General features: G+C 41.9%; 1 protein-coding gene and 1 pseudogene across 11 annotated transcripts; both read right to left on the reverse strand.

The window, feature by feature from the left end:
• Positions 1-7,000: 7,000 nt before the first annotated feature.
• Positions 7,001-86,106, reverse strand: IL1R1 (interleukin 1 receptor type 1). 11 transcript variants are annotated; one of them, XM_006930032.5, is made up of 14 exons: positions 85,774-86,102; positions 85,531-85,628; positions 37,435-37,571; positions 36,585-36,726; positions 33,785-33,848; positions 24,323-24,557; positions 24,026-24,215; positions 22,832-23,000; positions 20,781-20,846; positions 15,376-15,493; positions 14,464-14,615; positions 11,860-12,003; positions 10,925-11,092; positions 7,001-10,398 (listed from the first exon to the last, which is right to left on the reverse strand). In XM_006930032.5, exons 5-14 carry the CDS (start codon positions 33,840-33,842, stop codon positions 9,980-9,982), a joined length of 1,719 nt encoding a protein of 572 aa, XP_006930094.2. In that variant the 5' UTR covers positions 33,843-33,848; positions 36,585-36,726; positions 37,435-37,571; positions 85,531-85,628; positions 85,774-86,102; the 3' UTR covers positions 7,001-9,979. The 11 variants fall into 11 exon arrangements, with proteins under 11 accessions (XP_006930094.2, XP_006930093.2, XP_003983933.2 ...); XM_006930031.5 differs by lacking the exon at positions 36,585-36,726; XM_003983884.6 differs by lacking the exons at positions 36,585-36,726; positions 85,531-85,628.
• LOC109498127 lies at positions 18,373-20,774 on the reverse strand (annotated as a pseudogene).
• Positions 86,107-130,881: the final 44,775 nt, after the last annotated feature.

A 130,881-nucleotide genomic window follows, 5' to 3' on the forward strand; every position in this document is an offset into this window, starting at 1 on the left:
GGCACCCTTTAGAGCATAAGGTTTGCATTGCTTCACGTTCTTGGCAATATTTGATAATGTCAGACTTTTACATTTTGCCAGTATCGCAAGTCTAGTGATGTAAAAGCTATCTTGTGATTTTATTTTATATTTCTCGAATTCCTAGTAAGATGGGACATCGTTGCCTATGTGCATTGGCCATTTATATGTCCCCTAGGAAATGTTTTCTCACGTGCTTTGCCCTTTTACCCACCTGGTTATTTGCCTTCGTTTTATTGATCTACAGAGAACTCATTAAATTCTGCCTCTGATGTCTCATGTAGCTGCTTTCAAAGGGAGGCGTAGAGGTACCTCACTGTCCTCTCCCTGCCAGGGAGTTCAAACCCCAGCAACAGCCCTTATGTATGACAGAGGGATGATTACACCCACTTTGCAGAGGTGGCATTTGTGAAACTCTCCTTGCAGGGTGCCGGACAGCAAGAGATACTTGATGAGCCTGGAGTTTATTCTCACTCTCCCACTGACTCCTCCCTGTCAGTCTTCCCTAATTGCAGATATTTTTGCAATGGCAACATTCTCAGAAGTTAATGTCATTGGGCACAAGCCATGGTTAATGGCCTCTTTCCAATGGTTTATTTATTCATTAATTTATTTTTATGAAGTGAAACCATTTCTCCACAGATCCTTTACATCATTCTGAGAGCAGGTGTAAAACAGCAATCTTTGTAATGGAGGCATCACTGAGTTCAGCCGGGTTGACTTTTACCTTCAGTCTATTTGCTCCTTAGACGAGGTTGTGATGTGTATTCATATACACGAATGTGTGTTTTATACAATACACAGTGGCTTTTATTTGTTCTAGCTAAATATCCGATGACTTCCCACTGAACCCAACCCGCACGTCAAGTTCCCCAGTGAGGATGAAGCAGAGATAAGTTCACGTGTAATGGTCAAATGCTCTGAAATGCAGGATTAGGCTGGGGTTGGGAGGGCGGGGGTGGAAGTTCTACCGCGATCTTCATGCCTTTCAGGTTCTTCAGTTCTCACATCTGTAGTCTCTGGGAGACTTGAAACGTACAGCAGCAATTCTGCGCCAGGCTTTTGTTGCTGGAATGAAATGAGCTTCCAGAGAGGGAAGAAGCAGCAGCTTGGGTTTCCTGAGGTCCTAGGCCTGCCCCTCCCCCAGGCTCGGTGATCCCTTCATTCACTCATTCACTGAGCATTCATAGATACCTGGGGAAAGAGTTCTCCTTCTAGAAGGAACAGCTAGTACAAAATTTCTGAAGGAGGAGAGAGTTTGCGTGTTTCAAAATAGCATAAAGGAAGCCAGGCCAGTGTGAATTGAACAGAGTGAATAAGCAGAAATGCTGGATAAAAGAAGTCACAGAGTAGGCTGGAGCTAGACCACCCAAGGGGCCCGTAGGCAATAAAAAGAAGGTTGGATTTGATTCTAGGTAAAATGAAAAGCTATTCGAAGATTTAAAGCAGAAAAGAAATAGAACCTTATTTGCATTTTCAAATGTCACATTGAGCATTAAAAACTCATAAAAATGGCTAAAATTATAAAAACTGTTAATACTAAGTGTTGAGAAGGATGTGGGACAAATGGAGCTATCATATACTGTTAGTGGGAACACAAATTGGCACGACTATGTGGGAAAACTATTTGGTAGTATCTTCGGAAGCTAACTCAGCAAATCCACTCTGAGGGATACACCAAGTCGAAATGTATGCATATGTTCACAAAAGAGACATTTGCTAGAATATTCACAGCAGTAGTGTTTATAACTGTAAAAAACTAGAAATTACCCAAATGCCCATCAACAATCGCATAGATAAAACAGGTATGGTTGATTTCATGCGATGGGATCCCATAGAGCCATGAATAAAAACCACGCCCAAGTGTAGGCAACAATATGGACAGATCTCACAGATGAGGCTCACGTCCATATAACGTCAAGCAAAAGAAAATGGATTTTAAAACAGACATCATACTACTTGATTCCATTTACATAAATTTCAAAATTTCAAAAACAGGAAAAATTAATCTCTGCTGTCAAAAGTCAGAATGGCCATTTCCCTTGGGCCAGGGGCTGTCAGTATCTTGGGGGACACATAACAGGGATGCTCCCATGCTGATCACCTTCCTTTCTTGATTTGGATGCTGGCAGTGTGGACAAAACGTGTCTGTGAAACTTCATGGACCTGTTTCTGTATGTGTTCCTTTCCAGATGTAGGTTATACTTCAGTTAAAAAAAAAAAATCAGGGCGCCTGGGTGGTTCAGTCGGTTGAGCATCTGACTTCGGCTCAGGTCATGATCTCACAGTTCGTGGGTTCGAGCCCCGCATCAGGCTCTGTGCTGACAGCTCGGAGGCTGGGGTCTACTTCAGATTCTGTGTCTCCCTCTCTCTCTGCCCCTCCCCTGCTCCCGCTCTCTCTCTCTGTCTCTCAAAAATAAATAAATGTAAAAAAAAATTATAAATAAATAAATAGATAAAATCAAAGGCAATTTACTCTCGATACGGCGTGAAAAATTGGTTATGAGGAATCAGGTAGCAAGTAGAGAAACGTGGCCCCAGGTAGGAGGCTACTGGAGTAGATCAAGGAATATCCAATCAAAGCAGAAAAGCTAAATTACGGACCATTCACCTGATAGGCTTAATCATCACTCAGAAATCACATTTCCAATAATAGTAATATAGGCAAATGCTTTTACTAAGTAAGGGTATTAAACTGCTCATATTATATGATCCCAGCTTTATCAATAGAAAGACAATAAAATGTTAGTAATAATTTTTAAGTTTGTAAGATAATGGGTGAATTTTTCTTACTTGTATTGTTTAGAAATTTCTGCATTCTCTCAAACCAATACTGTTTCCATAATACAAAAAGGTTGGTTTTTTTTTAAAACTTATTTAAGAAAAGTGGTTCTCATACAATCAACTCATAGAGGCATTACTGTCCCCACTTGCCAACAGCCTCCCTAAACTTTTACTCCCTAATTCCGCTGCATCATTATGCCCACCCCCGGCCAACTTTATTTATGCCTTATGTTCTGCCATCCAAAATCTCCAATAGCTCCCTTATACCAACTCCGAATCAAAAAAGGCAGATATTTTAGTCAGGGATTTAAGACCCTCTACCATAACGAATTCATTTCCCGAAGTGCTTTCTCCTTTCACACTATTCTCTGTGACAAGGTTTAAGTGTTTTCTGACTTTAGAATTTTCCCAGTGTCTGGCATAACATGAGGCACATCATTAACACTTTAAAATAATCCAAAAGTAAACTTGAGAGCAAAAATATCTCCCCTATGTTTGAGAATCTAAGGGAGGACGTGGGGTCCAGGTTTTAGAAATAAGAACTCAGAAGAAGGCAGAATTGTACATTTCCTCTTAACAGTAGTGTTCAAACGGATGGCCACTGTGCACAGCTGTGAAGGCGACCGAGCAGCTGTGTCTCAGGCTAAGCAGGATGAGTGACGTAAGATGGCAGAGGAGAGAAACAGGAGTGGCAGCCAGGCAGGATTAACCACTTGGGCGAAGCAGAAGGGGGTTCCCACGGAAGATGTTAAACATGCAATCCCCTCTCACTAAAGAAGTCCCAGGAGTCTCTCTCTCTCTCTCTCAGGATATATTTAGTGAAAGGAAAACCAGGGAACCTTGAGAAATGGTATTCCTGCAGCTCATCTCAGACCCAGAAGTATGAACTAAGCTACACTTGGGATCACTTCCAGGTCAAAGGTTCTGAGAAAAACAAGTTTCGCTGACTTTCACTCTGAGCAAATTAATCTCCCAACTCCCAGCACAAGCCTGGAGGAGTCTCAACAGTATCCTGTGGGGCTAGATTCAAGTGGGACAGGCTCAACTGGTCTAGCAACTACACATGTTCCTGACTACAGTGTTAATATTTGGGCTGCAGATTTAAGGTGAACACACAGGGTTTATGTACTTTAATCAGCCAAAACCTGACCAACATGTGTTTAGATGAGCATGTTTTTGTTTGAAAGGCTAATAGTCACTTTAAATAGTGTCTTCTATTTCCTGTAATTCTCCTCCCTAAAACTAATATTTGCATAAAATTAATATTTGCATAAACACACACACACACAAAGTCATATTTTGGTTGTAAAATAAATGTTGGCATACCAAAAAGAGGTCCCTCCCACCTGTCTCCCCATGTACATTTTTATGTGTAATCTATTTTTCGTATTTTATGAATTTTGACTACTGTCCTGATCCATTTGTGCATCTAAAAAAGTAAAAAAGGAACAACTTTCCCCATTCCAACTCCAGAACATTCTCTTCCCACCTGCTACCCCCTCTGTGACTTTCACATCAAGCCCAACTTACCACACTAACAGATTCTCATCTCAAAGGTGAAAAGATTTTCTTCTGACAAATAGATCTCCTCTAGCTTGAGGAGATCTGATTTTATAACCATATGATACTTATAAGTCCCCCAATTAATATTTGGAAAACCTACTACAGGTGACCCTGGAACCATGAGCAGTTCAAACCTGTGTTGTCCCGGGGTCAAGTGTACATTAAAAATAACTAGTCAGATCCTGACTTGCTAAAACTGGATTAAGTAAAAGTTAATTATCATTTTTAGAAGTTAACACCAAGATAATATGCCCTCCTCTCCCTCCATACCCAAAACTTCATAATCTGAAAAAGCTATGTTGTGGCTAAATGAATTGGGGGGCGCCTGGGTGGCTCAGTCCCTGTCTCTTGATTTCAGCTCAGGTCATGATCCCAGTGTTGTGGATCAAGCCCTAGCTTGCGTTCCATGCTGAGTGTAGAGCCTGCTTGAGATTCTCTCTCTCCCCCATGTGCTCTCTCCCCCCCACTCTCTGAAATAAAAAATCCAAAAAATTAAAACTAAGTTTGTTTTATATGTATTGAACAAAAGGCAAAATTTTTAAAAAAATGTATCTTGGGGGGCGCCTGGGTGGCGCAGTCGGTTAAGCGTCCGACTTCAGCCAGGTCACAATCTCACAGTCCATGAGTTCGAGCCCCGCATCAGGCTCTGGGCTGATGGCTCAGAGCCTGGAGCCTGGTTCAGATTCTGTGTCTCCCTCTCTCTCTGCCCCTCCCCCGTTCATGCTCTGTCTCTCTCTGTCCCAAAAATAAATAAACGTTGAAAAAAAAAATTAAAAAAAAAAATGTATCTTGGGATTCTTTCTCAGACACCAGACAGGGTCTTTCCACATATAAAAACCTTGAAACACAGGTTTCCTGGGTTGTCCTATTTCACAAATGAGAAAACAGGAGACACAAAACAACGAAGTGCCTTGCTCTAGTTTCAAAACTGCAACAGTGCAGGAATTTATATTCATGTTTTTTCCACCAGATGGCACCCTTACTGAGAAACATTTCTATAGACAAAAACAAAACAAAATAAAACAAACAAAAAAAAAAAAAAACAAAAACAAACCCAACCAAACAAAAACACCCAGAAAACAGAAAAACAAAAACCCTGTTCTAAGGAAGTTATTTAGTAAAGAGAATAAAAATCCTCATGACCAAAAAAACAGAAACAAAAACAAAACAAAAAAAACTTCTAAATGATTTTTTTGAATGGTTGTTAGCCTTGACTTTGTGTTGTTTGCTAAAAAATATATTAACTGGTAAAATAACAAAAATATGCTAAAAAACCTTCTGAATTTTTCCAGTGAGAAATTCTGTATAAGCAAGTTTTCTGGATAGCTGATCCTGAAGTTTTCTGAAGTTCTTGCATTTTTTTTTTTCATTTTTATTGAAAAATCCTTCAGGAATGTGTTAAATCCCTTTACTTTTTAAAAAATTTTTAATTAAAAATAATGTTTTTTATTTGAGAGAGAGCATGGGGCACGGGGCCAGAGGGGGAGGGAGGGAGAGAGAGAGAGAAAGAGAGAGAGAGAGAGAATCCCAAGAAGCTTCCATGCTGTCAGCACAGAGCCCAACACGGGGCTTGAACTCAAGAACTGTGAGATCACGACCGGAGCCAAAATTAAGAGTCAGACGCTCAACCGGCCGAGCCACCCTGGCGCCCCTGACTCCCTTTCTTTAGACATTAGACACCCATTAAAGCCCACTGTCAGCAGAGGGTCAGCTTGGACGAACACCAGTCCCCACCCCTCGGTGATACAGAGATGCCATGGCTGAGGGGAGCAGGGCTCCTGGCCTCGGTGTCACGCCGCTCTATCTGGCCACTTGTACTTTATTTTTCTGATTGCTTTACTTCCTCCTTGGTGTCAGTTGCCACTTCTGGTTTATTACTCTTCTCTCTCCACTCTATTTGCAGATTCCCATATGACGTGAGGTAACCAGGTGTATTCACAGAATGACTACTAAGCAAACTCCCATTTTCTGAGGGCCCGCTGCACGCTAGGCACTTTGCCTGTCAGAATGTACTTCATCTTTCTAACCCTTACACAACTCCGTGAATTCGATATTATACCCATTTTATAGGTGAGGAAACTGGGGCTCAAATAGTTTGTCCAAATTTGCACAGCGAGTCCGAGGCAGGATCTAAGATGGGTCCTCAGACCCCAGGCTGACCTGCCTCCCCAGGCCGGCTCCCCTGAACTCGACCTGGGAGTTCAGAGAATCTCTCTGAAGCCAGAACAGAACAGCACCGACCATGCAGAGGGCTCTCTGATCTTTACAGTTTGTGAGCATGGTGAGCTTGCATTGTGGACACGTTGGCCAATTGTGTTCACCTCCTGGGTCAAAGGAGGCACTCAACGAAACCTTTTGCAAAATGTGGAACAGTCCATACAGATGTTGCCCTTGTCTTTTTTGGACTCATAAAGTGTTAACAGTAATAAAACTCACATTTTAATCCATTTTAGAAGCAAGCAAACAAATGGAGTAGAGTTGAGGCTAGAGATGGGATCCAGAGCTCATTGGCTGGCTCGTGGACCCTGAATTCCCCCGACAGAAGGTGTCCTCACCCTGCATCAGACCTGGGAGTGTGACCCAGCAAGCCCAGGGCAGGGCCGGCATGGAAACAGATTTTAATGAGGATTCTCAATACCAGCTTTTGCCAATTTTATTGGAAAACAAGTACAGTCCATCGGTCAGTGATACATGCTGTACATGAATCTGGTGTTTTACTATATAAAAATACTTGGTATCTGCTTAGAATTGTACAAACACGTTTTTAAAAACCCTTCATCATTAACCAATAAAAATATAATTTATCAAAAATACCACTGAGAAAAATGGCTCACTACCTTTTCTGTTATTGCAAATAAACAAAGGGAGGTGGAAGAAGGAAGATATAAATTCTGCTAAGCCAGTTTTTGACAACTGGAAGCGAAATGCTTTATGGCAAACTCTCCTTTAAACACTCACACAAACAAAAAAAAATTACCATCAGATAATGCAGTAAAATCTAATTAATGGGAAAGGCCTGAAAGGAAGAGCTTAAAAGACGTTTTCAGGGCAAACAATAAAACAAAGGAAGTTCCCAGGGAACTAGGAGTGTAGCGCCTTCCCTCGGAATCCCCCCTGGAAGGACTGGGAGTGACAGGCGACATGCACTTTCCGGTTGGGGCTCCTCCTGGTCCCAGGGCACATCCCCTGATTCTTGTCCCTCCAGAAATTCCAGGTGCAAATGCCGCTGGTAATTCTTGGTTGTTCTCCCCGCTCCTTACTTTCTGGCCAACTTTGCTGCTAAGTCTAATGTCCTGAATTGGCTTTCGTGACACTACACAGCAAGTATATTTTACAGATGACAGACTAAAAATGATCAGCAACATAATACGTTTTAAGCATCTGATAGGCCTTTTGGGGGCATAACAGCCCTCCCGCCCGAGCCCCACAGACTTCTGGCTACAGTTCGTGTATATGCTGGCAAATAAAGATAAGGCAGTTTTTTAAAAACAACAACAACAACAACAACAACAACAACAGTCTCAAAACAGCACTATTACGCAATGCTGTCAGATTGGCTTTAAGAAAAAGCAGGTAGAAGGAGAAGAGGCAAAGCATTCAACTCTGTTTCTGTCTGGCTCTAACTGCTTTCAGGGGGAAAAAATATGCTATATAAGACTGTGTTCACCCATAGCATTAAGCATAAAAAATAAAAAAAAAACATAGGGCCTGTCCATGTTCATTCAACTTCTAAAAATGGTGCCCGTGCCCCTCAGCAAATGGCACATGAACTTGGCTTTGCAGTTTTCCAGGGTTTCTCTAAGGACTATCATCATGTTCTAAAAAACCGTGTCCTAGACCAAAACAGCAACTTGCTTTCATTTTTAATTCACTAAGAAATATCTACCTTTTGGGAAAGAGCATATGACAGCAGAAACATTTTCTGTAAACTCGAAACAATTTTTGTAAATTCCAACACTCAAAAGTTTAGAATTTGGTTTCTTAAAGAAAGCATCTCTAGACTCAGCCACCATCTCACAAAACAGTCATTTCTTCTCACAAAAGTGCCAGGGTAGGGGCGAAGGGGACACTCGATGACCTGAAGTCAAGCGTTCAGGACACTGCACTAAGAAGCCAGCGACGGAGCTAGAAGCCCTACGTCTGACAGCACTAAGCGTGATTTAAAAAACAAAAAACAAACAAAAACAAAACAAAACAAAAAACAGGTCACTTCTTTTCTCTATAAAATTAGGATGATTGTAAAACTTAAATATGAGAATCTGTGGACAGTTTTCAACAAGAAAGCCCCACACAAATCTAGGTCACATGTGCTAATTACTCGTGAAGCCACCGCAGACTACAAGAGACAGCCCCTCCTGCAGAGAGCAGGGTCTCTCTAGTTGGGACACATAACCACCTTCTCATAAAGTGACGGCCAGCAGACTAAGTGCCATCAGACTGAGAGCAGAGAGCAGGTGTCTCAGGGCAGTTTCTTGGGGAAATCTCTTAGAGAAACAGAGTTGGGGTAAATTTTGAATTTCATACAACTCTGGGGGGTTGGAGAAAATTCCAGAAGACATTCTGGTCGGAGGAGACTGGAAGGAGAAGCAGAGATGAAGGAACACTAGGGGCAGGTGTGGAAGTGTGCAAAGGCCGACCTGGGAGTTCACAGAGCAGGACAGTGAGGAGGGGCACAGCTGTGCGGACAGACTGGGGGTTTGGGGGCAGCAGTGGGGAAATGCAAATGCATAATTGGGCTTTAGGTCCTAAACCGGGAGAGGTGTTTTCAGTAGGAACAAGAGGAGCTTGGAGCAGCATTTTATGAAGGAAGGCCAATCCGTGGGCCAGGTGTGTGACAGAGAGGGAGGAGGAAGGGATTGGGAAGCTGTCCTTCCAAAGACATGATGAGTCAAGTGGAATGCACAAGAGGAAGGTGCTACAGAAGGGTCACTCCAGGGGGGAAGGCGTCCAGAGTGGATCTATTCTCTGCTACTCCTGCTTTTGAAATGCCCTCTCTCCAGCAGAAAGCTAAGGTGATTTCAAAAACATGCAATCCTTTTTTCACCGAAATGAGAATTTTAAAGGGCTGTGAAATGAAATTCAGTCTCTGGAAACAGACTGCTGGCTGTTGATGGGTAGGGAAAATGCGAAGCAAATGGTAAGTTCTCCAAGCATACTTCTTCCCTCCTCTGTGAAATACCAGTCTCACTTTGCCTGCAGCACTGCCAAGGAAAGCCTCTGGGGGGGCCAGTGACCATGCTATCCCCGGGGGCTGGGTCACAGCCGCCCTCCTTGGACTGTGGACAGCTCCATAAAAACATTTATAGATGATAAATATTTCCTGATTGTTCTTTCCCCTCATTTGCTGTCCTGGTGCCTGTTCTCAGCAGTTCAAACATTTGGACAGGGCATTTGTTGCCTTTTAAAAAGGACTGCCAAGCTCTCGGTTCTGAATTGCCCTGACCTGCTATTGTCACCACATCCTGCTCCCTGAGCAATCCGATTCCAGGTGACCTCAAGGATAAGAGACGCTACACGTGCATTTTATGACTGTACAGTCAGTGAGGGCACAGCCTGGCCTGCAATGCCAGAAGACAGGAGTCACCCAAGGAACTCTTGGCCAAGCTTCTCCCTGCTACCCGAGAGGCACATGCACCTCCCTCTGAAGCTTTTTCTTCGAGTCTGGTCTCATGGCCAAGGACAGTAACTGGTGTTTGGATGAAGGTGGCTGCCGCTGGACGGGCATGTGGTACCTGACATTCTTCCAGAACCTTGTCTTTGCAGACTGCACGCCCTCTCTAAAGTCCCCTGACCAGCGTATGGCCCCATGTTTCCGCTTAATGAATTTAATGGTTTCTGGCATTTTCTCATAGTCTTGGATCGTCTCCAGTTCAAGCAGGACAACTTTAATCCCATCCTGAATGAAAGCATTGTACATTGCTATCTGCTCTTCGGATGAATTCTCCAGCCAGCCCAATCCTGATGCCTCTGGGACCAAAACGATGATCAGTCTTCTGCTTTTCTTTATGTTTTCATTAGTGACGTCAACAATGTCTGAAAACAGGAAGCCCAGCAGAGTAAGTAAAATTTCAATTGATAATCATTCTCTCCCAAACCAAGACCCGACCCCCATCCCCTATGTCGTACAATGTGTTTTTTCTCATCCTAATTAAGATTAAAGAAGCTTCTGATTTTATAGACCAGCTTAACACCTGGCCCACAAAAGCTGAATATTTCACTTAGAATACTCCTGGTATAAACTTTAAAGCCTTAAACCATTTGATCTCTTCCACTCTTATTTTACTGTCTCAGTTGTAAAGTAACCAGTGGATCTAACTAGTTCTGAAGTTTTCCAAAACTAAATAAAACTTCGTCAATTCTTGTGCCAACAAAACACAAGAAAAGTAAGTACTTTTTGCAGTTAATAGATGTGGAAATCACCACTACCAACCACTGAGGAGTTCTTAAAACTGCCAAATATATACACCTATGCCACAGTTCTTCTAGAAAGATGAAACCTAGCTTTAGCAATTATTTTTACAACCAGACTGTTTTTTTTTTTTTTCCGTGACACACATACCTTCCCCAACATAGGCGTCCCTTCCATAAATGAACAGCTTATATCCACACTGTTTTTCCAAGACCTCAGGCAAGACTTTAAACACAAAAATATCTGAGTTCGAGGTGGACCCTTCCCCAAGGGTCTTTGGATATAGTATATATGCATCATAGGTCTTTCCATCTGAAGCTAGAGGGGAAAGTAAAATATTTAGATGTATTTGGATCCAATCTATCTGGACCAAAAGATTTGGTAAAGTCAATACCCCAAACATGCATTTCGGAATGAATTATTAATTTTGTGTGGGGGATGGTATGAATGAAGCAGCAATGCCAAAGTACAACAACTTTTTAAAGTGTTCATCTACAAGTTTCTATTTATTGTGCTTTATACTATGAAGGTGTTCTTATGTTGTTGAATGGCCGCCTCAGGTGCAGAGATTGTCTATCTCTTGGTCTGGGAACAATCCTTACCTCACTGGTCTTATCTTCTTCCCCAGTGTCTTGGCCCTGAATTCTATCATTCTTCCTTTTATGTATTATTGCAGTATTGGGTTTGTTTTTTTTTTTTTTTGCAAGATTTAAACAAAAGAGAAAGCGAGAGGTTCCCTGACACATGAAAATCATTATTTCTTTCTTTTGAAGACAGATCATGGGGTCATCTATGTCCTAACCAGCATGGAGCAGGCCCTCAACAATGCATATTGGATTTACAAACAGATGCTCTCAATGCCTGTCTACCCCACCATTATGAACACTAAAGCAGTAACCTGGAAAACAATGCTATTTAGTCTATTCAGTTCCAAAACTATAATTATGTACACGAATAGCTACTATTCTTGCATACGCCACATTTCATTTTAAAATTTAAGTAAACACCCTCTCAGCCATCTTCTACATCGCTTGACTACCCCTTATCTCCAACAAGGAAATATTGCATAGAATACAAAGTTGTACCTTTTGGAGGGAGAAAATCATAGCAAGAATCCCTGTACCAAAGCACAATGTCAACCTTGAAGATTTTGTAGATGAAAACAGAGCATGTAATTACTAGAGTTAACATGACAAACACACCAATTGTGTGCTTCTTGAAATCAGGGACTATGGCAGAAAAGAGGGAAAAATATATTAGAATCAAAAGAATTAAAAATTTGAGCATACCAAATTAAATATCATCATCCCAGATAAACCATTTTTGGGATTGGCCTGCAATCCCAAATCCCAGATAATATTAACCTATTCATTATCACAACTTAGTAATGCATACTAATGAACAAAGCCATCTAGAATTGATACTGTATAAAACTGAGATGCATTGTATTAAATTTCCACCTAAATCTTATAATACAGTTGACCCTTGAACAATACAGGTTTGAACTGTGTGAGTCCATTTATATGCATTTTGGTTTTTTTTTTTACAATATCATACTGTAAATGTATTTTCCTTATGATTTTCTTAATAGCACTTTCTTTTTTCTAGCTTACTTTATTATAAGAATACAGTATGTAATACATACAACATACAAAGTATGTGTTAATCAACGGTTCATGTTATCCATCATGTTTCCGGTCAACAGTAGACTATTAGTAGTTAAGTTTGGGGAAGTCAAATTTATACTCAAATTTTTGACTGGGAATGGGGGTGTTGGTGCTCCTAATTCCCATGTTGTTCAAGGGTGCACTGTATACAATAACACAGAAAAAAATGCCAAAGACCATAGGATAGAGCACTTCAGAGTAAAACAAGTCAAAGTCACACAAAAGCCTACAAAAGTTTCTGGAGGTACAAGAGTTAGCTGGGGAAAGCTGAAGTTTGGGGGTAAGGAAAGAAAGGGCTTAGGGATGCCATACAGTATGTTTCACTCTTCCACACTCTCTCAGCTCCACTCTCTAATTATTCATCCAAAGATTACAGCGAAGGAGGGACAGAGAAGTAAGGTGAAGGAGGGGTAATGGGGTGCGGTGTAGAGAAGAAAGAAGACAGTGGCTTCTAAATGACAGGGGCTATGCGGAAAAGAGAAATCTAACAGTTGCATCACTCTACTTTCCCAGTTTGGGTCTTTGATCCATCCGTAGCTGATTCGGGTATCAAACAGAAATCAGGATTGCACATTTTCCAGACTAATATCCAGTTGGCCCAATGAACAGTTCACATTTACAGCCTTAATTAGTGTAGCTTCACACAAGATCATGATACCTGTAGTGTAAATCTTCCAGATTTCTTGTTTTTATTCAAGGCCACCTTGATTATTCTTGTTCTTTTGCATTTCCATGTGACTTTTAGAATAAACCTGCCTACAACAACACACCCACCCAAACACATACCCACACTTGCACAAATACTGTTGAAATTTGGATTGGAATTTTTTTGAATCCATAGATTCATTTGGGGAGAACTGATATCTTTATAATACTGAGTCTCTTACAATCTATGAACATTGTATAACCTTAGGTCTTCTCTAATTTATCTCAATAATGTTTTGTTTCTTTTTTAGTTTGTATCACACTTTTGAACAGACTTTGCTAGACTTATTCCTCAGTATTTGATAATTGTTGATACTATTGTAAATGTAATCTTCTAAATTTAGTTTCTGTTTGTTGTTGGTATTTATAGACATTCATAGAAATACCATATATATGCACATATATGCATATGTTTATATATAGACGGAAAGACCAGTGATCTTGCTAAATTCATTTACTAATTCTAATAATTTGTCTATAGGTTTTTAAATTTTCCTCCATGTACACATTTATAAATACCCTATTTTTAATTCAACTACAAACAATCAAAATATTACACAAAGATTTTCTTTTTTTTTTTTATTTTTTTTTTCAACGTTTATTTATTTTTGGGACAGAGAGAGACAGAGCATGAACGGGGGAGGGGCAGAGAGAGAGGGAGACACAGAATCGGAAACAGGCTCCAGGCTCTGAGCCATCAGCCCAGAGCCCAACGCGGGGCTCGAACTCACGGACTGCGAGATCGTGACCTGGCTGAAGTCGGATGCTTAACCGACTGCGCCACCCAGGCGCCCCTTACACAAAGATTTTCAATACTGTGTTCGATTACACAGTTGAAGAGAACTAGTGATTTCCGACTTCCTTTCTGCAAAGTGGATATTTAGGCTTCCCCTGTTCATCCATTATTCTGTCATTTACCTAAAAATATTCTTCAGATACCTATGATATGCCAGATTTAAGTCACTACTAGCTCTGGATATAGAATGAATGGTAAGATAAATGGTCAGCACCATCACAGAATTTAAGTCAAGGAAAGAAAACTAAGTGTGACAGATACTGTGACAGGGACACAGGGTTCTCTGAAGTATGTAACAGAGACACTAACCTCGTCTCTTTGGGCAGAGAGCTTGTTAAGAGCAGGCAGCAAGACAGAAAGCTTCCTAGAAGTAGTTCAGCTGACAAGTGAAAGAATAGAAATTTGCCAGGTTAAGAGGAATCCAAGAGCTTCTAAGCAGAGGAAATAGCATTGCAAATCTCCAAGTCATGGAATCTTGCAACAGGAAGCCAAAACTTCATTTCAAATATTTTGTTGTTTACCTGGATGTATCAATTGGATATATGCTGAATTTACACCATCTGTATTCTTGGCTACACAGGTAAATGGATATAGATAAAATCTACTTTCCACTTCTGAAATATTAAGTACTGTGATGATTGTGTTCTTTCTTTTGGTTGAAGGATTTTCCACTCTGTTCAAAAGAAAGAGAATACATGAAGTTGTTTGAGTAAAACTACTACAACTGAGACATATACACATGGTTTATCTCTTAATTCGCCACATGAATTACAGCAGAAGTTATCACCAGCCCTAAGCACAGGGATAATAATCGGGCTGTTGGCAACACTGATCTGAGATTTTATAGCCCAAAGACCACAGTCAGTGAAAGATTCAGTAGCAGAGATCATGTTAAAATTATCAGCTTCCAAGAAGAAAAAAATGGATGCACATGCTAGTCACCATGGGGCACTGAGAAGAACGCACGAAACAGGAGATTGGGACAGATGACCAAGGAGAATGCTAAGGAGTCAGGAGCTGATCCCTAGAGAGGAATCAGAAAGCCACTAGAGACTTGAGAGGTAGAGTGCCAGGCTCTTGGCCTACCTAATGAGTCTTTCTTAAACTGCTTTTAAAAACCCAGAATATCATGAAGGGTAATTCAGGAAAGTTGCTTCATTAGAATTCTGTAACACATCTACCTATGGTCAAGAGAAAGCCTTCCAAGTGGTTCGGAATTTACACCATGAGGACATGTATTTTTACCTTGTGTGTAAGTTCTTATAAATCCTGTTTAGCTCAGCAAAACTCAATATGGGCAGCAAAGGGTCAAGGGCCAGTCAACTGCCAAATAACTCTTGCTATTCAATGAAACCATCAAGGTTGTATAAAGCATGATATGAAGTGTAATACCAAAACTTCTCAGTTGCACGATAAGCTTTTAGCATACTTACGGCAAATAATCCTCCACCAACACTGGGTCGTCTTCATCAATTAATGACCCATTCCACTTCCAGTAGACAAAGTCACTCAACTGGCCACTGACATTGCAGATCAACTGTAGCCTGGATCCTGCAAAGCAATGTATTTTTAATCAGAGCTATTGATTTTTATCTGATCTATCTAGATTAGTAAATGGCTATTGATTAAAAATTTTAAATTATAGAAAAGTACAAAGAGAAAGAAAAATTGCCCTTAAACCTACCACTCGGAGAGAACCGTGATTAGTAACTTCATGTATCTCATTCTTTGTGTATACGTGAAATTTTTAAAATGAAACATTATTGTCTACTATTTATAAATATTGTATACTGGGAACTTCAGCTCACATGATCAGCCTTCCAAAAGAGGCCGTTTCATGGCTGCTTAGTATTCTGTAATACAGATCAACTATGATTAATGGCTTTTCTATTGCTAAACACAATTTGCTTCTAATTTTTCATTATTAGGATTAATATTCTAATGAACACCCTTGTGCATCAATATTGTACATATCCTGAAGTATTACTTTGAATCTGGAAGTAGAATTAAGAGATAAACATATTTAAAAACTCATCCTCCCTCTTCCAAATGAGACTGTACATATCTACACTTTGTCCAGCAGGGTATGTGAATGCTATCTCACCCCCAAGCCCCCAGATTCCAAATATATTTGCTTAGTCATTGTCCAATGAGAGAATTTAAAACGCCATTTAAATTTTTGTGTGAATTTCTTGGGATACCCGGGTGGCTCAGACAGTTAAGCGTCTGACTCTTCATGTTGGCTCAGGCCATGATCTTCATGTTGGCTCAGGCTTTGTGAGTTGAGCCCCACATCAGGCTCTGCACAGACAGTGTGGAGCCTGCTTGGGATTCTTTCTCTCTGCCCTTCCCTGCCTCTCTCTCTCTCTCTCTCTCAAAATAATAAAGAAAGAAACTTTAAAAAAAAAAACAAAAACATTTCTGCATTTCTTGAAATCATGGTGAATGGACATCTTTTATAAGTTCAGTATCGGTTTGTTTTTAAGAACCGTTTGTTATGCTTACTGTCCATTATTTAATTGCTTCTTATATTAACTCCACTGCTGTATGGGAGCTCTTTATTCACTGAGGATATTAACGTTTTATCATACATGAAAACTATTCCAAATAACTTTCAGAGTTCGTTGCTTTTGTTTTATTTCGGTCTCTGGAAATTCTTTGATCTCTCTCTCTCTCTCTCTCTCTCTCTCTCTCTCTCTCTCCCTCTCCCTCCCTCTCTCCCCTTTTTTGGTCAAATTTCTGTTTTATATGTTTTCACAATTTTTTCTAAAAGCTTTACCACCAAATCAGGATAATACCCAAGTACATTTTCATTGAGGTATATAATGTTTTCATTGTTCTGACTGTTTTAGTTCTTTACTCTGTCTAGAATGTAACTGGGTATGGTGTGAGGGAGAGATTTAACTTCATGTTTTTATCCAAATAGCTCATTTATAATTTCAGAACCCCTTATTGAATAATAATTTGTAATGCCACTTTTGTCATAAAATAAATTATTTGGGACTTTCTTGGTTGAGCTAAATGTGTATAGTGATGTCAAGGGTACCACAATCTTAATTACTATAGTTTTAGGGTAAACATTGGTATTATTTAGAGCTCTTCTTGTCAATACTATTTTAATAATCTCATAATTTTAATATTCTGGGTGAATTTAAGAATCACTTGCAAACTTTTGAGCCCATTCATATTTTTGTCAGAATTCCATTAAAACTATAATTTTAGGGGAGCCTGGGTGGCCCAGTTGGATAAGCATCCACCTTCAACTCAGGTCATGATCTCACAGCTCTGGGTTCGAGCCCTGCATGGGGCTCTGGGCTGACAGCTCAGAGCCTGGAGCCTGCTTCAGATTCTCTGTCTCCCTCTCTCTCTGCCCCTCCCATGCTCACACTCTATGTGTCCCTCTCTCTCTCAAAAATAAATAACCATTTAAAAAATTAAAAAAAAATAAAACTACAATTTTAAGAGTTGATATCTTTACAATCTCTAGTTTTCCACACAGGAAAAACATACATTTCTATTAAGGTTTTCCTTAAATTGGCGTTTCTCAAGACTGTTTCCATTATTGCTCCCTTTTGAGTCTTTTTAGACATTTTTACCCTAATTGACTACCTCCCCATGAATTTTTAATACCACAGACATATCTGTTGATTGAAATTTTTTTCCTCTAAATACCAATTTTATCCCCACTGGAAACAACATAGCTCCCACTCCTTGCCAATATGCATGCTTTAAATCTCAGTTTTCCTGATATGTATATGTCAGAATTTTTTTCTCCCCTCTAAATCCTACTTATTTTTAAAAGATTTTGCCAAGAAACTATAGACATCTCTATGACATGTTGCAAACAGGATCTCTTTCCCCATTATGTTTTCTAGTTGGTTACTGCCAAACAAGTTCACCATTTTTAGAATACTGATTTTGTTACAAGCATTTTATGTATTTTAATGAAGTTGTTATAGACAGTGTCCATTTAAAACCCATATCCCCAGGCCAAAAAGTACAAATAAAATTAAAAAGGGCAGTGTTCTGTGGTATACACTTGTGTGTGAATAACTTTACTGACTGCTTATGAAAAGCAGAACTTTTCGGGGATCTTCTGACAAGATTTTTCTTGAATCTTAAAATGCTCTCTCTTCAGTGACACCATCTTTGGAGTCAGTCACTGTTCTCACCATCTCTGTGCCACCTCGACGCCAACCTGCTATTCCTCTTCTTTGGGGTCAGGCCCCCAGATTTTAAAAGCAGCTTTAAATTAAGGAAAGGCCATTTTGCCACAGCTCAGTTCTCTGAGAAACTTCCATCTCCCACTGAAAGCCACAAGTCAGGAGGGAAACAATCACGTGCCGGAACTTCAGGTCCAATTGGAAGGCCAGTACGAACACTCACGTCGGTCTTATTCACCACAAGCCTGAAGAAGCATGGTCCTGGAAAAGATGGCCCCTCTGTGCACACACGTAATTTATAAAAAGGAGAGGGCAAAGGAAGGAGACTGAGGCTCGATTACTAAAAATCAGCACCACGAAAACAAATGATAATGACTAATGGACACCAGAACTCCAATTACCAGAGGTTTTAGCGAGGTGAGGTGACAGTCTTCAGTTCCATCTTGAACGCCACAAAAGGACTGTTTTTAAAAGTAAAAAGGGACTGACGGGAAAGAAGGAAAGATAAAAAGAAGATCTAAACTGCTGAAGGACCCTATTTGCTCCTGATATCCTGATAAACCTCAATCACTTCTTCTTCCTCCATTCCCAACTCCTTCCGACTGTGATTATCAGCAATTCTCTGACCTTTGAAGAGAAGCCTGAGTGAATTCACTGGAACCCCCAGTCTTTGACAGTATGGTTCTTGGTGTTTCTTGAGACACGTTGTCTGTCGTCTTCACTTCAAAGTGAATCTCACTGCGATCCTGGCCAACCACTCTGAGTTTAATGTGTGCTCTTTCCTTTTTATCCCACAAGTCCCCACTTGAAGGCTTTGACTCCTGGTCAGACATAGTGATGATGGCTTCACCCAGGGTCTCCTCCTCACAGCAGTGGCCTCGGAGAAGTAGGCCTTCGCTCTGGGATTCACAAATCTATCTCTTCCCCACAGCACACCACCACAGCTGGAGGGACTTCTGCTATACCTAGAATATTATTTTATATCTGGCCAATTAGTAATATATTAATTCTAATTTTAATAATAAAGTCATTTTCTCCCTTACAGTAGCATGACTTGGTTCCTTTACTTATGGTTGTATCGGTGGGCACTTCTGAAATATGTTAAGTAATGCTGGTTATGTGGGCATCTTTGTCTTGCTCTTGACTTCAGTGAGGGGGTCTATACCTGTAGAAGGTCTAACACAACAGTGGCTCACCATGAAGAATGTTAGTGACTACTGGTTTGAACTGATGTTATTTATTAAGTTAAGGAAGTATCCCTCAGTTCCTAAGTTATTTTACTGGTAATTTGTATTGACTCTTATCAAATGCCTGTTAGACCTACAGGGTAATCATAGGACAGGGTGATGGGTGCATCAGACCAACATGATACATTAAAATATAATAACATATGATATATTAAAATATGTTTCTGAATATGAAGCTATTTTTAGATTTGGAGATCAATGTCACCTAAACTATAGAGCTCTAAAGTGTACACATCTAGAACAAGAATTCTTAACAGAGGCTATGCCACCAGGGCAAAAAGTGGATCTTGGGCAAGAAAATCCTTAGATATTGCAATGGTTTGTGACTCTGAAAAGTGCACGGTACATCAACAGATATACAATATATCTGTGGCATTAGAAAACTGAAGAAGGGAAGAAGATAAGGTGGGGGTAGGGTGAATGCCTTTTTAGGCTCTACAGGGGAGCAGTAATGAGGAGAAACAAAAAAGCATTGCTCTAGATTACTAGAATACTGCTCTAGATTCTGTATTGGCTTATATGTAATTGTGAGTTTTCACATCTTTGTTTTTTTATACCTGTGAATGCCTTTATATTACCTCCCACCATTAATAACTGCTTGGACACATACAGCATCCATTGGTCCCAAACTTTTACCTTCTAATCTCTGTACAACTATTCACGGTCTTCATGCAGTTAGTTTCACAGAAGAGAACTTTATATGCCAGCCTGGTGTTTGATCCTCTGATACAAAAATCTGTTTTTATGTTTGGGCCAGTGGTTTTCCATAAAATTTTCAGTGACAGCAGAAATGTTCTATATTTGTGCTAATGCAGTAATCACTTGTCACATATAGTTATTAAGCCCTTGAAATATGGCTACCACGACTGAAGAACTAATTTTTAATTGAACTAAATTAACTAATTTACTTAATTTAAATTTACACGTACATAGTCACATATCGCTGGTGGCTATCGCATTGTATAGTTTAGGTCTGGATGCTTATAGGATTATGTCTTTGTTCCTGAAATAAAAAATTTTCACTGACTTGATGGTCATCCTAGAAAAAAAAAAACTTATCCTTTTTGGTCTCTTATCTTATTCTTCTGCCTGAAAACTTAGCTCTGGTCATAAGAAATCCATCCTGTACCAGTCAGATAAATTATACTTCTCATATCTAGTCCTTTTGAACTTGGTCTTTGGCTAGTGTTTCCATGGGTAATAAGTATCCACAGGAGAGTGGGGGTGGACAAATCAGACAAGGCTAGATTTTTGTCCTGAGAGGCAGGAAATCCAAAGAAACATTTAAAGACATAATCTGTGCCACTTTCCCACTAATGGTAGGTATATTCAGTAAATAATTTAGGTTATGTGTAGTAAAGGCAGAGTTTATCTTAATCTTGAGTTCAAAATAATGATTTCAGCATATTCTGATTGGAGACCACTTACCCAGACTTGCTTCCATTGTCTCATTAGTTGGACTCACAATTATAGGCTTCACAGGCTTGTCTTCCTCTGAAAGACAAACATCAGCAGGGGTTCTTAGTCTCTTACAGAGCAGAATCTCAGCGGATGACAACAGTTAGCAAAATATACCAAAATATATCACATGGAGTCTGGCCAGATATTCCCCTGAGAGCCCAGTGCATATATAGCAGGAGAGAGAGGGCAAGAAGTGAAAGAAGGAGGCCACCACAGAGGCCATGGCAAAACCATGAACGCCTGCCAGAAAGCCTGGGCCCTGCTGAGTCCATCAAGTTTGGTGCTACAAACATACATATCACCAGGACTCCAGACAAGTGCCTCTTCCTAAAGCAAATCAGGAAAAGCGAGTAGCTGTGGCAAGGTACTTCTGTGGATGAAGCATTATTAACCAGAAGGACCGTCCAGTGCTAGACCTGCTTGTATTTCGTAATTTTAGTAATGACCCAAGAGTGGAGTGCCAAGAAATTTGGCATTATTTATTAAAAAGGGTGGAAAAGTATTAAGGAGCTCCAGAAATCCATCTGAGTTTTATTTACAAGAAGACAGACTTCAAAGGTTGATCTGTAGCCAAGCCTGAGAAACTATGAGCTGGAATGGCCAGGATTCCACCATAGTCAAAACAAAACAAAACAAAACACAAAAGGCAAAAAACCAAAACCAACAACAACAACAACAAAGCAAACTCCATCAGAGCAGGATATTGTCTCTTTTGTCCCCTGACGTATACCTAGAACAGTGTGCCTGGCATAGAGTAGATGCTCAATTAATCTTTTTGAATCTGCCTTTATGAAAACAAAATATGACCTCATCTCTGATGAAGTATATTATTTCTATAGAAGGGATCAGAAAATGAGACAGAGGGTATTTAAAACATATTTGACCTATCTAAAAAACTCCCTAGTTCTCTCTAAAATTCTGTCTGCCGCTCTGGTTGCCATATGTCAAGAAAGACAAGCCAGAGCTACACAATGGACAGAGAGAAGCTGCTAAAATCTCAGGATGGTAGTGATATAAAGACTGCTGGAAATTATAATGCACTGGTGCTTGTAGGATGTGGGCAGGGAATTAATTTTGATTCAATAAAATTAATGTTTAAAAAATATAAATTATTAGATGATTGAGAACACGTAGCTATAGGTAGGGTGATCATATTTTGGAATTACCTGAGATAGTCCCCATTTTTGCCTCTTGTCCCAGCATAATTACTATAATTACTAATAAGACTCCTTTAACTTTTAAAGTCCTGGTTAAAGTAACTCTTCTATTACTGAAAGCTTACGAAATCTGACACAGAAAGGTTGAACATTCTGCCCATCCCCAGGTAATGTAGGAGTGCATTTTCTTGTAAAATAGCTTCTAGGGGAAACATAGTTAATAGAGAATTGAAAGCCTCGAGAAGATTTACTAGAAAAATCATCATACACCTTTTTACTTCTCCTCTGTTCTGCACCAGGCACATGACCACATGTTGAACATACCTGATTGCTGATCTCCCCAACAGTCTTGGAAGGTTGTATCCCATTACAGAGGAGGAAACAGGCTTAGAGAAGTCAGGCAAGCTAACAAGAAACTAACAAGAGGTAGAGCGTGCTCTGGGAGTGCAACGTGTTCCAAAGCCCATCAGCGTCCACCCCATCACACCAACAACCCTCACTGCTACACGCTCAGACTCCCCAAGCGAAAGACCTTGGAACTACTCTTCCTCATACACCAGCCACAGGGAACTCCAGAGCTCTCTGGAAGAACCATCCTTAGCCATGCCAAAGAACAAGCCTCTTGCTTCCATTGGAAAACAGCTCTTAACTGTTGGTCGAATTAGCCCTGCATCTGAGGCAGGAATGCAAAACACAGACGCGGTATTAGCAACAAAGACTAAACTAACAGCCATGTGACATTTGGCAAGTCACCAAGCTGCTCTTGGGTTTAGCTCTTCCATTAACAATGAAGGGAATACTAGAATCATGATTTCTGGGCCTTCCCCGGTTCAAACTCCTAGGACTGGAGCTATGACTCACCTAGAGTGAGAAGTTCTATAACCCGGGTAATACGATACTGCTTTCCCAAGTATGTATAGGATGCTTGACAAGTATAGTTCCCCTTATGTGCTGCAGTCACATTCGTCATGATGAGTCTATTTGTCAGTCCAGTAAAGTTCACATTGTCAAGTAGTAGAGGTTTGCAATCCTAGACAGAGGCAGAGGAAGGGAGTATTGAAAACCAATTAATGAATTCCCCCTGCCTACCAGCAAAAGAAACTCTGTTTTTTCACATTGGTAAATGTTTTACAAATGTGTCTATTTATGTGTATGTATGTGTATACACACGCACACACATATGTATACATGCATATTTATGTTCATATATATTCATACTTATGTGAATTGAAAACCTCAGGAGAATTTACAAAAATAATCTCACATGCCTACTTATTTCTCTTCTGTTTTGCACCAGGCACATGATCACAAGTTGAGCACATGTATGACTACATGTATGACCATGTTCCTTACATACAAGTTTTAATATAGTATGTTTTGGGCAATACTCACAATTACATTTCCAGGATATTAAATGTTTATGCCTATGAGCCTTGCACTTTGAAGACAAGTGAAGACAAATTTATTTGCAAGAAAAACATGTTTGAGGAAAGAATGCTAACACCATATTTTCTTAGTAATGCTGTACTTCCTTTCTTCATTGACATTGTTTATTTTGTATTTCTTCACCCCTATAAGATGATTCCCCACATAAGCTCCAACCAACTAGGTAGAGCGAAAGTACCAAAAAACGTGATGTGTTCCATGGAGTGCTAGCCAATCCACTTTCAAGATAGTCACAGAAACCACTAAGTTATTTCAGGATCACTTAATATTTTTAATAAAGCAAAAATACATATGTTTTATGATAAATAGGGATCTCTTAAAAACCTTAAATTTATAATCAGTCTTATCTTTAAATATCTTTTATTTCTACTATACTTTTCTCAATCTTATTAAATCAAATAAAATTAAGAGAAAGTAAAATTTTTATTAAGCTGCAAATTAAATGTATGTAGTCTTACAACTTTTAAAAAAATTTCTAACAGGTTTCACACACAAAAGCAAACAACATGTCACATGAAAAAGTCCTCTGCAGATTCACCCTATGGTCCAAGACAGAAAACTGATTTTATCTGACAGAAAAGGAAAATACCATATGTAATATAAAATTACCTTATGCCACTGTATTTTGGGTAACTCATGCTTTTCGTCTCTAAAAAAATCCAAATAAGGACACACAAGTTGTCCATCTCTTGCAATGGGTAGTTTCTGTGTAAATATAGCTTCTGCATTGTAACACAAGTTAGGTTCATGCTGCACAAACTTAATAGCTATTTTAATTTTGAGGCAGTAAGTTGAATTTCTAAAACAAATCAAAATAGATGAATTAAGCACCATTAAAGATGTTTCCATCCTTAACGACTGCAGCCACACAGAACACGTTTGTAACATTATTAATCCCTTTCTTACCTTACTGCACAATAGTAATGTCCCGAATCCTCTACCTTAGCGGGAACAAACCAAAGTTTATCTTTGTGCTGATGAATCCTGGAGTCTACTTCCATAGATATAGGTGTCTTGCTGTCATTTTTATACCAAATTATAGTGCCTTTCTTTTCATTCGGGTTAAGAAGACATGAACGAACATCAATTTCATACGCAGATGAAACTAAAACTACTTTTTCTTCACGCTCCTCACAAGTATCTTTAAAAGGGAAAAAGGGAAAGCAATTTCCATGAGAAATTCGTCAGTGATTTTTAATGTAATATCTACATATAAACACATCAATTATAAAATACATCAATTCATATTATATATGAGTTTTAACGGCTTTATGATTAAAAGTATAATCTTGGGGGCACCTGAGTGCCCCCAGCCTCAGCTGGTTAAGTGTCAAACTCTTGGTTTCGGCTCAGGTCATGATCTCACGATTTGTGGGTCTGAGGCCTGCTAGGCTCTGTACTGACAGTGCAGAGCCTGCTTGGAATTCTCTTTCTCCCCCTCTCTCTCTGCTCCCCTTTGCTCGTGCTCTTTCTCTCTCAAAATAAATCAATAAACTTAAAAAACATTTTTTTAAATAAAAATATCATCTTGGAAGTCTGAAAGATTTATGTACAAATCCAGTTGTGTCACCGACTAGCTGTGTGTCCTTGGGAAAGCTATTTAACCTCTCTTATCCCTTCCTGTCCATCTAAAATTTGGTGCTAATGTAGCAGGAGAGATATCTACTTCAGTACAAAATGGACTGGATTTGGCCTCCCACCTAAACAATTTTAAAAATGGACCATGTATATGAAACAACAATATTCAAGACACTGAACATCAGGGAACAAAAGACAGAAATACTCGAAAGATGGAAAACAAAACAGGTGAGCCCTACAATTTTCCCAAGTTACTGCCTAGAGAAAGATTCTAGATCATGACATTGCAAGGAGGAAACACAGGCAAAGCCCAGTGTTCTCTCTGAATGGAGAAAATAGAGCTGGGAATCCAGGTAAACCATAAGTTTGCAGAACAGAATACCAAAGGGATTATAACTGTATAGATAGATAGAGCTTTGAAGATAAGTCTCCCTTAAGCTTTCAGCTGAGTACCAATTAGCATAAGCACATTAGAAGTGCCAAGGCCAGAGTGAAAACTGTCAAAAGGATTAGAGTGAATATCCACTGGAGCACATACTTGCTAGTAACATTTGATGTTTTCAACAGGCAGAATGAAAAGCCTCCTTAATCATGGGGCATCAGGTAAAGTACCCAGATGATTCCGACCCACCAGATGGGACGTATTAGGCCCCATACAAAACCTTGTTCTGATCATGACTAATAAAGCTTAAAATCAAAACCTGAAAAGACCACCTACTTCCAAGTCATAACCTTGTGGCCGAACAGTTCAAGAACATTTTTAACAATACAAAAATATCCAGCACCCAAAATGGTAAAATTTACAATGACCAGCATTCAAGCAAAAATTATCAGGTGTGCAAAGAAGTGGGACAATACAATCAGTAATAAGAAGAAAATAATCAGTCAATCAAAACTGACCCAGAATTGACACAGATGATAGAATGGATTGAAAAATTAAAATAGTTATTACTACTCAGTTCCATTTGTCCAAGATACTAGATCAAGCATGCTGAGTAGAGACATGAAAGAGATGTTTTAATGAAATTTAAAACAAATTTCTAGTAATGAAAACTACAATGTTGACTTAAAAAAAAACACTGGATATGATTAATGGCAGATTTGACAATACAGAAAAAAAGATTAGTGAACCTAAAGGCACAGCATTAGAAACTACCCAGAATTAAACACAGAAAGAAAAATAACAGAAATTTTACAAAATAAAATTAGTTAGCTGCAGGACAACTTCAATACATGTAATATAAATTCCTGAAGAAAAAGGAGAAGAGAGGTGGGTGAAACATAAAAAGTACTTGAAGAAATACAGGCTTTCAAGATTTTATTAAAATAATGTACACACAGATCCCAAAATCACAATAAACCCTAAGGAAAAAAAGAACCATGACAAAAACTACACCAAACACAAAAATGATGCAGCCTTCTTGTCAAAAACAATACAAACCAGAAAAGAGTAAAATAACGTAAGTACTGAAAGAAAAAATTACCAACCTAGAATTCATGATCTAGTAAAAATATCTTTCAAAAACAGGAGCAAAATAAACACTTTTTTTTTTCAAATTTATAAAAGCTGTAAAAATTCACCACCAGTACATCTATGCTAAATATATATATATATATATATATATATATATATATATATATGTAAGGAAGTTCTTAATAAAGAAGGAAAATAGTATCAGATGAAAAATGAATCTATACAAAGGAATAAATTCTCAGAAATGTTTCTTCCATGGGTAGTTATAAAATAATTTTTATTATTTAAATATTTTAAAAGATAACTGAATGTTTAAAGCAACAATTTTTTTTTTTTAATTTTTTTTTTTCAACGTTTATTTATTTTTGGGACAGAGAGAGACAGAGCATGAACGGGGGAGGGGCAGAGAGAGAGGGAGACACAGAATCGGAAACAGGCTCCAGGCTCTGAGCCATCAGCCCAGAGCCCGACGCGGGGCTCGAACTCCCAGACCACAAGATCGTGACCTGGCTGAAGTCGGACGCTTAACCGACTGCGCCACCCAGGCGCCCCAAAAGCAACAATTTTTTAAAAAGCATTGTGAGATTTATAACACGTAAAGAAGTAAAATATATGGGAACAATAAGGCAAAGTTCAATAAAGGAGAAGTGGATATATATTGTTCTAAATTTTTTATACTATAATTGAAATAGTATAGTATCACTTAAAAGTGGATAGCAGTAAGTTAAAGATGGATACCATAATCCTGAGAACAGTTATTTTAAAAACAAACAAGTTATGAGTATAAGCCAGACATAGGAGATAAATATGAATTATGAAAATTCTCAATCCAAAAGGCAGCAAAAAAGTGAAACAAAAATGAAAAGAATTTATAGGACAAAGAGAAACTAAAATGTGATCCTAAATTAAACCCAAATGTATTAATAATCATATTAAAATATTTTAATGGTCTAAATACCCCAACCAAAAGGCAAAGATAGTTAGACTGGATAAAGAAAGAAGGACCCAACTATATGCTGCCTATTATACACACACTCTCACATATACACACACTTTAAGTATAAAGACACAAATACATTAAAAGTAAAAAAGAGAAAATATCTACCATAATACTAATCAAAGGAAAGTATGAATGATTATTACATTATCCAATTTTACAGTAAAGAACATTACCAGGATAAAAATGGCCACTTCATTACACTAAAGGAGTCATTTATCAAGAGGTACACAGTAATCCTAAATGTTTATTCACCTACTAACAGTGCTTCAAAATACATAAAGCAAAACCTGATAGAACTTCAAGGAGAAATAAAGAAACTCACAACTACAAAGATTTCAACACCATACTCACAATAATTGATAGAACAAGTAAAACAGCCATATAATGATAATGATATAAAAGATGTGAGCACTGTTGGGGCGCCTGGGTGGCTCAGTCGGTTAAGCGGCCGACTTCGGCTCAGGTCATGGTCTCATGGTCCGTGAGTTCGAGCCCTGCGTCGGGCTCTGTGCTGACAGCTCAGAGCCTGGAGCCTGTTTCAGATTCTGTGTGTCCCTCTCTCTGACCCTCCCCTGTTCATGCTCTGTCTCTCCCTGTCTCAAAAATAAATAAAACGTTAAAAAAAAAATTAAAAAAAAAAAAAAGATGTGAGCACTGTCAATGAATTTGGCATCATCAATTTTTTTAACTTGTTTTTAATGTTTATTTTTGAGAGAGAGACTGACAGAGCATGAGTCAGGGAAGAGCCAAGAGAGAGAGGGAGACATAGAATCTGAAGCAGGCTTCAGGCTCCAAGCGGTCAGCACAAAACCCGACGCGGGGCTTGAACTCACAAACTGTGATATAACGACCTGAGTTGAATTCTGACGCTTAACCAACTGAGCCACTTAGGCACCCCTGGTGCAATCAATATTTCTAGATAATTCTACCCAACAGAGCAGAAGACACATTCTTTTTGAGTGCACACAAAAAATTTTATCATATTCTTGTTCATAATCTAATATTCAATAAATTCAAAAGGATTCAAATTAGACAAAGTATGTTCCCTGGTGACAACGGGACTAAACTAGAAATCAATAATAGAAAGAAATCTAGAAATTCCCCATATATTTGAAGGATGTAAACCCCTTCTAGATAACCCATGAGTTAAAAAGAAAGAAAAAGGGAAATTAGAAAGTAATTTAACCTGAATAAGGAAAACAAAACATATCAAAACTTGTGGCATGCACTGGCAGCAGTACCTAGAGGAAAGAAGACAGCACTAAATGTCTACAGAAGAAAAAAGATCTCAGGTTACTAACTTCAGTTTCCACTTAAGAAACTAGAAAAAATATATATACCCAAAAGATCTGAGAGGAAAACTGATGAAATAAAAAACAGAAAAATAATAAAGTCAAAGATACCAAAAACTAGTTCTTTCAGAAAATCCATCAAATTGATATATGTCTAGCCACTGATCAGGAAAAAAGAGGGTGACATCTCTTATTACAAATATTTTTTTTAATTTTTTTTTAACGTTTATTTATTTTTGAGACAGAGAGAGACAGAGCATGAACGGGGGAGGGTCAGAGAGAGGGAGACACAGAATCGGAAACAGGCTCCAGGCTCTGAGCTGTCAGCACAGAGCCCGACGCGGGGCTCGAACTCACGGACCACGAGATCAAGACCTGAGCCGAAGTCGGCCGCTTAACCGACTGAGCCACCCAGGCGCCCCTCTTATTACAAATATTTTAAAGGGATAATAAGAAAATCTTATGAACAATTTTATACCAGTAAATTTAAGAATTTGAATAAAATGAGCAAATTCCTTGACTTCTCAGAAGAAAAAATAACCTGAAGAGACTTGTAAATACTAAATAAAGTAAATCTGTACTCGAAAAACTTCCAAAGAGAAAACTTCAGGCCCACATGGCTTCACTAGGAGAAATAACACCGATTTTATATAGTCTTCCAGAAAATTGAAGAGTCAATAACACTTCCTGGTTTACTTTGAGCTCGGCAGTATTCAAATGTCAGAAACAAAGACACGACCAAAAAAGAAGCCCACAAACCACTCCTCATCGTGAACATAGATGTAAACGGTTTTTAAAATATTTTGGCAAACTGAATCCTACAATGACATCAAAAAAGGATAATGCATTATGATGTACATAACATCAAAGGAATACAAAGTTGGATCCACCTCTTTTAAAAACTCTATGAAATTCCATATTTGAACACCTTTTAAAAGAAAAGTTATATGATTATCTCAACAGTGCAGAAAAAGCACTTGACAAAATCCAACATCCATTCCTGATAAAGACTCTCAGCAAACTAGAAATGGAGGGGAACTTTCTGAACCTGATAAAAGACAGGTATGAAAAACCTACAGCTAACCATATAGTAAGATTAGGAACAAAGCAAGGATGTCCACTGTAACCACTTCAATATTATACTGGAAGATCCAATTAGTACATTAAGGCAACAAAAAGAAATAAATTGCATCCAGATTGAAGGGGAAAGAAAAATGTCTTTATTTGCAGACAACATGACCATCTGTGTAGACTATGCTATGAAATCTACATAAGACCTGGAAGGATTAATAAATTGTAGGATATGAATATGCAAAATTAAATGTGTTTGTATACACAAGCAAAAAATAAACGAAAACTGAATTTTTAAAATATCACTTCTAATAGCGTCAAAAGATACGACTAAAGAATAAATCTGACAAAAGATGCTTCAGACCTATCCAATGAAAATTACAAAATGTTGCTTAAATAAAGTTCTAAATAAATGAAGAAATGTATAATCTGTTCATGGGTCAGGAGAATCAATTTTGTCAAGATGTCACTTCCCTCCAAATCGATTTATATTCAATTCCATTTCATTCCAAATATGAGCAGGATTTTTTTTTTGTATAAATTGGCAAGCTGATTCTAAAATTCATACAGAATGAGTCAACAATTTTGATTTTTTAAAAATGTTTTAAGAAGTTACACTGCTTTATTTCAGCATTTATTATAAAGCCACAGGAATTAAGACAGTGCAGTATTGGTATACAGATAAATAGGTCACCGGAATAGAAGTCTCAGAAATAAGACTGGAAATTTTTTTCCATCAAAGGCTTCCAATAATCAAAACATTTATTTAAGGGCGCCTGGGTGGTTCAGTTAGCTAAGCATCCTGATTCTTGCTTGATCTCAGCTCAGATCATGATCTCAGGGTCATAGGATCAAGTTCTGCTTTAGACTCCATGCTGAGTGTGGAGCCAGCTTAAGATTCTCTCTCTCTCTCTCTCTCTCTCTCTCTCTCTCTCTCTCTCTCTTTGCCTTTCCCCCACTCCCTCTCTCTCTCTTAAAAAAAATACAAAAACAAAAAAAACCACATTTATTTAATAACAAACCAGCTAAATCTCAGTGGAACAGAACAGTTTGTGTCTTTGTAACTTAAAATACTGTCATTCCCTTTTCCCAGCTCCACTCTAGCCTTGAAAACAGAAGCCCGGAAAACACAACAGCTGTGAAAAACAGCAGGCTTTCAAGAGGAGACCAGGTTTGGAGCTCCTCAGAAAGTCCTATTCTTAGAGCACTGCCATGAATTTACCTGACTGGAAGCTCCTTGGAAAAGTCACAGAGTGGTGTTGTACCAAAAAATAAATTATCCAATTAAAAAATGGGCAGAAGACATGAATAGATATTTTTCCAAAGAAGACATACAGATGGTCAACAGACACATGAAAAAAATGCTCAACTTCATTCATCATCAGGGAAATGTAAATCAAAACTACAATGAGATGTCACCTCACACCTGTCAGGGTGGCTAAACTCAACAACACAAGAAACAACAGGTGTTGATGAGGATGTGGAGACAAAGGAACCCTCTTGCACTGTTGGTGGGAATGCAAACTGGTGCAGCCACTCTGGAAAACAGTATGGAGGTTCCTCAAAAAGTTAAAAATAGAACTACCCTAAGATCTAGGAATTGCACTACTAGGTATTTACCTAAAGAATACAAAAATACGAATTCAAAGGAATATGGGCACCCCAACAGTGCAGAGCCTGCTTGGGATTCTCTCCCTCACTCTCTGACCCTTCCCTGCTCACACTCTCTGTCTCTCAAAGTAAATAACTAAAAATTAGGGAAAAAAACATAAAATTGAGATAAAAGTGGACAGGGGCGCCTAGGTGGCTCAATGGGTTAAGCGTCCAACTTCAGCTCAAGTCACGATCTCGCGGTCCGTGAGTTCGAGCCCCGCATCGGGCTCTGGGCTGATGGCTCAGAGCCTGGAGCCTGCTTCTGATTCTGTGTCTCCCTCTCTCTCTGCCCCTCCCCTGTTCATGCTCTGTCTCTCTCTGTCTCAAAAATAAATAAAGGTTAAAAAAAATTAAAAAAAAAAAAGAGAGAGATAAAAGTGGACAGGTTAGCATGGTACCCTGTGAGGACTTCTAAATATTTAGCTACTAGGAATGGCGGTAGCAAAAACAGTATATGATAAAAAGAGTAAACTTTAAGAAGGTCTCAGCTAGACACCCTGTTCTGTTTATCTGGGATTTGCCCCACCACTCTACTGAAATTTTTCTGATCTGTAAGTTTTAAGCTGACACATCAAATAAACAACTCTAAGATATCATCTTACTTAACTTATTTAAGTATCTGCATTTGACACCTATGATCCACTCATCCTTGAAACGCTTTCTTCACTTGGATCTCAGGACACTTGTCTGCTTCTCTCCTACTACATTTCAGGTCTGTCTTGCACTGAGTCTCTGATGAGTAGAAATTTGACCACCAACCTTGGAGATCTTATCTTTTCCAACCACATTCAGGTGACCCCATCTCGTCTCATGGTTCTAGTACCAGCTGCTTTCTGAGGTCTCCAATTTTATATCCAGCCCAGAACTCTCCCCTGGGCTCCGGACTGCTTAGTCAACGTCACTATTTCCACACGGAATGGAGCTAAACTTAACACGTGTGGTCTGAACATGGATCTTCCCCTGCCCCATCAAGGGCAACCCCACCTTGCACTTGGCTCAGGCCAAAACCCTTAGAGTCAGCCATGATTCTCTTTCTCTCATACCCACATCCAATTTATCTTAAAATCCTGTTGGCTCTATCATCAAAATATACCCAAATTTTGAGTACTTCTCACTTCTCCTTGCCACCCTTGAACATGCTCCCATCAATCCTTGCCTAGATCACTGCAACAGCTCTTAAATGGTCTGTTTCTGCCTTTGCCTCCCCACGACCTATTCACCATGTAAGAACCAGAATGATCCTGTTAAAATAGAAGTCAGATCATCTCTCTGGTTTTGAACACAGAACCCTGCAGCTTTCTATCTCACACAGAGTATAAGCCAAGATCCTTAGAAAGGTCTATGGGTTCTACACAAACAACCCTCCATCATCCTCCCCCCACTATCATTATCCACATGACCTCGGCCTTTATCACATCCCTCACCTTTCACTCTGCTCCAACCACACTGGTATTTTAGTTCCTAGGACATGCAAGTACTCCTGGCCTCAGGGCCTTGGCACATGCTGTCTGAAATGTTTCTCCACTCCCAACCTGATATCTATATAGCTCCTGCCTCCCCCCACTTCAGGTTTGACTCAAAGGTCAACTTCTCAGTGAGGCCTTTTCTGGCCACACTATCAAAATCTTTAACCTTCTGCCCACCCCAGTCTCCAAACTTTATATATCCTTTTCCTGATTTTTTTTCTATGTATGCTTCTTAGCATATGACATAATATATACTTACTTATCTAATGCATTGTTTCTCTTCCCTAGTGGAATGCAAACCCCATGCAGGCAGATATTTCTATTGGGGTTATTCACTGTGTCCCCAGCACCTAGAGCCTAGCACACAGTAAGGGCTAAATGCATTTGCAGTGTGGTAAGAAGAGGAAAAAAGGGAAAAAAAAATGAAGAAATCAAGAAAACAAGAACTGTCTTATGATGGTTTTCAGTTCAGTTGCGGGTTCATAATGAATTTTGATACTTCTTGTGAATGAGAGCCAGGATTTCCCTTATCACACTCTTCAATCAGCAACAAAGTCGGAGAAGGCTTGGCCCTGACATTGGCGACCCGGACTTTAGCTCCTGCTCTGACACTAGCTACGTGAGCTTGGGCTTGTAAGCTCACTGTGCCCCAGTCTACTGTTCCATGAGTGAGAGAATGAGGAAGGAACATCCAGCAGTACGGTTTTGCGACCAGGAGGTCACAGATTCAATAGAACAGGAGAGAAAAAAATGACTCCATCACAGAAGGTACTTCATGAATTCTAAATAATAGAGTTCCTCAGCAAACAGGAACACAAAGAAATGCTTACTTACCGGCTTCCAGAGAAGAAATCAGTACAGCTATGAAACAAAGCCTGAGTAACACTTTCATATTCTCCTGGAAAAGACAGAAATGGAAGAAAAACCAAAATAAAAATGTCACTATTCCAGAAAAATCTCTAAAACCACACATGCTAACTCCCACCTGCCTCCACCCTCCTCCCTAAGTCACACTGATGAGTTAGTGCCCTGCATCAATGTGATCATGCTTCTGGACAGAAGTGGGGACAAATTCAAACAACTTAAGGTTAAGAAAGCATCCATCATCTGTCCCAACATTCATTTCCCACCTTGTTTCCCACTCAAATTTCCCCCCAAGGTAATCTATGCTATAACCAAAGTGACTAGGCCCTAAACCAGCTTGCTTCTACTTGTGTCAATTTGTTCCCCACCCAGAATGTACCCTATTGCTAGGACCCACTTGCAAAAGTCTTCCCATACTCCCAGGTCCAGCTGAAAGGTCACACCTTCATTTTATAAGGTAAGATACTAAATCGTTGGTACCAAATGGTATACCTAAGTAGAGATGCCCCAAAGAAGACTTTAAAAAAATAGTAACAACATATATAGAAAATAAATGGTTTTCGCTTCTCTGAAGCTATTTAAAATTTCTACAGTGAGCATGTATTTGTCTTGTCACAAAGGAAAAACAAAACAAAATAAAGACTCCACAGGCCCTGGGTGATTTAGAAAACCGCACCAACATAGCATCGGCCTCAACAGGTATCTGTCAGCCATAGGGCTACATGTGGGATGCAACCACATCAGGCACTTGATTGATACTGGAAAGAAAACGTGCCCACTGCCTCATCAATAAAACAATGTCGCTAAAATCATATCAATTGGATGTAAAAAGAAAAAAAAAACAATTTTTCCTACTCTTCTAAACTTCTCAAACCCCAATGAAGTTAATTTTCAGGACAGCCTCATTTTCCTTCTGAATGTTCCTTGTAGGTGCTCCTGAACAGGGCATACAGTATGTTCTAGTCTCACACCTCCAGTGAGCTTCTGCACAAATCGAGGGCCCGTGAATACCTCCGACTCAGTAAGCCTCCACCCAAACTCATCTTCTCCCCACCTCAATGACAGGCACAGCACTGCCCTGCACAGGCCACACATACTCCCACCCAACAAGAGATCTAGGCCAATGACCTTGAATCTACCACCCCCCCCCCCCCACCCAGAGCTGCTGTCTTAACCACCCTAACCATTATCAAGTGGCCCCGTTCACTCACACCCACTGCCGATGCCTCTAGCTCAGGCGATCACCAGCTCCTGCCTGGATCCATTATGGCAACAGACTTCTTATCGGTCTCTTTGCCTGTGGACATACCACTTCCCCCTCATCCAGAGAGCCCACAGACCCACAGTTACCAAATGATCTTTTCAAAATACCTCCACTGCCCCCCCCAGTGCACACAACAAAGTCCAAACTTCTTAGCAAGTGCATACAGGTTCTTTGTGACAAAGGCTCTGACTTTCTTTTTCAGACTCAATGCCCCGCCTCCTTGTCCCCCACCGTGGTCCACGGCCTGTTCTTCACCTCAGAGACTTTGCCTTCCCTAGTCCCTCCTCCCTTCACCTGGCTACCTCCCTCATCTATCAGGTCTCAACGCCATCACCATCATCCCCGACAGACCCCCAGGCTGGCTGGGCCTTCCTCCTCTGTGCTCATGCAGGTCATAGCCCCCGCCCAGCACATCTTACTGTGGTTATCACAGGACAGGAAGCATCATGAGGGCAGGCACCATGACAGGCCCCTCACTGCCTCCACAGAATGCCACTACACTTGGAGCTCAAGCCCTTAATAAATTTGCATGGAACAATGAAAAAATTAACAAAAGAAATAGCTCTCCCCTCTAACCCAATTTCAGGGGCAATGTCCAGAGTAAACCATGCAATTTCACATTTTAACAACACCTGTCTGTTAATTTTTACAGGAGATGAAATCTGTCTGTATTATCTGAGGCTACAAGTTAATTGCAAGCACAAAACATATTGTAACTAAGACATCACTAATTCAGACACTAATGACGTGCAATCATTTAAATATTATCTGAAAAATGTTCTATTTAAGAAGTGGTATTAAAACGCATTAAAAAATGTCACAATGTGCTTTTTCATAAATGCTCAGAGGAAAAAAAGAAAGACTTTCTCAGTATGTAGACACTCCCATTTATAGTCTCCCCACTTTACCCCCAGCATGAAGACTATGATCCTTAAGCCTGGTTCAAGCCTTGAAAACTACCTCAGAGCAGTAAGACTGCATTCCTTAAATATCCTGTAATTCTGACATTTCATTCACGTAAACTGGCCTTCTCCCAAGTTAGCCGAGGTTAATCGCGCTATTATCACTATATACTGCCTTTAAACTATATTCAGATTATTAGCAGCCTGGCTTATTAGCTCTTTCTGTAGCTCTGTGGAAGTGTTTTAAGTCTCCCTGACAGAGAGGCAGAAAAATAAAGGTTTACATGATTTCCCAACGACCAGGTCCAGGCCAATCAACTACTCACGTTACTTTCTCTGAAACAATATAAAGGCACTAGGAACCAACTGAACAGTGCCAGCTATTACTTCATGCAGTTACAAGATCTGACTTGTGTGATTACTGAACAGGGAAGAAAAGAAAGATGCCCGGGTGAATTTTATGTATAGACTGTATCTCAGGATCTAATTCCAAATTACTCGTAGGGTTGTAGAGAATTACTTGGAGAGTTACATGATGACGCAGGGGTGTCCACCCCCGGGGCCCTAACTCAGCCTGGAGGAGGGCTCTTGGACGAGGTGTTACCTGAATCTCAGGAGGCGGTGGGGAGCCCGTGGAAGAGATCAGCCCCGTCCTGTTTCAGAGTATAAACCAAAGGTGGGAAGTTGAGAGGCAAAGCTGGGGAGGCCCAAAGTGCCCAGAACACGGAGTCTCGCTGTGGAGGTGACTGCAATTTGTAGGTGGCAAAAAAGAAAATCACTTAAGCCACAGGGTGGTGTGCGATCAGATTTTCATGTTTTATAGAAATCTTGGCACCCACGTGGAATACAAACCAGAGATAAGAGGGTTGGCGGGGAGAGCAGGCTGCTGTGAAAGGGAGTCCAGACGAGAGGGCATGGGGCGGTGAGCCAGCGGCAGTGATGGGGTGTATCTGACACCCAGTCAGAGGCAAGCGAGAAGAAGGGTGACAGAGGGGGTCTGGGATGCAGCAGCCCCTGTTCATTCAGGTGGAGACCAGCAATGGGCAGGCCAGAAAAGGCGGACAGGCTCCAGAACCCACAGACAACCCGAGGAGATGCCCAAAGGGTGTCACTCACAGCACGACTGGGCCTGGGTCTCCTGTGGCTAGCTAGCAGTGTGGCCTCCAACAGAGACCGAGAACCCCAGTGTCAGCTGAAAGCTGAGTGACATGGACACAAGGCCTGGAATGTGCCAGAACTGGAGGGCACACAGAGCACTGGGAGCCATCATCACACAGGTCGTAATCGTAGTGACAGGTAAGTGACCTGGTCACTGGGAAAGTGACTGAGCAGTGACCCCCAGAGCGGCCACAGACCCCTTCAGAAATCAGATAAAACCACGGAGCTGACCCAAAGGAAAATGTCCGGACAGCTGTCCAATATTCAGTATACAATGAGAGATATGCCCGGATCACCTGAAGCTGAGGCTGAGGACTGCAGCTGTCTGTGAGAAAAGGCCGGTGAGCCCCTCGCCCCTCGAGAGGTGTGAACTGGTGTGTGAGGTGCTCCTGCTTCTCAGGATGGAGTCAGCATCTTTAAGGGGCGAGTCTACCTGGGGAAGGAAGCACACACACCAGTGTAAGCTCGACTGAGGAAGCTTAGTCACCGACCCACCACTGCACAGATCTCAAGCTGGAAAAATGCGCCATACGTTTAAAGAGCAAGATGCCCCACGGTCCTCTGAGACGACGGTTTCAGAAGATCGAATCAGGGGCGTGAGAGATGCCAAGAGGTGAACAACCACCATCCCTTCTGGGGAAAAAAAAAAAAACACATACAACCTGGCTCTTTGCCAGCCTCAGGGATGCAGAAAAATGGAGCACCTGTGGGGATCTCACCGCTTTCTGCACTTGGAGAAGAAAGCTCAGAGAAAGACCTAGATGCCGGGAAGAAATGAACAGGTCCCTTGTAAGAAGAGGCACACTGGGAGTCCTTCCTTACATCAAGTGTATTGATACACCTGCATTCCAAATTACAGAATTTGAAACAACTTCCAAAAAGCTGAGCTGTTATGTCCTGTAGACATTCCACAATCCTTTCCCTGGTTTTACGGTTTACTTTCAATATGTTGGAGTCTGACATTTTCTTCAGGTCTGATTCATTTCCTTAGGCCTTGGAAATGCTGGTAAGACTGAGGCATAAGGCCTTTGAATGTCCAATCAATAAAATAGCCTAATGCAGCACCAAACACGTTGCTTAGGTTAAATAGACTAACTACTGCCTGATTATTCACGTTAGATTTATGAGTAGATACAGCATAACGTGAAGGGGTCAGAGGCACAGTGGCTTGTCCACATGAATCACACAGAACACAAAATCAAAGACTCCCTGATCTTCCTGCCCCCTGTCCTAAGCACAGTGCCCTCTTGGTCTCCAGGAGTATGGCCCAGAAATGAGTGCAGCGGGGGGAATGTCAGAGAAATTAATAGAGGTGGGGGGGGGGGTGGGGGGGGCGGGGAGAGGATGGGCAAGAGGAATGAATCTACTTGGAAAGTCCAGGAAATCTTTTGCAGAATTGACTTCCCACCTCCCCTAAACCACTTCACTTTCCCTCTTCCTCTTTGCCCCAGAAAGTTGTTTAAAAGAACTTTTATATTCTGTCTCCACTTCCCATCCTCTGCTGTTTGGGTTATAGGGTCTTCTCCTTGCCCATCTGCAAGCACGCTGCCTTCTGCTTCCACCACGCCTCTCCAGTGCTTCTCCGGGCTGTCACTTCGTTCTACTGCTCCCAGTCCACCTGCTTCTTCTGTGATGTCCAACCAGCTCTGAGCCGATTCTGATCTCAGGCCTTTCCCAGGGGCCCTGTAGAGGCCCCTGCCCTCAATGGCCAGGACCACAAGTCACATAGGGCACAGGGCACCGCATGCCTCAGACCTCTGGCTCTGGGACCCAGGGCTCCGGCAGCAGTGGTGGCTCGCCCCAGTTGCTGGCCTTCCCTACCTGGGCCGGGAGAGAAAGGTACAGAGAGGACCCTCTACCTCTCCCATGCTCCTGTGAGGGGGGCCCATCCTACTCACCTTGCATGTGGTAAGAGCTCAGGAAGGAAGGGAGGGAGGGAGGGAGGGAGAGAGGAAGGGATTCACCCACCCACTATCTTCACATTAGACTACACGAAATCTGGCCTTGAAGCAAGGGGGAGAAAGGATAGAATATGGGTACTCAGTGTGAGTCAGAGAAGAGAAATGCAAGGGAACCACCCTGGACAAGGAAGACTACCACTTCAGGGGTTACACAAAGGACGCACAGCCAGGAAGCCACACAGGACGCTGGGGGACAGCAGACGGAGCAGACCAGACACTGGGAGCGATTCCTGCCAGAAGGGATACCGGCCAAGTCACCTTCCCTTGTTCAGAGGCAACTGAGCAAAGCCTGCAGTGATTTTTGAAATTGGTTTATAAGTAAAATTCAAAATATTTTTAGAAAGTATTGGCAATAAAAAACGTCATGCATTTATTCCATTGTGTTATTTTTCAGATGCGTTTTCCACATAAAAAAAAAATGACTAAGGAAGGGGAAAGGATTAATGCTCCCAATAAATTAACAAGCCCTAACACAATGCTCCCGTCCTGCCCACAGGTGCAGTGATGTCTGTGTTCCATAGGAAATTTCCCACCCCGCCTACCCTCCTCTCCATGGCAGCTTCCAGCTGGTGTGCAGAGACCCAGCCGTGCACTGAGGTGCTGATGCCCAACCAGGGTAGTCAGCCAGGGCCTGGCATGACAGGAGGCCTCGGCTGGTCAGCCCCCTGCCCCCAGCAACCTGGTCTATTCACTGCAGTGCCCCGGGGTGCGAAAACGGGAAACACAGCTTTCTATGACAATTACATGAAATGTATAGTTCCCCTTGCATTTTGGTGATTATAACGTATTTGGAAACTGGAAACTGGTACATCACACCACGATTATGTGCCATATGAAAAAATATGTATGAAGCTACTTGTTTATTGACGATAAAATGGAGGGACTCCTGGGTGGCTTGGTAGGCTGAGCATCTGACTCTTAGTTTTGTCTCAGGTCAGGATCCCAGGGTCAGGGGATTGAGCCTTGCATGGGGCTCAGAGCTGAGTGTGGAACCTGCTTAAGATTCTCTCTCTCCTCCTCCTCTGCCCTTCTCCCCTGCTTGCACATGTGTACTGTCTCTCTCTCCCTCTAAAATTAAAAGAAAAAAAAAGATAAAATGGAAATGTGAATTTGAGGCATAAAGCAATGTCCTACCAGACCTAGAAGGACAAACTTCAACGTGAACTAAATTACAAAAGCAGAGATCAAGTACAAGAATTAACAGTGAACATACAGGCCCCCAGCAGAAGCATCCCACTTCACCACACAGTGCTGTCCTGTCAGTCTGCAAGGAACTCCATATCCAGCACTGACACAGGAAGGGTGACAGCTGGGGGACAGAGTGACTGTCACCAGAACCCAAGTGGTTTCCACGAGGCCCAGGGCCCCAGTGCAGAGGGAAGGGGCATTTATTCCTACTTTGTGGCCACACTGCATCTATTAACGCCTTCTTGTTCTGGAAGGATTTCCCACAACCTCGAGGAATTTCCTTCCTATTGCTGAGGAATCCCCCCACATTGTGAACCTGGCTTTCCAGGACAGAAGCCAGGCACAGGACAGAGGTGGCATGCACCAGACATCATGAAGAGGCAGGTGCTGTGTGGGTCCACTTCTGGGAGAGGGGCAGCGGAGGCACCAGGCTCTGAGAGCAGCATCTGAGCCCAGGCTGTATTGTCCCGCAAAGGACCTGTGGGGAGCAGACCCTGGGATGGTTCATGCTCTCCCTGCCTACGTTAACCTCCAAGATGGATTCCCGGATTGCCCCCAGCTCGGTCACATATCATGAGGGGCCCTGCACGTGCACACAGGTAGACATTCCAATCCACATATCCAAGTTCACGCCCGCCATACAGCCTTGGCCACTCAGCAGACCAAGGAGGCATACCGGCAGCCAGAGTCCATAGGGGAATGACCTAAGAAAGAGACCTGTTATACTCTGTCCAGGCTGTCTGGACAAGGCATTTGGGGGGGGCCCGGGTACCTGGGTCATGGCCATGCTGCTGTTTCATTACATGTTCCAAGTAGGCACATCCTTTTGGTTCTACAGACTCCTGGCCACGCTAAGGCACACAGCTGGCTGAGAAGCAGAGCAGAACCCTCCAAAGTACAGGACCTCTGTGGGACCACTTTTGCCTGCCTCTAAGGGAAGTTCCACAGCAGCCAAACCTCCACAGAAACCCAGGAAGAGAGAGAAGACAGCAGCAGATGCCCCCTCCTTCCTCCAGGGACCTGAAGAGCCCCACATCTGAAATTTAAGTGGAAATCCTAACGGTACTTTCACATTTCCACCTCACACTTCCACTGTTCCGCTGTTTCCACATTTCCACTGTTCACAATGAGTGCCTTACAAATACATATGCAGCATCATTTAATAAAACTTCTCATCCCAAACATTATTCAACGTGTGTATATATGTATATTTGACCTAAGAGAAATATTCAGAGAATTAGGCTTCAACTAAGTGACTGTAACTAAGAAGCGACTGTGGATAGCCCCTGGAAGAAACAAGGACTAAATTAGGTTCTTCAGCTCAGGAATCACCACAACCTCCACGCTCTATTGAAAACCATCATGCCGTGGCACCTGGGTGGCTCAGTCAGTTGAGCGTCTGACTCATGACTGCCCAGGTCATGATCTCATGGTTTGTGGGTTCGAGCCCTGCATCAGACTCTGTGCTGGCAGTGGGGAGCCTGCTTGGGACTCTGTCTCCCTCTCTATGCCCCTCCCCTACTCACTATCTCTCAAAATAAATAAACATCAAAAAAAAAAAAAAACCATTGTGAACACATATGGGGAATGGAATATGGCATTAAAATCAAGTCCATAATTTTGACCTTTACCTGTTACAAGGATTCAAACAGCAATTAAACAGGCTCCAATAATGTTAGGACCCAAAACGTTAGGTTTAAAGACAAGGCATAAAGAAACTTGCTCATAAAGCCAGAGAACCACAAAACTGTGGAAAATACTTTAGAATTCTGGACTTACACAAATCCCTCTTTCATAACCTAGAATCTGCAAATCCCCAAGGAGAAGCTGTAGACAGCCAGGGAACTTGGAGTCTGACTTCCTAGGGTACTGATTTTACTCAAGGATTCCTCTGGGCAGAGTTATGTTTCTATTAGAGAAAACATGGCTATATTATGAAATGGAAAGAAAGATCTCCAAAAGGTAACGCATGAGTCATCAAAGAAGCCCTGAAGGTGAGTCACTTTGGAGTGCTAGGTTGAGCATTTACTCCTTTGGTGGTAAAATCTGAGAGGCATTGCCCTACATAAATACCCGCGGTCATCTCTGTTCGGCCCCAGTCATGAGAAAGGGAACAATGAGGGCTGCACAAAGTCACACGTGTGGGGCCAGACTGTCAGAGCAACCTAACCCTAACACAGAGACACCTCCCCAGGAAGGTTCCATGCCCGAGACAGGGAAGGAGAACAAGGATGTGAACACAAAGGGGGTCACCACAGTGTGATACGATGATTTCCGTTCGGCAGAGAGGAGAACCATGCACCCCACCACACACAGGGCTCCTAAAACCCAACTGTGTGTTCAGCGTGGCTATCACTGATTTTCCCCCAGAGAAAAAGTTATGTAAAACTATGAGCTAACAAAACCACTCCCACAACAGAGGCCACAGAAACACGCATCATCTCAGAAAGTCTGAGAAACACTGAAACTTGGGCGACTTTCCTTTCAGATGATCCAAAAGCCTGGCTCACAGCAGATTGATCTCGCGTATTTGCCCACACGAATGAGGTAAGGAAAGTTTTTTAATCACCAAAGGCTATCACGCACAGGGATATGGAGATAAAGTAAACACAGTCACAGAGGTTTTAGATGTTGCTGTATAGTCTAAGTTGTTCCGCTATTACAAGGCACAAAGCCACCGGATTGGTGGTTTCGTGTGGGTTTCAGGGACAACGGGGAGAATAAAGCAGAAGGACGGGACTGCCATCACTAGAGGGCTACAAACAGGAATCGGCCAGACCTATCTCTTGGTTGGCCTTGAATTTTAACACAGTCCAATTTCTCCCCAGTGAACCCTCTAGGGCTCCTGGACCACAGCAACCAGACCCAGTGACAGGAAGGGCTCTGCTCTCCTGTCCCTTGTCCCCCTTTCAAATGCTCTGCCTGGCCCTGTCAGCCCTCCAGCACAGCTCCAATGCAGTGCTTGCTAGGGGCCTGATACTGGGTCTGGCCTCCCACGGCTTGCCCTTAAGCACTGCCTTCCGGTTGTGAGAACGGTTCTGTTGCTCTAAGTGGCAGCTACAGGTAGCCTCAGGGGACTAGACGTTATCGATACGAATTTTTCTTTGTTTTCACTCCTGTGGATTTTTTACCGAGATGAAATACGCATACAGTGAAACACACAGTAAATCTTAAGTGTATAATTCCATTAACTACGACAACTGTATACACCAGAATACCCCATCAAGATACAGACCGTCTCCCTCCTCCCCTAAAGTTCTTTTGTGTCCCTTACTAGCCACCCCTCACTGCACAGGACTCCACGTTCTGATTTCTATCATCACCAATATGACCTTTTAACAGTTAACTTTGGATGGCTGGCTTGCACCCAATCAGTGCCCTGCTATGTTAGGGCACACAGGGGCATGAAGGCTTCAGTCACTCGCTACCAAGTGATGCAAGGGAAGCACTAGTTCTCAAAGGGGCCGGTGTGGCTGCTGAGGTAGCACTTTTGAAAGCGTGGAGAAGGGGACACCTTGGGTGATCACAACGAAGCATTTAGTGGTAGAGGCCCTTCCAGAACAACTCGAGGCAGTTCCACAAAGTAAAGATGGACTCTTGTCCTGCATGACTTCCAAGCATCTCATGTCATTTATCATTTGGGGAGGCTAGTGCCTAATTCCGTCCTACACTTATATATTGTTGGCACGCTTTTCGTACATACTAAATTTTCCAGGAATGCAAATATGGTGAAAACAGAGAGGACTGGCTTTGACAACCACTTAGACCTTGAGCAAGAGTCACTCATCATTCAGTGGTACTTGGATCCCCCACCAGGATGTCTCTGATCCGGACCAAACTTGGAGTTGTCCTCTGTGATCCTACAGTCCATTTGGCAGCCTCATTGGGTTCTAGTTTGGTTCTGCCCAAGCATCCATCCACACAGTGATCCTTTACGTCTAGCTATTATAGTGACTATTTGGAAATTACATTGTCGGTAAGTTTTATTATATTATTTCAGAATTGCAAATATTTGCATTAGTAAGGGGTAAGTGATGAATCACAGGAATCTACTCCCAAAGCCAAGAGCACACTGCATACACTGTATGTTAGCTAACTTGACAATAAACTATATATTTAAAAAGAGGGGTAAGGGGTTCTGAATGAGCCAAGAAGCACTGCTCCAAGTGACAGAATTTAATTCTGGATTGAACTCAGGGGCAGGAGTCATGGGCTGTATTTGCTGGTGGCCTTCAGTGCTCTGGTTTGCCAGGCCACACGTGCAGAGCTCACGATGCATAGACCACCTCCCCCACCTCCTACTAGCACCCTAAGTCCAGCTGAAACTCGGCTACCAAACTGCACTGTCGATGGGGAATCGTTTCAAGAGACCGCCTAAAAGTTGCTCTTTGTACCTCTTCAACGGGGACCCTGGGGGGGGGGGGAAGGTCCCACTTTTCTCTGTTAGAAGGCATCCTTCTACTTCTCCTAAGCACTTCATTTACAGCTTGAAGACAATTGTGTCCCACCAGGTTTCCTGTCTCCCACTGCCTGCAGGAAGGTACACTGGGGTTGTCAACCTTGGTCACACGTTTAGAACACCCTGGGGGCTTTAAAAACACCAGTGCTTGGGCGCACCCCCAGAGACGCTGCTTTGTTTGCTCTGGAGTCCTGGCATTTCTCGTCAGAGTACCTCAGGCAATGCTAAGTAAGGTACAGGCAAGGCCGAGGCACCCAGCTTACGTCCAGATTTATAGCCCCACTTGGCAACTTTGCAAATAGATAGTTCACGAAGGTTTACATTTGACACTTTTCTAGACTCACTTCAGGCTCCACTTCCTCTCCGCTCTTGTTTTTCTTTCATCCTATTTTTCATTTATGGCATCTTGTAAATCCTTTCTGGAACAGGTAGGAATGGGGAAAGCCTCCATCACCCTGCCACGTGTATTAGAAGCGCAGAGTTCAGGCGTTCAAACCTTCAGGAACCCCAGCCCCTTTCAACACTTGGTGAGCTCACTCTGGTTCCAGGGCTCCCCCACAGGCTCCCCAGTGCTGAGCATGGCCAGGAGGCTGCAGCAGCATTTCCTGGGGTCACAGCCGGCAAGGGCAGGGTGGAAGGAGCAGGCGAACAAAGCTGCTGACAGCACAGATCCTGTAAGCCGGCCCGACAAACTCGAAACCTCAAAGGAAAACACAAACCCAAATACAAACGGCAGCAGATGGAGAACATCATGAGGCTGGGCCATGGCCAGTGAGTCTCAGTGCCTTCTGATGACAGCCGTCCTTCAAAGTGGCAAGTTCACGGTGAGTCCGTCATGTAGCATAATCTCTGTACTTCCCTCCTCCCTATGCTGGGGTAGTTGCAACTGTCCGGCTTTGCCACTTTGATTAATAAAACACTCTGTTTACAACATCATCTCTTCCTGCTTCCAGGAGGACACCCATCTCCCACTGGTGCATCCCAGCCACACGGTTTCCATTTTCCATGATCCAAGGGCACGGCCAAGCCCTAGAGTATATCTCAGCATCCTTGGGAACCACCCATATAAGTTGTATCTGTATCCATCACCTTCTTGCCCTCTCCAGTGGAGACACTGAACGGTGTCCTGCCTGTGGGTGGCCAGCGGGCCCACTCTCCATTCAAAGAGGCAAAGTTCAAAGAACCCCCTTAGGCAGAGAGACTGCAGTTGCCCTGTGACTTCACCAAGAGGACTCACATCCATTAGAGGGCAGAGATTTTCATCTACCCCATTCACTGCTCTGTCCTCAGTACTCGGAACCGTGTCTGGCACAAAGTAGGTATTCAATAAACATTTGTTAAATAAATAAGTGAATCTAATATTAAGTAGTGTTTCACCAACAGTAAAAGAATTACTGACAAGATGCTATTTTAAAAAGCCATAAAGAAAGCCTTTCCGCATTATGCCACACAGGGCTGAGTAGAGCCTGTTTAAAAAGGAGGGTTTAGGGGCACCTGGGTGGCTCAGTCGGTTAAGTGTCTGACTTGATTTCAGTTCAGGTCATGATCTCATGGTTTGTGAGTTCGAGCCCCCCCCTCCAGCACTGACAGCTCAGAGGCTGCTTGGGATTCTCTCTGCCTCTCTCTCTCTCTCTCTTTCTCTCAAAATAAATAAATAAACTTAAAAAAAAGAAAGAAAGAAAAAGGAGAATTTAGTTCTGCCCTGCCAAGATCATGTGAAAATTCAGGTCAAACATCCTTTCTGGAACTACATGGAGGCCACCCAAATGTAGACAGGGCCAGGTGATGCTCCACATGCCACAAAGTGGCAGCTCGCCAAATAAGACTAAAAATACATAAAAGGTTCCACGTCCCTTCTCGCATCAAATCCCACCCGGAAGCCCCACGTTTTCATCTAGCACAAAACATAATACAGGATATGAATACAGAATATTAAATGCAATGACAAGGATATGAAATAAGAAATTAAAAGCAGTCAAGAGAAAAAAAGGTGGCCACAAATGCACAGTAAACTGGGTGCGGAAAGGGGCAGCAAACCCCCCAGCACTCCCCCCAACCTACATCCCTGGCTCTCCTCAGTTCGCCAATAGTCCTGGAGTTCAATGTTATACATTCACCTTCCAGAAGCTTGGTACCAAGCCAGGGTGACCCAGACAGCACCTTCCAGTGACAGACGGATCTCAGCTCACCTTTTTTCTCCAAGGCATCAGTGGCCCAGAGATGTCCCTCACTCTTGGTTCCTATGCTGTGGCGCTAAAAGCCCTAGAACATGCCCATCTGATAAGCATCTCCTACCACCAGAAATCACTGGGGACATCTGCCCTGGCAGGAATCCACACACCCTCAGCAACACAGAGGAGAAAGCCTGGGCAGGCACGGACCATGGAAGCCATCATTCGGTAAAGCAGAAGGCATAGCTTTGGAGTCCCGAGGGCTCACTCTCCTTCTGGGTGCCAGTCCCCCAAGTTAGTCACCTTGTCTAAGCCTCCACTTTCCCTGCTGTGAAAGGAAGGTGGTAATAGCGTGTCTCTCACAAGACTTTGGGGAAGATAAAAGAGAAGCTTAAAGAGCCTTATAAACTGTGAAGTACTGGACCTGCCTGTTGTGAATGAGTCTTCTTCATGTCTGTTTGTAGCTACACCCAGCATCAGCCTCTCCCTGGGGTCGTGGGAGCACAAGTTTCTCTCCCCCACTGTAGGGCATTCGCATTCGTCCTTATCTTGTTGACCAGACTGACAGCTCTGAGCCTAAACCCCAGAGAGGGACACTCCTGAACCAGCCATACTTGGCTGCATTCAAATTCCTGGAAGCAGTTTACATACACACACACACACACACACACACACACACACACCCCACAACAACCCGCCAGGACCATCGTCAAGTCCCCCCCGCCCCCCGCAAAGGGATTTGAACAATCCTTATTCCGGTTTCACACAAAAATAAAAACAAGCAAAAAACCCCCACAGATTTCACCGCCATCACCTTCTTCCACAACAAACTGACAACCAAGTTCAGTCTAACTGACTTAAGAAGGACGCTTTCCGCGCGGTCTGTGCGAAGGGAAAGGTGTCAAAGCCACGGTGGGTACCCACCCCACCCCCCACAGCCGCTCCCGCCCGCCCGCCCGCCTACCCGCCAACACTCCAACCCCGCAGGCTGAAGCTTCCTCCTACCTGGGCGAGCCCCGGGCCGCCCCGGGCCCAGCGCGGCGGGGCGGGCGCCCTGGGAGCCGGGCGAGGGGCTCCGGGGCGCGGGCGCGCGGTTAGTCACATGCCCGCCGGCTCCTGGGGGCGCCGGGCCGCCGCCGCCACCGCCGCCGCCGCCGCCGCCGCCGCGCGCTCCGTGTCGGCTCCGGGCGCGGGCACGAGCAGGAGCCGCGCCGCCCTTGCGCCCGGGAACAGCCGGGCGCGGCTCCTGCTGCGCTGAGGCTCTGGCTCCGGCTCGGACGCCTCGGGCGGAGACGGACGCGGGTGGGTGGGCGGAGAAGGCGGGGCGGGCCGGGCTCAGGAGGGAGAGAGCTGGCCGGGTGCCCCCGCGCCCTACCCCCGGGAAGCCCGGGACTCCGGCCTGCCCCGCTCATCCCCCTCATCCCCGGGAGCCCCGGGCTCCCGCACCCTGGAGGGGCAGTGACTGTGGTCCCACCCGCAGTGACTTGGGACGACTCACCTGGACAGCGTAACCTGGCTACCACCCAACTGCGGGGTCCCTGGGCATGACTGCAGCGAATGGAGCTTGGGACTTTCAGGTCCCAGAAACACACACTTTCCAGCCTAAGAGACCAGATAGGGTCAGTCACTGGAGCCTGAGGCCTGGCCCCTGCTCTCTCACACTGGCCCTGGGAACTTTCACAAGTCACCAACCTCTTGGTACCTCCTTTCCTCTTCACTGAAAAGAGATCACAGCAGCACCCACCTCATGGAGTGGTTGCGGAGATTACATAAATTAACATAGTAAACCAGCGCCAAACACAGGGTTGACACAAGAGTCACTTGCTGCTTGTTATTGTTTTGCGCCTGGATGAAAGAGCAGCTTATCGGTGGTACAGTCTTGATACCAGACTTCTTGGCCTGACCAGGTATTCTTTTAAGCTTAAAACCCACTTACTCCCATCCACTCATTTTGCACATGAGAACTGGTAGTCCTAGAAATGCAGTGAATGGCCGGGGTCAGGCGTAGACTTTGATGCGGGGAGGGAAAGATGCTGGGGTATCAGCAGAGGCTGGCTTGGGCTCCAAGCCCCACAGCCAGGGGCTTGGAAGCTGCTCTTCCCTTTCCAAAACTCCGTACCTCCAGCAAGTGCCTGGACCCTGACTTGTTTTGAGGACCTAATGAGCCATCCTCTGGGGAGACATTGAGTAAATGATGATTGCTTCCTTCCTAACAGAACACACACGCAGACACACACACACACACACACACACACACACACACACACACACCCTTCCTGTATCCCTTCCAGGCTGGGCAGGTGCTGGTTTCCATAGCCCTTCCCTTGATATCTCTGTCGGAAACCCAAGAATTGAGATAGCCCTGGCCTCAGCTGGCCCAGATAATTCTGGGCTGGAGGAAAGCATAAAGAAACCAACAGCAATAATTCATCAACCCTAATGCTGACTTGTGGCCTGCTGTGATGATAATTTTTTATTTTAAAAAAAATTTTATCTGGTTCCAGCCCTTGCATCTGGTTCCTCTTTCTCCAAGGAACAGGCTTAACTCTGGGGCCAGTGACACGGTATTATGAGAATTCGCCAGGCGTGCCTGGGTGGCTCAGCACCTGGGGTCATAATCTCACAGGTTGATGAGATCGAGCCCCACATCGGGCTCTGCGCTGACAGCGCTGAGCCCGCTGGGGATTCTCTCTCTCCCTCTCTCTCTCTGCCCATCCCCCTGCTCACTCTTTCTCTCTCAAAATAAATAAATAAAATTTTAAAAATAGCTTAAAAAAAAAAAAGAATTCACCAGATGTCCCCATCTCTTTAGTATTCCTTTTTAGAGTGGTGGTTCTCAAAACACTGATTATACATCAGAATCATCAGGAGAGAGAGCTGGACCACTGTTGCCCAGATCTGTCACATGAAAATCTCTGGGACTGAGGCCCAAATCTCAGTGTTATTAAAGCTCCTAGGTGATTCCAACATGCAGCCAGGGGTGGGAACAACTGTTCCTCTGAGCCCCCCTAGTGATGGCCTTACTGTGAACCCTCCGCTTGAAGCTGCTTCAGCACGTGTCCCAGGGGCACTTAATGAAAGCTAGCATGAGCAGGTCAGGCTCAGTGCTGCAGAACTAGTGTTGTTAGTGAGCATAAACATATCTCACGGTTCGTATAGTGAAGGTTTTTAAACAGTTTACAAGTAGAAAACATGACGAGTCTGTGTAATAATGTAGAATTTAAAATTACATTTTAATCTAAATTTCAAAATTAAAATTTAATTTTAATTTAAAATTACATTAAAATTAAAATTTAATCCTAATTTAAAATTACACTTAAAATTAAACTAAATTAAATTTAAATTAATAAAGTTAAATGTAATTAAATTTTTAAATTGGAATTAAAATTACGCTTTTCCTTGTTTTTTTCTTTGTATTCTGATGCCTCCCACCCACCCCTACCCCAACCATCCTGCTAGACACGTGAGCCCTTAGACCCAGATAAAACACGCATACACCCGTCTATTACGAGGATGGGGTTTGAAGACCTTCCCTTCTTACCTATAGCCACTGTTCTCTCTGGCACTTTGAATGTATCTCCTCCCTCACTCAGCCATGCTGACCACGTTTCCGAACTCTCCCTTCCCTTTGTTTCCTTTCCTAGGTGGCTCGTGTGTCCACCTGTCTTGCTTCACCCCTGAGTTGAAAGCTCATGGTGCGGAGATTGTCACTCCTGTATGCTCTGGTCTCAGCACCACACAAATGCTCTGAATGCGAATGTGTAAGACATATGCCTCCGCGGAGGTGATGATATTTGTGTGTTTCACAAAAACTTACGAGAAACGGAAATAACATCCAGGGTCTGGATGGCACCTTCTGGAGTGTTATCTCCCTCACTACCTTCCCATCTCTGAGACTCCTGTCATTTGGAAGACTCGACTGTCTGCCATCGCCAGACCACCTTTCTTGAGAGAGATGAGGATTTTCGGTGTATGACCCTCCTAGCAAGCTGCCCAAATCATGGGACTGTCTTTGATAAGAGTGTCTAGTAATGCACAAGAAGCAGAATCCTGGAAACCACCAGTGTCAGAGCAAAGCCCTGTGTCCAGGGTGGTCTGTGCCAAGGGACAGCTGTGACAGTGGAACTGCCCGGGCCTGAGAACAGGCTGTTTCACAAATGGTGACACAACACTCCTAGAGTGCTCAGAGCACCCAGACCCTCAGAGGGGGAAGCCAGGGGGTAAGAAGGCTGACACTGACCACCCCTGGCAGCTGGGGACACCAAGGCAAGCATGATCCCAGCTGGGGTCGGTAAGTCCAGAGGACGACGTATGGAGAGAGCTCCAGTCAGTGTCCACAAGGACAAGGGGTTTAGAAAGAGAAGGATTCTAAAGAGAGGAGGCTGAGTCTTGCACCAGTAGAGACTAAGCAACTCTGAAGTGACAAACTTTTTTTCTAGCGCTAGAGATGGAAATGAGGATCCATGAACTAAGCTGACTTCAGTTGTGGAAAATAAAATGACATCTTTGCACACAGGGCCTCTGTGATTCTTGCTACGCCTGTTTTCGTTATTTATAGAACTGCCAGTAACGGCTCACAGAACCACAGTGTTCCCTGAGATAGGTTTAAAAACCACTGTCCTACATGGACTTCCTTCTACAGCCTAGTTTTTCGTTCCTTTCACACATTTTCCATCTCCTGACCTCCAAATAACCACATTTTCAATCTGTGTCTCATATTACCTCCCATTACTGCCACTTGTCCGTTTTCATTGGCTCAGGACTGTCCCTTTCTCTAAGCAGTTCTTTGTGGGTTTCTCTGATCGTTTTGCTGTTTGGATTCCTCTGATTTTGCAAGACCTTTACCAAGCAGCAAGCCGCATGTGAACCAGAGATGAGAGTTGATGAGAAACTGTAGAATATCATAAAATTGCCAATGACGGTAAACTATTTCTTAACTTCCTTTATAAGACGAGAACAAAAAGATGGACATGGCAGGCAGCCCGGCAAACTTTTTATTCTAATTGCGGCTTTAATCTTGCTCAATGAAAGCAACTGAGGGTCTCCTGGGTGGCTCAGGCAGTTAAGCGTCTGACTTCAGCTCAGATCATGATCTCACGGTTCCTGGGTTCGAGCCCCACATCAGGCTCTGTGCTGACAGCTCAGAGCCTTGGAGCCTGCTTCAGACTCTGTGTCTCTTTCTCTCTCTCTGCCCCTCTCACGCTCACACTCTGTCTTCTTCTTTCAAAAATAAATAAACATTAAAATAAAATTAAAAACAAAAAGCAACTGAGTGCAAGTGGCTTCTTACACCTGGTTTTATTTCCTTGCTAACAACACAGAAACAGCACAGAAGCTCCAGAGACCGATAGACGGGTGGCTTCCAAGAACTGCTGCACCTAACAGAACCAGACTAGTGGCCTCTTATTCTCTTATGCCAGATCTTTATCCGATCATTGGTTGAACACATGAAACTCAAAGCACCAATAGCCAAGCCAGCCATCACCACCCAAAAGGCAGCCATTACCAGATTCCCTCATCATCCAAGAAGGGCTTTTTCTTTTTAATGTTTAGCATTTATTTTGAGAGAAAAAATAGAGAGCAAGGAGGGGAGGAGCAGAGAGAGAAGGAGACAGAGAATCCCCAGCAGGCTCTGCACTGACAGTGCAGAGCCCCTCATGAGGTTTGGACTCATGAGCTGTGAGATTGTGACCTGAGCTGAAACCAAGAGTCTGAAGCTCAACTGACTGAACCACCCAGGTGCCACCAAGAAGGGTCTTTTGAAATCTTTGTCCTCAGTCATGTAAAGGACACATAACAAAAGCACCGCCTTCCTTAAACTCATCTTTGAACATAATGAAAGAACTGGCTGCCTTAAATGCTTTCCCCTGTATTTCTACAAGGTCCCACTACCTTTGGTTCTCTGAAAGTGTCTGTAATTTGTCTCTATGTTTTGTCACTTACTCTCTTCCATAAGCACCTTCCAAAATCCAGAGTTCTTGTTGTAGCCTTTTAACTCTTCAATCCTTTCTAAACATTACTGCCAATTTGTCTTGTCTAAATGGTTTCCTTTTAATACTATCACTGTAGTAGATTAAAAACTGGCTTCAAATTCTTCCCTTCTCCAATTAAGAGGTGAAGTCTAATTCCTCTCCCTTGAATCTGGGCTGGTCTCGCTGGCTTATTCAACCAATTCCGACCAATAGAATGAGGTGGGATTGACTTTCTGGAACTTCTGAGGCCAGATCATCCAAAACCTTTCAGCTTCTTCTTAGGCTTGTTGAAACACTCAGTCTTGGTACCCAAAGCTGCCAGATAAGGAGTGTTATCATCCTGAGACTGCCATGCTATGAGAAATTCTAAACCACATGGAGTCCACAACCCCAGCTGACAGCCAGAACCACCTCCCACCATGGGAGAGCACCATTCTGGAAGTTAAGCCAGCCAACCCTGGTCAGCTGCTAGCCAACTATATCCATAGGAGAGTCCCCAAAGGAGAACCACTCAGCTGAGTCCCATCAACCCCAGAACCATGAGAGATAATAATACATTGTTGTTCTAAGTCATTGAGTCTGGATCACAGTAATAGATAAGCAAGGCAATGATCCAACTCAGAAGTATGTCACAACTCACTGTTGGTCTGTCCTGTATCATACAGAATCAGCCTAGCATGCAAGGTCTCTTCAAATTAAAATGACACCTATCCTCCCTTCTCCTGCATCATCTCTGACCACTGCCCGGTTACAGACTTCCTGAAGATGATTATTATGATTATCTCACCAGCAAATAAAGGGAAAAGGAGAATTACGAGATAGTGAAAAAGGTTTAGCTTGAAATATACTATTTTGAGTCAAAGAAGTAGTTATTTCCTTGTACGTTTCAGCAAGTGCTAACTGTAAGAATGATTTAGTTTCTAGTATTGTTATTTTTTAAGTTTATTTATTTATTTTTGAGAGAGAGAGAAAAAGAGAGAAAGAGAGAGATAATCCCAAGCAAGCTCCATGCTGTCAGTGCAAAGCTGGATGTGGGGCTCAAACCCATGAACCTGAGATCATGACCTGAGACAAAATCAAGAATCAGACACTTAACTGACTGAGCCACCCAGGTGCCCTTCTAGTGTTGTTATTTGATGGTTTGCCAAGAAGTAGTGCAACCATCAGAAGTAAGCCTCTACAGACAAAGATACTTAGAAAGGTAAGGAGCAAGCTACTACCTCTGACAATAGAAGCAGAAGAAAAATCTGGCCAGACTCAGGAGTGCCATATTTGTTGAATCATTTTGCTAATTTCCAAAGACTATGTTAACACCTGTTCCATTCTTTTGTGTCCTCACAACAATTTGGCAATAGTCAGCAGCAGGTGGACTACTGTCCAACAATAATTACTATTATCCACGACTTCCCTGAGAATGGATGGGAGCTGGGAAAGTTCTCTGTCCTGGGTCCAAAGGTTGACAGAAGAGGCCTTAATACCACTGATTCCTTCTTTACCTCTTGCATTCTCATAACAAAATCGCTGAATTAAGAGCCTGGGTGATAAGTGTTGAGCTCTTCGTACCCTGGGATAGTTAGATCTGCTGAGGAGCTCAGCTTACAATCTAGAACATAGTGGGTATTGTCCTCATAGGAGGTGAGTGATACTGGGCTTCGGGTCCCCCTGAGAGTGACAACAATAGAAGCCTATAATATCATTTCCCCCGAAAATGGCATAAAAGATTTAGGATCCAGTCTAGACCAGATTATGGGCAGGAGACACAGAAGGTCCCCTGACTGTGACTTATGCACAGCTCTCAGGAGGTGACTCCAAGGACTCCCTCTTGTATTCTTCTACATCTGTAGTGTGCTATTTAATACCTCAGCCTCTAGAGTCATGACAGTATTTAAATTATTTAAAATTAAATAAAATTTAAAATTCAGTTGCACTAGTTACACTTCAGGAACTTAATAGCCATCACATGTCATGAGTGGCTACCATATTGGATAGCACACCCATAGAACATTTCCATTACTGCAGAATGTTCTATTGGACATTGCTACTCTAGAGTCTAGACAATTCAAGGCCTCTGGAAAAGAAGTCTTTCCCTGGCAAACTAGTCTTCATCCAGAATAAATAATCTGCTCATTTTAAATCTATACTTAAGTGAAAATATTTACACCTTCCCCTTTCCTTCTCATCAACCTTGTCATTGTTTAATCTGTCTTCCATTTCTCAGCTAAAACATACCAGGTCACATGTTTTCTCTATATTTTATGAGCTCATTTTTTATATTATTGTAATTACCTTACATTCATCAATATGATTCTTTATCCATAATTGTTTCATGTCTATATTTTTATTTTTCTAATAAAAATATATGTAAGATCTTCAAGGATAGGAACAATGCATGGGGCGGTGGGGGGGGGGGGGGGAGGTGGACGCCTGTCCCAGAATACTCATTTACAACCTTGAATGTGAGAAGTAGTCAACCAGGAGCTCCTGGGTGGCTCAGTTGGTTCAACTTCCAACTTCAGCTCAGGTCATGATCTCACGGTTTGTGAATTTGAACCACGCATTAGGCTCTGTGCTAACAGCTCAGAACTTGGAGCCTGCTTTGGATTCTGTGTCTCCTTCTCTCTTTGCCCCTCTCCTGCTTGTGCTCTGTCTCTCTCTCTCAAAAATAAAAATAAATAAAACTAATTTTTAAAAAAAGAAGTAATCACCCAACCAGCTAAGGAAGAGGGTATAGGGAGGTTTTTCATGATAAGTATCACCGCAAACTTGTGCTGTGCCCATAGTGATTTCTAGCAGAGGCAACAATCTAGTCCCCAGTCACAAGATCATGAAATCAGCAATAGAATATTTATTACTTTTCAATTAAAAAACAAAAAAGACTGAAGGTTTTAAATACAATATGTTAGCACTGTAAAATCTTACCACACTACATTTTCATCACTCCTTTTTTTATTCTCTAAGAAAAAAAATCATTTACAGTGTTTCGCCCTGCTGCTTTGACATATTGTGTGCTTGTCAAGGAACTTGGTGATTTCCCAATCTGGACGTGAAAATAATAACACAGAGAAACAATCTCAGAGAAGGAGCCCAAGGAGAAAAAAATGTAGGTGACACCCAGAGCCCAGGCTTTCTCAAGAGTGTGAGGACTGGTCCTTATGCATAAGAGTTGAGATGCAGATGATGGGCGCCTGGGTGGATCAGTTGGTTAAGCGTCCAACTTCAGCTCAGGTCATGATCTCATAGCCCATGAGTTTTAGCCCGCATCAGGCTTTGTGCTGACAGCTCAGAGCCTGGAGCCTGCTTCCGATTCTGTGTCTCTCCCTCTCTGCCCCTCCCCACTCACGCTCTGTCTCTCTCTCTCAAAAATAAATAAACATTAAAAAAAAACAATAATAATAATAAAAAGCTTAAATGTAGAGGAAAGCCCTATGTGTCCTAGGAAGAGAGTTTTTCCCCCATGCTGTCCCAGGAAAAGGGGAGGAAGTCAGGAGTAAAACAAAGTGCTTAGAAAGTGTTGAGCACTTTTTCCACTTTCCCTGCTCTCTGTGTGGAAGTAGTGAGGTAGGTACCTGGATGACCCAGTGAAAGCCAGCAATTAGGAAAGACTCTGAAATAGCATCTGCAGAGAGAGAAACCCAAGCCAGACATGGCAGGGTCCCATGGCAGGGAGCAGAGACCATGGACAAGAACAGGGCCAAGCACACTGTGGGCTCAGGGGCACAACAGAGCCCCCATAACTACCACCTCACACACTGATCTCATACATCTTCTTTTCCAATGGATCCCAAAGTTTTTCATATTATTCCTATGAAAATGATATCAATAATATTGATACTATATTACTGATTGTAAAGGGCATTGCTTTTTTTAAGATTTTATTTTTTAAGTGATCACTACGCCCAACTTGTGGCTCAAACTCACAACCCCAAGATCAAGAGTTGCACACTCCATGGACTGAGTCAGCCAGGCACCTCAAGGGTATTGCTTTTAAATTTAGATTCCTGACTGTTCATTACCAGTATGCAGAAATACAACCAATTTTTATATATTTACCTTGTGATCACAAAACTCACTTATTGGTTCTAGTAGCTTTTTTATTGAGTTCGTAGGATTTTCTATGTAAACCACCATGTTGTCTACAGAGTTTTACTTCTTCTCTTCCAATCTGGATGGCTTTTATCTTTTCTTGACCTTTTACACCAGCCAGATCTAGTACCATGCTGAACAGAAGTGAGGAAAGTAGACATTCTTGCCTTGTTCCTAATCTTAGGGGAAACTTTCAGTCAATGATATTAGATGTAGGTCTTTCACAGATGCCTTTCATCAGGTTGAGGAAGTGCACTTCTATTCTTAATTTTCTGAGAATTTTTATCAGGAATAGATGTTGGATTTTGTCAAATGCCTTTTCGGCATCTTTTGAGATGATCATATGGTTTTTCTTTTTTGGTTTTATTAATATGGTGAATTACATTTATCAACTTTCCATTGCTAAGCCAGAATTACATTTATCAACTTTCCATTGCTAAGCCAACTTGGCATTCCTGGCATAAAGCCCTCTTGGCCATGATGTATTTGTGTTTTCACACATTGTTGGAATGGACTTACTAATATTTTGTTTATAATTTGTATGTCTTCATGAGGAATACTGGCCTACAGTTATTTTTTTCTTGTAATGTCTTATCTGGTTTTGATATCCAAGTAATACTAACGTCAAAAAGTTGGGGAGAACTCATGACTTGGGAAGTATGTATTCCTCTTCAATTTTCTGGAAAATTCTGTACACAATTGATACTATTTCTTCTTTAAGTGTTTGGCAGAATTCACCAGGAAAGTTATTTGGGCCTAGAGGTTTTTTTTTGCGGGAAAATTTTCCATACAAATTCAATTTCTTTAATAGAAGACTACCCAAGTCATCTGTTTCTTCTTAAATGAGGTTGGTAGTTTGTGTCTTTGAAAGAAATTATCCACTTCATTTAAGTATCAATGTTTTTTTGCATAATTTTATTCCTAATATTCTGTCATTATCCTTTTAATATTTGTAGTGTGGTACAGTGATATTACCTAAGCCCTGATATTGATATTTCTGTCTTCTCTCTTTCATTCTTGATCATGCTACCCAGGGCTGTATCAATTTACTGCTCTCCTCAAGCATCAGCTTTTGGTGTCATTAATTTCTCTAGTATGTTTCTGGTTTCTATGTAATTGTTCTCTGCTTTGTTCTTTGTTACTTCTTATCTTCTGCTTGCTTTGGGTGTAATTTGTTTCTCTTTTCCTAGTTGTAGTTGAGGCTGAGGCCATGGATTTAACACTTTTCTGCCTTTTTAAATAGGCATCTCATGCTGAAAATTTCTCCATAAGTGATGTATATCATTCCACATCTAAGAACCTTACTTAAAAATAGAACTATCATATGATCCAGCAATCCCACTTCTGGGTATTTATCTAAAGAAAATGAAAACACTGATTTGGAAAGGCACATGTACCCCTATGTTCATTGCAGCATTATTTACAATAGCCAAGATATGGAAGCAGCCCAAGTGTCCACTGATAGAAGAATGGGTAAAGAAGATGTGGTACATATACACGAGGGAATATTACTCAGCCATAAAAATGAATACAATCCTGCCATTTGCAGCAACATGGATGGACCTAGAAGGTATTATGCTGAGTGAAATAAGTCAGACAAAGACAAATACCATATGATTTCATTTATATGTGGAATCTAAAAAACAAAATGAAATGGAAACAGACTCATAGATGTGGAGAACAGACTGGTGGTTGTCATAGGGGTGTGGGGTGAGGGGACAGGTAAATCAGGTGAAGATAATTAAGAGGTACAAACTTCTCAGTTATAAAACAAATACGTCACAACTTACTGAAAAGTATAACATAGGGAACATAGTCGATAACATTGGAATTATTGGAATATTGGCGTTATTGGAATAACTTTGTATGGTGCCAGAGGATAAAGGTGATTATGTTTTAATGTATAAAATCATCACACTATGTTGTACACCTGAAACTAATATGATATTGTATATCCACTATAATTCAATATAAAAAAAAAGAAACTTACAATACCATAGTCCCATCTTTTCCTGCCTGGCTTTTGTGCGATGTGTGTCATTCATTTTGCTTTTACGTATGTTAAAAACCTCACACTGCACTATCACTCCTTCTGTTTGAACAGTCCATTTTCTTTTAAAGAAATTTATGCCATAATTTCATCTCCATCTGTCATCGCTTTCCTTCTGCCTAAAGGATTACCTTTAATATTTGGTAGTGTAGGTCTGCCGGTGATGAATTCAGGTTTTGTACCTTTAAAACAGTTTAATTTTGCCTTTGTTTTTGGAAAGCATTTTCACTGTATATAGAATCCTAGGTCGTCAGCATTTTTTTCCCCAGTACTGTAGAGACAATGCTTCAAAGCCTTTTGGCTTACGTTGTTTCTGTGAGAAATCTGTCATCTTGTCGTCCTTGTTCCTCGGCATGTTCTTTCACTGACTGCTTTTAAGATTTTACTCTTTACCACTGGTTTTAAGCAATGTGATTATCACAGAACATAATGTATCGATCTCTGTTTCTCAGGGTTCACTGAACTTCTTGGATGGATGGGCTTGTAATTTTCATCCAATTTGTAAAAGTTCTGGCCATTGTTTTCAAATATTCCTTCTGTGACCCCTCCTGCTTTTTGGAGACTTTGATAACATGTGTATTTGGCTGCTTGAAATTGCCCTACAGTTCACTGATGCTCTGTTCTTTTTTTATTTGTTTTTCTCCTCTGTGTTTCATTTTGATAGTTTCTACTGTTGTGTCTTTAAATTCATTATTCTACATCGTCTAATCTGATGTGAATCTCATTTAGTATACTTCGATCTCAGACTTTGTAGTTTTCATCTCTAGAAGTTATAGGTGGGCCTTTTTTTTTCTTTTTTTAACATCTTCCATTCCTCTACTTACTGCTTTGAGCATATGGAATATAGTTGTAATAACTGTTTGAATGTCTTGGTCTGTGTTGGTTTTAGTTGGTTTTGATTGATTGATTTTTCTCCTCCTTATTTGTCTACTTCTTTGCATTGCACAGTGATTTCTTATTAGATGCCAAACACTGTGAAGTTTAACTTGCTTGATGCTTGGTATGTTTGAGTTCAAGGATGCATTCTAGCTCTTGGAAGTGCTTCCACTATTTGGGGTGTTGCCCTTATGATTCATCAGGCAGGGCCATGGCAGCATTCAGTGTGGGACTCATTTCACCCCACCGCTCAAACACAATCCTAGTTCTCTATCAAATGCCTGCAGGTTGTGAGGTTCTCCATTCTGACGGGCGGGAACAGAAATTATGCCTGGCCTTGCTGTCTACTACTTCATCTAATCCCATGGGTGGTTAATTTCTGGCCTCAGGTAGTTCCCTCACACGTGGGCTGACCCATACTCTGCTGAATTCTCAAGGGAGACCCCCCCTTGCAGACTTGACGTTCTTCCTCATTGAGGCTTTCTCCTCTCTGGCATCCATTCTTGTGAACTACAGCAACCTGGGTCTCCCTTGGCCCTCAGCTCCATCTCAATTCAGCAAGTTTGCTGAGTTCTGCCAAGACCTCCCTTCCCTGTGGAAATGGCTAGACACCCCTTCCACAGCCTGGGAATTCTCTCATGTCAGTAAGTGGGGGCAATCATAGGGCTCACCTCATTTTTCTCCCAGTCTCTCAAGGGTCCCTGTCCTTCAATGGCTGATGTCCAGTATCTTAAATGCCCTGGTTTCATGTATTTTATACAGCTCTTTTGTTGTCTGTCATGAGAAAGTAAATCCAGACCCTACTAGTCAATCTTGGCTGACAGCAGAACTTGGCTACACAGTTCTCAGTGTTCATAAATATGACAATTGGCCAGGAACATGTCTAACATTCTTTACACATCTCAAAACTTTTTCCTTTTAATTTTGTTTAGAAAAGTTTTTGAAATATTTCTAAATCACAACCCAGAATTAATAAATGTTAGCCAAAACCGAGACTTTTGAGGAAGGAAGGAAATTGTGAATGATGTCAGATAAAGGGCAGTCTGGCAACCGCTGGGTCCCAGAGGCAGAGAGACGAAGGTTGTGTCGTGGGGAGGGGAGAGGAAAAATAGTGAAGGAGGAGGAGGGGAAGGAAGGAAAGGGAAGAGGGAGGAAAAAAGACATATAAAGTCCAAAGAACCTAATTATCTATCCCCAGGGTTGCCAAACCCAAGAATTTTAAAGGAAGCATTATTAGCAATTGTGATTGTTTGAATACAGGCGTCAGGAGGGAAAAGTTGAGAGGAATTCTATGAGGGTCCCAAAATATTGCTAAAGAGAACAAATAGTTTACATTAGTGGCTCTCAAAGTTCCCTGAGATCCTTTTAGAGGTCCACAAGGTCCAAACTGCTTTGATATAATTCAAAGATGGTGTTATGTGTATTCTTCACACACATTCTCTCGCAAGCACACAGTGGATTTTCCAGAAGCTACATGATGTGTATCTCAAAGATTGAATGCAGAAGCAGATATAAGATTCATCTGTCCTTTGTTGAGCCAAACATTCAAGAGATTTCCAGAACAATGTAAAACAATGCTACCTTTTCCATTTGTTTTCAAAATACATTTTTGTAAGAGAAATGTTGTGTTAACTGGTAATGGATTTATTTTTCTTTTTAAAGGATCAATAAAATTTTTAAGTGGTTTTTTTTTCAATACATGAAATTTATTGTCAAATTGGTTTCCATACAACACCCAGTGCTCATCCCAAAAGGTGCCCTCCTCAATACCCATCACCCACCCTCCCCTCCCTCCCACCCCCCATCAACCCTCAGTTTGTTCTCAGTAATTGGTTGTAATGTCTAATATGTGTAATATCAGTAGAGTTAATCAGGTAAACAAATCTCTTTAAAGTTTTCAATAATTTTTCAGAGTGTGAAGGGGTCCTAAGCCCACAAGCCTAAGAACTTCTGTTTTAAAGCTTTTGCAGCCTTACAGAGACCACTGAGTACTTCATGAAGTATCTTCCCCAGAACAAGGATCAAGAAGATCCTTGAAGATCAAGGAGTCACAAGGGAGAATCGCCCCCAACACCGGCTTCTTTACCTTTTATCCAGACTTTGAAATGATGACTCATAGAATGGCAGCCCCTGTAAGCCTCATCCACAAGGAACTGGGTCTTAACTCATTATTGAGATCTGAATTGCTCTTTTCAGTGCTACAAGTCCCACCCCGAATTTCTCGAAAGGGTTGCGAAATTGCCAGTGTCCTCTCCAGTCTGCTTCACCATAATTTTTCCACTATTCATCTGACCCATGCCTAATAATTGATCATTTATGAAGGAAGGAAATGTATAATCAAGCACCTATTACATGTCTGACAGTGAGTTCAGTGCTTTCATAGGACATCACATTTATGCTCACCACCCTATGAACAATATCATTATCCCCTTGTTTTATAGATGGAAACATAAAACTTAAGGATCTTGCCTCAGATTATCCAGTGAGTGAAATAAACCATCGGGGACTCAGCTCACTCTCCAAAGCTCAGGGTCTTTGCCATTCATACTGGCACCTTTCACTGCTCTGCCATTATCACTATTGTGTTGCTGTTGTTTGTAAAGTAAAAAAAAAACACCCTGAAATATCGGAATTCTGCTTTCTACAACCAGAGGGAGAACAGCCTAGTGGCTATAAGTGTAGACAAAGGAGCTGGACAGCTGTAGGTTGGATCCCAGATCTATCATGTACTAGCTGTGTGGTGCTGAGCAAGTCACTAAACTTCTTTGTTTCCTTGATGGTAAAAAATGTTCCTAATTACACCTGCTTTATCGGGTTATTATGAGAACTGAAAAAGTTGATATGTAAAGAGCATTTAAACATTGTCTGATACATAGTCAATGACAGAGATGAGTGTTATTTGCCATACATTAATTATATTTGGGTAAATTACTCAGGATCTATGAACCTAAAAAAACAGGTATAAAAATACCTGCCGGGGGCACCTGGGAGGCTCAGTTGGTTAAGCACCTGAGTCTTGATATTGGTCATGATCTCATGGTTCATCAGATCGAGCCCTGCATCAGGCTCTGCACTGATCCCGTGGAGCCTGCTTGGGATTCTCTCTCTCCCTGTCTCTCTGCCCCTCTCCTCCTTGCTCTCTCTCTCTCTCTCTCTCAGAATAAATGAATATTAAAAAAAAATAACTGTCCAGTTACACCAGAGAGTTATTGAGAAAGTCACAGATAATGAATGTACTAGACAGTATTTTTAACTGAATAATATGCAAATAAGCAAACAATATAGAAGCCCTATTTGCCATAAACTCCCAATATGATGTCATTTTTGAATAGGGAGTTTTCTGATAAAGAGGAGATCAGTATTTCTGGCTAAAAGAGTATGTACTTGTCACCACAGCTAATAAATCCCTTATTCCAAAAACACTAACCCAAACCACAGTTAAAAAGCAGGATATTTCTGCACAAACACTCAAGTCTAAAGTAACCAAGTGTGAAATGTAAAATGACTCAGTCTCTCTGTGTGTGATCGAACAGTGAATTTTGTTAATATCATGAGGAACTATCGGGAGCTGAAATTTAAACAGTCCTCAGAGATAATGAAGGACTTAAAACAAACAAAAGGTCAGTTTGCAACCAGAAGTTTCTCAACATTCTTTACGTATAAACTCAGAAATTCAATTATAGCCATGCCAAAGTTGTTCTGCTGCCCTTCATTTTTCATTGTTAAAAAGTTTTACCAAAACTTGAATCATTTCCTGTCCTGACAACCGCAATATCTTTTTCCCGTTCTTTCTACACTACTAAACTCCAAATTACTATTGCCAAAGAAATTCCCTTCCGCATTGCCAAATGGTATCTCAAGCCATTAGATGTCACATGCACATGAGCACACACGGGAGCATGCACGCACACCGCTACTCTATCTGAGGTCCCTACTGGTGCCTCATAGCACGTTTCACATCTAACTCACTGTCTCTATTATTTGTGACCTTGTTTCTTAACCAGCTATGCCTACTAGAATGTAAGCACCCTGAGGGTAGGATTTTGGTCTGTTTTGTTCACTGTTGTACTATCATTGTCTACAAGAAAGCCTGACGTGTGGTAGATTCATTTTCACTTATATTGAATGAATGAATGAACGAATGAATGAATGACTTAGCTCTGCACATTGATGGTCCTTATACTTGATTTCAGTATTCTTCATCCCTTCCATTTGACAATGTTTTATCTTCCTTGCCCCACCTCTTATGCAACCGGTTATAGTTTTCTCAACCATCTTTGTTTTGTCTCATCAGGCCCTAGCCATGAATATGTAGGTTGTTGATATTAAGACAACTTGCCTGTCCTGGATCTTTCTAAGGGTACGTGGGGAGCTGACTCAGCCAATAGGACTTCACAATATGGAGACCTGAAGCAAAGTGTTTCTCACCCTTGATGAAGTGAGGGTTCGGAACATAGGAATGAGCAGATCAGAGAAAGCTGAAGTCTAAATCATGAATCAACCACCCCTTGGGCTGCTGCACACAAGGAAGGACCCAAAAAAGGGATTTACATAGAAGCTTAGACCACTGCTCCAATTCATGGCTTGCATTTGGGCTAATACGTGGGCTGGAAAGAGCGTTGATAGTACAACCCTTCTCCTTCAAACACAGACGAAATAGCCACTGGCCCTAGATATGAGAAAGGGGCCTCATGAATCAGATCAAGAGATGGCTGGGTCAGTGGGCTGCATACCTGGCTATGCACCAGAGTCCCATGGGCATTCTAGAGCCCTCCTTTCCGAGCAGAATCTCCACAGATGATGCCTGGAAATCTGTATGTTTAAAGAGCTACCAACTGCTCCTCAGAATAACAGCCACTAACCAACAAGCCCAGAATTTTCCCAGGGCAGTTTTAAGTGGAAGTACTCTGGGTTGTCTGTTTGGGAGGGTGCATTATTTACTGGACAGAAACTGGGAATACTAGAGGTTCTGCAATACCCAGGGCCGCACTAAACGACAAAATGTCCTCCATCCTACAAAACTTGAAAATATCCCACCAGACAAGAAGGTAGGTAAAATCTAAGCCCAGAGCCTAATTCTGTTTTTCATAGAAACACATAGCATTTTTTGTGTCATTTTCATATGTGTTGAATTTTTTGGAAATGCAGCTACCACAAAAATTGAGGTGAAGTAGAACTTTATTTTGGGGGGAACTTTAAAAAAGATTTTTCACCACTGGGGAAAATCACATCATTGAAGGCAATGCCACTAATGATATTGGAATCTCCAGGGAGACACAGACTGTTTCCATCTACATTTGCAGCTGCCACTTTACAGACATGTGTGTGTGTTACTGCAAACACCTGTTTCTTTGTGTCTTCCAGCTCAGTCATACTCATGTACATACACATTGAATTGAATGTGGAATCACTTTTATTTCCCCTTCACATCATGATTAGGGTAGCATAGTTCAATTTTTAATACCACGTGTAGGTAGGATATGTTCTCGGTAAATTTCGTTATAGAATAGTAAAGGGGATTTATAAAATATTTTTTAAGAAAGAGAGCATTAAGTCCTTGGAAGGTAAGAACTGCTGATCTCCTTCTGTCCCCCTTGCTCTGACGCTCCCCTACTCTCTCTCTCTTTCTCTCAAAAAAATAAATAAATGTTAAAAAAAAATAAAACCACTGATCTAAATCATCTAATTCATGTCTCAAAACAAAGCTAATGGTTGGAGATGACAACACCATTGTCTTTGACTTGTCCTCATTGTCTATGTGTTCACCCTTGACTTTATCCCATTCCTTCTCCACGGTTGGTGACCTATTCACTGGCAAGTCTTCTAGGAAAACCATTTCTAATTCCAAGTTTTGCAGCATCCAAAGCATCACAAAAGAGGTCTTTTTTCATGGGCAGCCCCTCCCCTCCAGAGATCTTTTCAGCTTTCCTCAGCTTTCCTTTTGAAACACGGATAATTTGAGTTTTGTCTTTAGAACTTGTTTTTTTATTAACACAAGCCCTGCTTTGAAATATTACACCCAAGACTGTGAGAAAGGCTTGACCCAACCAGCTTGGTGGACACTCCTGAGCCATAAGTACCACAGTGGGGCTGAGAGTTCTTACAGTTTTGTGCTTCCCTTTTTAAACATCTCCCTTATTCTCATGTCTCACCTGTGTGCCACATTGTCATTTCAGGCTGCTAAATGTGACTTAATTCTAACTCACCTTTGTGACTGCCCTCAACTCATGTCAGAAACTCTTCCCTTCACTTTCTCCGGAAGCCCTCAGTCCAAGAGACAATATGGTTACAAAGACTTGTGACCAAGGGGAAAGAAAAACATTGTTTGTGCCAAACTAAATCTCAGTACGGAATTAGTCTTCATGGAGAGACGATGAAGTCACAAGAGTAAATCCTCTACTGTGGTTTTCCTACCAAGTTGTTCTTCAGGGAGAACACAGCACATGCTAAGTGATCAATGGGTTCTAGATAGTTGGGTAGTAGCTGAGAAAGAGCCTCCAGGAGATCCCCTTAGCCAACAGTCTACAGAGCTATGAGGGTGGCCACTCTGCTGTCTCTTGCATTATCCTTGTCAAACCCTTCCTTGGCTCAAATAGTGCAGGCAGCATCTGAGGGCTCTACTGAGATGACCTCACTCAAAAACCTTCCCTTCTTCTCCCTCCCCTTTTCCAACCTCTCCCCCAATTTCCTCTCCCTGTTATTCTCCATCTTCCACCACAATTTCTTCCAAATCCCCTTCCTTGCTCTCCATCAACCAAGAAAGATCCACCTAAGACACTCTACTCATTTCTCTATGTTCTTGGAATTGTATTAGTGTACACTATTTTAAACCATAACATTTTATTATTGCATGTGTGTAAAGCATATATGTGAAGTATTTCCCCTGATCCTTTCATTGACCACTGATTCTGGTAAATGTACTTTTGCTGTACTCCAATTTTCTTTGAGCATGGAACTCTGGGAATATTTCATTCCAAAGAAGCTAAATGTATTTATAAGAAAACTCAGTTTGCTTCTCAAAGTTGGCTTCATAATGCTGTTTCCAAAAAGATAAAAAAAAAAAATACAACTTCCCATGAAATAAGGGTAGCATGGCACATCTGTGGTTAAATGTCCTTGACCAATCTTTGACATTATATTATATCATCCTTTGAATCAACCCACCTTGGATTGGGACCCAATGTCACCTTAAGGAAATAGGCTAAATATATTTGTATATTTAATTCAAGGCTGCATTTGATCTTTCTCCATTTATATAGATGCCTTTGGGTTGGTATCTACTCAGTACATAGTATACCCCTATTTCTTAGGAAGATAAGCCAACCTCCCTGACCTCCACTTCCAGTCCATAGGTGTGGGGCTAGGGACACTTGGATGGTTGGGGTGAGAATATTCACTAGACCCAAAGTTGGGACATTTACATGCTCTCTCCCAAGAACTTTGCATCAAGCCTGAAATACGTGGAGCTAATTCCTACATGTCATGGATGGAGTCAAAATGAAAGTATTGTTCTTCTTTGGACTCCATTTGGGAGGGTGGCCATGTTTTCTTCCATGTGAAGCAGAGAAGAAAAGAAAGCCAGTTTTCAGAGAAAGAGAGAAGCAAGAAGTGGAGACAAAAAATGAAAAGAGATTCAGATTCTGACAGACAACCCCCCAGGCTGATTCAGCCCTTCTGGGAGCCAGGCTGCTTCCTTGTCCTTGTTCCCAGAGGCACTTCTGAATGGTGACTAAATTTCTTCCTTTCTGCTTGAGCAAGTTTATCTCCTTTAAAAATGCCCTTGGCTCTTGCCATTGCCAATTCTTATTGCTTATAATCATCAAAATCTAGCTGAGAGCCCTCATTCTTATCAGATTTTTTTCGTAGATTCTTAGATTCCATTGTTTTTCCAAGAGTTAGCTCTTCTCTATTTCATGTCCACTCATTCATTATTGTGTGCCCGCACGCATGCGCACACACGTGTGCGTGTGTGTGTATGTGTGTGTGTGTCAAACACACACACAGATTGCCAAAGGGATAAGGTATTATTATTTACTGATAGCACATTTTCTTCTTCCAGGAAGTACACACTGAGAAACCAAGATATCATCAGAAGTGTTCTGATCAGAAGTGATCATCAGAATAATCAAGGAATCAGACAGGAGGGTTACTCCAGTGTTTAATGGCATCACTTTTGGGGGCCTTCATCTTCACCCTGCACCAGGACCTACCAAGGGCTGTGACTTACCCAAAACCTGGGTGGGCATTGTCTCATTTGTCTGGGAGTCCTTATGTCTTTGCTATATGACAAGCTGGACTTCTTTGAAATGGACAAAGAAGAAAGAAATGGACACATCTTTTCTTTAGCTGTATAACATGAAAGCCAATCTATTGCACTAAATTGCTCCAATCCCACTTATATTAATTCAGAGAGTAATCCTATGTACGGGGATTTCTATTTCTTGAATATATAAAAATGTATACTCTTCCAGGATCACCCTTTGTGTCTGGTTGCCCAGTGGTTTCATACCTTTGAAGAAGAGGCATCTATTACCTTGGGAAGAGGAAGATGGAGGCTAGAACAAAGAAGGCATTGCTCATCTTTGAACTCCAGAATACAGTTTAAGGCAATGGCCAAAAAAAAAGCCTAAGTTAAAATGTCATTAATTGTAAGATGTGTAATAGAAAAGAAGAAAATGCTGCCAATTAACTATGACCTATCATCTATTGCAAGATGTATCTTGAAATATGCTGGGGAAATGGCAAGGCTTTGTTGAGAAACAAAAGGTATTTATTTGGAACTCCTCAAGTGGACTTTGCATCTTAAGAGTCAGGGAGGAAGACTGGACCCATGAACCAAAGACTAAGCAGGGCTAGACTAAAGCAGTGGAGACCCTCTACCACACAGATGGTTAGGGAATGTCCTGAAGCTGATGGAAAGAGCCCACAGAAAGAGAAAAAGGAGAAAGCAAGAGCTTAACTCCTACAGTCACAACTGAAAGGGGGAGTAGAAATCTATGGTGAAAGGGCTGGTGGCCTCCTCCCCCCTGAGGTCGCCTGGGGAGACAGCAATTCCCTCAGAGAAGGTGGGTGCAGACTGAGACCTGGCTTCCAGCTGGGCAAGGAGAATTGCAGAGCTGAGAGAGGTGCCACCAACAGATGGAGAGAACCTGCTGAGAGTTTCTGGCACCAGAAGACTGGAGTCCAGAAGCCTCACATCTACACCAATACCCAGAGTCATCAGTACTGGGTGACTTGATGGCCTACACCCAGGTGAGACCTGTCACACCACAATAGACACGTGGTAGACAAAACACAGCAGGGACCCAAGGACAGGGCTACCACCATTGACAAAACAGAATGAGACATCTCACCAGGGCCAGATTGGGTTGGGCCCCCTCCACAATGCTGGCATGGGAACCAATCCCTAGAGGATGCTAGATCTACCTTAGGGAGAGGACCAGAGAAAAGCAAGAGGGAGAGACCCTGAAAGGCTATTTACAAAGAGTTACTGAGATTGAACACAAACTATGACAGAGATAATAACATCTGTATTTGGCTAAAAACCTTGACTTGTACTGAACATACTAGAACTCCTCTTACATTTAGTCATTCAATAAACAGTGATTGAGCACATACTATATACCAGGCAGTATTCTAGGTCCTTGGGATGTATCTGGGAACAAATCACACAAAATCCCTGCCCACATGGAGCTTACATTCTACATGGTGTAGACAGACAATAAAGAGTAAACATAATAAAGAAGGAAATAATATAGTATGTGAGAAAGTGAATGTGGAAAATGTCTGCCTCAAGAAGACTGAGCCTGAGAGCAAGACTGTGGTTTGCTACATGATATATGTTTCCCGTCTGAGCCCCTATACTTATCGTATGCCAGTGGTGTCATAACACAAGTTAGACCCTACTCTCAAGAAATTGACAATCCAACCTGTGAGTTTATACAGTGAGCTTCATGGGAGCAGGAATTATGCCCTTTCCTCATTTAATGAATATTTACCAAGCACCCAGTAAAATAAGCTCTGGGCACTCCCGCAACACACATACAACACACAGATACGCACAACACACAAAATACTCACAAAACGCACACAGCAAACACAATACACATGTAACATACACACTCACACACAACACTCACCAACACACACAGCACACAAAAAACAGGCACATGACACAGCCATACAACATACACACAACACATAAAAACACACATCCATACAACACACATACACAAAAGCATACAACAAACATAACACACACTCACATAACACCCACATCAAAGTCTCTGTGCTGAAGTATTTTAACATGAAGGACCCCATGACAGAGATGAAGGCTGATCTAATCAAATTAAGCACGTGAAAGTCAGTGAGACCTGAAAGCATTGAGACCTCAGAGGGAAACTCCAATTGAGCTAGTTCAGGACAAAACTATTTGTCCACCTGAGTTCCCGAAACAGCCATTACAGAGTCCCATGAAGGGATTTCTGGCCATGAGAATGAGTTATAACTAAAATCCACCTGCATAGCTAAGAGCTAATGGTCTGCACTTGTTATGTAATTCCCATTAAGACTCCAAACTCTGCCTCTGCCAGACTGAGAAGGTCATTGGCACCAGATGTACCTTACATCTTTCTCAACACCTGGAGTTTACACAAACATTACAATCGCACTGTGAAATTGTGTCATTGGGATTTCAGTTCCAGGAGTTAATCTGATGCAGTTAAGTTCAGAACAATAACTCACCAACTACACACAATTTATTTTCTAATTTTCAGCAGACCAAAGGAAGTTCAATTTGGTTTCCATAATAAATATTCCAACTTCACATGAGAGTACAAAGGGAAACCCTCCTTAGACAAAGGCAGTTTTTAAAATACAGTCAGGAGTTTGTTTCAAGGTATGCTTGAGTTATTGGAAACAAGGTCCAACCTAACTTGAGCATAAGGTTACTGTTTTTACCATTACCCTCTGACAAATGTTTTCTTTGCTTCCAGAATTGTATGTTTATTTGGAGCAATATTCATTTATATATCTTTTCTTGATACTTTGCAAAACATTCTTTACCATGCCAGAGGACTGATTTTGGTGGAAATCTCTCAGGAGGTAGCAGCTTTGGCACTCCTCCAAAGTCTTAATAAGTGAGGATATAACTTTTGAAACTCAAGTGCTCGGAACAAAATAAATATTTTCTGCCCAGCAGTGTCCCCCACCCACAAACGCCATTTCTGAGAAGCCCATATGACACATCCCCAAGGAGCCATACAGACTTGGACTCACATTTAAATAAGCAATAAGCTGTCTTGAGTCCTTGAGTTACAAGGTGAGATTAACCTACTGATAAAAATAACATGCCAGAAGAAACATGCCAGGAACGTGCCAGAAGAAAGATAGGATAGAGACTCAAAGGCAGCAATCTGAGTACAGAAGTAATTGAAGAGAGATGTTGGAGGCTGTTTAATGATCTGAGAAGTCAGAGATAACTAACAGTAATATACGCACTTGATTTTGTGATGTCAACTAGAGAGCTAAGCAAAAAACGTCCATGCACGACAATGCCACAAACAGCATTAACTCACAGGAGAGGCCAAGGTGCCTCCAGCTCTACTATTTCCAAATTTGCTTCATCAGTCTCATGCCCCCTCTGTCACCTTTCCAGAATGGCAAACACACAGATAAAAGTGTTTATTGTGATCCTTGGCATATGGTAGGTGCTTTGCATTGTTATTTGTGGTCCCCCAAAGGTGGGCAGAGAAAGTATTAGGATTTCAAGTGTAGAGTAAGGACCTCTTCCCCATCTCAAATTGGACATGTGGTGTGATGAGAAAACATGTGGATATGGGACGACACTGCCCAACATTTAAAACCATGTTAAAACTAAGACTTGTTAACATTTACTTTGTCACGCACCTAAGATTCATAGGGAAATAAGCATAATCTTTTAAAAGACTTTTTAAAGATTTTTAAAGCCATTTTGAGGGTGTTTTTTTTAAACCTTTTTAAAGGTTTAAACCTTTTTTTTAAGGTTTTTTTTTTTTCCTTCCCCACTTATCACTAGATACTTTCAAACTGGGTCAAACACATATTGCAGTGGGATAATAAATTAACATGAGAACAGTAAGAAGCAGAACTAAGAAACTATAGATGTGCAAATTTTATTTAGAAAAATGTAGCCTGATCGTGAACACATTAGGATCAAGTGTCGAAAGTCTGCTGCCATGATTTCCCAATTTGCCCTGTTTCTTCGACTGTGCAAAAGGGACAAAAAAAGCAAACCCAGAGGTTTTGGGGACAATGTCCTTCCTCCTCATTTTATTTTATTATTTTATTTTGTTTTATTTTATTTTATTTTATTTTATTTTATTTTATTTTATTTTTATTTTTATTTTCATTTTATCTTTTTGTATCCTCCAATGCGCCTAACCCAGTGCAGAGAACTCATTAAATACTTTTTGATGCTTTAAAGTCAGACTCACACAAAGTGATCTCAACTATAGGAGTACTGATGTCTCAGAGGCTGACTCACTAGCAGCACTTAGACTTTCTTACTAATAAAATTCCCCAAATACACTAAACAGCATTCGGATGCAATAAAATTAATCCAGAAACATCATTTGCAGAAGTATGTTGCCCATTTATTCCAAAATCTGCCTTACTTTTAAGGTTTGTTTTTGTATTTTGAAAAGAAGAAGAAGAAAAAGAAAAGCAGTTGCCATATTTACTTAAGAGTCAATATGGCCCCAAATTGTTAAGTAAAGACTGTGCAAACCATCAAACCTCTTAATGGCTGCACCTAATCTTCTCATATTCAGAGTTTCACTGTTACTACTTTAGACAAGATCCTGGGGGGGGGGGGGGAGGAGGGGGAAGTTCTTAAGTGTTTTCCTCAGGAGAACTGGGGAAGAGCAAAGGAAGCTTTAGCAGTTCGAGAAAAGGCAATTAGAAGAGTCTGAACCACCAAATGCAATACACTTACCTTGCCAGCGCAAAACTGGGTAACCTATGTGGGCTTCTTTTCCACCTTATCAAAACGGATGGTTAGACCAAAACACACTTTTCTTCTGAACCATCTACATTAGCTGAATAAATAGTACTAGGCAAGTCCCTACTCACTCTTTGCTTCAACGTTGGCAGTCAAAGTCTGCCACACAGGGGTCCCCACTGCGGCTGGGATGAGTCCAGACCACTCCATTGCGGGTCCTACACCCGCCCAGGTCTCCCTGGACTCTAGCTTTTGCAAGTGTTTGCCTCCTCACCAACTTCCCCGGTCGCTACCTCTTTCCCTCCACAGAGAAAGTCACTCTTCCTCCTCCAGCTCATGCCTTCCTCCCCACTCCTCCAACCAGGGGGGATTCTCTCCCCTCCTCTGAACCCTTGGCTTCACCTCCCCCTCTCTGATGGCACTGGCAACCCCAACTTCGTTCTGGACGAGTTCTTCACTGCCCTGATACTCAAGTTCTTAAAAGTAGGCTCTTTCTCTGACTATAGCTTGAACAGAGCAGACATGTGAATCTTTGCCAAATAAGTACACAGTGGCTACATTTACACGACTAATGCCCACCGTGCCTTAGAAAATTCCACCCACACTGATGGGATGGAGAGCCTTTGGTAACTTCTAGGGACAAGGTTTTCTGGGAAATGGATGTAAATTCCCCCAGCAGGCAGGATGTGGCAATCGCTTGCTCCAGCCAGCTTCTTGTTTGCTCAGGTAATTTACTGAATTTATGGCTGTCTACATCCCAGGTCAGTGGTTCTCAACCCACATTATACCAGTGGCATGGTATAATCACCTGGCAAGCTTTTAAAAATCCCTGTGCTGATGCTGTGTCCCAGACCAATCACATGAGAACTTCTGATGGTGGGACCCAGGCATCAGCATGTTTTAAAGCTTCCCAGGTGATTCAGATACACAGCCAGGATTGACGACCACTGGCCTAGACCATAGAGGATGATCCTATTCAGCAGACGTATATCCAATTTGTACAGAACTGCATGGTTCGCTAACACAGCAAAACCTGTTTTCTACATGGACCCAGCCTACTGTGGCCAGGCAAAGAAAGAGAGTTGAGCCTCAGGGACTTAGTCACACACAGCAGGTTTCCCTAGAACAGTAATTTATAATCCGAACATCAATACATCAGTTCCAGACCAAAGGAAGTACCTGTCTCCACCACCCCTCCCCATAGCATTTTTCTCTTTCCTGTGAAGGTAGTTTCTGTACACTTGTCACACTGTCATACCAAAGTTCTTAAAGGTTTCAACTGGGAAAAAGAAGTTTAGAACTCTAATCCTGCTGTTAAATAAAACTCAGAATTTGAGGTTGATGATAAATATTCAAGCATGGTGAATGATGTTGGGTGTAATTTCCCACATTATTACAATAGCAAAAATGGAACCGCCCCTTCTCCTTACGAGTCAGCTCAGTAACCCACCATATTAATCTAGAGAAATGCTTAAATCTTGAGGGAAATTTATTAAAAAGAGGTAGTCGTGGTAAGTTCACATAAGATTTTTCAAGTCAACTAAGTCTAAGTACACGTTCCATCACCAGTGATTATAACCACGTATTTTCCTTCTAGGAAAGAAATCCCATGAATCTTTGCACTGCCAGCTACATTATGTGTATAGGTACATGAATATCAATATGATTGGCGTATAACATTGTGTAAGTTTAAGGTGCACAAGGTGTGGATCTGATGCATTTATATATTGCAAAATGACTACCACCATAGCATAAGCTAACACCCCCAACCTATCACATAAATACCACTTCTTTTTTTATGGTTAGAATATTTAAGATCTGCTGTTAGCAAATTTCAAGTGCATGATATTAGCTATAATAGCCATGCTGTACATTAGATCCCAATGTGTTAATCTCATAACCGGAAGTTTTTATCCTTTGATCAAAATCTATTTCCCTCTAAGAACAACACTCCTCCACTCTGTTGCTCTGAGTTTAGCTTTTGTAGACTTCACATGTAAGTGATATCATACAGCATTTCTCTTTCTCTGTCTGGCTTATTTCACTTAGCCTAATGCCCTAAAGCTTCATCCATGTTGTTGCAAAAGGCAGGATTTCCTTCTTTTCTCGTGGCTGAATAATATCTCGTTGCATATATATATACCACATATTCTTTATCCATTCACCTGCTGACAAATATTTAGGTTGTGTCCGTATCTTGGCTATTGTGAATAATGCTGCAGTAAACATGGAGGTGCAGATATCTCCTCAAGATCCTGTTTCTACTTCCTTCAGATATACACCCAGAAGTGGGATGACTCAATCACATTGTAGTTCTCCTTTAAATTTTTGAGGAACCTCCATACCATGTTCAGTAGTAACCATAACCAATTTACATTCCCTCCAACAGTACACAAGGCTTCCCTTTTCTCTACAATCTTGCCAACACTTGTTATCAGTTGTTGTTTTTTTGATATACAGATTATTCTTCAATGGACAGATGATACTATTTGTGAAATCAGGTTTTTCCCACCTACTTCAGGCAGAGTCTGTTTAATCATTCCAGAGAAATATCTATCAAGTTAATTTGTACCTTATTATTATGTATATTTCATCTGGATTGATTTTAGTTTAAAAATTATCTACTGACTATTGCAGAGGGTGGAAAATAACCCTTGCACATGATACCTTTTTGAAAAAAACTAGCTTACAGATAACATGTGCCAATTTGGGTGATAAATCCATATCAGAGGAGGAAAGAGGGAACCTTAATCATGTGCTTCATGTGAACAAACTTTGAAAAACGTCAACACTCATAAAAATGTGACTACTTCAACTACACCTTAAGAAGAATGATTCCAGGGGCGCCTGGGTGGCTTAGTTGGTTGAGCGTCCGACATCGGCTCAGGTCATGATCTCGCAGTTTGTGAGTTTGAGCCCCACGTCAGGCTCTGTGCTGACAGCTCGGAGCCTGGAGCCTGCTTCAGTTTCTGTGTCTCCCTCTCTCTGCCCCTTCCCCACTTATACTCTGTCTCTCTCTGTCTCTCAAAAACATTAAAAAAATTTTTTTAAAAAAAGAAGAAGAATGATTCCATAAACCAGTGCTTCCCTTCTTCAAGTTCTCTTACCATTTCAGCACAGCAAAATACAAAGAATGTTGGGATTCCAGCAGACACATGTTTATATCTGGACTCCTGTTAATCATTCACTACATCTTGAGAAACTACTTGCTGTCTCTGGGTCTCTGTCTCCTTCAGGAAAAATTAAAAATAACAAAATCCATGTGAGGAACACAAGTAATATCTGAGAAGCACCCAGAAATCATGGGGAGGAGACCGACAGGGGCAGGGGAAGAGGGTGCTACATTGTTGGTATTTCCAGAAGAGTGTGGCTGCTAGATTGAACAAAGAGATCAAGAGGTGGGCAAATGAAATCACAGACAACAAAAGACCTAACAAAAGATAACAAAAGAAAAGTTGCCCGAGGATTTCCAGTAAAGTTCTACCGTCTCACTAACTCCGGGAATAGAGTTAGGGTAACCACATCAGTTTTGGGGGGGGTGCACTCATGGCTTTGGAATGTGTTGGTTTTGTGACCCATGTTGGAATATGCTGTCGGCAAAATTGACTGAGTGGCTACGGTCATCAAAAGCAACACTGCTCACCTCAACCAAGAAAGGGCTCACTGTCAAGAGGTTTTTTATCTTTAGAAACAAGACGGAATAATTTATAAGCATGGTTGTGTCCAATAATACCACTTCAAACTATAAAAAGAGGCAGACATCCACAAAAGACGCACACATGCCATCACCTAGTTAATGTTAGAACAATGTCATTGTTCATTCATTGAGTCCAAGAATGTCTGAAGGCTTCAGACATCAAACTTGCTAAAATCTTTTCTGAAATTTCAGTCTTTAAAGCAAATAATGCCATTGTTATGGACTGATTGAACATAGATATAAGAAAACTAAAAAGCCTAAAAATCTAGGAATCCTCAGATATTTATTTCAACTATGTTTAACAAGTATGTTTAGACACATTTCAAATTTTACAAATAATGTTTCTGGACTTTTTTTGTTTTGCTTTTTGGTATATATCCCTTTTGCTGCCTTTTTTACCCATCATTATCACTTGACAGTCCCTTCCCCAAGTTGCTTTCAACTGGACAGTTCTGTCTGGGTTGGTTGAGCACCTAGAATTCACCTGAGGAGTCCCTTCCTCTCAGAAGGAAACCCTGCCCTCTTTTCCCGGGACCAGGAGAAGCTTCCTGAGCTTATGAAACTGACCTACAGCCTTCCAATTTCCTATCCAGATGTTCTATGTCCATGGAAGCCTGCATCCCTTAACACCTCTTCAGGGCCAAAGTTCATGGAGTCTTCATTCCAGGTGCCCCTCCATGCACATACATTAATCCCTACTCTGCTCTGGCCACAAATGACCAGTTGTGCCATGCAGACAGGCCTGAGTGTCCCCCCAGTCATCAATACTTTGTCTTGTTCTCTTATGTTTCTTTACAAGATGGAGGCTCTTCTCAACTTGGAGCCTTATCATCAGGTACCCAAGGGCACGGTCCATCCATACCCCTTCTGCAGAGCCCTCCCTAGCATCGCAAACTCATGAGCAAAGTAGCCCCATAAGAATGGAACCGAAGGACCAGGGTGGAAAAGCAGGCATAGTAGAGGGAAAACCTCTCCTCAGGGCCTTCCCCAGATAATAAAACTTAGGTATTTGCTTTATTATGGAGTACAGAAAGCCATGGTCTCAGGGCTCAGGGGACAGTCCCAGCTCCACCCTTTGCTCACTCAGTGGTCTTAAGGAAAGCTCTCTAGTCTTCATCTCTAAAGTTAGAATGATAACCCTACCTGCACCTCCAGAAAAGGATGTGGGAGAAGCACATACATGGCCCACACCATGAGGCCAGGGTTTTCATCTGGAAGCTGAAAGGTGCAGGGCCCTTTTGCTGTTCCTTTCCTGCCTTCCTTTTGGTTGTTGACATTTGATTCTCTAGAAGCCAGACTGTAAACTGCTGCACATTTTCTAAAGCTTTCTATTTTCCCTCCCACTTCCTCTTCCTCTTCCTCCTGGGGGCACCCAGTACAGTGCTTGGCCCAGACTGGAAATGCTACAGTGATTTGTGAAAACGACCAGTTAATTCAGCAAGGTGTGAGATAATGAAGGAGAAAGTCCTTATAAGCTGAGTTTTACTTCTGGGAGAGGTAGAATGTATTTTTGTGGAACGTCTCCATGGCATTGTTTGGGCAAAGCTTTTGTCACTTGTCACACACACAGGAATTCAGGGCTGGGCAAAAGAGTGAAGTATCTTGGGTGCCAACGCTCTACCACATGTCAGCCATGTCACTGTCTCTTGTGGCAAACGCAACGACTTCTGCCCATGACATCCACTATCCAGATGAGCTATTATGGTCTACAGCATAAGACTTTATAGACTCTGTCACCATCTGTCCACCCATGACTGAAGGCTACCTGAAATTCAGAATAAAAGCCAATCTCCTAACCATGGCCGCAAATGCCCACCATGATCTGCCCCCTGCCCCTCTCCAAGCTCATCTCCAAGCCCCCTCCCTCATACTTGACCAACCCTATACATGTCTTCTTCTGTTCCTTCAACAGGGCTCTACCGTGCTGAACCCTCTGCCCTCCACCTGTGTGCCTCAGACCCCGCCCTCCTCCACCAGGACCTGCATCACCAAGCTAATGTAGATCTTGGCTCATCAGTCACCATCTTAGCAGCCGTCTGTCTCTTTCATGGTGCTAATCACTATTGGTACATGTGCTGCTGCCCAGCTTTTTTGTGCCGCCCTTGCAAGCAGCAGCCAGATTGCCCTCACTCACTATGGTGTCTCATGGCTAGACACCTAGCAAGGCCTAAGAAAACAATCATTGAGTAAACCAAAACTTATGATCACAAACAGTTTTTAAAACAATCTCAATACCACTACATACTTATTAGAATGGCCAAAATCCAGAACACTGACAACAACAAATGCTGACAAGGAAGTAGAGCAACAGGAACTCTCATTCATTGCAGGTGGGAATACAAAATGGTACAACCACTTTGGAAGATAGTTCGGCAGTTTCTTACAAAACAGACTTACCATACAATCCAGAAACTGTGCCCCTCGGTATTTACATAAAAGAGTTGAAAATTTACATCCACACAAAAACCTGTACATAGATATTTATAGCAGCTTTAATCATAATTACCCAAATTTGGAAGCAACCAAGATATTATTCAGTAGATGCATGGATAAATAAGCTGGTACATCCAGATGGTGGAATATTATTTAGCACTAAAAGGAAATGAACCATCAAGCCATGAAAAGACATGAAGAAAACTTAAATGCCCACTTCTAAGTAAAAGAAGCCAATCTGTTCCTTGATTCCAACTATATAGCATTCTGAATAAGGCAAAACTACGAAGACAGTAAATGATCAGTGGTTGCCCCAGGTTGTCGGGTGGTGATGGGGAGAATGAATAAGTGGAACACCGAAGACGTTAGGGCAGTGAAAATACTCTGTGTGATACCACAGTGATGTGTGCATGTCATTATATACTCATCTAAACCCACAGTACAACAGCGAAAGTGAACCCCAATGTAAACTATGGACTTCGGGTGAAAACGACGTGTCAGTGTTGGTTCATCAATGGTAACAGATCCACCACTCCGGGAAGGGAGAGCATACTGATAATGAGGAAAGCTATACATGTGTGGGGGAAGAACATAAATGGGAAATCGCTATACCTTCCCCTCAATTCTGCTGTGAACCTAAAACTGCTGTTAAAAAATAAAGTCTAAAAAAAGAAACCTCCATCATGACATGAGATATGAAAAATTTAAAAACAAGCTGAGTTAACCTCTTCCTCCAAAAGATCACAAAAGTTTCATAAAAACCAGTTGACTGGTGGGGGGCGCCTGGGTGGCTCAGTCGGACTTCAACTCGGGTTGAAGCGTCCGACTTCAACTCAGGTCATGACTCAGGTCATGATCTCACGGTTCGTGGGTTCAAGCCCCGGATTGGGCTCTGTGCTGACAGCTCAGAGCCCAGAGCCTGCTTCGGGTTCTCTGTCTCCCTCTCTCTCTCTGCTTCTCCCCCACTCATGCTCTGTCTCTCTCTGTCTCTCAAAAATAAATAAATGTCAAAAAAAAAACCCACAAAAAACAGTTGACTGGCATACTGTGTTGACAAGTGCATGGGGAAACAATCTCTCCAATATTCCAGAGGAAGTGTTCATTGGCATAAGTAGGTGGTACGTGGATGGGCAATTTTGAAATACATACAAAATCACAAATGCACATAGTCTTTGACCTGTAATTCCACTTCTAGGAATTTAGCCAATAAATGCGCTTGTTTGCCCCTCTGCAAAATGACACAGGTGAGGCTCTTATTCATTGCAACACTGGTTGTAATAGCAAAAGACTGCAAGCAACTTAAAAGTCCACTGAAAGGTTAAAAATGCACCTCACTAGATGCAGATATGGAATAGCGTGCAGAGGAGGGTACACCATCAGTGTGCGTGATGGTTAATTTTATGTGTCAGTTTGACTGAGCCACAGGACACCCAGATAGCTGGTTAAAGACTGTGTCTGGGTGTGTCTGGGAAGGTGCTTGTGGAAGAGATTAGTGTTTGAACTCATAAAGCAGATGGCTCTCCCCAGTATGCATGAGCATCGTCCAATTCCTTGGGGGTCGCAACAGAACAAAGAGGCAGAGAAAAGTTGAATCAGCTCTACTTGAGCTCAGACATCTGTTTTCTCTTGCCCTCCATGCTTTTTGTTCGCAGGCCTTCAGACCTGGGCTAGAATCTACACCTTTGGCTCTACAGCTCTTAGGCCTTAAAACTATGCCACCTGCTTTCCTGGGTCTACAGCTTGTCGACGGCAGATAGTAGTACTTCTCAGCCTCCGTAACCATGTGAGCCAATACTTTATAATCTCTCTCGCTCTCGCTCTCTCAGGATCCCAATTACATGCCCAATTTTATATATAAAACCAATAGGAGATTGATATACGTATCTCCTGCTGGCCCTGTTTCTCTAAAGAACCCTGACTAATACAGTGTGGAAAAGGTGGAAAAAAAACTATTAACCCTCGTTTAGCTACTTGTTGGTGAGAGTGAGGGAAAGAGGTATCCGAGAAAAGGAAAGAGGAAAGACTTCACTAGATACCCCTTTTAAATTGTGTGTTATCTATTCAAAAGTACACAAGCTATATGCTATTTGTTGAAAAAAAATCTAATTCCAAAATCTTACTGAAAAGTTCAACAGAAAATTGTATAAAATACTACTTTAAATTATATTCTTATCCCCATCTTATAACTGGAACAACTAAATGAAGAGAAGATAGGTCAGTTGCCAAGAGAAAACAAAGCTGGGCCTCCTCTCCCAAGCTAGTACTTGCCTTACTTCATTCTAGCTTCCTTGGAGACATTTCTTGGACATTCCTGGTGCAGAACTAGGGGCCCAATGGATAGAACGTTTAGGGAAAGTGTCCCCACGTATTAAACACTCAACGTGTCTAGGCCGAGATGATAAATTGGATGATCCTGCCAGGGAATGTCAGCCTGAAAATCAACTCCAGGTACCATTTCACAATGGCCCACATAGAATCAGAGAGAAAAGGGCAGAGCACCCCACCTCCCCACAATCCCCAAGTGAGGGGATGAACTGGCTGAGTTTCCAGGCCCGACACCTTCAAATGTAGCACGGGACTCATAGCACTTTTGGACAAGGAATCCATCACATCAGCACTCAACTGTCCAGACCACTGTAGCATGGGGGCTAAGAAGTTCAATGGACTTGATATAGATCGATGGGGATCTCCCATCACTAGCTCATCTCATCACCTTTGGGCCACTTGCCGAACTTCTCAGAGTCTGAGTTGGTTTGGTCCCTGAGCATGTATAATGATGCCAATTTTGCAATGTTATGAAAAAGATGAGATATAATGATGTAAGAATGCAGATCAATGTGTGTTCCTTAGTGGGAACTCAGTAAACGGTGGCTATGTAGCCAACTGGACAGCACAAACATCGTCGGTGGGTCAGCGGTCCCAAACCTACGTGCCATTCATCGTCTCTAGGGTTCAGTCAATCCTACCCTCACCAACCTGTGGGCTCTAAGTAAGACTGCATCATGAATCCCAGCTGTGCACTGACTTTGAGCAAATCACTTCTCTGTCCTTCAGCTTCTTAATCTGCAGAATAAGATCATAACAGTGACTACCTTATATACAAAGCACTTAGAACGAGATCTCACGTATAGTTAAGGGCTTTATGAAGTATTAGCCCTCATTATTATTTATTCGGCACCGAGTTCAAAGCGTTGCTAAGCATCAGTTTGGTTCTGATGTTGATAGCCTAGCACTGAGCTGAGGATCAGAGTGAAACTCTGTACCCCCTGTAAAGCTTCTTATACTCACACCAAGCCCATTTGTAAGACTTACTCTTACAAATCTATGATCTCCATTTTCCTGGTTCTACCCTTGGCTTGTATTCATTTGCTTAATATCCATTAAGAGCTTTAAAGGTTTACTCAATAACAATGGAAACCCACCCAAATGAAATTAAACCATTTCCAAACTCTTCTGTGATTCCTTTCCCGGCAGAGTTGGGTAAAAATGTTCCTGGCTACCTTCTGTTGACTCGTTCAAGAAACATTTGTGGAGCCTGATACCAGGAGGTATCAGACCCCCAGACCAGGTGCTAGAGAGAGAAACGCACATAAAAACAAGCCCCGCCTTTGAGAAGGGGGAACTGAGCAAAGCAAGTGGACAATGACAATGCAATATAAGAAGGATGGTGCATTGTCCTACATTCAAGTGAGATAAGTAAGCAACAAAATAGAAACCATCTTCAATCTAAAGTATGTCCATATGCTGCTAGAACATACCAAATGCTAGGACTGAATCCAAGAACCAAGAAATATGTTGCAACACACACACACACATACACACAGACACACACGCACGTGTGCACACTCTCAACACACACACTTTCCAAGTCTAGAATTAGAACACATTGCCAAAATTTCAGCGTGCTGCTCTCCAAAAACAACATACTTTATAGGCAAGAATATAAATAAACAAAACAGCCATCATAATAGTACCATTTTGTATTTCTTCCTTTTTTTCTATTCAAAAAGTTTTCCTCTGTCTCATCTCTCCATGTTCCCAATACAATCATATGGTGGGATGAAAAGTCAGTCCTTACTTTTGAACTTTATATACAAAACGGAGGGGCTGCTGGGTGACTCAATTGGTTGAGCGTCTGATTTCAGCTTAGGCCATGAACTCACGTTTCACGTGTTCAAGCCCCTGCATTGGGGTCTGTGCTGACAGCTCAGAGCCCGGAGTCTGCTTTGGATTCTGTGTCTCCTTCTCTCTCTGTCCCTCCCCTGCTTGCACTCTGTCTCTTTCTCCCTCTCAAAAATAAATAAAGATTTAAAAAATTGTTTTTTAATTTATAGACAAAAAGGAAATAAAATCACAAAGACTGAGTTTTGCCCTGGGTTGTTCAAATGGTGGCAATTCAGAGCAAAAGCCTCTGATTCCCCACATCTCAGTCTACCTTCTGAGCGACATCAAATGAGGTCAAAGTCCCCAGAAATTAGGTTGGCATAAGTTACTGTAAGAAATGATTGCTTTGATAACCAGAAAGACAAGAAGAGACTGAACCCAAAGGGGCAGAATAGGAAACCAAAAGGACTTACAAAGGGTTTTCTTAAAGCAAATCAAGACCACAAAATAGCCTTTGCCAGTTATTAGATTAGCAAGCGCATTAAAAAAAAAAAAAAAAAAAAAAAAAAAAAAAAAAAAAAAGGCGGGGCGCCTGGGTGGCGCAGTCGGTTAAGCGTCAGACTTCAGCCAGGTCACGATCTCGCGGTCCGTGAGTTCGAGCCCCGCGTGGGGCTCTGGGCTGATGGCTCAGAGCCTGGAGCCTGTTTCCGATTCTGTGTCTCCCTCTCTCTGCCCCTCCCCCGTTCATGCTCTGTCTCTCTCTGTCCCAAAAATAAATAAACGTTGAAAAAAAAATTAAAAAAAAAAAAGGCAAACCCCAGTGTTAGTGAAAGTGTGGGGGGAATGGTATCTGTACAGAACTGGAGGGCATATACATGAATGGCACCTTCCTAGATTAATTTCGTAGCAGGGACCAAGAGCTTCAAAAATGCTCATGCCCTTTGACCCTATGGTGTTCCCTCTGGGGAAGACAGTCCCAGGAAACAATTAGGAAGAGATAGAAAGGTTAGTGAGTACATCAGTCTTGTAAGGTTAATAATAAAAAAGAAAACAATCCAATATCTACCAACATGATTTCTAAATTCTGTATGTAATGTGATCACACAACTTTTGTAGAAAGAAATTCATTAGCATGGCGAGATGATCACAATATATTCCCAAAAGGGAAAAGCAGGTAATAAACCAGCAGGTACAGTACAAGGATGTTTTTCTTTTAAATGCAAATGCAATCGGGGAAAAAACATATGCACCAAAATGTTAACAGCATTATTCACACAGTGACGGGTTTTTATCTTTCATCTTTTTTCTTGATCTATGTCCTTTATTCTGTATCTGACAGTGAGCATGGGCGATGCGTGTCGATTTGCCAATTTTGCAAGGGCACATTTTAAAAGTGAATCCCAGCCATTCCTCAACCATGCCTGGCAAGGTTTTCTCCTAAGTAAGCAAGCAGGCATGTGCCCAGAAGGGGTTGAGGGATAGAAGACTAACCCCTGCATATGGCCTTGAGAAAGGCCCTAAGTATCTCTTGAAGTTCATCACCAGGATCAGGAAGGTTTAAATCACCTCAAGAAGCACTCCCTGCTCTTTCTAGGCAGCATTATCTCCCTCCTGTCCCCAGCAGATTCACACGTTTCCAGCAAGCACAGATCCTTCCTTGGCCTCCAGCACATTTGGTGGTCTCCAGCCACCCATGAGTGGGTCGCCTGATTCACAAACCAGCTGGTCATCAGCTGCACCTTCTGAAAACATCCTTCCTCACCACAGTACCTACTAGCAGTTTGCTTAAGAGCAAAGAGTCGTGAATTGAATTGAATTGAATTGAATTGAATTGAACGGTAAACCTCATTTTGCTCTCCTTCTGGTGTTCTCATTTCTCTTTAATCTTCCAGATTCTATCCCATTTTCTTATCCTTTTCCACAACAATGCTACTGCTAGGATTATGGAAGTCAAGGGCATCCAATAAAGAAATACTGGGGGATGTTTCTAATCTCCTCTGAGAGTATAAGGTCTTCCTTGCAGCTGTGGGTGTAACATTCGTAAGGCCTCTGAAAAAAATGGTTGCGCTTTTAAGATTACATTTTACGCCCTTACTGGAGGAAGCTCCTGCAAGTGTTGCTAATACAATACATTATAACATTAAATGCAACCAATGGATGTCTGTTAATAGTAATGCAAGGCCTTCAGTCAAACATTGGCCCAGGTTGTGCCCCTCTAAAACTGACAAAACTTAATGGAAAGTGATAAAATAAGTCTTAATTCTAACATCAACAACAATGTTTTTGAAAGCTTCTCATTTATAATACCCATCCCTTAAACCTCACAATTTACCCCAAGTCATGCAACTATTTATGGTTTATAAGTAGCATATATTTCCCATATCACTCATCGTTAATCTTCCAAGAGAGTAAAACATACCTTATCATAGGTGACCTCTTCATATGACTCACAGACACATCTCTAGGTCAAATATGGCTACAACAGAGCCATATAACTCCAAGAAATCCTTAAAAATCCTGTTTTCAACAAACAGCATAACATTATCAGTTTTACCAAATTCCATTTGTTCCTCCTAAATACTTTCTCAATGTATAAGTAAGCAAAAAGAAAAAGAGGAAAAAATACGAGAACAAAAGCCAGAAGTGCAATTAATCATCTTACCATGTCCTTTCTTCATCGTAGGGACATTTGGGGATGGCTGGCCTCACAGGAGGTGGTGACTCCAAGGGTAAGCCCACAGGGCTTCTTCCCCCAAATAAGTCAGCTGAGTCGCAGTTGGTTATTAAAAACAAAAGTGCATTTTGATGTCAGCCCTGGATAGACTTGCTAATTCCTCTTTTCTCTCTCCGAAGAGCTTTGGATCTGGTTCGTGCAGCACCAGAGGGTACCTCACATCTTGTCGGCCGACCCAGTGGTACTGAGGCTAAAAGAAAGGACAAATACTCTGAGTGATGTGTGTGTCAGAGCCTACAGGGGCTTTAATCCTCAGCAGTGACACATTTGGGGAGCTACGAACAGGAAACTCAGAGCTGGGCAGACTGCCAGAATCATTCCGAAAACGTGCCAAACCCTTACGAAATACCCACACACTTTATTTCACATTCACCTCGAACACTTCACAAGCCTGTGTCTCTGTCCTCATGTGACTTTGCGTTAGACCTAGACAAGCCTTGCCCGCATGTCCAGCCTACCACAGGTCCCGTCATCTCCCGAGTCAAGACGGGGACTGGGGTGTCCTACCCTCTCCCTTGGTTGCTGTCCTCCCAATCCTTCTTAGAACAATATCCACAAACGTGAGCCTGAAGGACCTTTCATTCAGTTCTCTTTATCTTTCAGCCCCAGCGTCTCTTTGTGCCTCTGCCACATGCCCTGGGAACACTGCCAGCCTCTCTCTTCAGCGTCCTAGAGGTGGGAGGCCCACTGATCACCCTCCGGCACAGGGTGTCCGGATGCTGGGACAGTGACAGGCAGGGAGGGTGAGGGGAGATGAGGGCTGTGTGTAGCCAGAATCTCTGCCTTCCTCCAGAAGCGGTCGGGTCTATCCAGGAGAGATGGTGCTGTCTGTCCGGTTGCCTCTTTCCTCCCTCTCTCCTTTGACCCCCTTCTACACCCGGCATTCGTGTTCTCAACATGACATAGGGTCCAGCTTTTCACAGTGCTGCTCACGTATCTGCAGCAAAGGGGCGCCTGGGTGGCTCAGCTGGTTGAGCGTCTGACTCTCGGTTTTGGCTCCAGTCATGATCTCACAGTTTCATGAGTTCCAGCCCTGTGTTGGGCTCTGTGCTGCCAGCACCGGGCCTGCTTGGGAGTCTCTCTCTCCCTCTCTCTCTGCCCCTCCCCCCTCAAGATAAACCAACAAACAAATAAATAAACTTGAAAAATAAAATCTGCGGCATAGCCAAACCTCTCCTTCTGGCCATCAGCTGGCCTCAACACGTCTTTCTGCCTCATTCCCACTGCCCTTCACAAGAACCCCTCGTGCCCATCTGGATGGTCACCCACTGACTCGAGAAGACACTGTTCAAACCTTGGCTTGCCCATGCTGGGCAGCCACCACCCTACCACCATCTCTTATCTTTGTGAATGTGACGACACCCACATGCACGTTTCCAACCCTCCTCATTGCCCCACCCCCAGACTTCTGATCTTTACCACCATTCACTCAAGCATATCCCCCTGCCACTGCATCCTGGGGTGATTCTTCTTGCTCTGAACCTGTGTCTTGCCTCCATGACTAACAACAGACAGCAAGAGTAGCCACTTATTAGGTTTCAGGCACTTTTCTAGGAAATTTAACATTTTTAGACCCGTGTTACAGATGAGGAGACTGAGGTGTAGAAAAAGCAAATCCCTTCCCCAAGATCCCTTCCCCAGGCAGGGTGAAGCCCAGATTGAGGCCATCTGGCATTGTTCTTCAAGTCTTACCTGGAATCAGTGCTATTTGGGGGTGGGGGTGGGGGAATATATGTACTCAGGGACAATGCAATTTCCTCACACTATTGGTATCCTTTCCAGAAGGTGTCCCAGAATGCCTTCCCATTCTAGGTAATTACCAAATAACCACAATTAATTGGTATATTAATGAAATTTAAATGAGATACCAAATGTTTTGCTTTAGCCATGGGCAGGAATTTCAACATTAAGAATAGGCAGAATGGTCTTGAGGTTTAAGGCTCCTGCAATAGTTTCGCTGACATTTCTAACCTATCTATAATGTGAGTGTTCAGGTCTAGGCCACCTGGTAAATCAACAGACTGCTTAAGACATAATCCCAGGGAAACAGCTGAGAAGTCCCTCAAAGGTCTGAATGAACTTTCTACCCTTTCTCCAACGAGGAGTAGCCATGAGCCTTGAGGGGCTAACTCCATCCCTAACTCTAGGGTTGGCCCCACTGGTCTGAGCCAACCAGGGTCATTCTACTATTCCTTCCAAAGAGATTGCAGGATGGGCATAACAGGGCAAAGCCAAGTGCCACACAGCATCCTCCTGGCCATAGCAAGCATTTAGGGGTGGTCCAGTCAGAGCAAGTCTTAGGGCTTCTACCTGACAATGGTAAGAAGCACCCACTTAGGGCTGCTATGTGAACCTTTCTTAAGACAAAGAGAGAGACAAGCTTGAGAATGAAGCCCACACACAATGGAGGGGTTTCCAGAGAACTACAGAGAAAGTGCTAGAAACTCATCCAACCCATATTATCTCTGAAATGTTCAGTGATGAGAGACATCAACTTTTTGGCATTGCCAGGTCAGTTGAATCGGGTTTTCAAACTATACTGACTAATGCAGACTCCCAGAGCAGAGATGAGTGGTGGCTGGGGAACCAGAAGGAGGGGCATCTCAGGGGAAAGAGTCTGACCCCGGTTCCTCTGCACAAGCAGCTTGCCATCTTTCTTTCTCCAGTTCCTCCCTGTTCCTCATCTCCTCCCCTCCTCCCCTCCCCTCCTCTCCTTCCTTCTCCTTGGCCTCCTTCTTCCCCCTCTTTCGTTTCCTCCATTTCTTCCTTCTCCTCCCACTCTTTCCTCCCATAAAGAAAAGGAAAACATCATCAGAGAGATTCCGAGTGGTAAGAAGAGGCCGATAAGGAGAGAGGAGACGACAGTCAGCAGTGGCTTGCAACTTCAGATGAACACCAACTCATAAGCTCTCAGACTTGGCTCTTATGTTCTTTGAAGCATACCAGCAGCTTCCAGGGCTGCTAGCCAGGAGCTATTGATGCTGGAGGATGAACAATATTTCATTCCAGAGATGCTTCTGTCCTTCTACTGGGTGCAAGACCCTCTTCTAAGCATTTTGGAAGAAGAAAAAAAAAAAAAAAAAAAAACAAAGGCCTGGAAGACCCAGCCTTGGCCTCAAGAAGCTTACCCTCCAGTAGATAGACAAGCTGCAGATGCAACAATGGGCTTAGCCCACCATTAGTATTTGCCTCCCAAAACAGGAGTTTGTGACCTCAATTTTCCCCTCCTTGTTTAGCTTATCATCTTATCTAAGCCTCTAGTGGAGGAAAGAGATTTCATTTCAAGGATTTTTCTGGTCCTCTTTTCCATTCCAGAGAATTTTCTCTCCCTTCCCCTTTCCTGCTTCTCAACAAGGAGAAAAAAATGTCAGGAATCTAGAGTGTTTAGTTAACACGTGTGAACACACACACACATACACACACTTCTGCGTGGGATTTCTCAGTTGCTTAGTCCCTCCACAGAGTTCAGGGGAAACAAATAGTCATAGCTGGCAACAAAAATGCAATACCAGAAGTTAATGGAAAATCTCCAAACTCTAGGGTTCTTTATAAATGCTGGAGCACAGAACCTACTGAGTCAAGCCCAGAGGTTTTACTATTCAAACTATAGAAAACATCATTATGACACAGTTTTATCAGTAACATGGTCTTTGTAGAACCCCAGAACATTCTGTATTTACGCATAAGCGGTCAGAAACAACTCATGTATTTTCCCAGAATATTTTTATGGAAAAGTTTACACATTCAGAATTGACTTGCATTTAACAATATCTTTAATGTGTTTGTGATTCGTGTGTTTCCTACATATCACAACTGATGAGAAAGGAGAATATGAAGAAGCACATACAATATATGTGTCCACGACCACGTGTGTGTGTGCAAGTGTGTGTGCCTGTCTGCAAGCATGGACATACCTAGAATCGAACCTTGGCTGCCCGCCCTATGCTATGAGTCCTTAAGAAAGAGTAAACCTCTGTTTTACTAGGTCCAGCAATTTTGCAATTAAACAAACACTGACCGGAAACCCCAGGAGACCTGAGTATGGCTTTGGGGAAACCACTTCACCGCTCTGGACCTCAGTTTCTACATATGAAAAAAAAAATGCAGGATAGTCTAAATCCTTGTTATATAAAGCGTGGCCATAGGCCAAGAGCATCACCAGAGAGCATGTCAGAAATACAGAATCTCAGGTCCTACCCCAGAACTACTGAATCAGAATCTATATTTGAATAAAATTGCCCAGGTGACTTGTGTGCCCATTTAGGTTTGAGGAGCACTGGTCTACATGATCTCTGAAGTACCTTCTAGTGACACATTCTGTTAGTTTAACCTTTGTTCCTTCAAACTGGAAAATTAACTCACTATGCCAAATGGCCTCCTTGTAACCTTTGTGGTTAAGCCCTGGGAGAATCTGGCTCGATATTTGCCTACTGATTTCACTCCTGTCCCAGGCAATGACAAATAAACAAATCGGATTTTCTCCATGACCCTTCCAGACCACTAAGCCACACGGGGTCTTCCAGCTTCCCTACCAAACCTCTTAATACTTCATACCTCCAGAGAGCTCTTTCATCCTTCACAGGGTTGGAGGGATTTTGCAAGTACAGATTAGTGAGCAGGAAAGACTTTAGATAATTATTACAGAGCTAGCCTTTTAGCGCTTAATGAAACCATGATCACTAAGAGAAAACATGAATTGACTAAGGACAAGCCAAGTCTGGTGAAGCTCATTCAATGTTTGATGGCATTATAGATGGGAAGATTACACAGAATACTTCGGACTCAATGAATCAAGAGTTCACGAAAGCATTTACAAACTTCTTTCTTGTGAGCAAAATGAATAATACAATTAGTAGACCTGGAAATCTTCATAAACACCCATACTCCATGACGAATGCATCAATCTGAAGGGTGGTCTCCACCAGAAAACCTCAGGTACCATACCTGCTCCCTACCAGGAAACTGACAGCCAGGATGGGGATATACATGGTCATGGGTGACCTTCCAGTTGTGATGAGTCAAGCATGGAGGAGTGTGGGGGGAGGAGTACTGAAAAGAATACATGTCCCCCCACAAGAGCAAATTCAAGGTTAGAATGCAAAACTTGAATCTGAAACCAAAAAAATTATCAAGTGAGCATTGCCAAAAAGATCCAGAGAGTGTAGAGATGGATCCTGGTAATATTTCCAGAGGCCATGAATGAAGGAGAGGAGAGGGCCACAAAGCCAAGTTAGAGGCTAGAGATGGAGCTGGTAGGCCCAGTGCAAGTTCCTGAAGCCTAAGAGCAAGGCTGGCATGCTTACACAATGGGGGGAGTTTAAATAGACTGCAAATTCACTGAGTAAGCAATCAGGATCCCAAAAATCCCATTAGGAGGGAGCCATAGACCCCAACTAATAAAACAAAATTTAACAGAGACAAATGTGAAACCCTATTCTTTCTTCCCAAACCTAATTTTGTAAGTATAGGATAGGGCAAAGAGAAAGCAGAAGCATTGGTGGAAAACAAAACCAAACAAATGTAGGGGTTCTTGATTGACTAAGACATCCTCGATGAATCCTAAGCGTGATCAGAGACTGCATGCTTAGCTTCCCTGGTAGAAAAATGACGTCTAGTAAAAGGGAGGGTGGTCATTCTCATCAATCTCCAGAACAGTGTTTCCTAAACATTTTCCCATCATGGCACTCAGAGGAAATGATAACAAGGGCTTTCCTGGCCAGAGAAGATGAACCAGGCTCTCCTGTTGACCCATAAACCAAGGGGATTGATATCTGCACACCTGGAAGCCACCAGGTATCCTACTCCATAGATGGAACTAGGACAATGGAATAGAAAGTTCTAGAGGCCGATTGAAGAGAGACATTTGTAACAATAGAGCTCCCAGCAATGAAATGGGCCAAATCCAAAGGTGATATGTTTGACAGATCCCTGAAGTATTCAAACAAAGGCCACTTGGGATGGACATGAACATCTAACGGGAATCCCTTCCACCATCTCTTACTGGCCCTCTGATTTTTCATGAAGTTTGTGGGGTTTTTTTTGTTGTTGTTCATTTGTTTTGTTTTGTTTTACCCTCATGGCAAATCACTGTGCTAGGCAGGCGCATTTTCTTATCATTCACAAATTGAAATAGGAAACTAGAGCTAGTATGAGAAAATCCACAAATAGAATTTAGATCTACCAACTTCAACTCCTTTCCTCGTTTTCCCTATCACAGTGACTAGCTGTACATTTCTGTAAACTTTGGGTGTGGGTTTCAGTTCTTCCAGTGAATAAGGAATTCAGTGTCTTTTATAAGGTAAGATGATATATTGTTTGTACCCATTATATTTCAAGTTCTAAGTGAGTCCCAGCCCAATAAATGTGTCCGACTGACTGTGCCATTAAACTTTAGATGAAACTATTCTGTCTTCAGTTGTTCTTTGACAAAAGTTAATACTATTACTAAATCTGTGGGAAGGTTCAAAGGTTTTGAGTAGTACAGACTTTTTAAATATAGAAGATAGGGAAAATAAAGTTTAAAATGTCCTTCATGATCTTGCCATCTATTTCCTAATTATTGTCAGCATTTGGAATACTTCCATCTATTCCTTTTTTTCTATGCCCATATATGTTTGTAATCTCTCTCCTTTTTTTTTTTTAAGTAACCTCTACACCCAACGTAGGCTTGAACTCATGACCTTGAGAACAAGAGTCACATGTTCTACTGACTGAACCAGCCAGGCACCCCTCTTTGTAATCTCTTTTGATTTAACATTTCATTGCAAGCAGTTTTTTGTGCTATGACATGGCTTTCATAATTATCATTTTTAGTACTAAATTATCACATAATGCATATCACCTCCTATTCTGACACATTTCCCCTTCTTTGAAGTCTTAGTTCCCTTTATGGCTTTTGTTTTACATTTAGAAATTAAACAGATTTTTTTTACACACTACATTTTAAAAGTCTGGATGGATGGACATCTTCATGTCATTCACATGTCATTTGAAAAGGACAGGATTGTCCATGATACAGAGTTCTTTTCCTCTTCATATGTTTTCTGTATGTTGTAGATATCTTACCAAGCAAGGAACCTCACCAAGATTTCTAATAGAAACCTTAAAAATCTATAAGATATGACATCAAAGGCTCAGTCATTACAAATTGAACACATGTGCTCCTGCCCGTTCTGTAGCTGATGCTCAAAAGGATCACAAACACGATCACATTCAGTACAAGGAAATCAACAGATCATGTGTCAGCTTGATTTGCTTAACATCAAGAGCCATTATGAAGTGCCTTGGGAGGGGTGTGTGTGTGAAAGCTGGAAAATATCGCTTTCCATGTTTGTTATTCCTATCTCCTCATAGATGAAGATTTTATGAGCAAAGACACATTAATTATGTGGTTTCAGTCATAGAAATCACAAAAACAGAAGTATCCAAATGTACCTATTGGTTAACAAAATGCTGTGAAACTATACTCAGTTCTTGACTCAATTTCAAACCCTGTTCTTTGTAACAAGCAGTTCTCCTTAAAAACTCAGTTCAATTTCATTACTTCATCTCCAATTCCCTCAAGGTGGAGGAATCCTAATTAATCATGTTCCCTAAAGTTATTGTAAGTAATTCTTCCTTTAGAGGGGTTATTTCTACTTCCTCTCAAACTTCCTCTCTAAGAAATCTGAGTGCTTTTTGTCTAAAGGGATAATTCTTAACAAGATATTCTCATGATAACCGCTGTGAATGTATGGGGTAAAATGATGCATAAGAGAGAGGTTCAGCCAAATTCAGATGCCATGATTCATTTACTTCTCAGGCCTGTCCTTAGGACTTGAGCTCATTGTTCTGTGGCCAGTCTCTACAGAACAGCTCAGCTCTACCTGTTACCAGCTCTGTAACCCTGAGCAAGTTTCGTCACCTCTCTGTGCCTTGGTTTTTCATCTATAAAATGGCAACAACATTTATATGTACTTCATTGTGTTATGGAGAATTTTAAGGGAGATCATATATATAAAGCACTTAGAATGGTGCCCAGCATATATATTTTTTTTCCTTTTAAAAAAATAACGTACCACATAAATACAATTAAAACAAAATTTTCCTTTGGGGGCACTTGACTCAGTGAAGAGTCTCCTTCTCTAAGCACTTCTTCTGTACTCTGAATCCTCTTCTTCCTCCTAACTCCTAGCTACCAAGACTCCCCAAGGATCACAGCTGCCAAATGAGTCTCTTCACCTACCTCCTTGCCTCAACTCTTACCTTCTGGGAGGAGAGCTTAAAATAGTACCTCGAGCCCAGGCTGCTGTTCTAGTTCGGGACGAATACCAGTCTCTGGGCACTTCCCCTTGTGGTCGCTCAACACTCAACCGTTGCAAACTATGTCAAGTGCTGCGCCAGCCTGAGAATACAGCTCAGAAAGGACTGCTCTCAGAAACCCTGCCAGTAGGATGTGAGCCCAAAGTTGTATCCTGCGGGTGTGAGAGCTGTTTGGACGGCATTAGCAGGAGGTTGGCAGGATCCACATAAGATCAGCTTGGCTCACCAAGCCCCTCCTGCCAGTTCCCCCACAACTTGACCCCACACCCACACTTGCCCTTCCAACTCTCTTCCCTAGACACGCCTACCAACTCTCCTTTAGCTAACCTTGTCCCATTCCCCCATCCATCCAGTTACTAGAATCCCTTTACTTTCATGTTTTCTTTACATTTCATTATTAAATAGCCAGTGAGCTTGATTTCATCTTAAAAACCTTTCTTCTAGAAGGGTGGGGAAAATATTAGACTATTTGTTCAGTCATCATTAACATTTTATGACACAAGGTTGAAATGGTACACGTATATAAAATTATATATAATATATAATATAAATTGCATATACACATATATATGTGCATATATATAATTATTTATGTAGTTATTGGTTTATATGAAAAATCAATGACTAGGGATTTCCATCGGATGGACTCAAGAAACCCTCTGATAATAAACTGAGGATAAACATTTAAACCACACGGGATAAAGAGTGAGAGTAAAAACACGTCACACATAAAAGTAGAACTTAGAGGGGCTCCTGGGTGGCTCAGTCGGTTAAGAGTCCAACTTCAACTCAAGTCATGATCTCAGGACTCAGTGGGTTCCAGCCCATGTCCCGGTCTGTGCTGACAGCTCAGAGCCTGGAACCTGCTGCAAATTCTGTCTCCCTCTCTTTGCCCTTCCCCCACTCATGCTCTGTCTCTCTGTCTCAAAACTAAAATAAAAACATTTTTAAAAAATTAAAAAGTAGAACTTAGAAACCGTTAAGAGCTTTCAGAAGGAGGTTCCTGGGTGGCTCAGTTGGTTAAGTGTCCCACCTTGGCTGAGGTCATGGTCTCACCATTCCTGAGTTCAAGCTTGCATCGGGCTCCCTGCTGTCAGCACAGAGCCTGTTTCAGACCCTCTGTCCCCCTTTCTCTCTATCCCTCCCCCTTCCCCTTCAAAAATAAACATTACAAAAAAAAAAAAAAGCTTTCAGAAATACAAACTATAAAAAAAAAAAAAAATCACCAGAGGCAAATAGCATAGAAAAATGGTTATCTCAGCCTTATCTCCAGTTGAGGACTGATAAAGAAGTCTCCCATGATAATATGTGGCTCCTGGCACGCCTTTCAATGGGTTTGGAACTTGATTTTACACAAGTCTGTATGTTCAGAAAAGCCATAAGCCAACTTAAAGTACACCTAAGGCCCCTGGCCAAGGGAATGTAAATACTCCCTGGAGGAATGTACTCTCAAAATGAGCCTCAAGCTTTTTTCGCAGATAGATTTTAAGCAAACATGACTTCACAATGAAAAATAAAACACACACACACACACACACACACACACACACACAAGGATATAAACTACTAAATATCCACATAAAAATCCAAGAGAACCAGCTTGGTTAGAAAAAAACAAAAAACAAAAAACTATTAGGTGTCTCGATCAGATGTGGGGTGGGGGGGAGGTCACAAATGTGGGGCACTCCAACCAGGTGGAGGCTGGTAACCTAGGCAGGGAAAGAATTCACCCAAAGCAGGGCAAAAGAGGTAGACGTTTATTGAATGCAAGGCAAGGGAGCCTCTGGCAGGACAGCAAAGGAGAGACTGTCTTCCATGAGGCGGTGGGGAGGGGCCGCTTTGTAGGGCAGACTGAGGGACTTATGGAATTTTCCCTGTTTTGGTAATCCTACGAACTGTGCCTGGTTGTAACTGGTCAGTGAGAGCCTATGGCTATTTCATGGTAAGTTGCTCAATGAGCCTGTTTGCATTCAGCTCAGTAGGGCCCTTACACCTTGCTCGGGTTTCCATTCCTCAAGCCTGTTGCCTAAAAGTGGCCTCTACAAACACCTCTTGAAATATTAAATGATCAAACATAGGATATAAAGCAAATATGTATACATTTTAAAATTTTGAAAAGGAATCAAGAAACATAGTAAGAAACAAAAAATATACAAAATATTCAGGCAAATATTTTTTAAGATTTTTTTTTTTTTTAGTGTGTCCTTATTTTTGAGACAGAGACAGAGTATGAGCAGGGGAGGGGCAGAGAGAGAGGGAGACACAGAATCTGAAGCAGGCTCCAGGCTCTGAGCTGTCAGCACAGAGCCCGACACGGGGCTCGAACTCACGGACCATGAAATCATTACCTGAGCCAAAGTCAGACGCTCAACCAACTGAGCCACCCAGGCGCCCCAGGCAGATATTTTTTAAAAATACATATGTATTATACTATTAATTAAAATTGAGCATACAATTAAGCCACAAGTTTAGAACAAATTTCAAGCCATTGGTATACATACAGACCCTATTTTTTTACTACAGTGCAATTAAGTTACAAAGAAAAACTAAGACACATATATATTTGGAAATGTAAACATACATGTCTGCTTAACTCACGATAATAACAGAAATTAGAAAACACTTAAAATTAAATAATACTTTTTAAAACCTATGTTTCAAAGCTAAAAGTATATGGCTATGGAGGGGACATTTTTACCCTTAAGTGTGTATATTGGAAAAGAGGCTAAAATTTAATGAGTTCAGTGCTTTCCTTAAGAAATTAGGAAAAGAAGACAGAAAATTCAAGGACTTCTACAAGCAGACATCAAAACTTATTATAAAGCCATAGCAATTAAAGTATTGGTCTGAGAATATACAAAGAGACCAGGAACACAATAAAGAGCTCAGAAAGAGGGTCATATTGAGAAAATTAATGTCCATTAAATACATATGTAACCCCTAAATTTCACAGGCTCCCTTACAGTATGGCCAGAACTAAGTAAATAGTTCTGGATAAATTGCTGCAAGCGGAATTGACCTGTTTTACTTAATGAGCCAAGGCAGTTATGAGCAAACGTGAAACTACACTGACGTGGTGAGCACAGTTTAATGTAAAGAATTATTGAATCACTATGTTGTACACCTGAAACTAATATAACATTGTATGTCAGCTAAATACTTCAATTTAAAAAAGAAAGAAAAGGGGCGCCTGGGTGGCGCAGTCGGTTAAGCGTCCGACTTCAGCCAGGTCACGATCTCACGGTCTGTGAGTTGGAGCCCCGCGACGGGCTCTGGGCTGATGGCCCAGAGCCTGGAGCCTGCTTCCGATTCTGTGTCTCCCTGTCTCTCTGCCCCTCCCCCGTTCATGCTCTGTCTCTCTCTGTCTCAAAAATAAATAAACGTTAAAAATAAATAAATAAATAAATAAATAAATAAATAAATAAATAAAATAAATAAAAAAGAAAGAAAATAGGAGCAAGTGTGAGTTCCCCATCGTCCTCTTTCTCCCATATGTGAAGCTGGAAAGAAAGAGATCCAAGATTGTAGGATGGCAGAAAGGTAGCAGCCTGGATGGAGCTGCCATTAAAAAACAACCACTGGGGTGCCTGGGTGGCTCAGTTGGTCGAGCGTCCGACTTTGGCTCAGGTCATGATCTTGCAGTTCATGTGTTCGAGCCCCACATCCGGCTCTGTGCTGACAGCTCAGAGCCTGGAGCCTGCTTCAGATTCGGTGTCTCCCTCTCTCTCTCTGCCCCTCCCCCCACTTGCACTCTGTCTCCCTCTCTTTCTCAAAAATAAATAAACACTAAAAAAATTTTTTAAATAAATTCATTCATTGTTGGTTTTTTTTTTTAAAGAAGAGCCAATTACCAATACCAGACTTACAAGTGAGAAATGAACTTTCATTGTGCTAAGTCAGTGAGATTTCAGGCTTTGTCACTGCATTGTATTGTTTCCTATCCTGACAAATATTTGTGGAAGGTTAGTACATGACAGAGGTGACAATGCAGACAGTTCAATAAAACATTCCGGGACAAGCGGTAAAACACACACAGAGAAAATGGAACTAGCTTCTGATCTCGTACTATCCTAAAAGAAAGTCTTTCAGCTGGATCTAAGGTTGATGATGAAAGGCAAAAATCTTCATTTATTTTTTACAATAAAATATAAAAATATATATTTATTCTAAAATAAAAGAATTTCAGAGTAGTAAAAAAAAACTTTAAGAGGACTCAATGTCTTTAAATATATATGAAGATTGATAAATTTACCTATGTTGTAATGAAGAACTTCCCATCACCAAAAGACATCATAAAAAAATAAAGGATAAGCCAAAAGTGGGAGATATTTGCAATGCAAATGACCTATAGAGAATTAGGATCCAAAACATACAAAGAATTCCTAGAATCAGTACAGAGGGAGAAACAGACAAATGTTAAAATGCACAAAAAAGATAGAATAGACATTTCATACAAGGGGAAACTCAAAGACGAATAAAGTCAATGAAAAGATGCCTCAGTTAAAAATCCAGGAAAATTAGAAACACAATGAAATACTACTCTACATTTGCTAGATGGAGACACAAAAAATTTAAGTCTAAGAAACCAAATGTGGACAATAAATAGTAATTCTATTTGATGTGCTATAAATCATTACAACCACTTGGGAAACAATTTGAACATATACTTACCCTCAGATTCAGTTTATGCTTTGTCTAGAGCATATCGTGAAATATATACTGTATGAGATGAGTACCAAAATGCTCATAGAAACATTTTTTATAACAGCAAAAAACAATGAAATCCCCAAAATCCAGTGGTAAAATAATGGATAAATTAATTACAGTATTAATTATAATATATTTACACCATTCAATACTATACAGCTGTGAAAACTAAGTTTAGCTACATGTATTGACATGATTATAGCTTAATTTTTTTTTTAACATTTATTTATTTTTGAGACAGAGAGAGACAGAGTATGAATGGGGGAGGGTCAGAGAGAGAGGGAGACACAGAATCTGAAGCAGGCTCCAGGCTCTGAGCTGTCAGCACAGAGCCCGACGTGGGGCTCGAACTCACGGACTGTGAGATCGTGACCTGAGCCCAAGTCGGACGCTCAACCGACTGAGCCACCCAGGGGCCCCGACATGGTTATAGCTTAAAAACCAAATGCTAAATTAAAAAAAGAAGCAAATCACAGAAGAATAAGGCAATATTTTTTACAATATAAAAAAAGAAACAAAATAATATATTTTTCCCTTTATTTTTAAAATTTATTTAATTTCAAGTTAGTTAACATACAGTGTAATGTTGGTTTCAGGAGTAGAACCCAGTGATTCATCATTTACATATGACTCAGTGCTCACCCCAACAATTGCTCTCCTTAATACCCATCACACATTTAGCCCATCCCCCTCCAACTCCCCTCCAGCAACCCTGTTTGTTCTCTGTATTTAAGAGTCTCTTATGGTTTGTCTCCCTCTCTGTTTTTATCTTACTTTCCTTCCCTTCCCTATGTTCATCTGTTTTGCTTATTAAATTCCACATATGAATGAAGTCATATGGTATTTGTCACTCTTTAACTTATTTTACTTAGCATAATACACTCCAGTTCCATACTAGAGTTCCACATTGTTGCAAATAGCAAGATTTCATTCTCTTTGATCACAGAGTAATATTCCATTGTCTATGTATATACCACAAATATTACATATACATATATTATATGTGTATACCACACACAATACCGTATTCTTTATCGATTCATCAGTTGATGGACATTTGGGCTCTTTCCATAATTTAGCTATTGTTGACAGCACTGCGATACATATTGGGGTGCATGTGCCCCTTCAAATTAGCATTTTTTGTATCCTTTGGATAAATACCTGGTAGCGTAATTGATGGGTTGTAGGGTAGTTCTATTTTTAATTTTTTGAGGAACCTCCATTCTGTTTACCAGAATGGCTGCACCAGTTTTCATTCCCACCAGCAATGCAAAAAGATTCCCCTTTCTCTGCAGAAACACGACAGGGATGTCCACTCTCACCACTGCTGTTCAACATAGTACCAGAAGTCCAAACCTCAGCAATCAGACAACAAAAAGAAATAAAAGGCATCCAAATCAGCAAAGAAGAAGTCAAACTTTTCACTCTTCACAGATGAAATGATACTGTACATGGAAAAACCCAAAAGACTCCACCAAAAAACTGCTAGAACTGATATGTGAATTCAGCAAAGTCACAGGATATAAAATCAACATAAATCAGTTGCATTTCTATACACCAATAATGAAGCAACAGAAAGAGAAATCAAGGAATCAATCCCATTCAAAATTGCACCAAAACCATAAGATACCTAGGAATAAATCTAACCAAAAAGGTGAAAGATCTGCATGCTGAAAACTATAGAAAGCTTATAAAAGAAATTGAAGAAGGCACAAAGAAATGGGAAAATATTCCATGCTCATGGATTGGAAGAACAAATATTGTTAAAATGTCTATACTGCCCAAGGTAATCTACACATTCAATGCAATCCCTCTCAAAATAACATCAGCATTCTTCACAGAGCTAGAAAAAACAATCCTAAAATTTGTATGGAACCAGAAAAGACCCTGAATAGCCAAAGTAATGTTGAAAAAGAAAACCAAAACTTGAGGCATCACAATCCCAGACTGTAGCCTCTACTACAAAGCTGTAATCATCAAGACGGTATGGTACTGGCACAAAAACAGACACATAAATCAATGGAATAGAGTAGAGAACCCAGAAATAGACCCACAAATATAAGGCCAGCTAATCTTTAACAAAGCAGGAAAGAGTATCCAGTGGAAACAAAGGCAGTCTTTCCCAACTGGTGCTGGGGAAACCGGACAGCAACATGCAGAAGAATGAACCTGGACCACTTTCTTACACCAAACACAAAAATAAATTCAAAATGAATGAAAGACCTAAATGTGAGACAGAAAACCATCAAAATCATAGAGGAGAACACAGGCAGCAACCTCTTTGATCTCAGCTGCAGCAACTTCTTACTAAACCTATCTCCAGAGGCAAGGAAAATAAAAACAAAAATAAACTATTGGGACCACATCAAGATAAAAAGCTCTGCACAGCAAAGGGAACAATCATCAAAACTAAAAGGCAACTGATGGAATGGGAGAAGATATTTACAAATGATATATCAGATAAAGGGTTAGTATACAAAATCTATAAGGAATTTATCAAACTCAACATCCAAACAACAAATAATCCAGTGAAGAAATTGGCAGAAGACACAAATAGACACTTTTCCAAAAAAGACATCCAGATGGCTAACAGATGCATGCAAAGATGTCAACATCCCTCATCAGAGAAATACAAATCAGAACCACAATGCAATACCACCTCACACCTGTCAGAATGGCTAAAATTAACTCAGGAAACAATAGGTGTTGGCAAATATATTGTTTTGATACGCAAACATAAATGCTAAAATTATAGAAATGCTAAATTCAAGAGAGTGATTCTATGTAGGGGGAAGTGGGAAGGGGCAAGGGCACACAGAAAACCTTAAGGATACTGACAATGTTCTATTTCTCAGATTACTTGGTGGGTTTGTGAGGACAGGTTTTTTGATTTAAGGCCTATAAATTATATCTATCCCCTTGTAAACTCTGAGTGTTTTATAATTCAAAAATAATCAATGCCCTTCTCTTGTCTTCTTGCTTTTAAAGAAAAAGAAAACAATGTTGTAGTGAAAACTTCATCAGATAAAACGGAATTTATAAACAAGGAGAATTTTTCTTCCTAATAGATACACTGCTGTCCATTCCCACATTCTTTATCATCTCTGCAACCTCTTTTTACCATGACAGAAACTGTATTTTTCCCCAGTTTTACTACCAAAAGAAAATGGCATCATCACTGCTTGCCACGCAGGAATTGTATGTATGTGACTCTCGGAGGAAATGTCTGGTTCATGATTTGGCAATAAGAAAGGACACTATAGTGGAGCAGGCAGGGAAATCCAAGGTTAAACTCTTGGGAAATGCTGTGAAGTGGACATTTGTTGGGTTTTGACATATGTATAAAGCTGTGAAATCATCACTACAATCAAGATCATGAATGTATCCATCACCCCTAAAATTTTCTAAAATCCCTTTGTAAATTCATCACTCTTGCCCCTCCCCAGGCTGCTGCTGATCTGCCTTTCTGCTTTTATTGATTAGTTGGCATTTCCTAGAATTTTATATGAATTGAATCATACAGTATAGGCTCTTTTTGCCTGTCTCTCTTCACTCTGCATAATTATTTTAAGATTCACCTATATTGTAGTATGTATCAATAGTTGGTTCATTTTTATTGCTGCGTAGTATTCCATTATATGGATACACCACTGCTTTCATTCATTTAATTATTGGTGGACATTTGGGTGGTTTCTGGTTTGGGGCCCTTATAGGTAAAACTGCTATGAAATGTTTGTACAAGTCTTTGTGGGCTTTCATTTTCTTGGGTAAATACTTTGGAATGAAATGTCTGAATCAGATAGTAGGTACATTTTGAAATTCGGGGGAAACTATCAAATTGTTTCCCAAAGTGGTTGTACCATTTCACACGCTCACCAGTGGTGTTCGGTGTATTAAGTATCCTCAATATGGCTGGTATTTTTCATTTTAGCCATTCTAACAGATATTTCCCTGAGAACTAATGATGTTGAACATCTTTTCAGGTGCTTTTTTTTCCAGCCACATATCTTCTCTGATGAAGCATATGTTGAGATCTCTTGCCTATTTTTAAATTGGGTTATTTGTTTTCTTACTATTGCATCTTGAGGGTTCTTTATATATTCTAGATACAAGTCCTTTCTCAGGTATAAGATTTGCAAATGTTTTCTCTTGAATGCCTTTAAAAGAAAATGTTTAATTATGGTGACAGACAACTTATCAATTTTTTCTTTTACAGCTTGTGCTTCAGTCATAAATATCTTTGCCTAACCCAAGATCACCGATGTTGTCTCATGTTTTCTTCTAGAAGTTTTATCATCTTAGGTTTTATATTCAGTCCTAGAATCCATTTTGAGATCATTTTTGTAGTGGTGTCAAGTGTGAATCAATGTTTCTTTGTTTTTTGGCATTTGGGCTTTCATTTCACATAAGGGTGTCCGATCATTCCAGCACCAATTGTTGACAAAACGATCCTGTCTCCAATGCCTTTTTAAGCTTTGTCGAAAATTAGTTGCCCATATGTGTGGACTCTCTTTTCTGTTCCATTGGTCTATTTGTCAGTCTTATATAATATCATACTGTCTTGATTATTGTAGCTTCATGATAAATCTTAAAAATGGGTAGTTCATGATATGGGCTCTGGTGTGGGGAGAGAAGGTGACGTTCAAAGGTTAAGCTCTTAGGAAATGGTTGCCTTTGTTCCTCTTCCTAACTTGTGTGTGTGTGTGTGTGTGTGTGTGTACACATGCCTGTGTATCAGGATATCAGAGAACTGACCGCTTTTTCAGTGCTAAATAAAAATTTCTCCTAGGAAGTTTCCCTCTATATATATCCACTCCTAGGCTTTATTACCTGTTTCTAAAAAATCAATCAAGTATACAAACTGTCACCTTCAGCACTCTGTTAAGTATAAATGCAGCATCTCCTCACATACATATACTGACCTGCCTTCATGTGGCCTAGGTTCTTATCTCTGAATATAGTAATGCATGCAGCCATTTCCTAGATTCAATATCCGGCAACAATGAATGTTCAAAAGTTTGCTAAGAATGGGTTAATAGCTTTTCTGGGGTAATCATGTGGCAAACCTGGAGACCTAGTTGACCCATTGCTCTAACCATAGAGTGTGGATTCTCTTACATAAGGGTTTTTGTTTGTTTACAAATGAAATACCTGATAGAGTGTTAGTATCCAAAATATATAACGAATTTACAAAACTCAATACCCAAAAACCAAATAATCCAGTTAAAAAAATGGGCAGAAGACATGAGTAGATCTTTTTCCAAAGAAGACATACAGATGGCCAACAGATACATGAAAAGATGTTCAACATCTTAATCACTCATCATCAGGGAAATCAAATCTACAGTGACATGTCACCTCACACCAGTCACAATGCCTAAAATCAACACAAGAAACAACAGGTGTTGGCAAGGAAGTGGAGAAAAAGGAACTCTCTTACACCGTTGGTGGGAATGCAAACTGGTACAGCCACTCTGGAAAACGGTCTGGAGGTTCCTCAAAAAGTTAAAAATAGAACTACCCTGTGATCCATCAATTGAACTACTAGGTATTTGCCCAAAGGATACAAAAATACTAATTCAAAGGGATGCTCCAATGTTAATAGCAGCATTATCAACAATAGCCAAATTATGGAAAGAGCCCAAATGTCCATCGACTGATGAATGGACAAAGAAGATGTGGGAGATATATATATATATATACACACACATACATATATATATGTATATACATATAAATATACATATGTATGTATATGTATACATATATACATATATAATGGAATATTACTCAGCCATCAAAAAGAAAGAAATCTTGCCATTTGCAATGACATGGAGCTAGAGAATATTATGCTAAGCCAAATAAGTTAGAGAAAGACAAATGCCATATGATTTCACTCATGTGTGGAACTTAAGAAACAAAACAAACAAGCAAAGTGAATAAGAGAGGAAAACCAAGAAACAGGTTCTTAACTATAGAGAACAAACTGATAGTTGCCAGGGGGAGGTGGGTGGGGAATAGATTAAATAGGTGGTGGGGATGAAGGAGGGCATTTGTGATGAGCACCAGGTGTTGTAAGGAAGTGTTGAATCACTAAATTTGACACCCAAAGCTAATATTACACTGTTTGTTAACTAACTGGAATTTAAACAAAAACTTTGGAAGAAAAAGAAAAAGGAGGGGGTTTGTTTGCTTGCTTTATTCTGTTATTTTATTGTGGTTTGGGTTTTGCACAAGGGTTTTTACAGAGTTTTGCTAGCTTTCTCAAAAAAAATGAGTTAGATTAGGGGCAATTTCTTGTCCTTTAAAACAGCTGCTCTCTTTTTTTTTTCTCATTTGGTGTTCAACTCATTCTTCCCTTCCCTGAGCACCATTAACCACCACCTACCTCAAGCAGTTGGGGCCATAGAAGCCTAAATCCTCATACCGGTTCCATGTTGCATTACTGGAATCACAAACAAGTCCTTCACACTGAATATTATTTTCTCATGTAAATGGTGGAAACCAATTACTATTCAGCCTCTCATTCCAAAAGCTCTCCTAAGACGTATCACAGAGAGACATCTACAGATATACCTTTGGTTCAGGGGTAAAGTTATCTCCTTTTCTGGACTCTGAGTTTTCTAAGTGCATGTTAGCAAAATTTTTACTTGATCCTAATACATTCATATTAACAAGATATTCTACTCTAAAAAGAGTTTAGAGTTTATTTATTTATTTATTTATTTATTTATTATTTATTATTTATTTATTTTTTATTATTTATTTTTTATTATTTATTTATTATTTATTTATTTATTTTTAGAGAGAGAGAAAGAGCGCATGCATGAGTGAGGGAGAGGAAGAGAAAGAGGGAGAGAGAGAATCCCAAGGAGGCTCTGCATTGTCAGCACAGAGCCCAATGCAGGGGCTCAAACTCATGACTATGAGATCATGACCTGAGCCAAAATCAAGAGTCAGACACTTAACCAACTGAGCCACCCAGGTGCCCCAATGATATACTCTACACTTGACCTGCAAAAATCCTAGTCCTGGAACTAGAAAGTCGAAACACATTTTGCCTTGGACACCCCATTCCCTCAAGCATCAGTTTTGACTTCACCTTCCTCTTGCTTCTCTCCTATGTGCCCCATTACGCAGATAAACCTCAGATCTATTAATTGAGAGCTCCACTTCTAGAGGAACTAGCCTGCAAGTGTGCTTCTCTGTGCTCTGTTCTCCAAGTTCATATGTGGTGTGCAAAGTAGAATTTCCAATGTCATTGTTAGCACAAGCCAAAATGTTAATTAACTCATGAGTGAGGAAATAAACAAGGAAAACCAAAAAAAGTCGGTTTAGAGAACGCTGAGAAACATGGGGTTTATATAATCAGTTGGGAAATGAATGTGAAGATAACATTGTCAAGAACTGCTTCTGGGAAGGATGTGCTAGATAAAAGATACACTGGACCTTGCCACAGTAATTGGGCAAATATGGATATACTTAAGAAGCTGTATTTTCAAACACGTCAGAGAGCTGTGAAAGCAATAAGGAATCGGAAAAAAAAAGTTTTCAGGGAATAGAGAACAATTAGAATATGAGCTTATGATTGCCAACCTTTGCTCGCTCTCTCTCTCTCTCTCTCTCTATCTCTCTCTCTCTCTCTCGACATTTACCCATTCTATCTGCAAGCAGAGATTGAGCTTGGCCCAGGAAGAGGACCCTGCTGGGGCAAAAAACTAGCAAAGCTTTTAGTGACTGTGTGGAACAATTATGACAGTGTAGAAAAGAGCGATCTCAAACACATGACTAATCTGCAAAATGGGACGTTTGCAGAGGCCTGAGTAGGGCAGGTAGCTAGGCACAGGGTCTGAAAATTTTTCAAGTGCAGAGTGAAATCTACTGGAGTTTTGAAGTAATTACAAATCAAAACCTCCAAGAGCCTGCCTCAAACACATACCCTGTTTTCCCCTCCAGACACTCGCCAGAGTTTTCATCTATAGGGGACTGAACACTGGAGAGCGGGGCTGTGAATCTCTGGAGAGCATGTCTGCATCTCACAATTTTTCAGGACTAAGGAAACACAGACTCACAAGGCTCTTTATGAAAGCCCAGAAAAGCCTCAGTCATGACACAGGGGTAAACCAGGGTCTCATGTGTCTTTCTAAAGTTGCAAATCCTGATTGGATTGAGTTTACCAAGATCTCATTTCAACTGTCTAACAAAAAAGAGGAAACTGTCGGATAAATAATGACATCTGATGCATCTATGATCCTCTAATGCACCTTTTCTGGAAAAATTAAAAACTTACTGACAAATCAAGAAAAGATGGCCAATAATCAAGAGAGAAAAAAAAAAAAAACAGGAAATAGAATTATACACAGATGACCAAGAAATTATGGTTAACAGATGAGGACTGTATACTAACTACAATTAGTACATTCAAGAAGATAGAGAAAAACATGAGCTAAATAAGTAAAAGGATAATAATATTAACAAAAGGAAATCTATGAAAAGTAGTCCAATAGACAGTCTGAGACTAAAAACTCTAACATCTGAAATAAAAAGGCAATTGATGGGTAAACAGCGAATCACACACAGAGCCAGGGTGAGTGAATCAAGAGACAGTTTAACAGAAATTGTCTAAACTAATGCATGAATAGAAAAAAGAATCATTTTAAAAAGAACACAAGAGATTTGTGAGACATACTTAAAAAGTCTAACATACAATTAATCTTAGAAGGGGAAGAGAGAAAGAGCAAGTCAGAAGCCATCTTTGAAGAGGTAATGTTAGCTAAAATGCGACAGGAAGTTACTCAAATAAGAATGCTGCCAGCAGAAGGGAGGTGGGGGAAGGGACAAAGCAGGGAATGGATGTGTTTTGTTTTGCAGAACCAACTGCTCCAGCCAGAGTAGCTCAACTAGGTGTTTCGCCTGATAGCCCCTTACCTGAGCGAGTTTGAGCTGGATTGGAGCTGGGGACTGCACAGAAGCCCCCTGAGTTGTCCTGAAGTTACCTTTAGCTCATTCTAATACTAACGTCTCCTACAGACGGAGCTTCCCAGCATTTTTTGAACACATGATGTGTGCAGTAGCATGTTGACGTGGGAGACCCTCACAACTGAACCAAAAGTGCCCAGCCAAGGGCCCTGCCCCCGCCCCCTAAAACACTGAATACGGCTACCTGTGCTAACCCCACAGGGACAAGTGCTTTGAGAGCAATCCCTGGATCTCCTTACTTGTGTGACAAGCAATAAAAAGGTGATTTTTTTTTTTTTTTTGCTTTCAGCATTTCCTTGGGTTCAATTCGATGCACCCTGAGTGGTGAATCCCTTGGGATGGGTTATAGCCATGGCCAAAAATTTTCTGAAGGTGCTGAACCTCATATTCAGGCAGCTGAGCAAGTTCACTTTGCTGTTACTGCCACTTTCCTGTAACATCAATGGGCTGGGTTTGATTTAACTGGTCTTCACTTAAACAGGTTTTCCTGGTTTTTACATGGCCTTTCTCTTTTGAGCCTCATGTTGTAGCTGCCGAATGTCAGTTGTGCCAAAAAGGAAACAGACTCAGGGAGACCTTGGTCAAAGCCACACAGCTAAGTAGCAAGCCCACAACAAAAATTAATATTTGGCTACATATTGATATTTCCATTTTTACGAAGGACTGGCATACATTACAGTTGTTTTGAAATAACTGGTAACTATGGTTTTTAGGTACTTGAGGAAAACGCTTTACAAATGAATCATCAGAAGTGTTCAGACTTATTCAACCGTTCTAATATCTCCATCAGACCTTGAATCAGAGTAGCCTGAGATAGAAAAGCCCATATGCTTGTACCAAGACTGGCTCAGGGATTACCCTTGACCACTCAGAACTTCCAGCTCTTTGATCAAGAAGGCATCAGCAGATTACACGCAAGATGATATCACTCCATACCGCAGCACATTGGGGCACAAAACAACTGGGGAGGAGGTGGCTACCCGAAAGAAAAAAAAGATTCTATTCTAGGCACCCTCAGTATAAGTCAGCAGCTGACAGGTAGGAAAGTTCTATCTATTTTGCATTTTCTTTCCGAACACCCACTCAAAGAAAGTGTTCTCTAAAGTGTGGAAATGAGTCAGCACATGAAGCTTACTTTCCTGATCAGCAGCAGAATTTCTTGGAGTCCAGGGCAGGACTGGATGTACTTAGAAACCAGTCAGCATTTACCGCTGTGCTAAGTCATGCGTCTGTCCCACAGAAGCCTCCAGTCCCCCTGGAGTTGCCCCTGCTAAGCCTCATGATGTTTCTGACATCATTTCTGTTCTCTCATGAAACTGGAACGGGTCCAAACTCCACCCCTGACTGTGGCTCCCAGGAGGAAGTCATTCTTCACATGCAAAGCTCCATGTTGGTCACAGAGTTAGTTATTAGGAGACATTGGAGGGGCACCTGGGTGGCTCAATTGGTTAAGCGTCTGACTTATGTTCAAGTCATGATCTCACAGTTTATGAGTTCGAGCCCTGCATCAGGCTCTGTGCGGACAGCTCAGAGCCTGGAGCCTGCTTCGGATTCTGCGTCTCCCTCTCTCTCTGCCCCTCCCCCACTCACATTCTGTCTCTCTCTCTCTGTCTCTCTCTTTCAAAAAAAAATAAACATTAAAAAAAAAAGAAGAAGAAGAAAACATTGACAAACTCTAACAATCTCTAAAAGCCAGACAGTTTTAGAGGCTGGACCATTGGCTTTCACTTGCGCTGACCAAACATCTCCCGGCACTGAATCTCTCTGAGACAGACTGACTGATGGCATGCTCACTCGAAGCATTTAAAGAGAGAGAGAGAGAAGTGGTATTGTCTCCAGAGGCTGTTTGTTAGAGCAGGTTGAATAGGAAAAAGCAGGACAACGAACACCACTGTTGCCACTGCCTATTGTTGAGCGTGTGGAATAATCATGGCACCATTTCCAAGAAACTGCTCTTAGTCTGCCCTGATTCCAAAGTTTTATACCAAGTAAATCAGTGGTGTCTGAGAACTTAAAGTATGTGCTTTGATCCAAAGCATTCCAACACGCACTACACATCCTTGGCTCCAGGACAAACAAGGCAACCATTTTTTAGAAGACAATTAGGGGGCGCCTGGGTGGCTCAGTCAGTTAAGCATCCAACTTTGGCTCAGGTCATGATCTCATGGTCCATGAGTTCGAGCCCCGCGTCGGGCTCTGTGCTGACAGCTCAGAGCCTGGAGCCTGTTTCAGATTCTGTGTCTCCTTCTCTCTGACCCTCCCCCGTTCATGCTCTGTCTCTCTCTGTCTCAAATATAAATAAATGTTAAAAAAAAAAAAAAAGACAATTAGTACTTGCTTCTCGTGTGGTTTCTACCAGGAATACACCATGTGAAAAGAAATTTTCCAGAAATAACACTCAAATTAAGGGATTAGACATAAAGTGTCATGGAAGCAATACATAGGATAAGGAAACAAAGATAATTATAATACCAAAAAAGATACAGGAGGAAACTTGAAGAAGGAAGAGGAAAAGAAGAAAACGTGGGCGTGAATGACAGTGCTGGGCTGTCTGGCCCACATCTACTGACTGAGAAACTCCGGAGAGGGGGTACCTAGCAACCTGTACTTTCCAGTAATTCTGAGACAGGCTGAAGTTTGCAAAAACACTGAACTGGAACATTCTGTGACCCACATTTTAGCTTCTTTAAAGGTGGGACTGCCTCTTTTCTGTTTCATGTATTCCCGTGTATTTCGTGTATTCTGTTTCATGTGGGAATTAATGGGCCATTAATAACGATGGGTGACTGGCTGGGCAGTTCCTATTACAGTCACTGAGATAACCAAGAGAGGAGCCCCTGGAACTGCCCTGGTCCAGTAAACCCAAGTCCACTAGGAACCTGAGGCTACTATAACTTCCGGGGTAGCAGCAACCCACAACACAAGTGTTCCAGTACGTCCGCTGTGGTTTCCACAGGACAAAGTGTCGTTCACATCTAATTAGTCCTGGGCTTGTAATCAGGGGTGGCAAGATCTCTGGCTTTCTTCCTTAGCAGGAAGCTGGATTACTCACTGGCAGCTGAGGTGCTTCCCAAACCTCTGACCCATGACTGGAGACAGAGCTGTTATTTCCTGTCTCTGGGTACAATTAGTCTAACTCAATCCTCATTTTTATTCTACTGTTAAACTTGATCATTTGTAGGGCAATGGCTGAAACCATTGTGGAGTCAGACCGACTGATAGATGCTCTGCTATGTTGCAAGTTTAGATTTTATTTTTGGTTCTTGGGAGAGTGCCAGATAGGCCATCTGGGTGTGGTTCCAATTCTCCCAACGCATTACAATTAACTCAGTATATCTCTATAGGATTTTTTTTTAAAAACTTCTGCATTTAGAAATAGGTATTCTCATATACTTATATGTTCAACAAAGCTTTATTGAGATATAATTCAGACACTATAAATTTCCCCATTTTAAAAGTGTGTCATCCAATGGGTTTTCGTATATTCGTAGAGTCGCACATCCATCGGCACTGATTTCTGATCATTTTCATCACCCCAAAAAGAAATCTCATGTGCATTAGTAGTCACTCTCCATTCACTTTGTACCAACCCACTCCTGGCAACCACCGAACAACTTTGTTCCTATTGATTTGCTTATTCCAGACATTCCCTATAAACAGAACCAAACAATATGTGGCCTTTTGTGACTGGCTTCTTTCACTTAGCATAATGATTTCAAAGATCGTCCACGAAGTAGTATGTACTGTAGTACAAATTTCTGTTGCTATATGAAAGTTTGCTTTACACTTGGCTTTTACGAAAGACCTCTGTTAGTACCTGTTTTCACTCACTGAAAGATATCTGATGAGATTCTTCACTTTTACAAAATGGTAATTGCTTCTTTGCCTTACAGTGCTTCAGATTACAAAAGGTTTCTTAGGAACACTCTGCGTTTGAAGTGTCGAGGACATCTGTACTTCATTCCTTTTCGTGGCCAAGTAATACTCCCCTGCATGGATATACCACACGTGTTTGCCCATTCATCAGTTAATGGAGATTTGGATTGTTTCCACTTCTTAGCTATAAGGAATAATGTTGCTATGAACATGGGTGAACAGGTTTTGTGTTGTTAATCATGTGAGGTATATATCTAGGAGTAGAATTACTAAGTCATGTGGTAACTCTATGTTGAACATTTTGGAGAGCTGCCAAGCCATTTTAGGCAGTTCTCAGTGAATTCTTGCCAGCAATAAATGAATGTCCCAATTTCTCCATATCCTTTATCACTTATTATTACCTGTCTTTTTAAATTTAGTCACCCTAGTGGGATTTACATTTCCTAATGACTAATGTTGAGCATCTTTTCAAGAGCTTATTGGCCACTCGTATATCTTCTTTTTAAAAATGGTTGTTTGAGGCGCCTGGGTGGCTCAGTCGGCTAAGCGTCCAACTTTAGCTCAGGTCATGATCTCGCAGTCCATGGGTTCGAGCCCCGCGTCAGGCTTTGTGCTGACAGCTCAGAGCCTGGAGCCTGTTTCAGATTCTGTGTCTCCCTCTCTCTGACCCTCCCCCATTCATGCTCTATCTCTCTCTGTCTCAAAAATAAATAAACATAAAAAAAAATAATAAATAAATAAATAATAAAAATGGTTGTTCAAATCCCATGCCCTTTGTTTAACTGGGTTATTTGTCTTTCTGTGTTAACTTGTAAGAGCTTTTTTATATGTAGGGATACAAGTTCCTTATCAGATATATAATTTGCAAATATTTTATTCCATTCCATGGGTTACATTTTCGGTTTCTCAAAACATGATAGGTTTTAATTATGATGAAATACAATTTGTCTATTTTTCTTTTGTTGTTTGTGCTTTTGGTGTCATAGCTTAGAAACTATTGCCTATTCCAACACCATAAGATTTACACCTGTTTTTTTTTAAGAGTTTGATAATTCTAGCTCATACAGTTCAGTCTATGATCCCTTTTAAGTTAATTTTTATATATGATGTAAGGTACAGGTACAAACTCCTTTATTTACCTATGGATATCTATGTGTCCCAGGACCATTTTTTGAGAAGACTGTTCATTCCCCACTGATTTGTCATGATTCTCTTGCTGATATCAGTTGCTCACAAATGTAAGTGATTTCTGGACTCTAGATTCTCTTTCACTGATGTTTATGTTTTTATGTTTAGACTTATGACAGCACCACACTGAAAACTGTAACTTTGCACCAACTTTAGAAATTGGGAAGTATAAGTCAATGAACTTTATTTTTGTTTATTTTCAGGATTATTTTGGATATTCTGAATCTCTTGCATTTCCATATGGATTTTATGATCAGCTTCTCAATTTCTGCGATAAAGGCAACTAGGATTTTCATACAGATTGTAATAACTCTGCAGATCAATTTAGGGATTATTGCCACCTTAAAAATGTTCAGTCTTCTGATCCATGAATGTAAGATGTCTTTTGGTTTATTTAGGTCTCCTTTGATTTCTTTCCACAAGGTTTTGTATTTTTGGTATACAAGTCTTGTACTTCTTTTAACTGTTACTATTTTATTCCTTTTTAGACTATTATAAATGGAATCGTTTTCTTATTTCGTTTTCAGAGTTTTCAGTACTATTGTATAAAATACAATTATTTTTGTAAACTTATTGGTTTACTAATAAACTAATTGGTTTATTAGTTCTAACAGTTTTCTGTAGATTCTTTAAAATTTTCTATGCAGGGGCGCCTGGGTGGCGCAGTCGGTTAAGCGTCCGACTTCAGCCAGGTCACGATCTCGCGGTCCGTGAGTTCGAGCCCTGCGTCAGGCTCTGGGCTGATGGCTCGGAGCCTGGAGCCTGTTTCCGATTCTGTGTCTCCCTCTCTCTCTGCCCCTCCCCCGTTCATGCTCTGTCTCTCTCTGTCCCAAAAATAAATAAAAAACGTTGAAAAAAAATTTAAAATTTTCTATGCAAAAAATCATGTTATCTGCAAGTAGGGATACTTCTTCCTTTCCGATATGTATGCTTTGTTTCCCTCTGACCTAACGGGTCTGGCCAGCACCTCCAGTACAATGTTGAATAGAAGCCGTAAAAACAGATATCCTTCTGTTGTTCCTGATCTTATCTTTCTCTCACCATTAAGTATAATGTCTGTTGTGAGTTTTTCAGGGATACACATTATCAACTTAAGGACATTCCTTTCTATTCCTAGTCTGTTGATTTTTCTTTTTATCATGAAAGGGTGTTGCATTTTGTCAAATGCTTTGTCTGTATCTCTTGAGATGATCATGTGGTTTTATCTTTTATTCCATTAATATGTTATATTATATTGATTGATTTCTGGATGTTGAAACAACCTTGCATTCTTAGGGTAAGTCTCCCTTGGTCATGGTGTATGATCCTTTTATATGTTGCTCTATTTGGTTTTCTGGTATCTGATATTTTGCTGAGGATTGTGCTGTCTATATGTATAAGTGATATTGACCTTCATTTTACTTTTCTTATCATGTCTTTGTCTGTTTTGGTATCAGGGTAATATTGGCTTCATAAAATGAGTTGTCAAGCATGCCTTCCTCATCTGTTCTTTGGAAGACATTTTTGAAGGATTAGTATTAATTCTTCTTTATTTTTTTTTCTAAATTTTTTTAACGTTTATTTATTACTGAGAGACAGAGAGACATAGAACGTGAGCCGGGGAGGGGCAGAGAGAGGGGGAGACACAGAATCCAAAGCAGGCTCCAGGCTCTGAGCTGTCAGCACGGAGCCAGACACAGGGCTCAAACTCACAAACCACGAGATCATGACCTGAGCTGAAGTTGGACACTTAACCGACTGAGCCACCCAGGCGCCCCAGTATTAATTATTCTTTAAATATTTGGTAGAAATGAATATTCATTGGAACTCCAGTAAACCATCTGAGCCAGGGCTTTTCATGTAGGAAGAGTTATTATTATTATTATTATTATTATTAATTGAATTTTTTTTTTTTACTTTTTATGAGCCTATTCATATTATCTTTCTTGTTGAGTCAGTTTTGGCAATACCTTCCTAGGAATTTTTCCATTGAATCTAGGCTATTCAACTTATTCACATACAATTGTTCAAGTATTCTCTTATAATACCTTTTATGTCTCTGAGGTCACTAGTAAAGTCTCCTCTTTCATTCATGATTGTAATAATTTAAGCCCCTCTCTTTTTTTCTTGGTCAACCTAACCAACGTTTTGCCCATTTTTCAGGAAACCAACTTTTGGTCTTGCTGATATTCTTTATTTTCAGTTTTCTATTCCATCTGTTTCCATTCTAATCTTTATTATACATTTCCTTCTACTTGTTTTGGATTCGGTTTTCTCTTCATTTTCTGGTTTCTTAGAGTGGAAAAATATGTTATTTATTTGAGATCTTTTAAAATATAGTCATTTACATTCCTATATTTCTCTCTATGCATTGCTTTAGTTTTATCTCATAAGTGTGGTGTATTGCATTTTCAGTTTCTTTGATCTTAAAGTATTTCTAATTTCTCTTTTGATTTCTTCTTTGATTCATTATTTAGGATTGTGTTGTTTAATTTCCACACATTTGTGAATTTCCTAAATTTCTTTCTCTTATTGGTTTTTGATTTTATCCTATTGCAGTTGGAGAACATACTTTGCATGATTTCGATCCTTTTAAATATATTGAAGATTATTTTATGACCTAAAGTATGGTCTATCCTGGAGAATGTTCCGTGTGCAGTTGAGAAGAATGTGTATTTTGTTGTTGTTGGGTAGAGTATTTTGTATATGTTTGTTAGGTCTAGCCCAGCAATGTAAAATTCACAATGTCTACCATCCAACCAAAAACTGCTAAGCATAGGGGATATAGTCAATGATATTTTAATAGCATTGCATGCTGACAGATGATAACTACACTTGTGGTGAGCATAGCATCTGTATGGAGAAGTTGAATCACTATTTTATATACTTGAAACTAATGTAGCATCATGTGCCAATTATCTCAAATTTTAAAAATTAAGTTTATTTTATTTAGGGGAGGGAGTAACAGAGAGAGAGGGGGAGAGAGAGAGAGAGAGAAAGGGAGAGACTGAGAGAATCCCAAGCAGGCTCTGCACTGTCAGCATGGAGCCGGACAAAGGGCTTGAACTCATGACCCAAGCCAAAATCAAGGGTTAGGTGCTTACCTGACTGAGTGACCCAGGCACCCCTAAAATAAAAAATAAAAAAAAAACTTAAACTACTAAGCATTCAAAGAAGCAGGAGAATATAACCCGTAATGAGAAGAAAAATCAATCAAAACTAATCCAGAAATAACACCAATTATAGAATTAATAAACAAGGACATTAAAAGTTATTTGAATGTACTCCACATGTTCAAGATGCTAAAGTATCTTGAAGTTTGATCTCAAACATGTTGAGTAGAGACATGAAAGAGATTTTTAAAGATCCAAATCATGTTTAATGAAATGAAAACCACCATATCTGAATTTTTTAAGCTTGTTTATTCATTTTGAGACAGAGAGAGAGAGAGAGAGAGAGAGAGAGAGAGAGAGAGAAAGTGGGGGAGGGGCAGAGAGACAGGGGGACAGAGGATCTGAAGCAAGCCCTGTGCTGACAGCAGGGAACCCGACGTGGGACTTGAACCCACTAACCGTGAGATCATGACCTGGGCTGAAGTCAGATGCTTAACCGACCGAGCCACCCAGTCACCCCCATATCTGAATTTTTTTAATGAATGGGATTAATGACAGATTCGATACTGCAAAAGAAATTATTAATAAGCTTCAAGACATGGGAATAGAAATTATCCTAAATAAAACAGGGAGAAAACAATTGGATTGAAATGAATAGAGCATTGATGAATTGTGGAACAACTTAAGGTATCCAAATATACATGTGATTGTAGAGTGTGGGGGGCGGGAGGAACGAGGTAGGGTGTGGTGATAGAAAAAAATATTTGAATAAATAATGGCCAAAAGTTTTCCAAATATGATGGAAACTATAAACCCACAGATTCAAGAAATGCAATAAACCCCTAGCACAAGAAGCCTAAAAAAGATACACCAAGGCGCATCATAATCAAATTGTTTAAAATCCGAGAGAGAACTTTAAAAGTTGCCAAAAGAAAAAAGATAAAAATGACAGCAGATTTCTTATCAAAAATGATACAAAGCAGAAGATCTTGGATGAAGATCTTTTTTTTTTTTTAATTTTTTTTTTCAACCTTTATTTATTTTTGGGACAGAGAAAGACAGAGCATGAACGGGGGAGGGGCAGAGAGAGAGGGAGACACAGAATCGGAAACAGGCTCCAGGCTCCGAGCCATCAGCCCAGAGCCCGACGCGGGGCTCTGAACTCACCGACCGCGAGATCGTGACCTGGCTGAAGTCGGACGCTTAACCGACTGCGCCACCCAGGTGCCCCGGATGAATATCTTTAAAGCACTAAAAGAAACAACTGTCAGGTTACAATTTTTTAGGCCATGAAAATATCTTTTGAAAATGAAAGGGAAATGAAGCTGTTTTCAGACACATGAAAGCTGACAGAATTCATCACCAGAGGACCTGCAGTACATGAAATGTTAAAGTGGGTCCTCCAGGCAACAGGAAAATTATACCAAATAGGAACCTGGGTCTATAGAGAGGAATGAAAAGCAACGGAAGTGATAATTCCATGGGAATATATATAAGATTTTTTTTAAATTATTTAAAATCTCTTTAAAATATCATTGTTTAGGGATGATTGGCCAGCAATCCTACCTGATAGCTCCTTCCTCCGAACCCATCTCCTTTGAGAATTGTTTACACAACTCATAATCATGAGTTCGAGCCCCACATTGGGCATGGAGCCTACTTAAAAAATAAAACAAAACTATTTGAACCAAAATAACAAAAATGTATTGTGGGGCTTGTAACATGAGGAAGAAAAATCTGTAATACTAATAGTACAAAAGCTGGGTGGAGAGAAATGGAAGTGCTATAAAGTTCTTATACTATACATGAAGTAGTATAACGTCTCTTGAAATTAGGCTGTAGTAAGTTGAAGGTATGCTTAATAAATCCCTTAATGGCACAGATTGCAGTTGACATGATTGGGCGTCTGGTCAACAGTGCCAGTAGATTGATCTTCTTGAAGCTAGTTGTGTCACCCCTTTGCCTGTAAAAGATTAAATGGCTCTGATAATCTCCCCCAATAAATTCTGAAGGCTTTAACCTATCTTTCCATTCTTGTCTGTCAAGATACCCCTTACATGCCCATTGAAGAAACAGACCTAGTCATCTGGGCCTCCTTGGGACACTTCTGGAAACGTGAGTAGACAATTAGGATGTGTGGGGTGGTGTCACACCTCGAATTTGCACCTGGTGAGTGGGTAGACCTGTAGCAAGTCTCAACAGTCATGTGGAAGGAGATCCAGAAAGGTAAAAACCATTTTCCAGATGGCAAAGAGCTTCTCATGTGTGGCAGAACCCTCACATTACCCTTGAACTAACTAACACCCATAGCTGCACACCTTCTTGGGTAAATAGAGGAATGGAGACCCATACCTGGAGTCATCTGTTTAGTTCCTGCTTTATAGAATGTCTCCTTCAATTTCCATATCCTTTTCCATTGGAAGAACTTTATAGACTCTGAGCTATTGAACACCATTGTGAAAAATATTCCCACTTTTTCCCTTAGCAGAATGTCAGTGAGAAAATGGGCATTCCTTATTAGACATTGCAGTGGATTGAGGGAGGCTGCAAATCTTTGTTTCTCTGTCCTTTGAGAGGGGTGGTTTGTGTCCCTTCCGCTTGAATCTGGTGTGAATGCCTTACCCGTGAGAGGCAGGGAAAGTGATATGCCAGGTGCAGACCAACACCTCACAAATACCCAGCAGCTTCCAGGTTTATACCTTTGAGAGTTCGGAATTACTGTGTAAGAAATAGGCTACTCTGAAGGAGCAAACACGTGGGAAGACCATGCAGAGAGCCCCTTAGGCTACATGGAGAAGAGAGGCCTGGTCAACAGCTGTCCTCACCAAGATGCCCACAGTGTGAGGGAACCACATTGAACCCCATCGGCCCAAGTAAGCCCCCCCATGACTGCAGCCCCAGCTGACACCGTGTGGAGCAGAACTGCCTGACTGACCCTAGCCCGCCCACAAAATCATGGGAGGAAACAAAATGGTTGCTGTCTTACTGGATTTGGCAGGGGGTGTGATTGCACAGCAATGGATAATTAAGACAGCTGTGAAAATCTTAACATTTGAGCTTCTCTCAGAATTACCAAAACTAAACTCAAAAACTAAATGTCAAGTCTTATTGTGAAGCTGGAGACCGTGTGCTGGTCATCACTGGTGACATAAAAAGAGGGCGGGGCTGGAAGTGGTACTACCGGGTTGAGAACGGACTGAGCTACTTATGAGCTGTTTGACCTCGATAAGTCACTTGACCTTTGGCTCCTCCGTCTTCTCACCACACAGTTAACATCAGTTTTAAGAGGTTCCGAAGAAGGCCAAATGCAACCATATGAAACGCAGCTTTTTACTGGGTGAGGTAGGATTGCATTTTGCCTCTTCTCTTCTCTTTGAGCTTAGAGCTTGCTTGACCACACGCCATGACTTTCCAAAAGCGAGTACTGTTGTCTCCTGCCTTGGGAAGGCAAGAGGATGTGAGATCTCGGCTACTAAAAAGGCAGTATGCTGTCCATTTGACATCCAAGAAAAAGTCCTGAGGGTGGTTCTTACCTGCTCAAAGTTTTAAGGCATTTCACAGAGGTTCTGCAAAATTTCTGAGTAAGTGGTGACAAGAACAGTGGAGGAGTCACACGGTGAACTTCTGAGAAATCCACCACACTTCACCTTTTCATCACTACCAGTCTGCACTAAGCTGTCAATCCCTGGGGGCGGAAGGTGCAAGGGAGGGAAGGAACTAAGAGCGGAGACTTTTTTTTTCAGTGATTGAATCTTTGTTTCTGTTCCAGTTTGTGGAGCCCATGGCCCCTCCCTCCATCCCAACATTTTTTGCAGAATCATCCTGTTGCCTAATGGATTCTTTCAGTACTCAGTTGAGTTTTTGTTTATTGGTTTTCTTATTATCTCTCTCCCCGACCAGGATGTCAGCTACATGAAAAGAGAAACCTGTCTGCTATGCTCGCCATGTTTTAACCATGGTCCCCGGAACAGCACTCTGAACACTCACAAGATACCTGTGCAATGAATGTCTTAGTGTGTCCACACTGTTACAACAAAATGCCGCAAACTGGGGGGCTTATGAACGACAGACATTTATCTCTCACTGTTCCAGAGGCTGAAAGGCTGAGGTCAGAGTGTCCCCGGTCAGGTGAAGGCTCTCTTCTGGATTGCAGACTTTTCATTTCCTCACACGGCAGAAGCAGGGAGTTTTCTGGGGGTCTCCCATGGTCACGAATCCCATTCATGAGGGCTGTACTCTCACGACTAATCATCTTTCAGAGGCCCCACCTGCTAATATAATCATCTTTGGGAGGGCGCCTGGGTGGCTCAGTCGGTTGGGCGTCTGACTTCGGCTCAGGTCATGATCTCACGGTCCGTGAGTTCGAGCCCCGCGTCGGGCTCTGTGCTGACAGCTCAGAGCCTGGAGCCTGTTTCAGATTCTGTGTCTCCCTCTGTCTCTGACCTTCCCCCATTCATGCTCTGTCTCTCTCTGTCTCAAAAATGAATAAACGTTAAAAAAAATTTTAAAAAAATCATCCTTGGGAGTCAGGATTTGAGCATATGAATTTTTGGAAGACACAAACATTCAGGCCATAGCAATGAAGAAATATAGTCTCTCACACTCTGGCCCCATATCTACCTCTTACTGAGTTTTCTAAGTGGTTAATCCTCTCACACACCCTTTTTTAAAGTTATTTATTTATTTATTTACTTATTTATTTAGAGAGACAGTGAGAAAGCAAGAGTGAGCATGAGCAGGGAAGGGGTAGAGAGAGAGAATCTCAAGCAGACTCCACACTGTCAGCCCAGAGCCTGATGTGGGCTCAAACCCACAAACTGTGACACCATGACCCGAGCTGAAATCAAGAGTCAGTCATTCAATGGACTGAGCCACCTAGGTGCCCCAATCCTCACACACTCTTAAGTTTGAGAACCACCAGACCTAATGCCTGGATCAAACAAGAATGTTTAGGAAAAAACAAGGAGACTGAGAAGGTTTCATGATATTCCAGACCCAAGAAGAAAAAAGGAAATTGTATGCCTACTGGCCCAGGGCTGTTTCCAAACAGACCAACCAGCCCATTTTACTTAGTACAAGCTCAAAACTGGCCAGGAAGGGTACTCCCTCAGTCCCTGCACTAGGAGAACATCCTCCTGAAAGCTCTTTGACGCTATTTCTAGGCACATCCAGGGCTGTATGACAAACCCTGATCTTGTCCTAACATGTGAGTGCGTGTGTGGCTCTGAGGCTAACCTATTGGATGGCAGAGCCGGCCAGGAGACTGAAGACCGGCTTGTCTGAGGGAGGCGGGCAGTACAGGGGGCCTGGCTTGAGGGCCAGACAGAAAGAGATTCAAATTCAACTTCTAATCGCACTCTTTACAACAAGCATATTTTAGAGAGATGAGAGATTGAAATTAAAAAAGAAAGGAGAGGGGCACCTGGGTGGCTCAGCTCATTAAATGTCTGACTCTTGATTTCGGCCCAGGTCATTATCTCATGGTTCGTGAGTTCAAGCCCCGCCTTGGTCTCTGTGCTGACAGCAAGGGGCCTGCTTGGAATTGTTTCTCTCCCTCTCTCTCTGCCTCTCTCTTTCTCTCAAAAAAATAAATAAACTAAAAAAAATAAAAATAAGCAAGATATAAAAAATAAAGGAGAAAATATAGGAGAATTTCTTATAATCCTCAACAGAGGAAGGACTTTTCAGCATGGCCTAAAACTCAGAGGCTGTGAAGGAAAATGACATATAATTTCAGCTACGTAAAAGAGAAATACTTTCATATAGAAAAGACAGTGTTGGGAAAACACTAGGTTCGCCAAACAAATGAAAACTTAGGGAAGTGTTGGCAACGTGTGTTACCAGCAAAGGGTTAACGCTCGTGAGAACAATTCCCACAAATTCAAGACAAAACTGGGCAAAGCAGATGAATAAACAATCTGCAGAAGGAAAAAAGCAGCCCATAGACATGAAAAATATGTTTGAGATTACTAAAAATGAAAGAAATATAAATTAACATAGCCGGAAAACAACTTGTTTTGGCAAACACTAAAAGATTTCTAAGACCCAAGAGAGTGAGATAAAAGGCACCAGGCACAGCTATCGTGATCATAAATTGTTAAAACCTTTTCTGGAGGATGAAGCGTCACCATCACGCAAAAATTTGAAGTTGCATTCTGTTTCACCCAGCCATTTTATTTCTAGAAGTTTATCCAAACTGATTGTGGCACAAGTAAACAGCTCTATGTGGATGGTACAAAGCTATTGCTTTTTAACAGCATTTGCAACTCTGAAAACCTTGGACTGATGCCAAGAGTCCGTTGTGGGGAAGGCATGGCCCAAATGCTTGCATGGAAGAAGACTCTTGGCCAGTCATTGGCCATTGGCCAGGGGACACATGCATTGAGGAGTCCAACTGGGGTAAATCACATAACTCGTTGCCTGGCATGTAAGGCAACAGCTTCTCTCTCTCCCTCCTAACCCTGATGTGAGACTGTAAAGCCGGGTGCTGCTACAACAGTCATTTCCCACCAGGAGGGGAAGCAAGCTTCCAGAAAAAACAACTTGCAGAGGAGGGCACATCAGAGGAAATGCCGAAGATAACAAGATAACCAGTGAAGCTGGAACCACTGGATTAACATCTGGAAGCTACTTTTTCCATGAACTTCAATTACGTAGGCCAAGAAATCTCTTCACTGTCTACGCCAGTTTGAGTCACTTTCCGATACTTTCTGAAAACCTCACGACATAGCTATCGGTAGGGAAGTAGTTGAGTAAATCATGGCACAGGGGCCTCTGGGTGGCTCAGTCGGTTAAGCGTCCAGCTCTTGATCTCACCTCAGGTCATGATCTCATGGCGGTGGGATTGAGCCCTGCGTCTGGCTCTGTGCTGATAGTGCAGATCCTGCTTCGGATTCTCTCTCCTCCTCTCTCTCTGCCCCTCCCCTGCACACACACACGCTCTCTCTCCCTCAAAATAAATCAATAAATAATTTTAAATAAATAAATAAATAATGGCACTGCCATATAATAAAATACTGTGCTCAGGATAAGAAGTATAGGGAGCTATATCACCACTGTTGTGCACAGACTTCCATTAATAAGGAAAATGCTGGGACACCCGGGTGGCTCAGTCGGTTAAGCCCCCGACTTCGGCTCAGGTCATGATCTCATGGTTCATGAGTTCGAGCCCCGCATCGGGCTCTGTGCTAACAGCTCAGATCCTGGAGCCTGCTTCCGATTCTGTGTCTCCCTCTCTCTCTGCTCCTCCCCCATTCATGCTCTGTCTCTCTCTGTCTCAAAAATAAATAAACATTAAAAAAAGAAGAAGAATGTTAAAAAAATAAAAATAAAAAATAAGGAAAATGCTAGGGAATCATATGCATGGTATCACCCATTTAGTTAAAAAGATAATCTGTAGAGAGGTTAGAATCGTTAAGGGTATCATATGCATGGTATCACCCATGTAGTTAAAAAAATAAATTAATCTATATAGAGAGTGATAGATTAGAATCATAAAGGAAGAGGAAGCTTTTATTTCTACCTATATAAACTGGTTTTTTAAGGCTTTAGCAATAAATACCTGTTACTTTAACGTGTGTATATATGTCTGAACATATATTTCAGCTTTAGAGCTCTGAAGTGTTCTGGGTACCATCATTTAAAAAGTTAAGGTGTAACAGATGCTAAGGGCATAGTCTCCACATATCTTAGTTTTCACATAAGATCAATTTGCATAACCTTATGCTTACTTAGCTTTTGATCACTTTCTCCAGTTCCTTGTCTGCCTTGAAATAGAACATGTGTCTTGATCTCCAGAAGTAATAAAAATAAATAGAAATCCCCTCCCAGAGCCTGGCACAAAATGTCCAATCAATGGTAGCTCTTGTTACTTCATTTTTCTTGGAGTAAAGGGAGCCCTTCCTGAAATTTATTTTTGCTTAGGGCTCAATGAAACTCCAGTGAGCTCTGACATCATATGGCTTCAAACACCCTAGAAGCAGCAATAGCTCCCTGAGCCCAGCTCAGGAGCTGTGCTGGGGCTCCTGACCCTGGAAATAACATGGTCACAAACACAGCCCCAGGGAAACAGGAGGGGCCCTTTAAGGGAATCTTGGACTCATTCACCCAACCAGCTGTAAAGGAGCCTCGGAAAAATCATTTGGCTGCCCTGCTCATTTTTCAGAGGATTAGTCAAGACAAATCCCTTGGAATTTTCCTTAACTGGATGTCACCTCCTGTTTTCAATATGAAAAAAATAAAAGTGAAGAGCTGCCAGTGAGTGGAGTCTTGGGCCACATCCCCGGATTACTCCAGGCCAAGTTTTCCTTCTTCAGGGGTGGGAGAACTGAGAAGCAGGTCAGTCAGGGCTTCAGTGTCCCCAGAAACCAACAGCCTGGGGCTCTGAGCGGGCTTCAAGGCCTCTTTCCATCCCAGCTCACACCTCTGTTTCATTTTGCAATGATGAATGTTACACACACACACACACACACACACACACACACACACTTTGATCTTTTTTAAGTTTATTTATTTATTTTGAGAGAGACAGAGACAGTGTGAGTTGGCGAGGGGGGGGGGGCAGAGAGAGAGGGAGACAGAGGATCCCAAGCAGGCTCTGCTCTGCACTGTCCTTGCAAAGCATGACACAGGGCTCCAACTCAAGAACTGTGAGGTCACGACCTGAGCCAAAATCAAGAGTCAGACACTTAACCCACTGAGCCACCCAGGAGCCCCAACTTTGATGTTTTTGAAGGGCCTTCAATAAAGCTTTAAATTGTTGCCAGCTATTATTGGTTTTCAGGGTAGCAGCTCTTCTAAATGAAACGCTGAACAAGGCTTGGCTTTGAAGCTGTCTTACCCAGATGTATGCACATCTATGTATGCGTAGGTAATTTCAGAAATATTCCCATGCATATCATATGTGCTACAGAGACTCAGGGAAGACATCCAAGTCCATGAACTTTCACACAAGGGGGCAATGTTCTATTGGGTTTTTTGAAATGTTTACAAAGTACGAAAGAAACAAAATGTCATGGTGCTCACGTCTGGCACACAGGAGCACTCAACAAATATCTGTGGGATGACTGAATGACTTTGTTCTGGGACTCACGCAGATGACTTGGGCCCTGGTTTCCTCTCTACCAATAGAGACAATCACACCCACTCTGTGGGATGGTGGTCAAGGCTGAGGTGAAATGCTTTGTCAAGGAAAGGCACGCTGTGAATATAAGACACTGGGAATGGAGGGGTAGCCAACCTTGGTGTCCAGCTCTCCTACTGGAAACCAGCAGATGATCTGAGGTGAACTTTCCAAGGAACTGCACAACCACCCTCCACTCTTATCTCCCCTAGAAGCACATCTCCCCTGTAGTCAGGCTGCCTTATCAGTGTCCCCACACGGCAGGCTCAGCCAGCTTTGTGCTTGTGTTCATGCCGGGATCCTTCGCCGAAATGAGTTTCCTGGCCCTCTGCCTGCTTAGCAGAGGTTACCCTCCCTTTAAAGTCCAATCGTCAGTTCATCTTTCCAAGAAGCCTTCAAACCATCTCTCTCTCCTGTCCTCACCTGTGCCCGCCACCCTCCCTGTGAGCAGGCAACTTTCCCTGGTTGCCACCCTAACAGAAGGCAGGTGCCAATGTAGCCACCAGCTTGGCTGTCAAAGCGCGCATCCTAGAAGCCTTGACTTTTAAGTCTGGCCCTGGAGTGAGAACAGAGTTTTGTTTTTATTTTTGCTTTTATTTGTTGTAATTCAAGAAACATATCCTAATAAATCAGAAGCCTGGGGCATTGAGTTTATGTCATAAACCAGACAGGGAGTACACATCTGAACCAGCACATAACACAAGAAGTATGAGGACATATGACTGGGTTTGGGACTGCAGTGGAAATGGCATGGGAGGGATGCCAGGAGCAATCTGCATCTTGATGTCCAGACAAATCTCACATTGAAGCCCTACCTCCAACATGGAGCCTGTGGACGGGGAGCAAGGGGGCTGGGGTAAAGGAGGCCTGAGGGAAGCCTCAGAGTTCCAGTAGCTTCAGTGGGCTCGGATAAGTTCCTTGGCTACCCACCCTTCCCCACAAATCACCTGCCTCATGAGACCAGGGACAAAGCAGGACACCCAATGACCAGGTCCATGGGCATCACAGGCCAGCATCCACTGTGGGCAGCACTGGGACAACAGGGGAGAAGAGGCAGGTGGAGAATCTTGAACCGGTCTAAATACTTGAGGAAACACGTGAGACTGAGAGGGCCTGAGTTCTCTCCAACTAGAAAGACTGGATTTTTCCAACATCTGCACAAGTAGGGATTCATGAACTAAGATCAGTTACAGAGAAAGAAAGTTCCATTTGGGTGTAATGTCACCCTCCTATCCAGCAGCTACCCACATCCCCTGGGTGACCAGCCATCCCAGTTTGCTCTGGACTGACCCAGAATTAACACTGAAAGTCCCTTGGCCCAAGAACTTCTTCAGGCCCAGGCAAGCCGGGACAGCTGGTCACCCTGCCTGGTGCTAATGTAGCCTCTTCTCAGGATATCCCAGCTTGAATGAGAAGCAGAGACTCTGTCGATATTTAGAATATGTTCACTGGACCAGCAAAGGTGATTGTAACTATCCCTACACTGAAGTCTGATGGGGGCTGGGGGGGGGGGGTGTGTGGAAACTACTGTTAAAGAAATAATTAAAATACGGTGTGATAAGGGGAAATACAAATTAGCACAATGAGCTAGAACTGCACATCATGGCTAAAATCGAAGATTGACAACTGGAACCTCATACGCGCTCATGGGAACATACGGGAAGCAACTGCATTGGGAAAAGTGATACTTTTTTATAAAACTATAAACTATAAAATTATAAACTACCCTTTAACCCAACGAGTCTAATCTTAGATATTTTCTCAAGAGAAATAAAGCCATGTGCCCACAAAGGACCTGTACTTTATAGCAGCCTTAGTCACAACAGCCAAAAACTGGGGAAAGCTCAGGTGTGGGAAAGCTGGCGAACAAAGTAGGGCATATTTGTACAATGGAAAAGTGCTCTTGAAAAAGGAGGGACCTACACACACGTGGATGGATCCCCACAACCTTATGCTGAGTGTATATGACACGCCAGGAGAGACAAAGCTAATCTGAAATCATAGAAATCAGATCAGTGGTTTTACAGGGCTGGGGTGGGCAGTGGTGGCCAGGCAGGGGCACAGTGGAACCTCTCCACACGTTGGAAATCTTATATCTTGCCTGTGGTGGTTGTTACATGGGTTTTTACATTCGTCGGAGCTTATCAAACTGCATGCTTAAAATGGATGCATTTTCCCATTTGTAGATTATACCTTAAACGAGTTGATTTTTACAAAATCAGAATGAGAAAATAGAACATGATGCCATAAAACACTGTAACAAGCATGCACACCAAGGGGGTGAAAGAAGCTTTGGTCACTGGGCTGGGCCAGAAAAGTCAAGGAACCGTGCCGAGCGGGAAAGAGGAGGAAGCACACTCCTGCAGAGACCATCCATACGTGCAAGGAAGCACAGGAAGAATGGTGGGCTGCAGAATGGCACAGAAGGGGTTGGGGGGAGCCCACCGTGAGAAAAACGAGATCTGAAAGGTAGGTCCGGAAGAGTTTGGGAAAAGTCTCACGGGCGCTGCCTCTAGACTAATGTTGCTCAATCATGATGTGCCGATTCACGGAAAGAGCATCTGGGTAGTGTTACTGTGGCATACAAGTGGCATGTTACTAATCGGGACTCAGTCAAGGGGATCCCTGCAATGTCTCGTTCCTCATGTGCAGGCTGCTGTGTTTTCTTAAGGGAGAGAGGGAGAGGGCACTCCCTCTGAGTGGGACCTTCCCCGTGCTGCAGGGTAATGCACAGTCAGGTGCCACTGTTGTTGGCAATGGCTGGGAAGAGATCCGTGCTTCAGAAGGATGCTCCAGCCACAGAGTCAGGAGAGGACTGGAGTGAGGTGAAACTAGAAGCAGGGAGACCAGTTAGTAGGCTGGGACGATGGTCCCCCAACCCCAAGGCATGATGGGGTTTGGGTTAAGGCAGTGGAGGCATAGGGAAAAACACAAATGTATGTTTTGGCAGCAGATGCAGCAGCATTTTGTAAGATTAAGAGCACTAGGAAGTTGGGTAAACCATGAAGTGCTGACTTGGTGAGTAGCCAGGCCATCCATCACTCGGGACAAGATGGAGAAGAGGGAGGGCGGTCCAGGAGCCAGTGGTCTTGCGTCCCATGACACTACTGACAGCAGCCTGTGTTCATGATATCTGCTCTTAACTGAAGTCAGGACAAAACTGTCCTGGGGGCTCTCTGCAGGGCATACTTGCTCCCTATCAGGCAGGCTTCCTGGAAGCATAACCCCCAGTGTACCCCATGACCCACTTCAGACCAGGGACGAGAGCACCAGCCCGGGTGAGAGAGGTGCCCACAGGCTCTCACGGTCCAATACTCACATCGCTCCGCAAACATGCGTGGCCCTAGTTACTCCATTCACTCTGTGCTGTGCAGACCTAGCCTAATGCCCCTTCAGAAGTTCAATACGAAGTCCCACCCTCAGTGACAGGCAATGGGTCCTAACAGTTAGAAACGACCTACTCTGTAGGATAGGACAACGTAGGGTTCTTGCTTCCGGGTGTGTATCAATAAAACCTGGCACGCTGGGGAGTTATGTAATCAGATTCTCCCAGGGCAGAGTTTTCTGGAAGCGAGTTCAGAGTCCAAACAGTCTTGCCCCTGTCTCTATATCATTACTCACCAAACTTCCTTGTGGAGATGGAAAGAACAGGCACAAAATTCTGAGGTACAGATCACGTATGATTTTTCGCAATAAAACTAGGCAGCAGCAGAAACCCACAATTCAAAATCACAGTCCAGAGAAGTCTAAGGCGAGAGTATTGTTTTCAGTTGGGGAACGGATGCCCACCCGTGCATCCGGTAAACAATTCCCAAGGGACATGGGTTCGGAGGAAGGAGCTACCAGGTAGGGTTGCTTCCCTAAGCCCTGAAACCTAGCATGGCGGTAAGTCTGTCACACAAGATCAGAGTGTGCCATGACTCAGAATTTACTTGGTTTCTCAGAAAGAAGGAGCTCTTTGCCCCTTGACTCAGCCTTCCCTTCTGGGAGCAGTCCTCTGCCTCAGATGCACTGGGCTCCTTACCCCACTGTCCTCGCAGTCCCTCCTCTGGCCCTGCCCACCTGACCCGGAGCCCCCTGTCCCTGCTCTGTGTGTGCACACGCACGTGCATCAGGGCCCCCACCCTGGCCGGATGCCCGTGAGGGACAAGGGGCAGCTGCCCCTCTCGGGGGCCCTGACTCTCCCTCTGAGATGTTTGTGTTTCCTGCCACCTTCTCCTGTGGCGGGATCAGAAGCAGCTAGAGGCAGCAGGTGTGGACTCCCAGCACCCCCAGGGTCTGCCGCCCCTGCTGTGGACAGCAGCGGGCCTGGGATTTGGGCTGTGACCAGAGAAGGAAAGGACACTTCAAGACTCTTCTGGGCTAACAGTTTTATCTGTCGAAAAATAATAGCTGGGCTTATACTGTCAGGAAGAGGAGAGGAAATAACATTTCTTAGGTATTCAGGGCTTAGTTACTTATCAGCCAATTCTTTTTTAAAATGTGATTACTGGTTTCCTGGACCAGACAAGCTTTGGAGCCGAGCTTCTCCCGGCAGTGGGAGGGAGAGAATCAGGAAGCCATGTACGAGTGACAAGACCTCAGGCCCAGGCTGAAGCTGCCACTTCCTGGGGACCTTGGGCAAATTGTCTAGCCTTTCTGTGCCTCAGTTTCCCTATCGGTAAAAGAGGAATGATGGATAGTGATGGAAACTAAGGCACAGGGTTCCTGTGGGTACCACTCGCTCACTTGTGTATGCATGAGCACCTATTGCGTTCGGTCACAGTTCTAGAGGATTGTTCTGTATCAGGGAATAAAATAGACAGAGATTCCAGTCCCTACAGAGAAGGAGGGGGGCGGGAAATAGAATGGTTGGTGGGGTGGGGCAGGGACTTGGGAGAGGCAAACAGGTACCCGAGGACCAAAACTGATGGTGGCATTGCACACGGCCGGCACTTGCAAGGCCTTGACAGTGAGGGCCTCCTTCAGGGGTGCTCCCTGGGTGCCTGCAACTACGTCAGGTGCAGGGAAGGGTTGATCAAGGCAGGCAAAGTGCCTCATAAAGCCCTTAATAACTATTAGCTGCTCTTAAGAGAAGCAGAAAAGCTCTGAAATAAAAACATAAATTCTCTGGGGTGCCTGGGTGGCTCAGTCAGTTGAGCGTCCAACTCTTGGTTTTAGCTCAGGTCATGATCTCATGGTTTGCGAGTTGGAGCCCTGCGTGGGGCCCTGCGCTGGCAGCACAGAGCCTGCTTGGGATCCTCTCTCTCCCTCTCTCTCACTGCCTCTCTCTCTCTCTCTGTCTCTCTCTCTCTCAAAATAAATAAATAAACTTTAAAAATACATATAAATTCTCAAACGTTTCAATAGGAGCAAGCTATTTAGTGTTGGAGCAAATAGCTGGACACATCTCAAAGCGTGGGTCCCCAGCTCCGGCTGCATCTGAGAGAGGCCAGGGGGGAAGCAGGCATAGATGCAAACATATCCAAACAAAAGCATTAATGCTGGAGCACAAGCCACCCCAGAGATTTTGATTCCATTGATCTGGGGAGGGGCCCCAGCGTCATGCTTAAAAAACTTGCCCAGGGGACTCTAGTGTAGGATCAGGGTTGAGAACTACTCCCCAGGGTGAGGTGACGTTTGAAATCATAACAGCAATCACCCCACGGGAGCACACTATGTGCTGATCACTTTGCCAAAGGCTTTACGAGAATTTTATCTCATTCCACCCCGCTTCACCTGATTCTACCGGGTCAGTCATAGTATCATCCTCATTTCACAGAGAAAGAAACA

The sequence above is a fragment of the Felis catus genome, chromosome A3, assembly GCF_018350175.1.
Source record: "Felis catus isolate Fca126 chromosome A3, F.catus_Fca126_mat1.0, whole genome shotgun sequence".
NCBI classification, from domain to species: domain Eukaryota; kingdom Metazoa; phylum Chordata; class Mammalia; order Carnivora; family Felidae; genus Felis; species Felis catus.

Coding starts and splice junctions, on each gene's coding strand:
- IL1R1 (XM_003983884.6), bottom strand. CDS start 33,842: ATGAAAGTGTTACTCAGGCTTTGTTTCATAGCTGTACTGATTTCTTCT. Junction 14,616..15,375: donor TTGGTGGAGGATTATTTGCC/GTAAGTATGCTA, acceptor TCTTTTGAACAG/AGTGGAAAATCCTTCAACCA. Junction 10,399..10,924: donor GGACGCCTATGTTGGGGAAG/GTATGTGTGTCA, acceptor TCCTGTTTTCAG/ACATTGTTGACGTCACTAAT.